This window comes from Triticum urartu, chromosome 1 (assembly GCF_003073215.2).
Source record: "Triticum urartu cultivar G1812 chromosome 1, Tu2.1, whole genome shotgun sequence".
In the NCBI taxonomy this organism is placed as follows: domain Eukaryota; kingdom Viridiplantae; phylum Streptophyta; class Magnoliopsida; order Poales; family Poaceae; genus Triticum; species Triticum urartu.
In genome coordinates, this window is record NC_053022.1 from 114,962,674 (window position 1) to 115,106,852 (window position 144,179).

The window sequence follows — 144,179 nt, forward strand, 5'->3', positions numbered from 1 at the left end:
ACAAACAATACTACAAATTAAGTGGAGCTCCATATGCAACAATTTGCATATTGACGAAACACCACATTCGAATTATTTAGTTCACTCTCGGTTATGTACCCATCAATATTAAATGTTGGTTAACATGGCAAGAGGTGAGGCATAACTAAACTAATTATTTAGGCAAGTCAAAATGAGCCCGGAAATACAAACAACAATTCCGGTAAATCCCCACATGTCATATAGCAATTTAATGCAACACCATTTTAAACATTTTAAATGTTGTTATCATGATGTGGGTGACATATACAAGTTTTATGCAATTTTTGCAAATGTTGACAAGAGCATGTTATGAAGCATTTGGTTACCATGGCGGAACAAAAGGTGTGCCACGGCAACGACAACGGAAATGGTGCCACGACAACATTTCGATGATCCAACAACTCATTGAGATATCAGTGCGAAAGAGAAAGTGTGGATGTGCGAAACATGCTAGAGATGGTGGGGTGATCCCGGGTACTGGGTTCCCACGGGTCGACGGCAAGGAAAACAGGAGGAACATGCAATGACAACTCGGACACGATGCACACACGAGCATCTCATACAACACACATGCATTCGTTCACGGGCGTTGTCTTGGGGCTACACCTACGAAGCGTGCATTTTCAGAACGGATCTAGTCGAAGCGGTGTATATGTACACGGTGCGTAGTCGAAGTAGTGGTATGATGACCCATAAGTATAGGGGATCTATCGTAGTCCTTTCGATAAGTAACAGTGTCGAACCCAACGAGGAGCGGATGGAAATAACAAGCGGTTTTCCGCAAGGTATTCTCTCCAAGAACTGAAATTATCGGTAATAGATAGTTTTGTGATAGCGTAAATTGTAACGGGTAAGAAATAACAAAAGTAAACAAGGTGCATCAAGGTGGCCCAATCCTTTTTGTAGCAAAGGACAAGCCTGGACAAACTCTTATATAAAGCAAACAGCTCCCGAGGACACATGGGAATTGTTGTCAAGCTAGTTTTCATCATGCTCATATGATTCGCATTAGTTACTTTGATAATTTGATATGTGTGTGGACTGGTGCTTGGGTGCTTCCCTTCCTAGTTGGAATAGCTTCTACCCACTTAGTAACATAATCAACAGCAACTAAAATATGTGTATGCCCATTAGAGGAAGGAAAATGTCTCATATAATTGAAGCCCTGTAAGTGCATCTAGTGCCACCCCTAGTTGGTTTTGGAGTATTGACGACAAACCTAGTTGAGGGACTAATGTGTTTGTGAGAATTGCAGGATAACACAGGTAGAAGTCCCTCATTGATTCGGTTTTCCTACTAGAGATGACCCCTAAAAATGTATGAAGACATTGAAGTCAAAGGTGGTATATGAAGATATTCACATTGAAGACTATGACAAGAGAAGACACCAAATGAAGCCTATGGAGCTCGAAGACTTAGATCTCTCGTAGTTCTCTTTCTTCTGTGTTGAGTCATAGGAACCACCGTACTGTTAAGTGGGGTCCAAGAGAACCAGTCAGAATGACTGAAGTGATGCTTAAACAAAACCTATGTCTTCGAGTGAAGACTTTGAGAGCGAATCTTGTCCAGAGTCGGACAAGTCAGCTTTGCTTGCAGCCCAAGTAAAGTTGCCGTGTGAGTTTGAAATCTGACCGTTGGAACACGTGTCAGTTCCTTAGTGACCCAGGGTCATTTCGGACAAATCAGGTCGGGTTGCCAAGTGGCTATAAATAGCCCACCCCCTACAACCATAAACGGTTGGCTGCTCAGATTTAGAGTACGGCTTTTGTCGTTTGAGAGCAACCCACCTCGAAGCCTTTGAGAGAGAATTCCTTGCGAGGATAAAGCCCTAACCACCCAGAGCCAAAGAGAATTAGGCATCACTTAAGTCTTCTTGTCTGTGTGATCTGAAGACTTATTACACTTGAGGACTGTGCATCCTCCAGCCGGTTAGGCGTCGCGTTCTGAGCATCCAAGAGACATTGTGGATTGCCGGTGAACGAAGTCTATGAAGGTTTGGGAGTCTACCTTGAACACTTACCAGAGTGATTGGGCGAGGTCTATGTGACCTTAGCTCAAGGGGAATATGGTGAGGACTGGGTGTCCTGAGCTGCGTGTTCAGGACTGGGTGTCCGGGACTGTGTGTCCTAAGGTTTAAATACCTAGCCGCCCTAACCAGACGTACAGTTGTCACAGCAACTGGAACTGGTCCAACAAATCATTGTCTTCAACGAGTCACCGGTTTCATCTTCCCTTCCCTTTACTTACTGTTACTCCTTGTGAAGTCATTGTATGTTCGCACTATCTTTTGTCTTCACTGAGTGACTGTGTGTTCTGTGTGGCTTCACAATATCTTCCTACCCGATCTTTACTACATTGCTGCTATTAGTCATTGTGCTTTCACTCTATTGAATACTTGACTATGGCTTGCCTAGTGTAGTCTACCTTCCGCTGCAGGGTAATAGGTTTATTTCTATCGTTTGTCTTCATAACTTCCATGTTTTGAAGACTTTCATAAAAATCGCCTATTCACCCCCCCTGTAGTCGATATAACGTACTTTCAATTGGTATCAGAGCAAGGTGCTCCCTTGTTCTGTGTGATTCGGTTTAACCACCTGGAGTTTTAGCTATGTCGACAGCAGGGATAATTAAAGTCTCTGCTGCGTGCCCCGTCTTCGATGGAACTGAATATCCCTACTGGAAGAATAAGATGCGCATGCATCTTGAAGCCATTGACGTCGACCTATGGTATGTCATCAAGAACGGCGTTCCCAAGGCTGGAGAAGGTGTCACTACTGCTAATGTCAAGAAGTTCGTTCAACTGGACTCTACTGCCAAGAATATCATCTGTGGTCATCTGACCAAAGGACAGTATGGCCGTGTGAGTGCTTTGGAAACATCTAAGCTGGTCTGGGACTGGCTCTCCAAGGTCAATGAAGGTGTCTCAACCCAGAGAGATCAGAGAATCAGTGTCCTTCGCAACCTCTTCAACCGCTTCAAGAGAAATGACAATGAGAATGTCCAGCTCACATTTGACCGACTCACTGACATCACAAATGAGCTTCAAGCCCTCGGCGCTACTGAGATCACCAAACATGAAGTCGTCAAGACACTACTGAGATCACTTGATAGTTCGTTTGACACCCTAGCCCTGATGATTCAAGAACGTCCTGATTTCAAGACACTCGATCCGTCTGACATACTTGAGAGGCTCAACACACATGAGTTTCAGCTTTCTGAGAAAAGAGATATCTACGGTCCAAACTATGGGCGAACTCGTGCCTTGAAGGCAAAAGCTGTCTCCTCATCTGAAGAAGAATCTGACAGCAGTTCGGATGATCCTGAAGACATTGGAAGGGAACTTGCTATGCTTGTGAAGAAGTTCCAAAAATTCACCAAGAAGAAAGGTTTCAGAAAGTCTTCCCGATCAAGCTCAAGGAATGATGAAGCTTCTGCTCACGACTACAAGAAGAAAACATGCCACAAGTGCAAGAAACCTGGCCACTTCATCTCTGAGTGTCCACAGTGGGACAATGAGAACAAAAAGAAGAAGAAGAGCAAGGAATATGACTTTGACGACAAGAAGAAGAAGAAATACTCAAAGTCTTCTTCCAAGTCTTCCTCAAAGTCTTCATCACACAAGAAGAGCTCATCTGGCAAGGCACGTGCGTTTGTTGGCAAGGAAATGGATTCAGAGGAGGAGTCCGCTTCTGAGGAGGCGGAGGTGGAGTCTGAGGAGGAGTCCGATTCAGGCATCGCAAGTCCGGCTACAGCATACGTTGCCAAGTCCATCTTCAACACTGAAGACAATGACTTCATCACCGACACCGATGCAAATGACAAGGACTACTCCGCTTCTACCTACTGCTTCATGGCACGCGGTGCCAAGGTAAACACACGCACTACTCACTATCAAACATCTAGTGACGATGACTCTGATTGTGGTTCAAAACCCAGCTACAAAACACTTGCTAAAATTGCAACTGAACAACAGAAAGCTATGGAACATATTCAAAAACTGTTAGACAGAAGCGATGATCTGTTAGGTGCTGAAATGACTCGATCTGAATCCTTAATTGAAGACATAAAAAATCTTCACGTTAACTATGAGGAACTTGAAAGTCGTCATGAAACACTCTCAACAACTCATGAAAAGCTTTCCTATGATTATCTTCAAAGGAAGCAAGATCTTGAGAAATTGAGAGCAGCTCATGAAGATCTTCAAAAGGAAAACGAGTCACTTCGCGCCAAACAGATCAGTTCCGCTCAGGAAGGATTTGAAACACCATGTCTTAAATGCATTGAGCGTGATAATGCTACTTCTGTTGCTGAATGTTATACTGCTACTAATGTTGCAATATCTTCAACTGTTGATGTGGTAACTAACCCCTCTGCTGAGGATACCACTGCTATTGCTAATGAGAATGCTAGGTTGAAGACATTGCTTGAAACAGGGATGTACAAAAGTCTTAAAGGGCATCAGACACTATGTGATGTCCTCAAAAGCAGATTCTGAACCGAAACCCAAGGAAAGAGGGTGTTGGGTTCGTAAGGAAAATGAATGTTGATGGCTCTTACTGGAAACCTGAGCAGTACCCCAAAACCACGTGGGTTGCTGCAAAGGAACCTTCAGCAGATCCATCCAATCTATCTGGCTTCACTTGTGCTAACCCCATTATCATTGATGAATCCCTTGATGCAAACTATAAACTGTTTAAGAATCAGAATGGTGAAGTGTTTGCCAGGTACATTGGTACTAACTGCAGGAATGGACCGCCTATGAAGAAGATCTGGGTTCCGAAAAGGTGTCTGAAGAATCTTCCTGTGAATGTCATCATGACACCTCACGTGAAGAAGACAAACCTCAGATCAAAGGCTTCATACGGTCCAAAGGCTTCATACAGACAGAGGACTCACTTGAGTCGCACTAACGCAAATGTTTTGCAGGGAAACCATACTCAGGCATATGAATATGAGAGCGGTTCATCAAACCGCCATGTTCATAAGACCAAGAACTATTCTGCTTATTCTTATGAGTACTATTGTCCGCCTGCAAGATTGTTTGCTAGGGCTCCAAAGCCAAAGTTCTTAGATGCTGCACTTAGACTTATTGCTTCTAAGCCACCCTTGAAGATGTGGGTGGCTAAGAAAGCTTAACTCTCTTTTGCAGGGAAAGGTCTCCAGCAGAAAACCAAAATCGTCTGACGCTATTGCTGGGGACCTTAAACATCTTGTAGGGCGCAAGATCAAATGCCCGAATGGTCTTACTATGTACTTCGTTCCTGAATCGCTTGCTACTCTCCCTATTAGTCCTAATCTGGATCTAAGCTTTCATAACCCACTGGTTCGTCAAATGTTTTTGCTTCACAATGCTCTTCGTGAAGCCTATCCCCCTAACTGCACTGTAGGGTACGACACCAGCGTCTTCAGAATGGATTATTGATAGTGGGTGTACAAATCACATGACTGGCAAAAGAAGCCTTCTTACGGACTCAACCTTACGTCCATCTGACAAGAGCCACATCACATTTGCTGACACTGGTAAAAGTAAGGTATTGGGTCTAGGTAGAGTTGCAATCTCAAGGGATCAACACATGGATAAAGTCATGCTTGTTGAATCCCTTGGCTTCAACTTAATGTCTGTCTCAATGCTTTGCGATTTAAACATGATCGTAATATTTGGAAAATATTGTTGCCTTGTTCTAATGGAATCTGATAAGTCTCTAGTATTTCAAGGGTATCGAAAAGATGATTTGTACGTGGTAGATTTCTCAGCAGGACCACAGCTTGCCGTATGTCTTCTAGCAAAAGCTTCAGAATGCTGGCTCTGGCATCGGAGGCTTGGGCATGCTGGCATGAGGAACCTCCACACCCTGGCAAAGAAGAAGCATGTCATAGGCATCGAGGGCATCAAGTTCAAGAAAGATCACTTATGCGGTGCATGTGAGGCAGGGAAGATGACGAGGGCCAAACATCCCTCGAAGACAATCATGACCACTACTCGACCCTTCGAACTGCTTCACATGGATCTTTTCGGTCCCAGTCATTACTCAACTCTTACTACTACTGCTTGTCTCTATGGCTTTGTCATTGTTGATGATTATTCTAGATATACTTGGGTGCACATAATCCTTTACAAGACTGAAGTGCAGGATGTCTTCAGACGCTTCGCCAATCGAGCAATGAACAACTATGGCGCCAAGATAAAGCATATCAGAAGTGACAATGGCACTGAATTCAAGAACACTGGCCTTGATACATATCTTGATACCTTGGGCATCACACATGAATTCTCAGCCCCGTACACGCCACAGCAGAATGGGGTCGTCGAACGCAAGAACAGAACACTCATTGAGATGGCCAGAACGATGCTAGATGAATACAAGACTCCAAGAAAATTCTGGCCTGAAGCCATTGATACTGCATGCCATACAATCAATCATGTTTATCTTCACAAGCTTCTGAACAAGACATCTTATGAGCTCCTTACTGGCAAGAAGCCAAATGTCAGTTACTTCAGAGTATTTGGCGCCAGGTGCTGGATCAAGGACCCACATCACACCTCAAAGTTTGCACCAAAAGAACATGAGGGTTTTATGCTTGGATATGGAAAGGATTCGCACTCCTATAGAGTCTTCAATCTCTTTCATTACAAAGTGGTTGAAACAGTGGATGTGCAGTTCGATGAGACCAACGGTTCACAAAGAGAGCAACTGCCAAATGTGCTAGATGAAGTTCCATCCAGTGAATCAATCAAGCTAATGGGAACTGGAGAAATTATACCTTCTGAAACTCATCCTGAAGAAGAACTTATCATCTCAGCACCTGATCAACATGAAGACAATGCTCAGCCTGAAGACATTCCTTCTAACAACGACAATGATCAGCAAGAGCAAAATCTTCGCCCTATACATCCTCGTGTTGCCAATGAAGTGCAGATTGAAAGAATAATTGATAGCATCAATGCACCCGGTCCACTCACTCGTTCAAGGGCAACTCAGCTAGAAAATTTCTGTGGGCACTTCGCATTCGTCTCAATAACAGAACCCAAGAAAGTTGAAGAAGCCTTCATGGAACCTGAATGGATTCAAGCTATGCAAGACGAGCTTCAACAGTTTGAGCTGAATAATGTATGGGAACTGGTCAAGCGTCCCGATCCTTGGAAGCACAACATAATAGGCACCAAATGGATATACCGCAACAAGCAAGATGAGCATGGTCAATTTGTCAGAAACAAAGCTCGTCTCGTTGCTCAAGGATATACTCAAGTGGAAGGCATTGACTTCGATGAAACATTTGCTCCTGTGGCTAGACTTGAAGCCATACGCATACTGCTGGCCTATGCAAATCATCACAACATACTTATTTATCAAATGGATGTGAAGAGCGCCTTCCTCAATGGCAAGATTGAAGAAGAAGTGTATGTTGCACAACCTCCTGGCTTTGAAGATCCAAAACATCCTGACATGGTATACAAGCTCAACAAGGCACTGTATGGCCTCAAACAAGCCCCTCGGGCCTGGTATGACACACTCAAATACTTCCTGAAGAGCAAAGGCTTCATACCTGGTTCTCTCGACCCCACTCTCTTCACGAAGACATATGATGGTGAACTGTTTGTGTGCCAAATATATGTGGATGACATTATCTTCGGCTGCACCAATCAGAAGTACAATGAAGAGTTTGGATATATGATGCAAGAGCAATATCAAATGTCTATGATGGGAGAGCTGAAGTTCTTTCTCGGTCTTCAAATACGACAGCAACGCAACGGCATCTTCATATCTCAAGAGAAGTATCTCAAAGATTGCCTGAAGAAGTTCGGTGTGCAAGACTGCAAAGGCTTCACGACGCCAATGCCAGCCAAGCATCATCTGGGTCCTGACGACAATGGTAAAGAGTTCGATCAAAAGGTATACCGCTCCATGATTGGTTGTTTACTTTATCTATGTGCATCTAGGCCAGATATTATGCTTAGTGTTTGCATGTGTGCTCGATTTCAAGCGGCACCAAAGGAGTCGCATCACTTAGCTGTGAAGCGAATTCTTTGATATTTGGCTCACACCCCAACTCTAGGATTATGGTATCCAAAGGGCTCAGAGTTTGATCTGGTTGGATTCTCGGATGCTGATTATGCTGGTGACAAAGTTGATCGCAAGTCTACATCAGGCACATGTCACTTTCTGGGACAATCACTTGTATGTTGGTCTTCAAAGAAGCAGAACTGTGTATCTCTCTCCACTGCTGAATCTGAATACATTGCTGCTGGATCTTGCTGCGCTCAGCTTCTGTGGATGAAGCAAGCGCTCAAAGACTATGGCATTCATCTGAAGCAAGTGCCACTCTACTGCGACAACGAAAGCGCCATCAAGATTTCCAACAAGCCAGTTTAGCACTCGAAGACAAAGCACATTGAAATTCGTCATCACTTTCTCAGAGATCATGTTGTGAAGGAAAGTATTGATATCATACACGTCAACACTGAAGAGCAATTGGCAAATATCTTCAGCAAGCCCTTGGATGAGAAGAGATTTTGCAAGTTACGGTGTGAGCTAAATATCCTGGAATCCTCAAATGTCCTGTGATCAGGCACACATCCTAACCCTTATGCATATTGATGACTTAGATGTGCAACACACGAAGTAAAGTATATCTTCAATCAATGAAGACATACATTCTAAGTGTGAATACATTAACGTGGAATTTGACTTCGGAGCGCCACGATAATTGTGCGCCGTGTCTGGGTCTAATACTTCCTATACGGTGGGTAACACCACCACGAAATGTTCTGTTTGAAGTGTTTCACTCATGGCGTTACATTTGCTATGTCTTCACATTTGGTTTGGCTTCAATCTCAACATATCTTCATGATTATCTTCACTATGTTGATTATATATATATATACATACTAGTGTTCTGTCCTCTACAGCATTCACTTATAGCTATGTGTTCTTCTTGAATCTTTTGAACTAAGTGAATGTGATCGGACCCTAACCTCTCTATGCTTTCTATCTCAAATTCTATCTCTCCAAATCATATGCATTCTATTGAAACTGTCGAATGTCTTCTCTGCGTCCTTGTTAGCAGAAGATACAGAGACAACCATTAAGTCCGTTTTCAATGCTCATTCCTCCACATGAAACCCGGAGAAGTAGGAACGACCACCCGACAATCCAGGCGTGCGTGGGACGTGGAACAAACCCCAAAATTCCGCATAATGGCCACGTGTTCCTCAGATGCGAATCGCCAGGGGCACCTGTGTAATAACGCAGTGTCGCCCCTGTACCTATAAATACACACTTCACGGTGGTCATTATCTCTTCTTCCACTCTCGCACGAACCCTAGCGCCACCGCTAGCCCTTGACGACGCCGGCGACGAAGCGCTTCGCTGTCGCAACCTCTCCGACGCCGTCCTCACGCCGACCGCGGACATCGTCCTCTCCGTCGTCGCCGTAGGTGTCCTCCGTCGCCAAGTTAGGGCACGGAAGATCGAACTGCTCGGCCTCATCTTCCACTCCGTCTAGCAGTTCTTAGTGTGGTAAATAAAACTTCCTTTTTACGGCACCGTTGATCCTATGGCTTTGTCACTTTCTACCACAAGCAGTTTCTATTCACACAAGTTAGATCTCTCTCATACTGCATCTCATAACATGCCTAGTATATTCACTTGTACTTCACAAAGTAGTTGGATTCCTCACTTGTACTGATCTCTGGATTCGTACAAATCTGGAACCAACTCCTTATCTATGAGTGAATGTCTTCGCACGATGAGGTCAATGTCTTCTAAACTGATTTATATTCAAAATCTTCTGAGAATGCATATGACCTCTTCCCCTTCCCTCGCACCTTAATGCTGTCACAGGTACATGCCCGTGGGAGAATCCCTTGGTTCTCATAGTCTGCATTCATTTGCAGAATTCTTACAGCATCATATAAATTCTCCCGAAGCAAGTTCCTGTTTGTCCAGCAAGCGAAAATCTCTGAAGCCTTTGAACGTGTTGAAGCCTTTCAGTTTAAAGTTCATGGCTTCAGAGAAATCAGCAAGGAAGGGTGGCAGAAAGCGTCATGGAGAAACATCTAGAGATCTGCCAGATGACCTCTCAGAACTGTACAAGACAGATCCTGAAGAGGATTACAATCAGCGCAAGACCCGAATCCAATGGATTCGAAGATATTGTTGGGGAACGTAGCAGAAATTCAAAATTTTCCTACGTGTCACCAAGATCTATCTATGGAGAAACCAGCAACGAGGGGAAGGAGAGTGCATCTACATACCCTTGTAGATCGCTAAGTGCCGGAGTTTCTGATCCACGGGCACCTATGGGACCGGCGGACCGGGTCCCTTTTGGTTCGGCGAGGGGCGGAGGTTGCACAAAGAGCAGATCGAGGCGAAGCAAGCGGGCGGTTGGTCGTGCCAGGAGTAAATCGAGGCGAAGCACGCGAGCGATTTACCCAGGTTCGGGCCGCACGGATGCCTAAAACCCTACTCCTGCTTTGTGGATTGGTATTGATTTCTTGCTCGGGAGCGAGCGTGGGTGCGTGGAATTGCTGAACCTCGCGAGAGCTCTCGAGATGGCCGACCCCCCCTTACGTTGCACACGGGCCTCCTTTTATACTCAAGGGGTTACCGACATAGAGCAACGGGGGCCAAGGGAAAAAATGGAAAGGGTGCCGTGGGTAGGCACAGCTAGGTGCTGTAGTAGGCACAGCTAGCTGCTACAGTGTTATCATACCTAACCCTGACGGCAGGGGACAAGGGCATTAAATGCCCGTCTGTGTCACCTAGACAGCACCGAAAGGGACCGCTAGGGATGCCACCGTCTTGCCACGATGGTTGTCTTGTCAGCGCCTGCGTGCCACCGCACGCCCCTAGCTGCACAGCCTCCTGCCACGTGCGCTCGGGAGGGGCCCCGGAGCGACACGTGGGTGGATGTGCTGGAGCGCGGGCGTGGAGTGGGGGCTTGTCGCGGCAAGCACCTTGCCGTGGCCGTCGTCTTGTCGCTTCCGGGAGCTTGTCGCTCACCGGGCCTTGTCGGGGCGCGTAGCGCGCCGCGGCAAGTTCCTTGGAATGCCTCGGACGGCCTTCCCGGCAAGCGCCTCTTGCCGGGGTCTTGGGACGCTTCCGATGGCCTTCCCGGCAAGCTCCTCTTGCCGGGGCCTTGCCTTCTTCCCGGCAAGCTCCTCTTGCCGGGGTCTTGTCTTGAGTACTTTGTTCTTGAATGGTCTTCAGGGGGACCACGGGGAATCTTGGCAGTGACCCGGCAGGCCTTGCCGCGGGATGCTGCGACTGCCCGTGCACAAGTTCGGGGTACAAGGGTACCCCTACTCTAGTACACCGACACTAAGCGGAAGCGTTCAAGTGAACGGGGTTGATGGAGTCGTACTCGTCGTGATCCAAATCACCGGAGATCCTAGTGCCGAACGGACGGCACCTCCACGTTCAACACACGTACAGCCCGGACACGTCTCCCATGCCTTGATCCAGCAAGGAGAGAGGGAGAGGTTGAGGAAGACTCCATCCAGCAGCAGCACAACGGCGTGGTGGTGATGGAGGAGCGTGGGAATCCTGCAGGGCTTCACCAAGCACCACGGGAGAGGAGAAGGACTTGGGAGAGGGGGAGGGCTGCACCAAAGGCAAAAGGTAAGAAGTCCTCCATCTCCCCCACTATATATAGGGGGGCCAAGGGGGGGGCGCCGGCCCTAGGAGATCCAATCTCCTAGGGGGGCGGCGGCCAAGGGAGGAATCCCTCCTCCCCAAGGCACCTAGGAGGTGCCTTCCCCTTCTGGGACTCTTCCTTTAGGGTTTCCCCCACACTAGGCGCATGGGCCCTAGGGGAAAGTGGCGCCCCAGCCCACTTTGGGCTGGATCCCTTCCCACTTCAGCCCATGGGACCCTCCGGGATAGGTGGCCCCACCCGGTGGACCCCCGGGACCCTTCCGGTGGTCCCGGTACAATACCGATGACCCCAAAACTTGTCCCGATGGCCGAAATAGGACTTCCTATATATAAATCTTTACCTCCGGACCATTCCGGAACTCCTAGTGACGTCCGGGATCTCATCCGGGACTCCGAAAAACATTCGGTAACCACATACAAACTTCCTTTATAACCCTAGCGTCATCGAACCTTAAGTGTGTAGACCCTACGGGTTCGGGAGACATGCAGACATGACCGAGACATTCTCCAGTCAATAACCAACAGCGGGATCTGGATACCCATGTTGGTTCCCACATGTTCCACGATGACCTCATCGGATGAACCACGATGTCGAGGATTCGATCAATCCCGTATACAATTCCCTTTGTCTATCGGTATGATACTTGCCCGAGATTCGATCATCGGTATCCTGATACCTTGTTCAATCTCGTTACCGGCAAGTCTCTTTACTCGTTCCGTAACACATCATCCCGTGATCAACTCCTTGGTCACATTGTGCACATTATGATGATGTCCTACCGAGTGGGCCCAGAGATACCTCTCCATCACACGGAGTGACAAATCCCAGTCTCGATTCGTGCCAACCCAACAGACACTTTCGGAGATACCCGTAGTGTACCTTTACAGCCACCCAGTTACGTTGTGACATTTGGCACACCCAAAGCACTCCTACGGTATCCGGGAGTTGCACAATCTCATGGTCTAAGGAAATGATACTTGACATTAGAAAAGCTTTAGCATACGAACTACACGATCTAGTGCTATGCTTAGGATTGGGTCTTGTCCATCACATCATTCTCCCAATGATGTGATCCCGTTATCAATGACATCCAATGTCCATGGTCAGGAAACCGTAACCATCTATTGATCAATGAGCTAGTCAACTAGAGGCTTACTAGGGACATGGTGTGGTCTATGTATCCACACATGTATCTGAGTTTCCTATCAATACAATTCTAGCATGGATAATAAACGATTATCATGAACAAGGAAATATAATAATAATCAATTTATTATTGACTCTAGGGCATATTTCCAATAGATATTGGGCAGAACAATGGTTCAAATACGGATTTGTAACCCAGGAATATGCTGAGAAAAATGCCATCAAGAGACCGTGGGGAGACATCCTATACAAGAATCTTCAACCCAGGTCCAGAGATGAAGCCATTGAACAAGGCTTCTATCCTTGCATGGTCCGTGGGCCACAGCCTGTTGATGCACACCCATCGTCACTACTATGGTGTCGTGACGACATTCTGTTCAAGCGCAACTTCCAGTTTGCCCAGAACTCAGCGAAGCAAAACAAGAAGACATTGGGACTAGACTTCAACCCTAGTCCCTCAGCTCCAAGGGCTGATGGCACACGAGATGCAGAACCCAATGTCGTCGGTCCTTTCTACAACCTTGAAGGCCTCATCACCCATATCTTGGTTCAAGGGACTGCAGTGAATGAGCCTACAGCTGACGTTGAATCAGATGAAGCGCCTGCAGCGCCGAAGCCAAAGAAGTTGAAGAAGCCTAAAGCTTCAAAGCCTGCCCCTTCACCAAAAATCTCACGGGCGAAGCCACTGGCAACTGCACCTCCTTAAGACAGTGTGCAGTCCAAAGATTTATCACGCATCTCCAAGCCCCAGAAGGTCAAGATGCCTCTGCCACACACCGGCCAAGAGCTAACAGCTGCCGCCATTCTGCGCAATGATGCCATTGATCTGTCAAGTGATGAAGATCTTGCAGATGACGCTCTTGAGCAACTCATCAAGAGCAAAGAAGAAGCAGAAATATTCAATGATCTGCCTCTCTTTGATGTAAAAATCATCCACAACTTCATTGATGAATGGTTTGACACGCCAAACATCAGCTTCGAAGATCTGCAACTACCCATTGGCCTCAGTGTCGCCTTCCATGGCGCCATTGCTTCAGAGTTAGCTATCGCCCAGCGCATTGTTGAACTGAAGCAAAAGATTGACTATGAAAAGGCTCAGTTCAAGAAGCATATGGCCAAGCTCAGCATGCAAGAGGTGAAGAACTTCAAGATTATGCTGCACGAGCTCAAGGAAGCCTTTCTCAAGAAACGTGCAGAAGTTCAAGGTTCTCGTGAGCGCATGAAGGTTCTGGCTGAAAAATGTGTGCAGGCCTACAATGAGGCTGAGAAGCGCAAGGCCCTTGGGCGTCCTGGCATCGACCCCAGGATGGCAGCAAAGAAGATGAAGAAGCCTGCTACGGCTGAACCTGACGCACCAAGGCAGGAAGCAGATCCCATTGTCTTCCGAACTAGAATGACTGGCTCGAAGCCAAAAAGCCGGTCAACCGCTTCAGAGCTCAAGAAGACGAGGACTACTGAGGCTGAAGCCAGGAAGAGGAAACATCCTGAAGCCTCTCCTATTGCCCCCTCCAAGAAGAAGAGGAAGACCAAGAAAGATCGGCCTACTCCCACAGAGCCTTTGATAGTTGAACCCATTTCCATGGTTCGTCCTGACGCTGAACGCCAACTGACAATCCATGAGCCTGCTTTCACAGAGGCTCATGAAGCTAAAGACTTTCCAGCAGCTGATCCCGTCGCTGCTGAAGACATTGGTCAACATGACCATGTAGAAGATGGTGCAGTCCTTCCTCAGCTCGAGAACAGCGAACTCATCAGCATTGGTCGTCCTCTGACGCCAATTGCTCAGGATGCTTCATGGGATGATCGCCCACAAGAGGAAGAAGACTTTGAGGCCTAGCCAACTCCAACTACACAGGCGTCGCCTGCGTTGCGCAGGCTTCGCAAAGGACCTAGGCCTCCAGTCTCTGCGTCTGAAATTGAATCTGCTGAAGACATTCCGGCTGCATCAGCTGATGAAGAAGAAGTCCCACAAGCTGCTACTCCCCTGTCCCACCAAGAAGCGGTTCTCAAGGAGAACGTGATTGTGACTGACCCTCCAGCTCGTCAAGTGGAGGTTGAACATCTTGAGGCTGCCACCACCAACACCACTGAAGCCACCGACGCTGTCATGGCGGAAGCTAATGTGGAGCCCTCACCAACAAAAGCACCAGAAGTCAGCGAAGCCACTGATCCCGCCACTTCTGTTCCTGAGTCTGCTGCCGGTCCCCAGTTCGACTATCATGTTGAGCACAGGCCTCAGGTATAGAAGCCAATCCCAAGATTGCCAAGGTTCCCAGGTCCTGCATCAGCACCTGGCTCCTTCAATATCAATGGCTTCAGAGCAGACAACACATTCTTTAATAGCTCCAGGAACCCCTACTCAAGGGAAAGAATATCATCTGATCGGTTCTGGAGCTATCCGCAGCGAAGCTATTACTCCTGCATTCTATACAATCAAGGTCACATCTTCCCACACACGCGTCTTGACATTGAAGCAATAGCTGGTCTGCCCTGTCTGGAAGAAGCTCTGGATTGCTTCAAGGAGGTTGGATTGCTGCCATTCGTCACTGACCAAGAGCATTGGAATGAAGAGTTGCTGCTCCAATTCTATGCCACACTTCACATCCGCGGGTATAGCAGAGATCCGAAGACTTGGGTCCTGGAGTGGATGACAGGAAACGTTCATCATGAAGCCAAAGCCTTTGACATCATTGAGCTCACTGGTTTGCCCACTCCTGGCGATCTCTACGAGCATGGCTGTCAGCTTCATAGTGAAGCTATTGAGAGCATCTTTCAGAAGACTGAACCTAATATGAGTTAGATGCTCAGTATGATGAAGCCATTGCCCCAAGATGTTGCTTATCCCACGGAGTTCTTCGTTGAAGACCTTGAGTATCTGCCAAAAACCATTTATCACATCATAAGGTGAACTCTCTGGCCAATCAAAGGACATTCTCCCCATGCCAAGCTGGAAGGTGCAATGAAGACTTTGGTGTTCTACATTCTTCATGGAAAATGCTTCAATACACAGGATTTCTTCATTCGCCAACTTGCTGCATCTGGCTCTGATCTGTTTGGTTTGAAGTTCTACGCCCCTTGGGTGATGTGGCTGATCAAACTTCACTCCGCTATCTCATATCAGCCTTCAGCCCGCAACCATCGGATTTTTTTTGCCTGATGTGGATATGTCTATTGAAGCCATCTATCCTGAGCCTGCCAAGGAACCTCTCAGTCTTCAGAATGTAGAGCATCAAAGCTTCACTCAGAACGTTGAAGGCGTGGAAGCCGTAACTCGTGTGTATCCTTTGGCTGGCACTACACATGCACCGCATCCTGCTCTCACTGAAGCCACTGACAGTACAACTGCTCCACGACCCAAGAAGCGCACTCGTGTTCTCAACGACCGAGAGCTTCTTGTGGCTCTTCATCAGAAACAGGATAGACATCATGACTGGCTGAAGCGTTAGATGCAAAGCCTCTTGGTGGATGTTAATCGCATTCGCAATCTTGCCACCAAGAATGCTTTTGTTGCCCATGAAACCTCTCGCCGCACATGGAAAGGGCTAACGCTGATGTGTTCTGAAGATGATCTTCAAGAGGATGGCTTCACTGAGCGATTCAAGTTTGACTCCACACCTCCTCGAAGGGCAGTGCTGCGACAAACTCCATCCCTTGAAGACTCTGAGTTCTCTTCCTCTGCTGCAACTGTGACTGCCAGAGTGATCGAGGATGAAGACGATGCTACTTCACCGCCACCTCCTTCAGCACGCTTCGACTCTGCTCCAAGCTCTTCAGCACTGCCAAACACCACCAACGACCCTGCTGCTTCACTTACTCCTCATGGGAATGAGTAGATGCTCTATGTCTTCAAACCTTTTTGGTCCTTACTGACAAAAGGGGGAGAAGCATATGAGGTTGATAGTCTTCAAGCGGGTCCATATGGGCGGGTGCTTTATATTTTGCTTCGTGCTTACAACTCTCGTTTTGCTACATTTGGTTCTTTGAGTTGTAACACTTAAACTCGATGGTCGTCTGCTACTTATCTGCCACCTTGTGTTGGATGATAAATTCCGCATGTGCGACGATAAATTCCGCACTTAGATCATTCTGCAGACGTCCATTTTCCATTATGCATGTCATTATCTTCATATACTTTCACATGCATAGTGGATTGTCATCATAAGTTGAAGTGGATCTCCACAAGTACAACCTGCCATGTGCATTTGCATTCCAAAAGCAAATTACTTATATGCACATCTTCAGGGGGATCCCTTGCAACTTATGAAGACAATTCCTTATCCTTTACAATTTCACAGATTATATTCCCCGTTGAGAACTTCAACTAGTTTGTCATCAATCACCAAAAAGGGGGAGATTGTAAGTGCATCTAGTGCCACCCTAGTTGGTTTTGGAGTATTGACGACAAACCTAGTTGAGGGACTAATGTGTTTGTGAGAATTGCAAGATAACACAGGTAGAAGTCCCTCATTGATTCGGTTTTCCTACCAGAGATGACCCCTAAAAATGTATGAAGACATTGAAGTCAAAGGTGGTATATGAAGATATTCACATTGAAGACTATGACAAGAGAAGACACCACATGAAGCCTATGGAGCTCGAAGACTTAGATCTTTCGTAGTTCTCTTTCTTCTGTGTTGAGTCATAGGAACCACCGTACTGTTAAGTGGGGTCCAAGAGAACCAGTCAGAATGACTGAAGTGATGCTTAAACAAAACCTATGTCTTCGAGTGAAGACTTTGAGAGCGAATCTTGTCCAGAGTCGGACAAGTCAGCTTTTCTTGCAGCCCAAGTAAAGTTGCCGTGTGAGTTTGAAATCTGACCATTGGAACACGTGTCAGTTCCTTAGTGACCCAGGGTCATTTCGGACAAATCAGGTCGGGTTGCCAAGTGGCTATAAATAGCTCACCCCCTACAACCATAAACGGTTGGCTGCTCAGATTCAGAGTACGGCTTTTGTCATTTGAGAGCAACCCACCTCGAAGCCTTTGAGAGAGAATTCCTTGCGAGGATAAAGCCCTAACCACCCAGAGCCAAAGAGAATTAGGCATCACTTAAGTCTTCTTGTCTGTGTGATCTGAAGACTTATTACACTTGAGGACTGTGCATCCTCCAGCCGGTTAGGCGTCGCGTTCTGAGAATCCAAGAGACATTGTGGATTGCCGGTGAACGAAGTCTGTGAAGGTTTGGGAGTCTACCTTGAACACTTACCAGAGTGATTGGGCAAGGTCTGTGTGACCTTAGCTCAAGGGGAATACGGTGAGGACTGGGTGTCCTGAGCTGTGTGTTCAGGACTGGGTGTCCGGGACTGTGTGTCCTAAGGTTTAAATACCTAGCCGCCCTAACCAGACGTACAGTTGTCACATCAACTGGAACTGGTCCAACAAATCATTGTCTTCAGCGAGTCACTGGTTTCATCTTCCCTTCCCTTTACTTACTGTTACTCCTTGTGAAGTCATTGTATGTTCGCACTATCTTTTGTCTTCACTGAGTGACTGCGTGTTCTGTGTGGCTTCACAATATCTTCCTACCTGATCCTTACTACATTGCTGCTATTAGTCATTGTGCTTTCACTCTATTGAATACTTGACTATGGCTTGCCTAGTGTAGTCTACCTTCCGCTGCAGGGTAATAGGTTTATTTCTATCGTTTGTCTTCATAACTTCCACGTCTTGAAGACTTTCATAAAAATTGCCTATTCACCCCCCCTCTTGTCGATATAACGTACTTTCAAGCCCCAAACATCAAATGGTTCAATAACAAGTGAATAGTGCATAGGCATTTCCTGACGTCTACTAATAATACCAATTCTTTGACATTGATCACAAAACAAGACAAACTTACGAGCATCCTTAAAGAGAGTAGGCCAATAGAAACCAGATTGCAATACCTTATGTGCAGTTCTATCTCCAACGTGGTGTCCTCCGTAAGACTCGGTGTGGCACTTGCATAGGATATGTTCATGTTCATGCTCAGGTACACAATGTCGAACAACACCATCTACTACTTCTTTATAAAGGTGTGGGTCATCCGAAAGTAATGTCTTAAATCATAGAAAGCCCTTTTCTTTTGCTGGTATGTGAAACTAGGTGGTATAAGTTTAGCAACAATATAATTAGCAGAATCAGCATACCATGGAGTGTTATGAGAGGCATTTATGACATTGAATTGCTCATTAGGAAAGCTATCATCAATAGGTAGTGGGTCATCAAGAACATTCTCTAACCTAGACAAGTTGTCTGCAATAGGGTTCTCAGCTCCCTTTCTATCAACAATATGCAAATCAAATTCTTGTAGCAAGAGAATCTATCTAATAAGTCTAGGTTTAGCATCTTTCTTTTCCATAACATATTTAATAGCAGCATGATCAGTGTGAACAGTTACTTTGGAATCAACAATATAAGGTCTGAACTTATCACATGCAAAAACAACTACTAAAAATTCTTTTTCAGTGGTAGCATAATTTGTCTGGGCACTGTCTAGAGTTTTACTAGCATACTGAGTAACATTTAATTTCTTATCAACTCTTTGTCCTAGAAAAGCACCAATAGCATAATCACTAGCATCACACATAATTTCAAAGGGTAAATTCCAATCAGGTGGCTGAACAATAGATGCAGAAATCAAGGCTTTCTTAAGTATTTCAAATGCTTCTACACAATCTGAAGGAAATATGCCCTAGAGGCAATAATAAAGTTATTATTTATTTCCTTATAATCATGATAAATGGTTTATTATTCATGCTAGAATTGTATTAACCGGAAACATAATACATGTGTGAATACATAGACAAACAGAGTGTCACTAGTATGCCTCTACTTGACTAGCTCGTTAATCAAAGATGGTTATGTTTCCTAATCATGGACAAAGAGTTGTTATTTGATTAACGGGATCACATCATTAGTGAATGATCTGATTGACATGACCCATTCCATTAGCTTAGCACCCGATCGTTTAGTATGTTGCTATTGCTTTCTTCATGACTTATACATGTTCCTGTAACTATGAGATTATGCAACTCCCGTTTACCGGAGGAACACTTTGGGTACTACCAAACGTCACAACGTAACTGGGTGATTATAAAGGAGTACTACAGGTGTCTCTAAAGGTACATGTTGGGTTGGCGTATTTCGAGATTAGGTTTTGTCACTCCGATTGTCGGAGAGGTATCTCTAGGCCCTCTCTGTAATGCACATCACATAAGCCTTGCAAGCATTGCAACTAATGAGTTAGTTGCGGGATGATGTATTACAGAACGAGTAAAGAGACTTGCCGGTAACGAGATTGAACTAGGTATTGGATACCGACGATCGAATCTCGGGCAAGTAACATACCGATGACAAAGGGAACAACGTATGTTGTTATGCGGTCTGACCGATAAAGATCTTCGTAGAATATGTAGGAGCCAATATGGGCATCCAGGTCCCGCTATTGGTTATTGACCGGAGACGTGTCTCGGTCATGTCTACATTGTTCTCGAACCCGTAGGGTCCGCACGATTAAGGTTACAATGACAGTTGTATTATGAGTTTATGCATTTTTGATGTACCGAAGGTTGTTCGGAGTCCCGGATGTGATCACGAACATGACGAGGAGTCTCGAAATGGTCGAGACATAAAGATTTATATATTGGAAGCCTATATTTGGACATCGGAAGTGTTCCGGGTGAAATCGGGATTTTACCGGAGTACCCAGATGTTACCGAAACCCCCCGGGAGCCATATGGGCCTTAATGGGCTTTAGTGGAAAGGAGAAAGGGGCAGCCCAAGGTGGCCGCGCGCCTCCCACCCCCCTAGTCCTATTAGGACTAGGAGAGGTGGCCGGCCCCCCTCTCTCTCTTTCCCCCTCGGGGAATCCTAGTCCAACTAGGATTGGGGGGGAGTCCTACTCCCGGGAGGAGTAGGACTCCTCCTGCGCCCTCCTCCTGGCCGGCGGCCCCCTCCCCCTTGGCTCCTTTATATACTGAGGCAGAGGCACCCCAGAAACACACAAGTTGATCCACGTGATCTATTCCTTAGCCGTGTGCGGTGCCCCCAGCCACCATATTCCTCGATAATACTGTAGCGGAGTTTAGGCGAAGCCCTGCTGCTATAGTGCATCAAGATCATCACCACGTCGTCGTGCTGACGGAACTCTTCCCCAACACTTTGCTGGATCGGAGTCCAGGGATCGTCATCGAGCTGAACGTGTGCTCGAACTCGGAGGTGCCGTAGTTTCGGTGCTTGATCGGTTGGATTGTGAAGACGTACGACTACTTCCTCTACGTTGTGTCAACGCTTCCGCAGTCGGTCTGTGTGGGTACGTAGACAACACTCTCCCCTCTCATTGCTATGCATCACCATGATCTTGCGTGTGCGTAGGAAATTTTTTGAAATTACTATGAAACCCAACAGTGGCATCAGAGCCTAGGTTTTATATGTTGATGTTATATGCACGAGTAGAACACAAGTGAGTTGTGGGCGATATAAGTCATATTGCCTACCAGCATGTCATACTTTGGTTCGGCGGTATTGTTGGATGAAGCGGCCCAGACCGACATTACGCGTACGCTTACGCGAGACCGGTTCTCCCGACGTGCTTTGCACAGAGGTGGCTTGTGGGTGACAGTTTCTCCAACTTTAGTTGAACCAAGTGTGGCTACGCCCGGTCCTTGCGAAGGTTAAAATGGAGTCAAATTGACAAACTATCGTTGTGGTTTTGATGCGTAGGTGAGATTGGTTCTTACTTAAGCCCGTAGCAGCCACGTAAAACTTGCAACAACAAAGTAGAGGACGTCTAACTTGTTTTTGCAGGGCATGTTGTGATGTGATATGGTCAAAACGTGATGAGATATAAGTTGTTGTATGAGATGATCATGTTTTGTTAAAGTTATCGGCAACTGGCAAAAGCCTTATGGTTGTCTCTTTATTGCATAAGATGCAAGCACCAAATAATTGCTTTACTTTATCGCTATGCGATAGCAATAGTTGCAAGAGCAATAGTTGGCGAGACGACCGTGTGACGACACATTGATATAGATCAAGATGATGGAGATCATGGTGTCATGCCGGTGACGATAGAGATCATGACAGTACTTTGGAGATGGAGATCAAAGGTTCAAGATGATGATGGCCATATCATGTCACATATTTTGATTAGTTTGACGGTAGCATTTTAAGATGATCTCTCACTAATTATCAAGAAGTGTTCTCCCTGAGTATGCACCGTTGCGAAAGTTCTTCGTGCTGAGACACCATGTGATGATCGGGTGTGATAGGCTCTACGTTCAAATACAACGGGTGCAAAACAGTTGCACACGCGGAATACTCAGGTTATACTTGACGAGCCAAGCATATACAGATATGGCCTCGAAACACGGAGACCGAAAGGTCGAGCGTGAATCATATACTAGATATGATCAACATAACGATGTTCACCATTGAAAACTACTCCATCTCACGTGATGATCGGTTATGGTTTAGTTGATTTGGATCACGTAATCACTTAGAAGATTAGAGGGATGTCTATCTAAGTGGGAGTTCTTTAATTAATTTGATTAACTGAACTTAAATTTATCATGAACTTAGTCCTGGTAGTATTTTGCAAATTATGTTGTAAATCAATAGCTCGCGTTGTTGCTTCCCTGTGTTTATTTTGATATGTTCCTAGAGAAAATTGTGTTGAAAGATGTTAGTAGCAATGATGCGGATTGGATCCGTGATCTGAGGTTTATCCTCATTGCTGCACAGAAGAATTATGTCCTTGATGCACCGCTAGGTGAAGGACCTATTACAGGAGCAGATGCAGACGTTATGAACGTTTAGCTAGCTCAATATGATGACTACTTGATAGTTTAGTGCACCATGCTTAATGGCTTAGAATCGGGACTTCAAAGATGTTTTGAACGTCATGGAGCATATGAGATGTTCCAGGAGTTGAAGTTAATATTTCAAGCAAATACCCGAGTTGAGAGATATGAAGTCTCCAACAAGTTCTATAGCTAAAAGATGGAGGAGAATCACTCAACTAGTGAGCATGTGCTCAGATTGTCTGAGTACTACAATCGCTTGAATCAAGTGGGAGTTAATCTTCCAGATAAGATAGTGATTGACAGAATTCTCTAGTCACCATCACCAAGTTAGTAGAACTTCGTGATGAACTATGATATGCAAGGGATAACAGAAACGATTCCCAAGCTCTTTGTAATGCAAAAATTGACGAAGGTAGAAATCGAGAAAAACATCAAGTGTTGATGGTAGACAAGACCACTAGTTTCAAGAAAAGGGCAGAGGGAAGAAGGGGAACTTCAAGAAGAACAGCAAGCAAGTTGCTCCTCAAGTGAAGAAGCCCAAGTCTGGTCCTAAGCCTGAGACTGAGTGTTTCTACTACAAAGGGACTGGTCACTGGAAGCGGAGCTACCCCAAGTGATTGGCGGATAAGAAGGATGGCAAAGTGAACATAAGTATATTTGATATACATGTTATTGATGTGTACTTTACTAGTGTTTATAGCAACCCCTCAGTATTTGATACTAGTTCAGTTGCTAAGATTAGTAACTCGAAACAGGAGTTGCAGAATAAACAGAGACTAGTTAAGGGTGAAGTGACGATGTGTGTTGGAAGTAGTTCCAAGATTGATGTGATCATCATCGCACACTCCCCTATACTTTGGGGATTAGTGTTGAACCTAAATAAGTGTTATTTGATTTTTGCGTTGAGCATGAATATGATTTGATCATGTTTATTGCAATACGGTTATTCATTAAAGTCAGAGAATAATTGTTGTTCTGTTTACATGAATAAAACCTTCGATGGTCATACACCCAATGAAACAAGTTCATTGGATCTCGATCGTAGTGATACACATATTCATAATATTGAAACCAAAAGATGCGAAGTTAATAATGATAGTGCAACTTATTTGTGGCACTGCCATTTAGGTCATATTGGTGTAAAGCGCATGAAGAAACTCCATGCTGATGGGATTTTGGAATCACTTGATTATGAATCACTTGATGCTTGCGAACCATGCCTCATGGGCAAGATGACTAAGACTCCGTTCTCCGGAGCGAGCAACTGACTTATTGGAAATAATACATACTGATGTATGCGGTCCGATGAGTGTTAAGGCTCACGGCAAGTATCATTATTTTCTGAACTTCACAGATGATTTGAGCAGATATGGGTATATCTACTTGATGAAACATAAGTCTGAAACATTTGAAAAGTTCAAAGAATTTCAGAGTGAAGTGGAAAATCGTCGTGACAAGAAAATAAAGTTTCTACGATCTGATCGCGGAGACAAATATTTGAGTTACAATTTTGGTCTTCAGTTAAAACAATGTGAAATAGTTTCACTACTCACGCCACCTGGAACACCACAGCATAATGGTGTGTCCGAACATTATAACCGTACTTTATTAGATATGGTGCGATCTATGATGTCTCTTACCGATCTACCACTATCGTTTTGGGGTTATGCATTAAAGACAGCTGCATTCACGTTTAAAAGGGCACCATCTAAGTCCGTTGAGACGACACAATCTGAACTGTGGTTTGGCAAAAAACCAAAGTTGTCGTTTCTTAAAGTTTGGTACTGCGATGCTTATGTGAAAAAGTTTCAACATGATAAGCTCGAACCCAAATCGGAGAAGTAAATCTTCATAGGATATCCAAAGGAAACTATTGGATACACCTTCTATCATAGATCTGAAGGCAAGACTTTTGTTGCTAAATTCGGAGTCTTTCTAGAGAAGAAGTTTCTCTCGAAAGAAGTGAGTGGGAGGAAAGTAGAACTTGATGAGGTAACTGTACCTGCTCCCTTATTGGAAAGTAGTTCATCACAGAAATCTGTTCCTGTGACTACTACACCAATTAGTGAGGAAGCTAATGATGATGATCATGTAACTTCAGATCAAGTTACTACCAAATCTCGTAGGTAAACCAGAGTGAGATCCGCACCAGAGTGGTACAGTAATCCTGTTCTGGAAGTCATGTTACTAGACCATGACGAACTTGCGAACTATGAGGAAGCGATGATGAGCCCAGATTCCGCGAAATGGTTTGAGGCCATGAAATCTGAGATATGATCCATGTATGAGAACAAAGTATGGACTTTGATGGATTTGCCCGATGATCGGCAAGCCATAGAAAATAAATGGATCTTCAAGAGGAAGACGGACGCTGATAGTAGTATTACTATCTACAAAGCTAGAATTGTCGCAAAAGGTTTTCGACAAGTTCAAGGTGTTGACTACGATGAGATTTTCTCACTCATATCTATACTTAAGTATGTCCGAATCATGTTAGCAATTGCCGCATTTTATGAAACCTGGCAAATGGATAAACAAAACTGCATTCCCTAATAGATTTATTAAAGAAGAGTTGTATATGATACAACCAGAAGGTTTTGTCGATCCTAAAGGTGTTAACTAAATATGCAAGCTCCAGCGATCCATCTATGGACTGGTGCAAGAATCTCGGAGTTGGAATATACGCTTTGATAAGTTGATCAAAGCATATAGTTTTATACAGACTTGCGGTGAAGCCTGTATTTACAAGAAAGTGAGTGGGAGCACTACAACATTTCTGATAAGTATATGTGAATGACATATTGTTGATCGGAAATAATGTAGAATTATTCTGCAAAGCATAAAGGAGTGTTTGAAAGGAGTTTTTCAAAGAAAGACCTCGGTGAAGCTGCTTACATATTGAGTATCAAGATCTATAGAGATAGATCAAGACACTTGACAAGTTTTTTCAATGAGTACATACCTTAACAAGATTTTGAAGTAGTTCAAAATGGAGCAGTCAATGAAAAAGTTTCTTGCCTGTGTTACAAGGTGTGAAGTTGAGTAAGACTCAAAGCCCGACCATGGCAGAAGATAGAAAGAGAATGAAAGTCATTCCCTGTGCCTCAGCCATAGGCTCTATAAAGTATGCCATGATGTGTACCAGGTCTATTATATACCCTACACTGTATTAAGCAAGGGAGTACAATAGTGATCTAAGAGTAGATCACTGGACAGCGGTCAAAATTATCCTTAGTGGAATAAGGAAATATTTCTCAATTATGGAGGTGACAAAAAGGTTCGTCGTAAAAAGTTACGTCGATGCAAGTTTTTGACACAGATCTGGATGACTCTAAGTCTCGATCTAGATACATATTGAAAGTGGGAGCAATAAGCTAGAGTACCTCCGTGCAGAGCATTGTTGACATAGAAATTTGCAAAATACTTACGGATCTGAATGTGACAGACCCGTTGACTAAAATTATCTCACAAGCAAAACATGATCACACCTTAGTACTCTTTGGATGTTAATCACATAGCGATGTGAACTAGATTATTGACTCTAGTAAACCCTTTGGGTGTTTATCACATATCGATCTGAACTATGGGTGTTAATCACATGGTGATGTGAACTATTGCTGTTAAATCACATGGCGATGTGAACTAGATTATTGACTCTAGTGCAAGTGGGAGACTGAAGGAAATATGCCCTAGAGGCAATAATAAAGTTATTATTTATTTCCTTATAATCATGATAAATGTTTATTATTCATGCTAGAATTGTATTAACCGGAAACATAATACATGTGTGAATACATAGACAAACAGAGTGTCACTAGTATGCCTCTACTTGACTAGCTCGTTAATCAAAGATGGTTATGTTTCCTAACCATGGACAAAGAGTTGTCATTTGATTAACGGGATCACATCATTAGTTGAATGATCTGATTGACATGACCCATTCCATTAGCTTAGCATCCGATCGTTTAGTATGTTGCTATTGCTTTCTTCATGACTTATACATGTTCCTATGACTATGAGGAGATTATGCAACTCCCGTTTGCCGGAGGAACACTTTGGGTGCTACCAAACGTCACAACGTAACTGGGTGATTATAAAGGAGCTCTACAGGTGTCTCCAAAGGTATGTTGGGTTGGCGTATTTCGAGATTAGGATTTGTCACTCCGATTGTCGGAGAAGTATCTCTGGGCCCTCTCGGTAATGCACATCACATAAGCCTTGCAAGCATTGCAACTAATGAGTTAGTTGCGATGATGTATTACGGAACGAGTAAAGAGACTTGCCGGTAACGAGATTGAACTAGGTATTGGATACCGACGATCGAATCTCGGGCAAGTAACATACCGATGACAAAGGGAACAACGTATGTTGTTATGCGGTCTGACCGATAAAGATCTTCGTAGAATTGTAGGAGCCAATATGGGCATCCAGGTCCCGCTATTGGTTATTGACCGGAGATGTGTCTCGGTCATGTCTACATTGTTCTCGAACCCGTAGGGTCCGCACGCTTAAGGTTACGATGACAGTTATTATTATGAGTTTATGCATTTTGATGTACCGAAGGTTGTTCGGAGTCCCGGATGTGATCACGGACATGACGAGGAGTCTCGAAATGGTCGAGACATAAAGATTGATATATTGGAAGCCTATATTTGGACATCGCGGAAGTGTTCCGGGTGAAGTCGGGATTTTACCGGAGTACCGGAACCCCCCGGGAGCCATATGGGCCTTAATGGGCTTTAGTGGAAAGGAGAAAGGGGCAGCCCAAGGTGGCCACGCGCCTCCCCCCTCCCCTAGTCCTATTAGGACTAGGAGAGGTGGCCGGCCCCCCTCTCTCTCTTTCCCCCTCGGGGAATCCTAGTCCAAGTAGGATTGGGGGGGAGTCCTACTCCCGGGAGGAGTAGGACTCCTCCTGCGCCCTCCTCCTGGCCGGCGGCCCCCTCCCCCTTGGCTCCTTTATATACTGAGGCAGAGGCACCCCAGAAACAGACAAGTTGATCCACGTGATCTATTCCTTAGCCGTGTGCGGTGCCCCCAGCCACCATATTCCTCGATAATACTGTAGCGGAGTTTAGGCGAAGCCCTGCTGCTATAGTGCATCAAGATCATCACCACGCCGTCGTGCTAACGGAACTCTTCCCCGACACTTTGCTGGATCGGAGTCCGGGGATCGTCATCGAGCTGAACGTGTGCTCGAACTCGGAGGTGCCGTAGATTCGATGCTTTATCGGTTGGATCGTGAAGACGTACGACTACTTCCTCTACGTTGTGTCAACGCTTCCGCAGACGGTCTGCGTGGGTACGTAGACAACACTCTCCCCTCTCATTGCTATGCATCACCATGATCTTGCGTGTGCGTAGGAAATTTTTTGAAATTACTACGAAACCCAACACAATCATCATCAAAAACAAAAGGAACATCTTTGTAAGAGATTAGTGAGAGGCCTAGAAATTTTAGAGAAGTCTTTAATAAACCTCCTATAGAAACCAGCATGACCAAGGAAACTTCTTATACCTTTGATATCTTTATGACACGACATCTTTTCAATAGCATCTACTTTAGCTTTATCAACTTCAATACCTCTTTCAGAAACTTTATGCCCCAAGACAATACCTTCATTAACCATAAAGTGGCACTTTTCCCAATTCAAGACAAGATTAATTTCTTCACATCTCAGCAAAAATCGATCAAGGTTGCTTAAGCAATCATCAAAAGAAGTTCCGTAAATGGAGAAATCATCCATGAAAACCTCAAAAACCCTTTCACAAAAATCAGAGAATATAGCAGTCATACATCTTTGAAAGGTAGCAGGTGCATTGCATAAACCAAAAGGCATACGTCTATAAGCAAAGGTACCGAAAGGGCAAGTAAAAGTGGTTTTCTCTTGATCATCTTTTGACACAGGTATTTGAGAGAAACCAGAATAACCATCTAGAAAGCAAAAATGAGTATGTTTGGATAGTCTTTATAACATTTTATCAATAAAAGGTAAGGGGTAATGATCTTCTCTAGTAGCTTTATCTAATTTGCGGAAGTCAATTACCATTCTATAACCTGTAACTATTCTTTGATGAATCAATTTATTCTTATCATTAGGAACAACAGTAATACCTCCGTTCTTAGGGACACAATGAACAGGACTTACCCATTGACTATCAGCAATAGGATAAATTATACCTACCTCCATAAGCTTTAGTATTTCATTTCTTACCACTTCTTTCATCTTAGGATTTAACCTTCATTGATGATGAACAACCGGTTTTGCATCTTTATCCAGTTTAATTTTGTGCTGACATAGAGTGGGACTAATGTCCTTAAGATCATCAAAAGTATATCCAATAGCGGCATGGTGCTTCTTCAGAGTTTTTAATAATTTCTTTTCTTCATGCTCTGAAAGGTTAGCACTAATAATAACAGGATATAACTTCTTTTCATTAAGATAAGCTTATTTCAGAGTATCAGGTAATGGTTTAAGCTCAAACACGGGATCACCCTTGGGTGGAGGAGGATCTCCAAGGATTTCAACAGGAAAATTGTGTTTCAAAATAGGCCCCTGGTTAATGAATACTTCATCTATTTCTCTTCTTTCATTCATAAACATATCATTTTCATGGTCTAGCAAATATTGTTCTAAAGGATCAGCAGGAGGCACGGCAATAGGAGCAAGACCAATAATTTCATATTTACTAGGCAATTATTTATCATGGGGTTGTCTATGAAATTTAGAGAAATTAAAATCATGAGACATGTCCCCTAAACCAACAGTAACAATACCTTTTCTCGCAGTATATCTTAGCATTAACAGTATTCCATAAAGGTCTACCAAATATAATGGGACAAAAATTATCTTGTCGGGAACCAAGAACAAGAAAATCAGGAGGATATTTTATCTTCCCACACAGGACTTCAACATCTCTAACAATCCCAATTGGTGATATAGTGTATCTATTAGCAAGCTTAATAGTAACATCAATATCTTCTATCTTGTGCAATTTCATTCATAATTTCTTTGTATAAGGTATAAGGGATTGCACTCACACTAGCACCCACATCACATAAGCCATGATAACAAAGATCTCCTATTTTAACAGAAACAACAGGCATGCCAACAATAGGTCTATGTTTATCTTTCATATCGGGTTTAGCAATTCTAGTAGCTTCATCACAGAAATAAATAACATGCCCATCAATATTATCGATCAAGAGATCTTTAACCATAGCAATACTAGGTTCAACTTTAATTTGCTCAGAGGGTGTAGGTGTTTTAGTATAACTCTTATGAACCACAGTTGAAGCTTTAGCATGATCCGTTATTCTAACAAGGAAAGGTGGTTTCACAATGTAAACAGTAGGAACAATAGGATCAACATTATAAATAATAATTTCTTCTTCAACTTTAATAGGTTCAACTACTTTAACTTCAATGGGAGCGTGATATTTAAACCACTTCTCCTTAGGGATATCAACATGAGTAGCAAAAGATTCACAAAAAGAAGCTACTATCTCAGAGTCAAGTCCATAAAAGATTCAACACAATCAAACTTAAGGTTTATACCTGACTCTTTACCTTTGTCGAGTTCCCAATCTTCAGAGTTGCGTTTAATTATTTCCAATAAATCCCATTTGAATTCAATATCCTTCTTCATATAGGAACCAGTATAAGAAGTATCGAGCATGGATCAATCATTATGAGAAAGCCGAGCATAAATTTTTTGAATAATAATTTCTCTTGAGGGCTCATGATACAGGCATGAATATAACATTGACTTAAGCCTCCCCCAAGCTTGAGAGATACTTTCTCCTTCACGAGGCCAAAAATTATATATATAATTACGATCACGATGAACCAGATGCATAGGATAAAACTTATGATGAAATTCCAATTTCAATCAGTTGTAGTTACATGATCCAATATCATCCAATAGCCTATACCATGTCAATGTCCTTCCCTGAAAATATAAAGGGAAGACCTTCTTCTTGACAACAACCTCGGGCATACCAACAAGCTTAAATAATCCACAAACTTCATCCACATAGATTAGGTGCATATCAGGATGTAATGTTTCATCTCTGCATAAGGATTAGCTAGCAGTTTCTCTATCATACCCGAGGGGATTTCATAATAAATATTTTCAGTAGGTGCAGTAGGTTGAGGAGTAGTTAATTATGGTTCTGGTCAAGGTGAATATACCCCGAACAAACCCCTCAAAGGATTATTTTTCGTAGTAACAAGTGACAGTAAATTTCAGCACACTATATAAATGTTTCCTTACCAAATTCCACTTACCAAAAGCGCTTCACTCCCCGGAAAAGGTGCCAGAAAAGAGTCTTGATGACCCACAAGTATAGGGGATATATCGTAGTCCTTTAGATAATTAAGAGGGTCGAACCCAACGAGGAGCAGAAGGAAATGACAAGCGGTTTTCAGCAAGGTATTCTCTACAAGCACTGAAATTATCGGTAATAGATAGTTTTGTGATAGGGTAAATTGTAACGGGTAACAAATAATAAAAGTAAACAAGGTGCAGCAAAGTGGCCCAATCCTTTTTGTAGCAAAGGACAAGCCTGGACAAACTCTTATATAAAGCAAAGCACTCCCAAGGACACATGGGAATTATTGTCAAGCTAGTTTTCATCATGCTCATATGGTTCACGTTCGTTACTTTGATAATGTGATATGTGGGTGGACCGGTGCTTGGGTGCTGCCCTTCCTTGGACAAGCCTCCCACTTATGATTAACCCCTCTCGCTAGCATCCGCAACTACGAAAGAAGAATTAAGGTAAACCTAACCATAGCATGAAACATATGGATCCAAATCAGCCCCTTATGAAGCAACGCATAAACTAGGGTTTAAGATTCTGTCACTCTAGCAACCCATCATCTACTTATTACTTCCAAATGCCTTCCCCTAGGCCCAAACAATGGTGAAGTATCATGTAGTCGACATTCACATAACACCACTAGAGGAAACACAACATACATCTTATCAAAATATCGAACGAATACCAAATTCACATGATTAGTTATAACAAAACTTCTCCTATGTCCTCAGGAACAAACATAACTACTCACAAAGCATATTCATAATCATAATCAGAGGAGTATTAATTATCACTGAGGATCTGAAAATATAATCTTCCACCGGATAAACCAACTAGCATCAACTACAAGGAGTAATCAACACTACTAGCAACCCACATGTACCAATCTGAGGTTTTGGGACCAAGCTCGAATACAAGAGATGAACTAGGGTTTGAGAGGAGATGGTGCTATTGAAGATGTTGATGGAGATAGACCCCCTCTCGATGAGAGGACCGATGGTGATGATGATGGCGATGATTTCCCCCTCCCGGAGGGATGTTTCCCCGGCATAACAGCTCCACTGGAACCCTAGATTGGATCTGCCCAGGTTCCGCCTTGAGACGGTGGCGCTTCATCCCCAGAGCTTCTTCTTGATTTTTTTTCCAGGGTAAAAGACACCATATAGCCAAAGATGGGCACCGGAGGCCTGCCAGGGGGCCCACAAGGTCGGGGGGCGCGCCTAGGGGGTAGGGCACGCCCTCCACCCTTGTGGCTTGCTGGTGGCCCCCTCTGGTACTTTCTTCGCCCAATACTTTTTATTTATTCCAAAGACGTGTTCCGTGAAGTTTCAGGATTTTTGGAGTTGTGCAGAATAGGTCTCTAATATTTGCTCCTTTTCCAGCCCAGAATTCCAGCTGCCGGCATTCTCCCTCTTCATGTAAACCTTGTAAAATAAGAGAGAATAGGCATAAGTACTGTTATATAATTTGTAATAACAGCCCATAATGCATTAAATATCAATATAAAAGCATGATGCAAACTGGGCGTATCATGGTACTATCGGTCCTCAGCGACGGTAGTGGAAGTAGTGGTACACGACAACGGTAGAGGTACTCGCAATATTGGCGACGGTAGTCGTACACGGATCATAGACGTTCGAGTCATCGGTGGAGCTACTTGTCGCATCATTGGGCATAGTCGACCTTGGCGTATCCGTGCGTAGGGGTACTTGCCAAAATCCACGGGAACAGTAGTGGTACATGGTATTCTCTTTGTAGTCGTACTTGGCGAATCCGTGTAGTTGTACACGGGTCGTTGCACACTTGACGAATCCGAGTCTTTCAGGGTCGGTCTTGGTGAGGGATGGTTGTAGTGGTACTTGTCGGTCTCGGTCAGGGCGTTCCTGGTCTTGAGGAGGTCTCCGAAAGAGAACTTGGCATCCACGGGGACATGGAGCTGCGGTCTTGGCGTTGGGCAGGGGATCGAAGGCCAATGAGGGTTGCGTGTAAGAGAGCTGTAGGAGAGCACAGAGTTGGACGGATCCAGGCAGCAAACCCGTTCCCGGTAGCGGTGCGGGAAGTCGGCGGTGGCTTCATGGGCGTGGCTTGAGGCGTCGGTGAAGTAGGCGGCCCCCGCGGTAGGTCGAGGAGTGGTCAGGTGATGCGGGATGAGCGTGTGCACAAAGAAGAGGGCTCCCGCTGCGGCTCAGGTGAAGCAGAGGCAGCGGCGACGAGGCTCGAGCGGCTTGGACCTGCGGCAAGGCGGGGAGGCGAGGCAGGCCATAGTAGAGGAGGGGCCGGAGCAGAGGTGGGCCGCGGCGGCGTGATAATGGGGTCGTCGGAGCATGCTAGGTGGCACCGGATCAAAAAGGTCCGTGGGTGCGAGATAGGGTGCGAGTGCCATGGCCAGAGGGAGAGGCTGAGGGGATCGAGCGAGAGGAGGGTTCGGGCACGGGCGCGGCCTCCTGGCGCTGGATGTGTGTGGCGACGGCGCATAGGGAGAGATGGGGATCAGGAGGAGAGTGGGAGGACGAGAGGAGCTAGGTTATAGGGTCAGGTGGGTAGCTGGCTAGGCTAATGGGCGGGCTTGGTTGCTGGGAGCAGGCTGTGGTATATGGGAGGCCCAGTTCGGCTGGCTCTCTTCTCTCTCTCCCTTTAATTTTCTTTAACAGAAAGCATTAGAGAGAGGGAAAAGGAAGAGGGGTTAGGGAAAGGAATTTGAGCACGACGTCAATTTTCCTGGACTCAAAAAAATAAGCTTGATCCAATAAAATAGAAAGTCAGCGTGGGCGTGGAGTTGAATTCCTCCTCATTTGAATTTAAATCGAATGAGTGTGAGAAAGAAGTGGGTATTCGGTAGGTCCAAAAAGGTTGATAATTTAGGAGGAGCCTCAATAAATGGAGAAAGAATTATGGAGAATGTTTGGAGGACAAGAATGAAGCAAAAGGCATGAAAATTAAATTGCAAGTGGGTTGCGGTTAATTCCAAACTAATGGAATATTTATAGTAGCTCCCAAAATATTGGGATGGTATGTTATAAAGAGAAATCACCATGTGAATTCCCTCGATTTAAATGGATCAAAGATCCATTCGATTTATTTATTTGAGTTGCGAAATTAAATGAGATGAAGCATGATGACATGATGCAATGCAAAAGATGCAATGAAGAATGCAGCAAACAAATAAATCGCACGGCAAAACTCAGAATACATGGAATGCATCTGGAGCGTCGTTCTCGGGTCGTTACAGGAGCACTGCGGTACGTTGATGTCATTGTGAGTTCCTGGCATACCAAAGAAGGAGTGCCAAATCCGTAGGTCGTGTGCGGCCACTGCCTCAAGTACCACACTACAACCGCCTTTGGCGCCTTTGTACATCCCCTACCAAGCAAATGAACAGTTTTTCCATTTCCAATGCATGTGGTCGATGCTTCCAAGCATCCCTGTAAATCCTCTTGCTGCATTCTGTGCTAGGATCCGAGCAGTGTCTTCAGCATTGGGTGATCGCAAGTATTGCTGTCCAAACACTGCCACCACTGCCCTGCAGAACTTGTAGAAACACTTAATGGTCGTGGACTCGGCCATGCGTCCATAGTCTTCCAGTGAATCATCGGGAGCTCCGTATGCAAGCATCATCATACCTGTCGTGCACTTATGGATTGCGGTGAATCCAAGGGTGCCGGTGCAATCCTTCTTGCACTTGAAGTAGCTGTCGAACTCCCAGATGGAATTAACAATCTTGAGGAAGAGCTTTCAACTCATCCGATAATGGCGCCGAAATACTTTGTCTCCGTGTAGTGGAGCGTCGGCGAAGTAGTTGGAGTAGAGCAAGCAATAGCCTTTCAGTCGATGCCGGTTCTTTGCCTTCATCCAACACGGCGCCGAGCCACCTCGCCAAGGCTTTGCATTGCTTGCAAGCAGGCTGGCCAGGGCGGCGAGGACCATGAGATGATTTTCGTCCTGGGCGTCGCCTTCGGATTCCTCCTCCAGCAGCGCCGTGAGCGCCTCCTCGTGGTCCGAGTCTATTGCCGAGCAGACAAATCGCCGAACACTTTGTGGGCATGGTAGACATGCAACCGCCGGTATTCCAGCCCTGTGCGGCCGGAGCGCTGGAAAGCTCCCTCAGGAACGGCATGGAGGATGTCGCGGCGGAACTCTCTCTCTTATCCGGTGGGGAATGGCCTCTCTAGCGGTGGTGGGTGGGTGGGCGGCATCGGGATCGGCAAGGCAGCGGGATGACGTGCGCGCGGGGGAGGGGGACCTGGACTTGCAAGATGCGTTTTCGCCTAACAGTGGTAGCCCAGACGCATTTTTCCCTTCCGCCGAAGCCCCCAGCCCCCCAGTGTGTTGGGTTCGCCGGGGCCAAAACGGACCGAGCCGGTGGATTTCGGCGTCCTCGGGGCGCGACTGGGTGATTTTTTTGGCGCCGATGCTAAAAAAGTCGCCCTGGGGTGTCTGTTGAGGACGCGGGTGGAGATGCTCTAAATCAGAGACAGACTCCCGTTCCGAAATTTGATACGGGTCATACTTTTGTATGCTAGCATTATCAGAGCCGATGGCCCTCTTTGGGATCTGAGACAAGAGCTATATATACTCATGTATTAATGGTACTGGCAATATTATGAACATTACTCCCTGCCCATGACTGCTCCATAAATGATGGGTTACACGTTGGTCATGTACAGTCTTCCCGGGTGCAGTTTTTTCTGGACCGGGAATTTCTCACACATGGTCCGGGCATGCATAACGATGGTAGTTGACTCAAAAAGGAAAAAAAGCGATGACACTAATAAATGCCGTGGCAATCACGATCGTGCTCTCTGGTCGTAATATAATCTTCTGTTTTGTCAACAGGTTGCCAGTTCGAACGGCCCTACTGTAAACAATTTTTATTGTTTTCTCTTTCTCTTTTTTTCTTTCTTCTCTCTCTTTGGTTTATGCTTTTCAAAAAAAATTGAAAGAGAAGACCGTAGAACAGAATGTTCTACGGTAATTTTATATTAATAATAAATATTTACAATACAAAAGAAAATACAAAAAGGGTACTAAATCAACCAATTCCTTGTTTGGGTAACATGATGAAAATTATATCAAATGCTGTTCAGACCAGTCCTTAATTTGTTGTGCAATATCTGATCTTCCTCTGATCTCTGTTGCTTTCAATCTTTCTTGGAGATAGTATTTCCATCCCCCTATGTGAGCTTGTGCTTGGCGGAAGATTTTTTTCATTTCGAACGAGCCAGATACTCCATCTTGCTGCCACAATGATGTCAAAAGCTATGTCTCTGGGGAAATGTTCAGCCAATAAACAACATTCATCAAAACTTCTGATGCCTCTATTTCTTTGTGGGACTAATTTGTTCCAACAGTGCATGGCAAAATTGCAGTCCCGGAAAAGGTGAGACAGGGTTTCCTCCGTATTTTCAGCACAAAGAGCACAATTGTAGGACTGGAGAGGCACCTTTTTCCTCTTCAGGAGGTTTCTGGTATTGACTCTATCATGAAGTAGCAGCCAGAAGAAAATTTTGTGAGTAAGCATGTTTGAACTCTTCCATAACAGCTTGAAGAGGTGATGGCTCCTAGATGGACCCTTGATGGAATTGTATGTTTGAATGGCTGAGAACTTCGGAGTGTTTACTTTCAATGACCACTTGTCAGGTTGATCTTGCACTTGGAGCTCAGCAAGAATATTTTGCAGTTGAATAAACTGATCGTATACCTGGCTAGACAATGGTCTACAGAACATATCTTCAAAAGAGTGTTGAGTAATCACCTGCTGAAGGGAGATGTTTACTTGAGTGGTGAAGGAAAATAACTCAGGGAATTTGTCCTTCAGTCCAGTTTGCCTTCATCGATCATGCCAGAATTGGATTGTATCCCCTAAGCCAGCCTTGCATTGATAAAATTGCTTGTATTTTGGAAACAGTTTGAGAATATCCTTCCACTAGAAAGAGCCTAGCAGTCTTTCACCCGGCTGACTGTTGCTGTAGTATGCCTCGCAGACAATCTTGTCCCATGGTATGTTCTCCTTATTGAGGAATTTATGAATGAATTTCATTAGAAGAGCCTGGTTATGTGTTTGAATCTCCAGGACACCTAAACCTCCATGCTCTTTTGGCTGACACACCTTTTTCCAAGAAATTAATGCCGGCCCCTATTCTGTACTCCCATATTTCTTCCATAGACAGTATCTGAGGAGTTTGTTGATGTGGGTGAGAACAGTTTTTGGAATAGACAGAGAACTCATGAAGTAGATGGGCATGCTTGCAAAAACTGATTTAACCAAAACCAGTTTATCTCCAAATGATAGGAGTGTGGAGCAACCCAGAAGACTCTTCTCAATTCTATAGAGCATGGGGTAAAATCTTCTACCTTAGGCTTGGAAGTACTTAATGGCAGACCAAGATAAGTGAGAGGCAAAGTGCCAACCTGGCACCCCATCAAGTTGGACAACCTGTTAATTTTCTCCTTAGGTGTGTTTATAGCAATCATAGTAGATTTGGAATAGTTCACTCTGAGCCCAGTGAAGCCAGCAAAGTGCAGCAGTAGATTCTTAATGTGCATAATTTGTCTCTCTTCTGCAGGAATGACTAAGATGGTTTCATCAGCATATTGGATAACTGGGAAATCAGTGCAGGAGTGATGTACAATGGGATCCTCTATCATGCCAGCTTGCATAGTTTCATTCAACATAGATTGCAAGATATCTGCAGCCAGTACAAAAATCAGAGGGGAGAGGGGATCTCCTTGCCTAACTCCTTTTTTGCACAAAAATTGTTGGCCAAGAAATCCATTAAGGATTACTGATGAATATACAGTGCTATAAATCATTTTAATCCACTGAATCCACTTTTTCCCAAAGCCTTTAGCTTGCAGTATCTTGAAAATGGTATCATGACTTAACATATCAAAAGCTTTCTCAAAATCCAACTTAAGTAGGATAATCTCCTTCCTAGAGTGGTGGCACCGATGTAGATATTCAAATGCCCAGGCTAGGCAGTCCTGAATGCTTCTGTCATTTAAGAAACTGTATTGATTCTGATGCACCATAGATAGGATGACTTTCTGAAGTCTATTTGCATGCAGCTTTGTGATAATTTTGAGTGTACAATTCAGCAGTGAGATGGGTCTGAAATCACTTGGAACAACAGCTAAGTCTTTTTTAGGGATGAGGGTGATGAATGAGTAGTTGATGCTTTGCATGTTGATGTTACCCTCATGGAAATCAGCAATCAGTTTGTAGAAGTCAGGTGCAATAATTTCCCAACAAGATTTCAGAAAAGCAGCATTGAAACCATCTGGTCCTGGAGACTTGTCACCAGGCATCTGTGAGATCACTTTATCAATTTCTTCTTTAGTGAAAGGGGCCTCTAAAGACTGTAAATCCACATTAGCATTGATCAAAGATTCCAAAAAAGTGGATTATCAGTGGATTGGGTAGTCCCAAGCCTATCTTTAAAGGCTTTAAAGAGGATGGCTTCTTTAGTGTGATGATCTTGATGTTCAATGCCATTCTCATCTTCCATCATGGTAATGTGGTTGCTTCTGTGCTTAATAGTAGCCTTGGCCTGGAAGAATTTAGTATTAGCTTCACCAAACTTAATATTCCTGATAGTGGCTCTCTGTTCCAATAGATCTTTTGCATATGAAGAAGAGATTCAAGGTGTTTGATAAGAATAAATCTACCATTGTGTTCTTCAACTGATAGTTGTCTCCATTCTTCAATATGATCATACATAAGAATGACTTCAGTACAGTTGTAAATGGAGAGCTTTAGGTTTGAGCAGCTTTTAGACCAAATTTTCAGTCCCTTTCTCAGTCTCTTGAATTTAGCAGAAATGCTCTTAGCACTATCAGTTTCAAACACTTGTTGCTCCCAGATGTTCTTAACTACCTCTTTGAACTGTGGATGCTGAAGCTAGAAATTCTCAAATCTGAAGATCTTTGATTTGGGAATGGAAGTACCAATTTTAATGACAATAGGAACATGATTAGATGTTGTTCTAGCAAGTGGAATAGCCATGGTATTAGGATAAGCTAAAGTCCATAACTCAGAGGTAAAACACCAATCAATTCTCTCAAGAAGAGGTGCATCTTGCATGTTGCTCTAAGTAAAATTTCTGCCTTTGAGTGGAATGTCAATCAAGGCTAATTTGTTAATGGCTTCATTGAAAGAGTACATATCTTGTATGTTGCCCCCACTTCTATTTCTGTTATGTGGATACCTGACATAATTGAAGTCCCCCAACACAAGCCAATTAACATCATCCTCAATTTGAAAATCTTGGAACCAATTGAAAAAAATCAGATCTAGCTGGATTTTGGCAGGGCCCATAGACATTAGTGAGCAGGATATGTTCTCCTGAATGTTTTGAGGTGAAATCAATAGAGATAGAGAATTCATTTTTGTGAATGGTGAGGCCCTCAAACACTTGCTCATTCCATACAACCAATAGTCCTCCTGAGGCACCGATTGAAGGTATGAAATCAAATTTATTCAACTTCTTATGGCAAAAATTCTTGAGGAAATGACTGTCAAAATGATATTTCTTGGTCTCTTGAAGGCAAAGAATATCATAAGCAGATTCTGCAATTTTATTTGACGGGGCTAGCCATTTCTTACTGTCATTAATACCTCTAATATTCCAATTTAAAACATTCCAGGATTTGGCCATAGCAGAAACAGAGTCTTGAATACTGAACACATAACCATTCTGTTACAAGTAGCACCAGATGAAACTGAGTCCACAACTTTAACCATCCGCTTACATAGCAAACTAGAGATCATTTTTACAAAAGGTTCACTGTTCAACATAGAACGTAAAGGAGTAAAACTAAGCTGCCTCCTTGGATTAGCTGTCCTTGGATCCAGCCTTCCTTGCAGTGGTCTTGAGCTTCTTGCCCCCATTTCCGATTTTCTCTTCAGCAGTGTCTTGCATATTCACCTTACAAAAATAAGAGTTGAGATTTTTAACAACTCTAGTTGGAATAGGTGGGGGCAAAGAGGTACAGGGCAGACAATTCTTATCCTTGCATACTGATTTTTTAAACCCTTGTTAAGTTCCTGTAATCTAAAGCTCCTCCTTATTCTGTTTCCACCAGAGGTAGTTTATCTTTCCTCTTTCTGTTCTTGTGGATGGTATAATTAGAAGAGGTAGTAGGTCCATGGTTGTCCTTGACACTGTGGGATGGGGTGCTCACATTTTCCTAATCAACTTCCTGAGAGTTATCAGATGAATCAACACATAGTTCAAAGGAAGAAGAAAGATATTTTTCAGGTATATCAAAAGATTTGCAGCATTGAGGTTCAGTTCCTTGAAGAATATAACTCCATACTTGAGAAGTAATGAATTTCTTTGCCCAGTCAAACTTATCTCATGATAATAGAGCCACCGAAAGGAAATTAACCCACTCAAAGGGTACTTGGATTACCTGTTTGTTATCAGAAGTGGGGGCAAAGTGGGTTTTCCAAATGTGTGCCCCTTCCTTTCCCAGGATAGCTTCATCTGAGACTGCCTCTTTCTGAATAGCAGTAGGAACTACTCCCTTCTCCATGATCACAGGGTCTGCATCATATGGTAGGTGGACAAAGCCCACCAAAGAATTCTGTTCATGCTCTTTGTAAATAGGAAATGAGAAACCAGGTGGAGCAGACAAACTAGAGAGAGAAGACTCACCAATTTCCTTAGCTTGAAACACATTAGAATCATCTGTTGTCAGTTGCACTGGAGCAGAGGAGTCTTTGAGAGTATCATTGTTGCCCTGAATGTCCACAGAAATTACAGTTTCAGTAACAGGAGCCATCAAAGTCTGAGAATGCTGCTGAAATTGAGCCATGATGGGTTCCTGTGGTGGGTGTGGAGTGAGTGGCCTTGCAGAAACCATGAACTCCTGGTACATTGGATCCTCAGAATGATAATTATCATAAGTGCTGTGTTGCATCAGAATAGCATCCAAATTGCTGTAAGTGAAATTTTCATATGGCAGAGCATCTTAAGGATCATCTGGTTGTTGGACTGGTAAGTTCTACACCATAGGTGGTTCTTGTGGAGGCAACTGTTGCACAGGTTGAGCCATATTCAGATCAGGCAGGAGAAGAGCATCAGGGACAGCATCAGGCCCATTGGCTGACTCAGCAGAAGGAGCAGAATTATGTGAGCCAACCAGTGATAGAGTAAGCTCACTGTTATTAACCATATCTGGCAAAGGCACTTGTTCAATCTCTTGCAGCTCTAAAAATTCTCCCTGATGAAGTTCTTGATCAATAAGAGGATTTGGCTGAGGTAGAGCCCAGTGTCCCCAACCAGGCATCTCCTGTTCCTCTTCTTCTTGGTCCCAGTCTGCATTTTCAGGCTGCTATAAAGCTAAGTTCAAGTTGGGATGCTCTGCATCTTGATTCAGATTTGGCAGATGAACATCATCATGTTCATGGTGTTGCAAAGGACCTAGGAAATGATTGTTTTGTTAGCATGAAAATGTGGCTGATGAGGAACTGGGTGAGGATTACCATTGGGAGGGATTGGGTCCTCATCTGGCGGTTCTGCACCAAAAATTCTTTGCTGCAGGATAACCACAGGAACAGTATGAGAGCCAGACTGGAAATCATCACCTTCCCCAATCACAATACTTCTAGGGATGTGCCTAAGTTCCTCCACTCTCACTTTGACCATCAGATTCGCTCTAGTACTTTTGTTCCTATCCCACTCAATCAGTCTGCCAAAACCTCTGACTGCATTGGCCACCTCATGCATGCATTTTCTGTCGAAAGGAAAACCACATAGCAATAACCAAACTTCTCTATTCATCACCAATATCCTCTAGTTCAAGCCCTCATTATGCTTTTGGAAGATGACATGAACATCCGTGAAGGCATGCGGGCTGTTGAGCACTAAATCATTGCGATCAAAGGTACTATCCATTCTAACATATGCTTGACCGAAAGGACATGGACTGATTTCAGAGAAACCCATATGCATAGCCCCAGTGAGAAAATCAGCTAGCACCTCTCGGATAGTGTTGAAAGTCACCTGAAGAACTGGCATCGGGACGATGGACGCAATCGCCCGGTTTTCATGGGTAAGAGCAGCGGCGCCTGCCAACACTTGAACCCTAGCAGGTCTCCCTTCAACATCAATGCGCTGGTGGTTTGGTGGAATGAACGGGGTAGGATCAAACGGGAAGGTGGCCATCGTCGGAGGAGTGAGCGTGGTCGCCGGAGAGGTCATGGTTGATGGAGCACGGCGAGGTGGAGAGGGAAACATGGGAGGAGAGCAGAGAGGGAGAGCATTGGAAGATGGAGCGGCAGCGTTATGGCAGGTACCAACCCGGGATGAGGCGATATTGGGAAGGGGCGCGTGATTTGACTGCAATTGTGCACTGATATTTTGATGCCTAAAAGGATTGGGAGGAATCGAGGGAGTCGTCGTGGGCTGTGCTGAGGAAATCAGAATGGACTGCCCCGTATGTGCAGAGTTCAGCTGATTCGGAAGATGGGCCTACTGATTGTTAGTGGGCTGCCGATCCGAGAAGAAGCAGTCTTTTGCAATGTGGCCCGACCGTTTGCATTTGTGGCATTTGATTTTATTAGAGCATGCAGGGCGTAAATGTCCCGTGTCAAGGCATCGGACACAATATGGAGTGGTCATGTCATTAGAATTGGCAGGCCGTGATTGAGTTTGTCTAGCTGCCATAGATGTGGGCAAATGCACCTCTTTATTACCTCCTAGAGCATTAATGGACGTAGCATGAGTGAGACGATTACGCACCGAAGTAAATGCTCCATTTGAATCACGAATTTGAAAATCCGATGAACGTGCCTTAGATCTAATCGGATCATGGAAAGATGTAGGCGTGGTAAGAGCTTGAGCATATGATTTGCGTGGATGTCTACGGAAAATATGAGTCCATTCGTCCTCCTTCTCTTGAAGATATTGATCAAGTTCATAGCAAGAATTTGGACCTCCACTACCCCGTAGAAGGATATTAAGATTGAACTCAGGAGTAGAGATATTACCTCCTTTGATAATGGAGTAGCCAACCTCTTGGGATGAAACCGAAAATTTGAACGACCAATTTTGAAGTTGTTGTACTTGAAAGGATGAAGCTCTGCCTCCAAAACAAGCAAGAAGAATGGTACCCACAGATTGAGGAGAGAGTTTGATCTTGGATCGAGTGAATTCAGCCACCAAAAGAAAACCCGCGGCTTCGGAACCATCTCCATTGGTGCGGACGTCCCACTTGTTACAAACCTCCTCTTCAAACTTTCGTCCTACCTCAAAGTTGAGATCGGAGAGAGACATGGTGAAGAAAACGGCGAGATGATGGGGATGGCAGAGATCACTGTAACTGGGGCGGCAGAACAATGGTGGACGAGCGGCGAGGCTATGGTGGCCGCTGTGGCCGGAGTGGCACACGGCGGGGCGCTAGGAGCGGATCCAACTAGTGGTTTCTGAAATTAAAATTAGGATCATTCAGATCACAGAGGAAGAAATTTTAGCTAGGGATTAACCTGAGAGCGCATTGATTCCATTGAAACGAGTCTTGAGGAAGCTTGTCTTGCCGGAAGACGGAGGCGGATCGGTGTTGGCAGTGCTCATGTCCAATGCAATGTGACGTTGCATTCAAATTTTACACCCCCATATTTTTTTAAGAAATGCTCATGGCTAGCAAAACTTTGTTCTGTCAAAGAGAACAAAAACTTGCAAAACCTTATTTTGTAGCTAGTACTCCCTCTGTAAACTACTCCCTCCGTCCCAAAATATAAAAGCATTTTTGGCCACCGCCAGCACCAGGCGCCGCCACACCGGCAAATCAAGCCGCCCAGCCGTGCCGCCACACTCATCGATGCCGCTGCAGCACTCGTGAGTCTGCCGCCAACCGCCGCGAGCCGAGCAGGAGGTACCCCACCGCCGCCGTCCGCCCCTGGGGCTTCGCCTGGTGGCCTCCTTCGGCAGCGGCGAGGGCAGGATCGGCCGGCGGCTAGGGTTTGTCCGGGCCGCCTGTGTCGCCCTGGATGGAGCGACTGAGTAAATTTTCTAAAATATTTAAATTATAATAGCAGTTCCAAAAAACAATGATAATTTTTTTTCCGTTCTACCCTTCATCCAAAATGATATCTCCGTCCACAAAGAATGCTACCCCCTTCGTTCCATAATTCTTGTCGTGGTTTTAGTAAGAATTATGGGATAGAGGGAGAACCTAGGTTGCCATTAAGCACAAAGAAATCTACACTATAGAGTCAAATGGAGAGTGTTCAGTAGTTAAGAAACACAATACTCCCTCCGAAAAGAAATATAAGAGCATTTAGATCACTAAAGTAGTTATCTAAATGCTCTTATATTACTCCCTAAGTCCTAAAATATAAGAGCGTTTTTTACACCCTTGCTCCCAGATGCGGTTGGTGGCCTCCAACGGAATGCTCTGCTTCTGCGTGTGTTTGCTGTGTGGGATCCCAGTCGTCTGCCGCCATAGACGCCATGACCCTGTTGCCATCTCGTTGCCCTGCTTCTGCATCGACGGTTCCCGTGGGGCTTCCCCGTGGCTATTGTCCTCCCCGTCTCTCCCAGCAGATCCAACTTCGTCCTCGCGCCACCTCACTCCGTCCACCGTAGTATACTCCCTCCCGCCAGAGTTGGTGTCCTGTGGTTGGGCCTCATCTCCGACTTCCTACGTCTGTTGGCTGTTCGAATGTTGGTTTATCCGGGCTTCTCAGGTTGAGGTGGGGATCCAGGCGAAAGCTCACCGATGGCGTCCCCTACGGGCGTCGTTGACCTACTTGCAGGCGTCGCGTTGGACCCCCTCTCTTGCTCGCGGTCGTCTGTCGGGGATAGATAGGGATTGAGCGAAAGCTCCGCTCTGACTTGGTCAGCGCTGGTAATGACGGCGCATGTGGGCGTCGTGCTCTTCCTTGGAAGCATTGCCATCTTTCCCCTTCCCCTTGCAGTATTGGTTTCCTCAGTGTGGCGTGCTCGGCAAGTCCCGGACCAAGCAATTTCCTTTGGTGTGCATGCTCAAGACCCCCCCCCATGGCTACTGCTATGTTGCGGCGAGCTTCGTGCTCTTGGTGTTATCTCGGTTCATCTTTGTTTAATGATGACGCATGATGCCTCCCCAGCTTGTTAATCGTTTCGAATACCCACGGTGGGGCTCCCTATCAAGGTTTGTGTTTGGTTGTGGCACTCGTTAACTATGTATGCTCCTCTATTGTGCCGTGAGGTTTGATAGGCACGCCGGTGTGTGGTGCATTAGGCCAATTGCGAAGTCTTGGTGTTGTGATCCTTTGAGGACATCCCACATCTACTTGTGTCTCTTCGTGGTGATGGTCAATTGTATGCTACCTAGGTCGAGCTTTGTCTTAGGCATTTTCTCTCTCTTCTTCTTTTATCCTTCTTGTATTATTTTCGGCCTGGTTTTCCCATAAACGGGGTCATCTTGTTAAGGTTTTCGATCTGGTTTTCCTTATAAACTCGATCACTCTCCTGGCATTATGGCCATTTTGAGTAATATATCCAGGTGGAGGAACTCCTCCCCTGGTGATTCTCAAATAAATAAATAAATATTTTATCATGTATTTAAAAATGTTCATTGTGTATCTAGAAAATGGTCAGCATGTGTTAAGAAATGCTCATCATATATTTGAGAATAAAGTATATGTTCATGTACTTTATAAATTGTGGGTGTAAAATAGTGTTTATGTGTTGTAAAGAAAACATTAGAAAGAGAAAAGGAGAACAATTTTTTTAGGCCCGTGTAAAAGTATGTTCAGCAATTTTTAAAAAGAAGGTTTGTATGTGATGAAAAGAGAGTTCATATGTTTTACAAAAACATCATGCATATAAAAATAATCGTTCATATATATCCAAAGAGATGTTAATGTTTATGCGAAAATGTTTCATGTGTATTTCACAAATTTTGAATGTGTATCAAAACTGTTCATCATGTACTTCAAAAATATATATTGTTTATTTACAAATAAATAACATGTGCATGTACTTTTATAAAATGATGTACTTCTTAAAATGTTATGCGTGTAAAAATGATGTTCATGTGTTCTCTGGAAATTGTTTCAGCCCGCTTGACCACGCCTGCCAAAAATTCTGTACCATCCAACCATCCCTGCGAGTAGACAGCTACGTATTCTTACGCATACCGCAAAGGAGCCCAATACATGAATTTCGGGGGATCACACCTGTACCATTAATGACGACGCCGCACAGTGATCAACCTGGTTAAAGACACACGATACGCAATTTTCCTACCCTAGCCGCCGCCACCACCAGGCGACTAGGGAGAGGCAATCTCTTTCCTCCGATCTCCATCGGCTGGGGCGCTGACCCCCTCTCCCTTCGGCCGCTGCTTCAGCGGCAGGAGGGAGGGTGCCCCGTTCTGTAGTTAGGGTTTGGATTTGTAGGTCGTGGTGCGTCGTTGGGGTGGTGGGAGTGGCGCCTGGACGAATAAATCTGCCTCAACTCCACTCCCACACCGGTGGTGTTTTTCATGACGGCGTCTCGGAGTTGATGGCATCGTGGCTCCGTCGATCCCTCAGATCAGCAGCGTTAGGTTTCATGGATGGTGTTGGCGAGGCGGCGGCGGTGACTCCATCAGGTGTGTCTCTCCTTCTGCTCTGTCCCCGTTGATGTGGCGTTGTCACCAACGTCATGGTGGAGCAGAGAGGTTTTGTTATTCAGGAGTACGTGCAGGCGGTTGTCTACACAAGTGACAGCTAGAAGATGGAGTATCTTGTGTTGGGTATGTGGTCGAAGGCTGACAATTCTGGTTTCCTCCTCCAACGTCGTAGTCATGCGGGGGTGTCAGTTCTGATGTTCGATGGCGTGTCCGGGGACATGTTGCCCTGGTCTAATTCTTTCAACGGCTGTTGTTTTTCTTCTGGCAAACTACTTTGGAGGTCCGTAAAGCTGCTGCTCAGCGATGGAGCCGCACTGAGCTTGGATGAAAAGGTGATCTGTCTTTTTATCCTTTGGTGGCCGCTTCGGTGGTGTCCAAGAAAAGGGACAGACGTTGGTATTTTACATAGGATTTTTTTATCTTTTCAGTTATGTATGGTCGATGCTTACGTGCCTTGTAACTTGATCTTTATTTTATGTAAACTAGATGAATACCCCGCACGTTGTTACGAAGATTATAGTAAAAAAATAGATATATGTATTAGACAAATGAAATATAAATAATTTGAAGATACGTGTTAACCACATCATCTCCCAGCTTAGAAAAAATACAAAAGATTTCCTTTAATAAAATATGAACATTAGCTAGTGCGTCAGTTCCCATTTACTAAATACAGTGACCCCGCCATTCATCTGTACATCCGGAACATCTCACTTACAAAGACCAAATGAATATACCACAATTCAAATAGGAGTTGGAGGTTTGCTTGGGAGGTGGTAATGATTCTTCTCAGTTGCCCACATCATATCTCACTATTTATCTTCATTTGATGAGGATAACAAACAGCCACCCGCATTAACAGAGGACATAGTGCTGGCAGTGGAGAAGTGAAAAAAAATATAGTGTGAGTTGCATGATGGTAAGAACAGAACCATACCATTTTAGGTAGTACCATAATTTATGCAAAAAGATTGAACCCCTACTAAAATTTGTGAAATCAATATTATAGAATATCAGGTAGAAAATTAAGTTTCGGGATAGAAAAAAGTTGTAATACAATTTGACTTAGTAAGGCAAAACCAATCAAGGGAGAAGACTGTTAAAATTAGCACGGTGATGAAACTTTTGTTCAATAACTAAACATGGTATCCCATAAGCATTTTACAAATTATCTCTATTCTATTCCAGGTTTGTTAGTTGGGTTAACCTGTTTGAAAATAAGGACATGCACGTTAAGGCTGGTCACAATGGAGAGGAACTTAGGAGTAACATCACACACTCCAATACAACTTTGCTTATGTGGCACATATTTAATGAAGAGAGAGGTGCTTGTGGTAACTAGCTAAGTTACCGGAACATCACACACTCCAAGAAACAATGAGTCTACAACCTAATAAATACATCGTTGCATGACACTACATAGATGTTCCTACCCACTATGGAGGTAGTAACATAGTCTAGGGAAGTGTATAAGTTACTAGCTTATGTTCTTGCCCATTGTGACTAGCCTAAGTCGAACAACTATGACAACAAAGAGGCATTAGTAAATTAAATCTTACAAATTGTACAAAGCCGAACTGAAGATGTAGAACTGAAACAATTTAATAGCAATCAAAGAATGACAATCAGTAATGATAATTATAGGAGGACATGATCTTACCTCTATAGATGGGAAATTAGCATTTGAGAGCACGAACACCAAAGTTGTCATCGTAGATAACAAATAGAAAAAGCATATGAAAAAAATTCCTTCAAATGTTTTTTTAATCACCTTCCTTCAATGGGTCGGACCCATACTTCTTGTCAACATTCTCTGTTCCACATATGTGCTAAATTAACTCATGAAGTATCATATGAGGATGACTGGAAGACAACTGCAAACTTTAGGAAAAAGTAACCTGCAAACATAAGGTATTTTGATTAATCAGAAGTACATTCAGCACACACCAGTATTTACAAATAGTAGATGTGTTGAACAACAAAGAAGATTATGGGCATCATTACCATAAAAAATTCTTTGTGCATTTTCTAAGGCAATTTCTTCAGTGGTCCTTTTTAGCAATGCACACGATGGTACAATCTGTGAAAGGATGACACAACCCTTCTAACAAATCAGACCAGTAGCAAGTCTACAATAAATTTACAATCTAAAACAAAGAAAAGTTGATAACTGAACTTTTAATGGAACACAAAATAATCAATTTGGGGAATCAACCTGCACGGAAGGATATTCACGCACGCAAAGATTTGACGATACAATACCCAAACATCAGTACAGGAGCGACATCATTTACTCTTATTCATGGCTTCAAGAGCTAGCCAAGGTAGTCAATTGCTTGTGGGGAGTTGCAGCGTGAGTTTTCCGCTGCTCGTGGCGCTAAGGGATGGGATCAATCTACCCATACATGTATCGGGTCCAGCCGGCGGCAAATGGCAAGTTAGGGCGGGTGAGGGTACCTTGTGGTGAGGTGCAGATGTTGATGGACTGGCCATGGCGAATAGGAACGGTGACGATGAGGCGGACAGTTGTTGAACACAGTTAGAGTCAGGTAGGAGGAGGAGAGCGACGCTGCAGGGCGATGGTGGCGCAACGGAGGCGGGCGTCTCCCATTGATGACGGACTGGTTCTAGAAGCCTCACACTACGCCTCCTCTCAAGATTTACATGCAGGCGACGTCGTGCATTGCTGGGACTCAAAATTCATCGTCTCCAGCATGGTAAGCACGAAACCTGGACGGAAGCTTAAAGGGGAGAACGCTCCATCTGTTACCCCTGCAATTATGCGGAGAAGTTGAATAGGATCTTATGGAAATCAATGGGCGAGGGAGTTAACTTGGAGATGGGTGGGAAGTTAATTGGGGAGATGATTCACGCACGAGGTGGGTGGACTTTCTCCTGTACTCTTTATTTTTTATAAACTTTCTATAAAATGTACCACTGGCGAGCGTCCGCTGGATTCTCCTGTAAACTGATATAACTTATCGCTGAGGTGGCTGTTCTATGCGTTGCTGAACTTTGGTTGGCCCCGCATGTAAGCCGGTTGTAGAATGATGATGTGGCAAACTTGCTGATGTGAATAGGTTGCATGTCAAGAGAAATAAGATAGTGGGGATGAACTATTTAGGTATTATAGATGAGACACGTATTACCATGCAAAGAAAAGCAATCCACCTGGTCCTGCGGTGCAGATAACAAGAGTATATGCTAGTATGACCCAAAACGTGGCGTCACGACAATAATTTCTGTGTTCCTGAGTTTAGTTCTAAGGTTGTCTATACCTTATCGTTTTATCTAATATAAACCTTTGTGGGTGTGTAAAAAAACAGAGAGAGAAGCAAGACACCCACTTTAGCGATCTAAGCCACACTTCTCGGTTCTTGGATATTTTTCCTTCTTTTTTTCAATAAAGGGTGTCTTTTATTGATTTATAATGAAGCATCAAGGGGATACAAACATAATGAGCACACCCGGCCTCTGCATAACTAGGATGCACACAGCCAACAACAACGCACACACACAAAAAACCCCGCGGGCAAAAAATAAAGTCATAGAAGACCAAAGCTATGCCATGCGGAGGGAGAAAAGGAAAAAAACCTGAAGCGATCAAAACAACGATCAACGATATACAACAACGACCATCAGCACAAACAAGGACTATCAGAAAAGTTCTTCAAAAGCAATGCCTCCAGGAAGGGAGCGACATGCAAACACCGTCATCGCCGGATCCAACCACCTCCGGATCATGGGTTTTCACCCTTAAGATCTAGTCCGAGCAACCTCCGAACAATCAACAGGTAATGGTGCAAAAAACACCGTCATTGTCGGGTACAACCAACTAGGGTCATACCTAGGGTTTTCACCTCGGAGCTCGAAACTAGGTGCTCAAGCAGCACCACTCAATCGAAGTCATCTTATGCCATCTCCTCCGCTCGAGACTAGGATATTTTTCCTTCTGCTAACCACCCTACGAAGCATGTGCCCAAATTAACTTACCATTTATGAAGTCAAGTTAAAGCCAGCATGACTGCTTCCAGTCTAGGTGCTTCATATATTTGGCTTCAAATTTGGGCATGAAAAGTTGAATACTGGAGGTAAAATAGGGGAAAAAGAATTTGAAAAGCACAAGGGAGTCACAGCTGTCCTAGATCCCCAATTAGCCTCACATCATCTCATCAGTATAAGGAAATGGTGGCTCAAACTAACTAAAGAGTAACACAATATCAGTTTTTCCTGTCTTCAGCAGCTTTTCAAGATAAAAACTCACGCGTAGCCCATAAGAAGTTGGCAGTGGTGCACACATGAATGGAATTAGCAACTTTGCCCAAAACAGTTGTCAACTCTAGCACTCTCCAGTCTCCACTGATTATAGTCCATGCAGATGCAGAGCCTTCGATATGCCTAGTACTGTGTCCGGGCTTGTTCTACAGCAACCCCCTATATGGGAGGCTCCAGCCTCATGCCATTTTCTCACATGTGTAACAAAATCTTCATTTGAAACGCCTGAGCAAGCCTGCATAAAGTATCCATGAGCTTGTGGTTATGGACTGCATATGGACACTGTTCGTTATTTGTAATTTTACTAGAACAAATTCGACCACTTGTCCTCATCTACGGAATCCGGAACACACATGTTGCCTTGGTAAGAACAGAAGCTGCTTTGTTTTCCTATCAATTTTCTTTTCTACAAGAACAGGAGCTAAATTATCATGATTCTTTAGCTGATACTTACCACCCATTCCTTCCTTACAGGATCATAGCTCTCACCACTATTTGGATATATCAATATTGGTTTGTTCGTTACCTGCACAGCATAAAGTAGAAATACATCAGGCATAACATGTACACTTGTACAGCGATGTTTAAGGGTCAATGCAACCATGACGGGAGATACCTTTTGGATTGATAGGACTAATGCATGGATAAATCTCGGGGGAGTGCAGTTGATACCAACTAGGCCAACCTCCTTGCATGAATCTGCAATAGAAACACACTCCGTCAGGGAATCACCGCTTACTACATTAGTTCCATCCTTCGAAGGGAAAGCAAACCATGCTGGAATACACAAATTAGACTCTTCTAGCAACTCAACATATGCCTGCAGAAGACCATACGATGTATTACAAATATGTTGATCAGGTCAGCAATACTCAATAATTAGATTTAGGGATGTTTCACAGAAATCAACTCGTACTTGAGATGTACATTAAGCAAACATTTATATGTTAATTATGCTCTATAAACGGAATCATCACAGCACAAGGAGGGCTAAACAATGGTTTATCAAATGCTTAATGTGCACAACATGTATTAAGCAAATACGTTTGATCACATAGGATGAAAGTTAAACTAATTATCAAGCGTTGATCAAGCAAGTCACAATGCTAGGTTCATTGAGAATATACGTACCTATGCACAAAATGGACATAGTTTTGTGTATCCATTTTATGTATTTAGTTTAAATCTGCATCATGTTATCAAATCCAATTCCAGTTCCCAAACATACCTATGTCTCAATTTTTTTTGGAATCGTTCCGAAAACAATAACATCGGGCCCTGCTTCAGCAAGAACTTAAAGCCTCCTTCTATGGAAGTCTTTCAGATATTCTAAATTACCCTCCTTTCCATAGTCACCATTGCAAGCATTCAGTCAGATGTAAACTATCCCGAAAACTCTAATAAAAATAAGAACAGATAATCATTCCTGTTAGAGTAATCTTGAGTTTATAGCGCATTAATGGTAGTGCATGTGTTAGTGAAGTACTAGCACGTGCATGTACGAGTTGTGCTAGGACGTTTAGTCCTTGGTCTTGGGCCAAGTACATGGCTGGTCAGAGTCCAAGTAGTACAGGTGCTAGGTTGCTGTACGTGTCTGGTTGAATATGAGTCCTGATAGTATTAGGAGGTCTAGTACGTACGTGTAGGCTTAGAAGCGTTGTTTGGATCGGCTGCTTGTATCTATAATCTACAATACGTAAATAGTTCATGTATTTTTTTGACAATGATAACTGTCACACGTGTGGTATATTCGACATGCGCCAACACATCGTGTGTGGTGTGAGTAGAAGACCGCCCACATGGGTTGTGTGTGGGCGGACGTTAGAATTGCCCACACGTGTGGGCGAGACTACTTCGTGCCACACGCCCAACAAATACTACTCATCTCCACCCCGCGCGTGTGGCATGAAACAAAAATGCCCACACGTCCTGATGCAGCTACGTTAGGTACCTGCGGGGATGACGATTTAGTTGTCATCCTGGTTGACAGATGTAGTTATCTGAGATGGCAAATGTAGTTGTAAAAGCATGGTAACTCTATCTGTTTTGATTAACTATAGTTGTCATGTGTAATTTATGGTAGTTGCCGCGTGTAATCAAACCGTAGTTGCCGTGTGTGATTAACTACTTGCCACATATGGTCAAACAGTAGTTGCCGTGTGTGTTTATCTAGTTGCCACGTGTGATCCAATCGTAATTGCCATGTATGGTTAATCACAGATGCCATGTGTGTTTATCTGGTTGCCACGTACGCGCAACTGCAGTTGCCGTCTAGCAAAGAATCACAGTTGCTATGTGTGTTTACCTAGTTGCCACGTTCGCGTAACTGCAGTTGTCATCCATAATATAGGAGTGTCGTGTGGGCGAAAAACAATTCGCCCACACGCGCATGGACTAGGTGATGGCTGTGTGGGCAGAAACTAATTCGCCCACACAATACAGCTGGCAAACAGCGTGATGCGGGCGTGTGGGCAAACTCTCCAACACCCATACACCAAGCCTATCCCACGTGGCATGTAAATTCTTTCTCAATGTGTCAAGATTCATGCAAACTGCACTGGACGATGATTCACACGTGTAGACGAGTTGCAAAAGTGCCACACGTGTAGGCGTTAGTGTTTCCGTATTTCTTTTGACATGCAGCTTATCCACCTAATCATACATGCCACATCATTAATTATTTTATTTTTCCTATTCTATACACCTAACAAAACGACCCCACCTCATCATCACTCCCTGCCACAGCAACAACTTTTTCAAGCATTCTGTTACCAAGCCGAAGACAAGAAGACTAGCAGACCAACAAATCGTTCCATTCAATTTTTGTTTACCGCGCTGCCAAGTCGCCGTTTCTTCTCCCTTTCTTCTTTCATTTTCTGTAACGTACGAGGCAGTCTTAAAGTCTCCACGCCCTCCCATCGCATTTTCTCTCCAGCGAACGCTGCCGCCTTTTGCACTGCACCACATCTTCCCTCTGGTTATGCTGCCGCCGGAAGTGAGCTCCGGCACGAGCGGCCTCGCCACTACCCAAAAAGGAGACTCGATGCGTGTTGTGACGCCGCTCCTTCCGCATGCCAATAGTTTCTCCATGGATACCACCGTCGGCTTTGCCCAGGCGGTCTCCTCCGACCATCCATATCACTATATCAGCCTGGCCCAGCCGCAGCTGCCCTCCACACCCCATCCCGAGGCCATCGTAGAGCCACGAAAACCTTGCTGCTACCTCTGCTGCAGACCCTCAGCCCCTCCTCCCTTTACCCTGCATGCATATTGTAGGTATAAAATCTGCCTCAAAGACTCACGGGCGGATTGACTACTCATCTCCTCCATGATACGCCGGTACTATTTGTTTCCCTTGCCTTACTCTGATTGGCACTCTGTGCTCTTTTATCTCCTTAATTTCCTTCGTCTTGGTCACCTCCCCTTCAACTCATTGGCACAAGTTACTGGTGGGTTTTTTCTCTACCTATTCATCTTCTCCGAGAAAGAGTAATTGATGGGGTGTTGTAACAGCTTCTCCACTTTAAGTAGTCGATCGGCTTCATCCCTGTTGTCCCCATGATGGCTGGGTGTATATGCATATTCCGATTGAAATTTTCAACTGTTGTGGTCATTATCCTGTTGGGCAATAAGCCGCGGCGAGGTGTCCAACCCATCGGGCGCGTGTATGGGCGCGTGCCGAACGAGTTGGACGCGTCGGGTCCGTGGCGAGTCGAGTGTGTGCGTGGGTGTGGGGTGCACGGGCGCGTCCGTGGGCCAGTACACCATAGGTGTGTGTGTGTGTGTGTTGTCTGTTGGCGAGCCACGCGGGGGCGACCGGGGTCGTTCGGCTGGTGCTCACCATGAGACACGGGCGCGCACAGGTGCGTAGCGGGCGCGGCCAGAGCATGCAGGACGTGGAGGCGATCGCGGGCGAGTGGAGGCGTGGGTGCATGCCTAGGGCACCGGCTCGGGGCTATATAGCCGCGTGGTGATGTTGTAATGGATCGACACAGTCGAGTTCATCCTCGAGGAATCCTGTGTCCATTGTGTTCTTCCTCCTCCTCCCTTCTTCCTTGGGTGAGCCACAGCGGGAGAGAGAGAGAGCTGAGTGACAAAGAGAGGAGGGCAGCGGCGAGGGACTCGCGGTTCCAACAATTGGCATCAGAGCCACGTGAAGGTCAGGGTGTGCCGGCGATGTCGATCGTCCCATACAGCGGGGGAGCGGGCAGTTCGGTGTCGCATCTGGCGCCTGTGCTCACGGGGGAGAACTACACCACCTGGGCCATCAAGGTGGAGGCCGGCCTGGACGTCGCCGGGCTATGGGAGGCGGTGGTGCCGCCGGAGGACGCGGCGTCGGCGGTGATCGCCAAGAAGGATAAGCCGGCGCGGGCCTACCTACTCCGGGTGCTCATCGACGATCTGTTGCTGCAGGTGGCTGCGAAGAAGACGACGGCGGAATTTGGAGCAGCTTCAAGGCCCAGTTTGTCGGGGCCGATCGCGTCCGGGCGGCACGGCTGGGCATGTTGCGCAGCGAGTTCGAACTCCTACGGATGGATGGCGGGAAGTCACTGGACGCCTTCGCCGGGAAGATTAGCGGCATGGCGGCGCGCTACGCTGGGCTGGGAGCGACCTCTCGATGCTGCTGTTCGAGGACGAGCTGGGACGCCTGAAGGCATTCGGCGAGCGGCTGCGTCCGCGCGGGCAGGCGGGCGGTGAGCGGGCAGGCGGCGAGCTGCTATACACGGCGGCACAATGGCGGGCGCGGGAGCAGCGACGAGGTGGAGCGCAGGACGACGACGAAGACGTGCGCAGCAAAGCCTCGGGCCTCGGCGGCAACCGGCGGGGACGGTGCTACAAGTGCGGCGAACACGGGCATTTCAAGCGCGAGTGCCCGCAGCTCAAGAAGGCGCGGGTGGCAGAACGAGCCCTGCTCGTGGACGACGTGGAGAACGCTAGACTGCTCTGAGCCGCGGCTTAGGGCGCGTGTGTTGGGCAATAAGCCGCCGCGAGGTGTCGAACCCGTCGGACGCGTGTATGGGCGCGCGCCGGGCGAGTTGGACGCGTCAGGTCCGCGGCGAGTCGAGTGTGTGCGTGCATGTGGGGTGCACGGGCGTGTCCGTGGGCCAGTACATCGTAGGTGTGTGTGTGTGTTGTCTGTTGGTGAGCCACGCGGGGGCGATCGGGGTCGTTCGTCTGGTGCTCACTGCGAGACGCGGGGGCGCGCAGGTGCGTAGCGGGCGCGGCCGGAGCATGCAGGACGTGAAGATGATCGCGGGCGAGTGGAGGCATGGGTGCGTGTCCAGGGCACCAACTCGGGGCTATATAGCCGCATGGTGACGTTGTAATGGATCGACACAGTTGTGTTCGTGCTTGAGGAATCAAGGAGGCGTTCGTGCGCCGGAAACATCCCTGTGTCCACTGTGTTTTTCCTCCTCTTCCCTTCTTCCTTGGGTGAGCCACGACGAGAGAGAGAGAGAGCTGAGTGATAGAGAGAGAAGGGCAGCGGCGAGGGACTCACGGTTTCAACATATCCTCTTCTTCATCGCACTCTTCCATGGTTTCTCTAAGGTTGCCGTTAGTGTTGCCGCGCGTAAGCATCAGCCGAATGGCTTCTACAAGATGTGTTAGAAATATAAGCAAGTTACTACGAGATTTAATCCGAATAATTAGAAGATAAATCATGACTACAATAGCAGAAATTAAACTAATCATGTGAACTAGCATAGCAGATGAACAGATCACATCTAGGGCACATACTAGAAACATGAATTCTACCACGATCTCGAACAAGAAGGATAGAATCACATACGGTGCAGCGGGAGCAGCACCGCTGGCGTTGACGTTGTCGTCCATGTCGTCGAGGATGAGGTTGCCGAGGTCGGGGAAGAAGTCGTCGTTCGCGAAGTCGTCGCTGCCAGCAGTCGCGCGAGTGCGCTCCCCAAAAACCTGATCGCCCCTCTCCCGTACAGGATCACGAGAGGCGGGGGTCCGGAGGCCTGCTGTCCCTTCTCCCGATGCACGCCGAAAGGAGGGATGGAGAAGACTTGCTTGGCGGCGCAATGATCTGGAACGATGATGAGAAACCATACGAAGCGGCGGCGGCGGCTAGGGTAGACGCCTGCCTGACTATATAGTGCGAGACGGGTAGGTCGTGGGAGTAAACCCCACGTCCGAGTCATCACGATCCAAAAGAATCGGAAATGGTTCAATAATTAACGCGTCCATTAATTATTAATTAATGACTCATTAATTTTTCCCGAGCAGCAAAAATATAAACAACGTGCATAGCTCTGTCCTCGGTTCGGCTCAATCCCGCGGCGCGTCGTGACGAGGCGTGGCGTGGCAAGGCGAGCGAGGAGGAGGAGCGCGGGTGTATGTCTCCTCTTCTCATGCTCATACAAGTGGTAGAAGAGCTCACCTTATAAAAAGGTGCAACTCTCTCAACTTCAACTTCCGGGATGGGACTAAACTTTAGTCTCACTCACTCCACTCACATGTGTGCATGAATGGGCCAAGAGAATTTCATAATTTTAGTTTGGCTTTGGGCCAAAGGCCTACTAGCAAAATTCCAACAACACAAAGTCTCATTGGCACATCTCATCATTTAGTTCCAAAACATTGTTTATATACCGGTGCTTAGTGGAGAATCTGAAGTTGAACTTCCACTTAGAGATTTATGCGACACTAGATCACAACTTGAATAGTGGACTATGCCTTGAACTACAAGTTTTCCGCGAGACTAGTTTCACACAAATTCTTGACCGATACTAGGCTGTCGCAAGGCTTCCCCGCGGGTGGAGCGTATACGTCATACTCCAGGGCCTTTTCATGAATTTATTAGGGAACACCCAATTCTCACAGACTGCGACGTTAACAGTCAAATTCATATAGGTGTGTTCCTCAGAAGATGTTCTGCAGGACAACATCTCTGCTTACCCGAATAAACCACTTGGAACACATTAAGATAAGTATCAACCTGCCATGCAGATCAGGAGAGTATTGCATCTTCATGGAGTGGGATAGGTAATATAGGGATACTCTCCTCCTAGCTGACCAACAGCTTGTCTCCCACATCTACTTCACGGGATCTCTGATCACATAGAGTGGATTACCACTATGGACAACTCATGCGGTGGGTCTCAGACCCATCTCCATTGATGCATTCTCTATCACATTACGTGATAGACCCTTTGTGAAGGGATTGGCCAAATTTTTCGACGTTTGGATATAATTCAACGTAATAACTCCGGAGTTCCTCAATTTTCTGACAGATTTCAGTCTCCTCTTCACATGCTTTGAGGATTTCATATTGTCCTTAGAATTGTTTATCTTGACGATCACAGTTTGATTATCATAGTTCATCAGGATAGGGGGTATTGGTTTTTCAACCATAGGTAAGTTCATCAAGAGCTCACGAAGCCACTCTGCTTGAACAGTGGTAGTGTCTAATGCTGCGAGTTCTGCTTTCATAGTTGACCTCCTTAAGATGGTCTGCTTGCAAGACTTCCAGGAAACAGCGCCACCACCAAGTGTAAAAACATAACCACTTGTGGCCTTAATCTCATCAGCATCAAATATCCAGTTTGAGTCACTATAACCCTCCAGTACCCTTGGATACCCGGTGTAGTGAATCCCATAGCTCGTGGTGCCTTTCAAATAGCGCATAACTCTCTCAAGCGCATGCCAATGATCATCTCCCGGTTTTGACACAAACCGACTTAGCTTGCTCACAGCAAAAGAGATGTCAGGCCTCGTGGCACTCACCAAATACATAAGTGAGCCAATAATCTAAGAATACCTTAGTTGATCTCTAGCAATCCGTCAGTTCTTTCAAAGAAAAACACTAGCATCATATGGAGTTGGAGAAGGCGTGCAATCGCTATACCCGAAACGACTCAAGACCTTTTCCACATAGTGAGACTGAAGCGCTGTGATCCCACCATTCTCATCTCTCAACAGCTTGATGTTTAAGATAACATCAGCTACTCCTAGATCCTTCATCTCAAAACAACGAGAGAAGAAATCCTTAACCTCCTTGATTAAATCAAGTTTGGTTCCAAAGATCAGTATGTCGTCGACATACAGACAAAGAATAACTCCTTCGCCCCCACCATAGCGATAGTACACGCACTTGTCACCATCGTTTACTAGAAAGTCGGAAGCAATTAATGTTCTTTCGAACTTCTCATGCCACTCTTTAGGAGCTTGTTTAAGGCCATATAAAGACTTTAATAAATTGCACACCTTTCCTTCCTGACCAGGTACTACAAAACCATTTGGCTGATCCATGTAAATTTCCTCCTTCAACTCTTCATTGAGGAAAGTTGTCTTAATGTCCATTTGATGAACGAGAAGACCATGGGAAGCAGCCAATGATAGTAGCACCCAAATTGTGGTCAGTCTAGCCATGGGTGAGTAAGTATCAAAGAAGTCTTCACCTTCTTTCTGGTTATAACCCTTGGCCACAAGCCGTGCCTTGTACTTTTCAATCGTACCATCAGGTCTAAGCTTCTTCTTGAACACCCACTTACATCCTACAGGTTTGCACCCATAAGGACGGTCAGTGATCTCCCAGGTACCGTTAGCTAAGATGGAATCCATCTCGCTACGTACAACTTCCTTCCAGTAGTCAGCATCAGGAGATGCATAGGCTTCTGAAATAGTCCTGGGTGTGTCATCCACGAGGTACACAATGAAATCATCACCAAAGGACTTTGCAGTCATCTGTCTCTTACTTCTCACAGGAGTTCCATTGTCACCCTCAACAGGATTCTCAACGTGTTCCATCGCAATGGTGGGTTCAGGAATTACAGTGAATTCCTCACTAGATGGAGTAGGTATCTCCAGATTTGGTGAACTCGACATATCCTTCATAGGAAATATGTCCTCAAAGAAAGTTGCATCATTCGACTCCATAATCGTACCAACATGCATGTCGGATACCTCAGATTTTATTATCAAAAATCCATGGCCGATGCTATGAAAATCATAGCCCAGAAGAACACAATCCACAGTTTTTGGTCCAAGTTTGCGCTTCTTGGGAATTGGTATATTGACTTTCGCCAAACAACCCCAAATACGTAGGTAAGAGAGTTTCAACCTTTTCCTTTCCCATTCCTCAAATGGAGTCATGGTCTTATGCTTTGTGAGAACTCGGTTTAGGACATGACACGCAGTCATTAGCGCCTCCCCCCACCATTCCTTGGATAGACCCGAAGTGTCTAACATGGTGTTAACCATATCAGTTAGAGTTCGGTTCTTTCTTTCGGCTACCCCATTTGACTGGGGTGAGTAGGGAGGCGTCCTCTCATGGATTATACCATGTTCCGCACAAAACAGATCAAATTCATTGGAAAAATACTCTCCACAACGATTGGACCTAAGCCGTTTAATTTTTCGATCAAGTTGGTTCTCTGCTTCAGCTTTATAGTTTTTGAAGAAAGTCAAAGCCTCATCTTTTGATTTCAGAAGATACACATAACAATATCTAGTGGAGTCATCAATCAATGTCATGAAGTATCTCTTTCCACCTTTTGTCAACACGCCATTCATCTCACAAAGATCAGAATGTATAGGCTCTAGTGGCGCCAAGTCTCTTGCCTCTGCAGTCTTATGGGACTTGCGAGGTTGGAGCCTTTGACAGTAGAGATTTTCGGAATTAAATCATATTGGCTAGCCGCGTCATGCAACCAAAGTTAATGTGACAAAGTCATGAATGCCAAATATCAGACTCATTGTTGTGCCAAACATTATTAATAACTTTAGTGCAAATATCTGACAAAGACAGGCGGAACAAGCCTCCGCTCTCATAGCCTTTTCCAACAAATTGTCCATACTTAGAAATTACAACTTTATTGGATTCAAAAACCAACTTGAAACCATCTCGACATAAACGGGAACCGCTAACAAGATTTTTATTTATGGACGGCACATGATGAATGTTCTTCAGACGCACAGTCTTCCCCGAAGTAAACTTCAGATCAACCGTACCAACACCTCCAACGATGGCATGTGACCCGTTCCCCATCAGCATGAGTGAAGTCCCTGTTGCCTGGTAAGAAGAGAACATGGAAGCGTCAGCACAAACATGTACATTGGCACCGGTGTCAATTAACCAATCAGGGGATTGAAATACTGAAAGGATGATAGGAAAAATACCGTACCCTGATTCCTTCATATCAATTTCACCGATGACAACATCAACGGACTTGCTGCTCTTCTCATGTTCGCGCTCCTCAAAGCAGTTAGGACATTTCAGAGCCCAGTGATTAGGATCACCGCAGACATGGCAAAGTCCCTTCCCCTTATGAGAATTTTTCTTGAAGTTGGTAGAATGTGATGGCTTGTTCTTTGTATCAAACTTGCCTTTGCCCTGAGTTTTGTTCTTATTGGTTTTGAACTTGTTGGGCTGAGAGTTCTTCTTCTGTACCATGTGGGCACTAGAACCTCCCTCAGCAACTCGAGCACGTGTGTCCTTTGCTCTCGCCTTCTCTTCAACATCAAGAGTACCAATGAGATCCGCAATGGAAAACTCCTGTCTCTTGTGTTTCAGGGAAGTAGCAAAATTGTTCACGTAGGTGGAAGCTTGGCAATGATGCCTCCGGCAACAAATTTGTCCGGCAACACACACTTGAAGTACTCAACTTCTTTTGCGAGCGACTGTATCTCATGAGCCTGTTGTACAACAGGGCGCTCATCAGTCATCTTGTAGTCATAGAATTGGCCCATGACGTACAACTCGCTGCCAACGTCCGAGGCACCAAACTTGGCCTCGAGCGCAGCCCACATGTCCTTGTCGTTGTCAAACGACATATACGAATCCACAATGGAGTCATCAAGAATGCCTTTAAAGAGGGTATCGATCTTATCGAAAGCTTCCAGCTGTGCTGGATTAAGATCGCCCTCAGGCTTGCCCTTGGTGGCGTCATAGCAGCCCATGGTCTGAAACCAGTAGACTGCTCTCATGCGCCACCTCTTATATTGCGCCCCCTTAAAGGCAGGCGGCTTCAGATGCGCAGCAAAACCACTCGGAGTAAATTGCCTATAATCAGGTTTTTGGATTGTTGGAAATATGAGCAAGTTACTACGAGATTTAATCCGAATAATTAGAAGATAAATCATGACTACAGTAGCAGAGATTAAACTAATCATGCAAACTAGCATAGCAGATGAACAGATCACATCTAGGGCACATACTAGAAACATGAATTCTACCACGATCTCGAACAAGAAGGATAGAATCACATACGGTGCAGCGGGAGCAGCACCGCCGGCGTTGACGTTGTCGCCCATGTCTTCGAGGATGAGGTTCCCGAGGTCGGGGAAGAAGTCGTCGTTCACGAAGTCGTCGCTGCCAGCAGTGGCGCGAGTGCGCTCCCCAAAAACCTGATCGCCCCTCCCCCGTACAGGATCACGAGAGGCGGGGTTCCGGAGGCCTGCTGTCCTTTCTCCCGGTGCACGCCGAAAGAAGGGATGGAGAAGACTTTCTTGGCGGCGCAATGATCTGAAACGATGGTGAGAAACCATACGAAGCGGCGGCTAGGGTAGACGCCTGCCTGACTATATAATGCGAGCCGGGTAGGTCGTGGGGGTAAACCCCATGTTTGAGTCGTCACGATCCAAAAAAATTGGAAACGGTTCAGTAATTAACGCGTCTATTAATTATTAATTAATGACTCATTAATTTTTCCCGAGTAGCAAAAATATAAATAACGTGCATAGCTCTGTCCTCGGCTTGGCTCAATCCCGCGGCGCGTCGTGACGAGGCGTGGCGGGGCGAGGCGAGCGAGGAGGAGCAGCGCGCGTGTAGGTCTCCTTTTCTCATGCTCATACAAGTGGTAGAAGAGCTCACCTTATAAAGAGGTGCAACTCTCTCTCAACTTCCGGGGTGAGACTAAACTTTAGTCTCACTCAGTCCACTCACATGTGTGCATGAATGGGCCAAGAGAATTTTAGAATTTTAGTTGAATTTTGGACCAAAGACCTACTGGCAAAATTCCAACAAGATGCATCTGCTTCTCCAACTCTCTCTCTTTTGTCTCGCGAGTATGTCCTGCATGGTCGAGTTCCCTGACGCTGCTCCAGTTTTTTACATGGTTGCTTATTATCTACATGCCACCCTTAATAAGAAAGCTCCGTAGATGTTGCACGCTTACATCTTATTCTTATCAACATTTTCTGTCCTCTTACATCAATATTTTGCTATGTTGGAAGTTGGCTGCTGTCTTCTTATAGCCGCATTGTTATTTCGCTGCTAACCTAATTACATTTGATGATATCAATGCCTTTTGATACTAATGATATCAATGTTGGTAATGAAGTTTCTTCCTACTACCTTTTGTTTTTCCCCGATCTCCGTGCTATTATCCAAAAAGATAGTGAATCCATGAGCTGCTATTCAGTACCTTCAGGTAGCGTACTTCTTCCTTGCTTCTAGGTAGAAGTCTTTTCTACATGCGTAAACCAGTAGCAATAATGTCCCTCCTGCCTTTTTTCATAGCAAATAATATTCAACTATTTTTGTTGCTGTGTAAGCTGCTGTATGTTGGAGGGTAACTATACTGGATTGCCAATTGGCATGTGCTTACCGAGAAAAGATTGTGGAATATACCACATGCATGGCGATGCCATTTGTATTGGAATGCTTTTTTATTAATCATATTACCATATTTTTTGTGCACCTGATCAAAACTTATGAATAGTTCACCCGCAAAAACAACTTATGAATAGTTCATGCTATCATCTACGGACCATGTATATTTGACAGTTTATATGGGACACTTTATAATCCGCCTTTGCCCATAGAACTGTACCCAACACACTATATACACGTTCCCAATCATTTTTTTCAATGACATGCTACTATTCTATAAAATAGTTTATTAAACATTATAAGCATCAAATTCCCGCAGCAACGCGCGGAGTATCATCTAGTATATAAAGGCAGCCGGGGCATGAGTTTTGTATCACCGAGAAAACAACAAAAGAAATAAAGAGGAAAAAGAGAGGCACGACACGTGCCTTTGGCAAAAGTTTTCCGTGCACATGTTCATCGTGTGATTTGATGTGATCGATCCTGTGGGCGAGCTCCAACATTTGATATCAGAGCTAGGTCGATTTGAAGCCGCGCTTGCCCCGGGGTCGCGACCCGATTAGCGCCTCGGGGCGGGCGATATGGTCGCCGGGTGGTGCAGCGACGAGGAAGAGCGGGCGATGTTGTCGCTGGGTGCTGCAGCGACGAGGAGGATTATGTGATCGTCGTTCGATGGAGCAAAAAGGAGGGAGACAACGGTCTGTCATCGGCAAGGCGGTGGATGGAGATCGTTGACAGGAGCGGTGGTGCGGTGATGCGGTGCCGGAAAGTCGCCAAGATCGTCATCCGGGAGTTAGAGTCAAGGAGTCGCGCAGGTTAGCACGGTCAGTCGGTCGGTCGGTGGGCCGTCGTCGTGTCGTCGTCATGTCCAAGTGCTTGTCTCTGTGAGGAGGCATTGAAGATGAAGCGCATCCAGGTCGTCTATTTGTCTCGACGAGAGGATCAAGTTCAACTATGTGGGGTCGGTAAACCAGTGAAGGTGAGTCTCTTCAATGAGGCCATGTCTCTACATGAGGCTGAAGTGCATGGTGTAGTGCATAGGGTGGTATGATCCATAAGGAGCCGGCATGTGTCTTGTTAGGGTGGATGGTGTAGTCCACCGAGTGGTGTTTACCACAGGTTACTAGCAAGGCTGGGTAGTCCAAGGCATATTTGAAGTGATTCGTAAATTCGCTAAGTTGAGATTGGGAAGAAATTGTTACGGTCAATGAAGCCTATCAATTTAACTTGTCATAGTGTGAGTGGATGAGTCGACAAAGGATGAATCGTCAATGCGCATCAAGATCGAAGAAGCATGAGGAAGATGACAAGTCAAGATTAAGGAGAGAATGTTAGAGTCATCTTGACTTTATAGTGCACTAGATGACCCGTTGCGCCGATGGTGCAAGGGGCGAGAGTAAGGCATGTATTGTGAGAGTAAACATAAAAATATTTAGGGGTAGATTGGTACACATAATATTTATAATGGTATTAGAAAGAAAGGAATAAGCATTATGCCTGGCGAAAGTTCAGTAGATGGATGAGGTGCACATGAGTAATAGAATCTGGGGTTACATAGATTATAATATAGGCGACAGTTGTACAAAAGCAATGCATGGCAGCATTGGAGACCAAGGTAAGGTTCATCCTATCATAGAGCCAAATTAGATGTTATTAAACCCACAAGCTATGCGTGCAGAAGGCCTGTGTTGCTGTTGATGGTCCATTTAGAGCACATGGATGATGAGAGTCAGGCGGTGCTCTGTGGTAAGGTTGAAATGGAAGGCGCAGATATCTCCTTCATGGATGTTTGCACAACGGCGGAACTCTGACCAGTTTCTGGTTATTGTTGCTCTCTTTTCCGTTCCCAACATGATACAACAATTGGTGTGCAGACTGCTGTTTACGAGCTTGACCTTGAGCATGTCATCATCTGGATTAATGTACTTTTTCAGGTTTTCTTTGGTGTAGTGGACCTGAAAATACTGGTACACCAAAGGAACTAATTAAGTGGATTGCAGAGCATTGTTTGACTTTGAATAAAAAGTTTCGAATGAACACAGTTTAAATATAGTCAGTGAGAACAATTATAAGTAAATAATGGCAGGAAAGAAAAGAAGGGTGCAGAGCTACATTCTCTCGTATGTAGAATATAAGTTGTAAATTGGTTGTTTATGGATGTATGGAACTGTAGTGAAGCAGAACAAATATAGCAAGGATGGAAACATGTATACCAGACAATATGAATATTAGTGCTAATAGCAGTGTACAAAGGTTTTCCAATATTTCGCAATAAAGTTTAGTTGTTGGGCATAAGTAAAGATAATCCTTTTTTTGAATTAAGTGGAAGGAAGGAGTGTACCATCCGTTGGCCTTGCTGTGCGAATGTTTTGTTGACGGTGCAGACATAGTATTTGATATCTGGTTTTTTGCGGGGGAACATTGCATACAACTTGTCCACATGGCGCCGATAGAGCTTCACTTCATTGCCCCAGTGACAGTACTTTTCAAGCTCTCCGCAGTATTGGATAGCAGGGGGTGGTCCTGAATTTAGTTTCGTTTTGGTAAGATCGAAATGAAGCGGTACAAGTACAAAGGTCGAATACTATCTATTGTTAGGAGACTAAGATTTCATCAAGAGAATAGTAGAGTTAAACTTTAAACCTATGGTAGGAAGAGCATAGTAAGCAAATTAGTTAAGTTGAGTATTATTGATTGGCCTTATATATGTTTTTCTATGATCGGTAGTGAATTAAAATGGAAAACAATTGCCCTTGATTTCGCGTAGCATCAGAAACATAAGTCAAGGTACCACAACCTCTCAAGCCCCAATTCAAATTCACCAATCTAACCACCATATATACATATCTTAAGTTGTGAAGAATAGGTAAACCATGGAGAATAACAGAACAGTTTGTTAAGCACAATAGCCTGGCATTGACTCACCTCGAATGATGTACTCTAGATGTTCGTATTCTTCACCCTGTATAAATACCGTGGGAATTGTTAGTGTGAGACATTAGATACTTGGTTGATGGAATAGCAATTGTGGGTGTACAATGAAATCATGCACTGTAAAAGAGCAGTCAAATGGAAATTCTGTCTTATGAATGAGCAGTTTGATGCTCTCACACGTAGTACTGGATGCACCCGTGATTGGATTAGTGCTTGTTGGGGGGGGGGAAGCAAGCGCAACGAAGTTTCAGAAATAGTACTATAGGGAGTGGGGTAGGCGAAGGACCAAACCTGGTAAGTTCCAACAAGGGTTTTAAACCAGTTCGTCAGTAAGACACGAACTGAAGGAGTAGATGCCTAAAATAATTAGCTTTGACCATCTTAGGCAATACTCTGACAACGAGGAAATTTTTTAAAATTAAAGGTATTCCTCCCTTGATTTCATATGGAGAACCCAAGTGTTGTGACAACCAAAACACCCCCACCTTAAGCATACCAAACCCTCTTTGGTATCAAGCAGCAGGACAAAGATGAAAATTATACCTGAAATAGTAAAGAACCATGTTTCTAATTATTAGCCGATTATTTGCCTCTCAGGAAAGATAAGGCTTGAATATAATGATCTTCGGATATGATTAATCCATACCATCACCATACTATTTTAGGCAGGCAAGCAAACGAAAAAAATATAGGGGAAACATTTACGTGTGCCCTTCTCTTAGCGAGGTTGCCCAATATTTAGAGACATACAGAAATAAAAGAGGAACAGATGATGGATATTTTGGGGGTACAGAAACAAAAACTGAAGATTTTTCACCACAAGTGTTTACTCGATAGTAAAGTATTCTGCTAGAGCAACACAACAATATCCTTTCTTTGACCACCTACAGTTTAAATTTTCAGCACCACGCCCACAGTATGGGTCATGTGATGCATAGCAGGTATATAAATCACTGAAGTAAATAATGACAGGGGCTATATGTAATTATGCCAGAAAAGTCTAAAAATTTGTGAAAATCTGAAGTATTTGCCAAAGGATGGAGACGCAGGTCAAAGATGAGGTAGTGGATCCATGGATAAAATAAGATTGGGTGATTCTAAAACTCAGTGTGATTCGCACCTGTTGGGATTCGGAATTGGTGGCCGTCGTTGAGGAAGAAGAAACCGGCGCTTGTCGACGGGGCTCCACCCGCGCGCGAGATTGGGTCATTGCTGCAGAAGAAGACGATGACTGGCGATGATGACTGGGTGCGCGACAGCGTCTTGGATCTGCGTAGCCGTGGTGCTTGACAAGGTGTCTCCAGTACTGGCGGCAGATCCTGCACTTCGCCATTGTATCGGGGGAAACCCTAGAGGCAGAGGGTGAGTGAAATGGGGAGAAGGGCGTTTGTGGGCAGTAGGGGCCGGAAGCGGAGGTGTCTGCTCCTATTTTACTCGCGCTGGGCCGGTGTATATGGGCCTGGGGTGACTTGCGGTGCAGCAGTGGGTGACACTACCATGTTTCGAATGGATGAGGGTTTTTTCCCTCTGCGAGGAATGGAGGAGGTATTTTTCTTCTTGTGAAGAATGGATGAGTTGTTCTTAGTTTAGTTAGTATTTTCCATAAAATTTATGAAATCTTTTAGAACTGTTTGTGAATTTTTTCTGAATTAACATTTTTTGGGGGACTTATGTTTTTTTGTAAGCCATGTTTTTCTTTTAAGTTTCTTAGATTGTTCTTGACAGATATTTTTTTGGTGAGCATTCATAGTACATGGCGTTGATATAGAAAAGGTATTTTGTTCGCTAGCTCGTGGGCTACTCAAAAGCGTACACAGTATGTGAGTAAATATGGTCATGGACCTCAATACATGGACAGTAAAGAGGTGGTTTAACTATGTATTCTTCTGAAAATAGCAGGAGAAAGGCAATTATTTACATAGAGAACAAGCGATGAGAAAGTGAGTTTAACCGTAGAGATAACAATGGAATTTAAGGTTTTACACTTCTTTTAGCCAAAGAGGCAGCAATGGAAGGCTACAATACGTATCTTACTTAGAGTGCTCCAAAAGCATCAATAGACCATGCTGCTTGATATGAAACAAAAGGAAGCTGTTCTAGTAAGCTTAGAAGCATCCTGGTGAGCGCATATTGACCGAAGTTCACCAAAAGCTATCTCTTGTAGTCTCCAGGCGCTGTTCAGACTTCATACTAATATAGCGCAGCCTCTCTGTCAGTTTTTCAATGCTTGCAAGTGATGATTTCATAGCCCCTTTGGTGTTATCATGCCCTTTCAAGTGTCGAGCAGTCGTTGTGTTTTGCATTTGAATAGAATATGAACTCATATATCTGACGGCGTAGTACCACCCTTTGCGTAGTTTTTTGATTGTCTTGTTCGCTGCTACTAACCATCTGACCAGATGCTTGACTTCATTTTCTAGCTTCTTGACATGGGTGTAGTGGTAGTCTCTTATTTGTCTGCCGTATGCATTTTCCATGTACCTAATAGCTGCGATAGCAGCACTGTCTTCCGCATCTTCATAGGCATGTAAAATTGCACCCGATATTGAGGTCGGAACAAGCAAACCATCAATCGATTGCAGCGAAGAATTGAAAGTAACCGTCACACGATTCTTGCTGCCTGGACATATCTTGTGATAGTAACTTGCAGGGGGCAACTTCAAAGCTTTTAGCATAAGGTCAAATATGTGGGCATAAGGAATTACTATCAGGTAGGCATCTTCCTGTGGAGGAAAAGTAATGGTATGTCAAATATCATAATTAGAAACCTGTAAGAATGATTGATAAAATAGTAACGATGTATTCTAAATGCATATACAACGCAAAATATAGCGCAGTATATTTTTTATGATGAACTGTCTATATGAATTCAAAAGCGTTTCACTGACTATATGTATTCCATCTCAATATGGAAGTAGTATTTCAAACATTTCCTAAAGGATAAGAGAGGGCAAGGAGAATTATGTTTTTTCGAGTCTTCTGAGTTTGAAGTACATCATTGATTTGAAACAATTCACCCTTTCAAGTTTCTTTAGTTGACATGTCACTATTATGTACGAATGACATAAATGCGCTATGTGTCTCACATGGAATAAGTGCTACAAAGTGAAAAATCAATCTAAACATTCTCAGTAAGGCTTTAGCCACAGAGAAAGGGAATAAAGAGTGGCATGACCAGTACATTCAAAATGTAGAATAATAATGCTTTGCGCACTAAGAACTTGCGAAATCTGACATCTCTAGGACCAAATAATGTGTAACAGAGCCGCATCAGATATTAAAGTGGAACATTCTAAAATCTGAAATATTTGTGGATTAAGTGTGATCAAGTGGCCTGGCACTTCCGAAAGATATAGAACATGCAGATTTGTGATGTACGTATGTAGATGTAGTTTGTTTTCTTGGAGGCTGGTTGTTTCACGGAAAACGCTTGCACTGTTCATATGAAACTCTTCCTCTGAGAAATGAGTTACAATAGGGATTTAGAATGTTACCCCGGGTTCAGGTGTTCTTTTCCTCGATAATGCCGAGGCTGAAGATCCCTCGTCACATACAGCTCCAATGTCCATGTCGTCCATGCGTGATTTGTTGGATCTGAGCTGGAAGAAATAAATTGAGGTGAGGGGAAAGTGGAGAATGAGGGATCAATGAACCTGGGTGGTGAATTACCTTTGTTGCCACAGGCGTGGATGACTCTTGCTGCCGTCGCTGAGTAGGGGGGAAGGCTGGGTGTACGGCGAGGCGGAGGGGGGGAGGGAGAAGAGGCCTTGGAGGGGGCGAGGGGACGAGTGGGAGTGGGTGGAGCAGGTGTGAGAGGACCGAGGAGGCGGGGGCATCTTATCCTCTCGCCGGCGACGTGGCGGCGCCGGGCGCCGCGCCTGGTCCGGCGGGGACGAGCGGGGAGGAAGGGGTCTCGGTTGGAGGAACAGTGTGCGGGGAGGGAGATGAGGGGGAGGCCAGGCCAACTTGGCCTGTTGGGCTGGCGTGGCCCAGGGTGCAGGGGAAGATCCCTTTTCCTTTTCCGTTTTCCCATTTTTTCTACTTCTTGTTTTCTTTTTTAGTGTACACATCCTACCTTTTATTTGATATGCTTTCTATACGGAGGTTGGCTATTGATTTCATGGTTGTAAGGAGGGCCATACCTAGCTAAATTTCATAATAACAGCGCGTGAGTTTGTCACGATTTGCTTGTCGACTGGCATCAGTATTAGGTTATTGAGAGCCTAAACCTTAGGATTAAATATTAAGTTTGTAAAGTTTACCATACAAGCATGGATTCTAAAGCAGGAAACATTACACTGGTAATTATAGATATGTTAAATAAATATTTTATAACAGATTTGAATGCCTTACAATGATATCCATAGAATATGAAAATAGCTTAGTTTGAATTTTAAATAAGGAAATGTATGACTGGGGGTTGACCATGGCTTTATGAGTGGCAAACACTGGTTTTTCAAATATGTGACAAACATAGTAATTGGCTATTGTGGGTACCTGGCTCTGGAACTTTAATCCACCTTGTTAATAGCAATCTGTTACTATGGCTTATAAAAGCATACAAATGATAAATAGATTGTAGAAGCATTTTTAGTAGATGAAATCATGAAAGTATAATACATTGATAGAGAAGAGGTGTTCTGTTTGTTAGCTCATATAGGCTACTCAAAAGCGTACAACCAAGAGCTCCAGCATATACTACACGAACTAATAGAACTTGTGCTGTTGCTAATTGATCCCTTGGCATCTAAGCATTGGTGTCTTTTCGCTTGCTGGCAAACAAAGCCCTTCTTGCACCAACGCCATGCTTTCTTGTTAGGGTTCTGGCACTGAGAAGATAATTTGTGAGTTTTTGAGTGATAAGATATTGGAAATGTGTGCATGTAATCGCTTACCTAGAAGAAGGTAATTTATGAGCTGATGTTGTAGCTGACAGGAAGGGGCCATCGCCTTTGTTGTTCTCTTTGGGCTGCACATGGTCAGGACATGTTATTACACAGGTATTGAAAGCGCACTTGTAGCATGCATATAGATTAGCTGAAAAGGGGAAATAACTGACCTTATTGGCAACAGTGAAAAGTTCAGTGCAATGATGTTCATGTGGTGGTATTGACACCTATAATTCATTTGAGGTTTTTAAATATAGAGTTAAAAAGGCTGAAGTGAGAAGTTAGAAAATACATGCATTGGTTCATTGGTATTGTGCATCCTCTGTTTGTACCAGAAGTGGAATTATATGTGGTTGTAGTGGGATACGAAGTGCAGTTGAAAGACATATATCACGCTAAAACACAGGATATGACTGACCGTGTCTGCAACTGGAATAGGCTGTATAAACTATTGTTCAGTAGGCAGTGTTGACATTTGCAATGCAGCTGAGGGCTTTAAACACAGAGGCAAAGAAGCATCAGGTAGGAAGACAGTGGAAAACATAAAATGCTTAGTAAAGCTGAGATTCAAGCCGTTGAATGAAATCAGTTTGTGCATAGAAGTTCTTAGATGAAAATGGTGGCGCGTGTTTTCAAAACACAAAGGAAAAATTGTTCAATTTTCTCAGTAGCATAACAAAAAATTTAAGCTAAATCGTATGAGGTACATATCTGTACCATTTATATTTTTTAGAGGTTATTCACTAATTAGGAAGAACTAAGTAAAGAATAACTAAATTGCATGATGTAGAAGGTTCAGCCTATACCTGTTGGTCTAGCTCTTCTGTTGCCTAGGGTTGCTGGATTGGCTTACGAACAACACTGTTCTCTTTAAGAGATGCTAATTCCCTCTCTAAGGAACCTATTTTTCTCTTTAGCTTGACTGTTTCATGCTCAAATATGTCTGACCATGACTTGGCTCTGACCACCTCTTTTTTGCACTTTTGAAGCTCAGGGAAATTCAGGTCATCGATAATTAGAATGCCTGCTTGCTGCATGTAATGCAGAGCAGCAGTAATCGCTGATTCATGAGCCGCTTTTGTTGTTTGGCAGTTGTGTCCAGCAAATATGGTTGTTTTAAACTGAGGAATGTTTTCATGTGCTGGAACATGTATTTCAACAGTGGCAAAGAAATTGTCATCATCTTCGTCATAGTGTACTGATTGGCTTGTTGTAACTCTAAGGGCATTTACGGATAACTGTAGCACGTGCTGCCTGCTGACGGTGACCAGTGTTGCTGCAAGCTGTGGAACGAATAGTTAACAATGAAAAGGATTCCTTGAAGATGCTGCAGAAACGAGTAGGTGGCAACAACAGGTTATGTCAGGCGATCTTACCTTCGGGAGCAGAGGCACGAATAAGTTGTCATCCATGGCGAGAAGGATTTGACCCTGCAGCGATAAGTGGTTAGCGAGGTTAGAAGGCAGTTGTTCACATACATTGGCCCATCAGGCTGTAAGCAGGAGCAGGTAATTTTATCCAATTGGCATAAGGTGAGACGGTATGAGCATCTAATAATAAAGTGCACAACAGTAAACATCTATAATGGAAACTCTGCGTGAAAGAATGATGATCTATAATAATAGCTAAGGATATGTTCTTTATGTATTTATCATAGTGGCAAAATATTATAATTACTTTATCTTTAGCCTAAATCACATAGTTTATAAGGTACAGGTGCATTTAGGATGTATAATTGCTGACAATTTATAACATTTCTTTTGACAGAGGTGGTAGGCTTTGGTGAGATTTTCGCCGATCTGTGTTATTTTTCCCTTGTGGGATGATGTAATTAGGTGACAGCGTGTGTTATTATAAACCGCAGATGAGACTGCTGAAAGGAAAGAGTTGGTAGAAGAGGCATGCATGGACTTTGTTTGACGCCGCCGCTTGCTCGTTGGATTCGGAAGGCATAACGTGGCATAATTATTCAGTTAGCACACATACCTACATAACTAAATGTAAAAAAACATGGCATAATGCTGAGATAAACTTGGAAGCACAAGAATGTTATTAGACATATGCTTTAAACACAGTAGAGCGTAGCGAAACAAATAAATAAAGCACGAACATCCAGCAGTAGATTTAGCATAATGGAGAGTGGCATGGTTCGATAGGACATATTACATCATTAGGTTCACATACACATATAGATCATTAAGGCTCAGCAGATAGATTTGGAAGAACCGACTGTGCCATGGTGCGATAGGATATATATTACATATGGATATAGATAACTATATTAGTAGGGAGCAACAGCTGGCTCTAATGGTGATAGCAGTGATCTAAAGATTCTTGCAAGGCTGTTAGAAGTGATCTTCAGGTACAACACAGAAATCAGTAGAGCAGTCCTTCATTGTCGAAGATCTGCTCATCATCAAGTGAGGTTGGCAGGTCCTCATCGTCGTCTGTTGATTGCTCCTGGCCATAAGGATAGACACCAGTTTCTTGAAGGTTGACCATGGCCTCATCAATGTACTGCTGAAGGTATTCACAGCTGGCCTCTACATTGAGAAGAACATTATTGAGCTCCAGGTCATCTGGAGTAGAACCTGGGCTTAGCCTGCTGTTGACCAGATGGTTAAGGTTGCTGACGATGGTCTGTTCCGTGCTCAAGGATCCATCCCATCCTTTGCTCAGGAGCTTGTTTTTGCCAAGGCTCTCTTTCAGCTCTTGTTTTAGAGATGCATTGTCCCTCTTCATTGCCTTAAGCTGCTGACCCAATAGTACATTCGCCTTTTCCACAGTCCTTAGTTGATCATAATGGTAATATTTTGGAACCACACCCTCGTAAGCATCCATGTACTTAATTGCTGCAGCAGCCACATAATCCCGAGCTTTTGCTAGATCCTGGTGCTGTGAGGTAGACAAGGAAACTTTGACAGGTGACCTCCCGAGCTTGATCTTGATTGGGTAAAAGGTAACGGTAACCTCCAGACGCATGCCGTCTGTTGGGCGCGCTGAGTAGGTGGCCGCTGGAAGGCCAACCTTCTCTAACATAGCATCAAGCAGAATCTTAGACGAAATTGGAACGGAAGCCATTGCTGGGACCTGACGCAGGCAAGACAAAATGTCACTGCTGAAAAATCTGGCTCTAAGTATAGGACCACCTGCAGGTCTATATGGGTAGGAAGAAGAAGGAAAAACGGTTGGCGAGGAGTTGTTTCTTCGGGTTGAATTTTGCAACGAGAAAAGTGATTCTAAGTAGATAAAGATGCCCAGGATCAATTTTCTATAATCTATATTGGACAGGGTTGCTGAAATGAAAGAAAACTATTAGGGAGACCTATCGTTTTCACCTAGTTTGTTTATATCGGGCAGGAAAAAGTTTAGGATAATCGAAAGCATAGGCTCAAGTAAACCTAGCAACGGTTGAAGAACTGAACCATATCTAAACTGAACCCACATGGGTAATTTCAGCAATCAAAACCAAACTGACCAACCTAATTGTTGAGCAGCACCCAATTCAAACTAAACTACTTACGATCTCCACCCAAACCGAACTAAACTATTGACAGGAACCATGGTTTTAGCTTATGGTTTGAGATCAGTTATCCACCACGCACGGTTGCACCTGCCAACTCACCAAGTGCTAGTTCTAAGAAGCAGCAGCACGCTGGCGCCATCGACGAGCGGCTGAGACAAAACTAATAGTCCCAAGCTTTTAAAGTCGACTTCATTGTCTCCATCCAACCAATCTACAGAACTGGTTTTGGACCATAGTTTTTAATTAACTACGGGGAACCGAATTGTTTAGGCCCAGACCCAACCATAACTAACTCTTTCCACCATAAAACCAAACCAGACCCAACTGTTAGATGGCTTGGCCCATATGAACTTGAACCAATTTAACCCATAACAGAAAACCAAACCAATTTAACCGGTTAATCAAAAAACATTTCCAGATTTAGGCTCAAGCGCCTTTAGGTGCATTATGCATTGGTGCCTCAAAGGCAGTTACACGCTGAAGAAAAGTGGGCCGGAATAGGAGTTTACCTGCCGAGAAAGACGATGCTGACCGGTGGGAGAAGGGGCGCTGGTCAGGTCGGCAGAGAAATCGTGGATCTAGAACAAGCATGAGGGAAAAGGTATGAGAAAGGATCAGAGGGGAGTAAAACACAACGGTGCGGAAGGAATACCGTGTGGAAGAGTCAATTGGCAGCAGCCTTCGTGGCTTCCATGTTGAGCTTGGCGTCGGTGCTGCCGCAGGTTAGATCTGAGCAGGTGATGAGGAAGAGTGTGAGGAGATGGATGGATAAGACGATAGGAGAAGGAGAAGATGGATAAGGGCGTCTCGGCTGGTGGGGGGCTCGGAGGTGAGAGTTACCGTCATCGGGCCTTAGGTAGGCTGCGGCTGGGCCGCACAGTTTTTTGATGGCCCGTGTATCATTTGGACAACCCACGAGCAGCGACGCTTGTGACCCGTGAGGAGCCGAATATAAAGCGGCAGCGAACGGGTTCACTGAATCTTTTTCCTTTGTCCCTTTCTTCATTTATTATTTGTTTTTCCTTGTTTTCTATTTTCTTCTACTGTTTTCTGCTACTTAAGCCTGGTAAGATATATAGTTAGGTTGAGCATGTAGGGTTTATGAGTGTGGTAGGGACGAGACTACCATCATAATTGCACATACCTAGGCCTAGAGATGCAACGGCCAAGGAAAATCTGGGTGTAGGTTTATTCTAAACATGAAGAAAAGCTGGTGTGGGTTTATCCTAAATGGGATTTTCTTCTTTAGAGCAGGTATCTTAGTAAATTGAAATAGTCATGAGGTACAGAGGGCACACCAACAAAGGGTTAATAACGATATCCATAGAGCATGAAAATAGCCTAGTTCAGATCATAAATAAGGGAATGTATGATTGGGGGTTGCCAAACACTTGGTTTACAAACATGCGACAAACATAGTAACAGGCTATTCTGGGCACTTGGCTAATCGTGTGAAAACAGCAATGGCAAAGCAGTTTTCACTTGTCTTTGTGGACATGGCTTTAGTTGTTAGATCCAAATCAGCGAAGTGCAGCCTCCATGGCATTAGCATGTGCAATCGCAAGAGCATCATCATCAACATTAGTGGACGCAGATCCCTATGGCATGGGCAACTTAATTATTAGGAATTCTGCTAGAAGAAACCATGGAAAATAAAGAAGAATCTAAATTTGGTAGAAATACTAATAGCAGAAGAAAGAGAGGATTTAGGGAAGTTGGCGTTATGACCTGCCCATAATCTTTTTCCTGCCAAACAAGGATATGCGCATGGGGAAGACTCCTCTTGTGGAAGTCCACGGAGTGGAGGACTGGGAAACAAGAGGGCAAGTGAAGAACAGGGAAATTAAGATGCATGGAGAAGAAAAAAATTAAGGAAACCAAGGGAAGACACTGGCTACATTACCAGTAACTACAAGCCCAAACACCTGTCCGGCCTTAATTTTTTCCACGTACTCAAGGAGTTTCAGTTGATACACTTGAGCAGTAAAATCAGCCTCATCGACCGCCTGTTGTCCATGCTCAAGACCCTGAACTATCTCAGGCCAGTTTGGATCATACGTGAAGTCTGTGAATATATCAGGTGAGCCATGGACACGTGAAACAGCGACAGCATCGTGGAAGTTTTCAGTCATGCAGCGAAGTTTGCCCGCATAAGATGCTGGAATTATATTTTTCTTGTTGACCTCAGACTTGGTAACTCTATCAAATCCATTAGCATCAGCAACATACTGGTGATTTTCAGTGTTCATGTTGTCCTGGAGATTTTTACAGGATGTTAGTTGAGAAGTGAGAATATCATGCAGTGGTGTAATGGTGTTTCATCGAAGGAAGGAATGCACATGCACGAGGTAAATAGCAAGCAGAGATGACAGGATAGCAAGCAATCTATGGTTAATATAAGCAGATGAATCTTCTATATGTATAGATGGATGAAGCAAAATGTGCGGTGCTTGCTGAGTAACAGTCGATTCAGTAGCTGCTATATGTAACTTTATGAGCATGAACAAGCCAGGGAAATAAAGAATTTGCTACAGTATAGGAAAACCATGAACTCGAGCGAAGTGCTTTGGTCACCTAGACAAAGTCAAGGGTAAATATCAGGCTATTTGACTGAGCCAGTGAATAAACAGGGGTTTCTCTCATTTTCATACGCCGTTGATAATCTTCAATGTAACGAAGGCAAGCACAGGCGCATTAAACGGTGGAGCGAGATAAGCTGAATCTGATGTCTACAAAAATACCTCTACAGGCACAACGGATGGGGCAGCAAGCGGTAGAAATCGCCGTCAAGGAAGACAGAAGGGCGGACGAAAGTCTGCAGATTGAAACAAACAGTAAATTTACAGGAAAGTAAGGAGGCCTAGAAATCTGGTGCTGCAATGGTAAGAGAGCATCGAAGAAGGGACGAACTCACCCGAAGCAGAGAGGATTCGGTTTCGGTTGGTCTGAAGGAGAGGATAAGGCAGAAGGAACAGACCTGGTAAAAAGGTTGTATTTGTCATGAGGTTCTTAGCCCATGGAATAATGGGCCTGCATATGGGCTGGCGGGTCGAACCTTTATATATATGCTGAAGTTTATGTACGTGCCCTTTCTGTTTTGTGGGCGTGAGCGAAGGTGTGCTTGCAGAGTATGAAAATAGACGTGATTTATTATAGGGCTAATCATTAGTTTTATAGGACACGTATTATATCGCGAGTCTAAACTAATAGAAGTATCCGATGTATGCAGAACATACTCTGTGTGTGTGGAAATAATGGGCATAAAAATATAAGTTTTCAAAAATGTTAATCATGGATTTTAAAAAAACTAAGCGTGCATATAAAAAATGTCCCAGATGCAGAAAAAAAGTTAATGTGTATGTAAAAAGCAGCATAAAAAATATATGTGTTAGAAATCAGTAATCATGTATATGAAAAAAATAAGTGTATATATTAGAAATTCCTACTGCAAAAAAATGTACAATTTTCATGAAAAGTTATACATTAAGAAGTATAAGTTCTAAAGTATCTTAATCATGCATTTGCAAAAAATTAACGTGTATACAAAAATATTCCTGATGTATACAAAATATGTACAATGTGTATGGAAAACGTAGACATGGAAAAAAATCAGATTTTCTAATCATTTTTTTGGGAAAAACAAAAACTGTATATGTATAAATGTTCTTGGTATATAGAAAAAATGTACAAGGGAAACCAATGGAAAAGAAAAAGCACAACAAAGAAACAAAGATAAATTGAAGAAAACCGAAGAAAGAAAGAAAGGGAATAAAAGATCAAGTAATAATGAAAGAAATACAAATAACTGGACTGCTTATTTTTTATTTGGGCAGCCTTTTTTGCATCATAAATTGTATGAAGGCACTAAGAATGTAAGTTAAGACTGAAGATAACATGTGAAAAACAAAACATTTCCTCAGTAATGAATAATCAGGTGGATCACCATTCTGTAATTTCTACTGCAGTACGCATATATCAGTTATATATTAGAGGGAAAATACTTATATTGGAAGGGTTCAAAGAAGTGTAATTAAAATCCAGTACCGCGCATGTGAATTTTAAACAACACAACATCTGTTTTGCGAAATGGGCTGGTTAATTAAAAAGGAAGATCGATAAGAGTTATCCTTAGGAGGGAAGCCCTGGAGTGGCATAGGTAGAACATAAAAAGAAAAAGATACGCGAGGGAGAAGTAGTAGGCAGCAAGCGACAAATTGCATGGTGCAAAAGCGTAGACATAGTAATCTGACTTCTACTTATTTACAGAAACACGTAAATAATGAAGGCTGCCCAGTTGAGGTAGATATGCCGACACTGTGATCTGAGCTCCTAAAGCATGGTGATATTAGCGGATAATAATTCTTGCATGGTACAACTACAGAGGAACCTAAAGATCTTGAACAGGTGACTGCTCCATTGTTAATCCATTTGGAGCAGTCCAAATAGATATGACCTCTGGAATATTTTTGTTTTCATTTGCCCACATGGCACAGTCATAGAACCAAACATCAGGAGAATCATCAACTTGATGGCTGCTGTTTTGTAACATGCAGTGAGGGCTCAGTATGTCTTTAATTATAGCTGGGGTGTAAAACTCAGTTGGCAGCCCTGTAACTCTTATTTGTTCTTTTCGAGAGAGGCTAGAAGATACAGCTCCAGCAGATGTTGACCATTTCTGAACTAAGAACACACCAAAAGGTAGATGGATTCCAGCAGCATCAGTAGACAACGTGTGAAACAAAGTTGTAGTTATTGGCCCTTGGAAATATACAAGGTATTTGAACCTGCCAACTTGCTTGACTATGGCTTTTCCAGGACATTCAATCTGCATTTGCTGCAAACAGCGTGTTAACTTATCCTCTGTGATAATTTTTCCCTCGTCGCAAGACGTCAGGAGGAATGATGATTCCAATATCCGCATTTGGTCAGCTGGTATGTCAACATCATTTAAATATGAATGGGAAACCATTCCTTTCTTTAGTGCCTGCAAGAAAGAAGGAATCCTCCTGTGTGTTCTTTAAAGAGACTTGTTATGAGGAGTTCCAATATTAATTCTGTCAACACCAATACAAAATGTCTCTGTGTTCTTGTGGCCACTGCTTTGGTTTCTTCCTTTGTCATACTTGCTGGAGACATGAACAAGTATATACCATGGGAATGGCACAGCAGTTCTAACAGCCCATGCCATGCAATTTACTGAGCGAAGCTTGCGAAAGCTAAGATTGGCTTGACTAACATTCTCAACAATGCAATGTGGCTGCAGGACACGCTCAATTGCTCTTCTCGTCCAAAGATGTAATGGCAAACCATAGATCTTTACCTTTAGATGTGCAGTCGCTGTCTCCATCATTTCCTCAATCTGAAAATCGTACAGTATTTCTTCCATTGGCACACCAACATTTTTCACAGGGTAACATAGAACTTCAGTCCCATCTAGTGCCATGGTCACTCCACTGGACAGAACCACACGTGCATAAGCTGTTTTTGTCACATTCATTAAATCTAGCACCAACCAGGATGCGTTCTCATATGGAGGATACATATATGGTTGATATGGCAGATGAAGATGTTCCGAAATGAGGGGCGTGATGTGGTGCTCATCCATAGGCAATCCATCCCACCGTGCTAGTATGTAGTGGGAAAACAGCTCCACAACCTCTCTGGTCTTGTGTTCTACTGCGCTTATAAAACCTTGTGAAGAAGAAATATTATCAATCATGTATCTCTCTGTTAACATCCACTCGCTCAATTGATCGGCTGTGGTAGCAATAAATGTGTTAGGAAGTTAGAAAGATGAAAAGATATGTATGCCTGCTCAAATGGCACTTGGTATAGCATTAGTAAATGCATACACCTGTGGGTAGGTCGAAAGGCCAGGATTTGTTCTTCTCCATGAGATGCTCTCTGGTAACACTGAATCGATGGGTGAAGAGGGTTGTTTTTTATCTATTGATGAACAAGGAGAATTGAGTAAAAAGGGCAAATAGTTATCTGTATATTACACTAGCAAATGTTCATTGATTTGATCTTGGAAGATTAAAGAAAATGAATGTATGTTCATAGCGGAGATATTGAAAGGAAGAATCACAGCGGATGAAACCATAGGCGTAGCACAGATAAATAACACTGTCTTAACACGAGGACATAGACTTTACACTTATACATGTCCAGATTGAAGTTTAGAAAGGATAAAGATTTCTAGGTCGAAGCTATGAGTAGACAGCTTCGCATCTTATTTAAGCAACCTAGGAGACTAAACACAACAAACACACAGCCGCTTCCTAGCGGTGAAGCCATACATATACAGCTTCACATGTCAACGAGACAGTTCAGCAGGCTCAATATGACGCTCATGGGGATGGGGCATAGTCATCATCCATGTGGTGATGAATATCGTCGGCTGAATCTTCATCTAAGTGACCACTGTAGCTCTGTTCAGGCACTTCATCATCTGAGTACATGCCTTTTTCCCCTAGGAACTGATATGTCGTAGTTGTAGAGCTTTGAAGTGTGACAATTGAACTGTGAATCTCCATGATAGCTTGCTTCATATCAGAAACACACATTGAGGTAGCAGGGTCCAAGAAAACGGCAGCAAGGTCTTGGATTCTGTTTGATGCATTGCGCACTTGCTCCACATAGTTGCATGCATCTTTAGTTATCTGCTTGATGGTTTTGCTGTGCTGGTTGATTTCATCTGACTGTTCTAGCAACCTGGCTGATACTCTTGTATGTGCCATCTTCATTTGCTCTAGCTGATAATAGTTATAGTCCACAAGCACCTTACCCTCTTTGTTCTGCATGTATTCGATGGCCTTCTCGGCTGCATGATTCAGTGATGCTACCCCATTGCGACATATACGGCTTGATAATTTTGTCCGGTGCGCTGAAGCATGGTACCGTGCTTTTGTGCGATGAAACTGAATCTATGTTCTAAATCGATCTTGTGGAAGATGATGCACAAAGTACACTGGTTTAGGGAGACCGAGTTTCATGAACATTGCTTCAGCCAGTGATGTGCTGGATAGCTCAACCAACTCCATGAGAATAGATCCACAAGATACACTCAGAGGGCTGGCAGAAGGTATAAACACAGCTTCCATTAATAGTAAGCACTGAGCTTTAGATCATATATATGCACTAACAATTAAAGAACTTTGTACTGAACCTATGGGAAAACGGAATTTTAGTATCATGAGGACATCGGGAGAGCCAAGCATGTACCAGGACAGGAAACGAAACTTATCAGACCATTCCTCCAACCGATTTTATGTGCATAAGAAAATAATAAGAAAGCATTTATATGGACAGCGTATTGTAAAGCAAGAGTACGGCTGGAGTTAAAGTATAAGAAAATACCTTGGTAATTAGATTTGTCCTGGGTGGAGGATCTTGTTGCCCTTGGTGAGCATCAGAACGGATGAACGGATCTAAGATGCAAGAAATCAAAACGAGTCAGAGAAAGAGAGGGATGGGGATTTCTCTAGCCAGAAACACCACGGGGGAATGAGAAGGAGGGAGCGAGAGGTTTTCATGAGGATTACCTGCAACTTGGCTGGCTGGGAGCTCCTCTGCTTGCGGGGGATCCACGCGACCACAGGTACAGTGCAGGTAGAGAGCAGACGAGGGTGAGTGGACGAGGGTGAGCAGATGTGGGAAGGAGATAAGAACGGGGAAGCAGACAGGACTATTTTTTTAGAGCAACAGGATAAGGTTGGGTGGATGTGGCAGGCTAGAAGAAGGGCCTCGGTTATGGATCGATAGGAATGCCATTGGGCCATAGAGTAATATTAGACAATATTGCAATATATTGGTACTATAAAGTATAAGGATAAAGACGAATAATATTTTACATTATAATATATATAGTGCATATTTTAAATATAGTTGAAACACAGCGATTAGTTATAAAAATAGTCTGTAGAATGTAAGGTTGATAATAGATTAAGGTTATATAATTTTGTGTGTTATTATAATCAGTAGAACAATTAAATTGAGTTTACATTTATTTGATGTTTAAATACGGTAATTGTTGTATTGTGATAAAATAATAAGAGGTATAAATAATTTATCTACTGTACAGATATAGAAACATTAGAATAAGTTTTTCTCATAATTAATTATATGTTTATAGTATATAAATATAATTGTACAAAATCCTTGCAGGGGTGAACATGCATTCTATGCTCGTGTTGTGAGGTAACTAATATTGATCTGATTAAAGGAGTGAGGACTTAAAAATTAGCGCCGCATTTGATGTGATCTTAGATAAACCTACAATCTCTGATACAACACAAGGCGGAGCTTGTGCGCTCGAGGTAGGAGCGGACATGGATGGGGAGAAACTACAGGAGCTTGTCCTTCTTTGGGACAGGACATCAACAAGCATGCTCAGCACGGACTACAGGAAGTATGCAAGCACCAGAATGGCATTGTCTTTGACAGAGCAACTCTTGCAAAATGGAGAAGCAATGTAGAGCGCGGAGCATAGGCAGGCTCAAAGGCGAACCCACCACCTTGCTCGGACGTTTAGTTAGTTCAACGGAATGAGTGGTTAGTTATGTAGGTGATCCTAAGGGTGTGCACTATTGCAAGTAATACATTGTAAGAATGGTATGGGGAAAAAATAAATGAACAGCAGAAATCAAGCTTTGTGAAGGACCGGGACACGACAGGCAGCGAGCATACGGATCTACTTAAATCTAAATAGGAAGGATGAGCTGCATAAGTGCTGGGAAAAACATCTGGTAGCAGGTAATAACCAGTTAAGGACACAAGGAAAATGAAGTAAGGATGATACTATCTATTCTGAATATTAAGATGCCATAGCTTTTAATTCCTAATGCTTGTACTGACACAGAGAGAAGAGGAAAACAAGATTTGAATGATGCAGTGCTGCAGCTAATCAACTGGAAAAATTAGTATGTCTGGCAATGTGAGATAAACCAGTAAAGGATAACCATTTTTAGATCATCAAGCCTAGCAGTAAATGAAAATCACAAGCAAACACACATAATATAGCAACAACGGTAAGATCTAGATAAAGTAGGATATCCTAGCGGCATTTACAGAGAGCAGAAAGTGTCATGCGAAGGAGGATAAGGTAGGAGGGGATAAAGGTGATATTTACAATGCATAGTAGCTGGTCTTTTTAACGGCTTAGATAGAGGAATTGTTACGGCAGTGGCTTGACATATGTCTGTAGGTGTCAAAGCCTTGCCTTACAAAGACGCACAAAATATATCAACTGCATGTCCAAAAGTGTGCTGAGTTGACGACCTTCAAATCTGCTGTCTAGATCGTTCTTGTGGTGCAGCAAAGTCGAAATCTCTCGTCAGCAACACAACCATCCAGCGGTAAATGTAGCTTGATAAGTAGATAGAACACAGAAGTAGCCCTGAGGAGAACAGAAAGCACAAGCTTTGTATGATTAAATTTCATCCACCATGGTAACATGAAAAAGCGAACAGAAAGCACGCTAGTCATACCGTATGTACATATCTAGTGCAGTTCATGGAAGAACTACTGTCTTGCCTTCTTTGGAGCGCCAGTCCCCTTTGCAGCAGGGTTTGCCCTGAGTTTTGCCCATTGGCAAAACGAAGAGGCGTGTTAGCAAGTATAATTGCATTGAAAAGGACCCAAAGGCATAGAATGCAATAAAAACAACAAGGTCATAAAGATTAGGCAGATGAAATGGACGATGCCATAAATAAGCAGAAAGGAAACCAAACGCTAACACACAGCTAATTCCACTGTATGGTTCATCAACTCGAGTTCACGAATCAAGTTATCTTGCATGGGACAAGGAAAATGGCATGTGCATGTAGTAATGTAAAGTAAGGAGAATGAAGTCACATTCTATGCTAAAGGCACTGAATATAACAATTTTGAATTTTAACCTTTTGGTTATAGACTGGACAACAGGAACGCCCTTTGAATCCTCAACAGCTGTAGCTCCGGTTTCCTCGCTAATCTGTTGAGTTTAGCAGCATTAAATTCTATTGAAAATGAAGCTTTGTCTGCACAGAAGCAGAAACATATTTGCATAGTAAAAATAGCCACGAACATTTGTCACGGATGTAGGCTGAACAGCTTTTCCAGCAGAAGCATCGCCTTTAGCCTGGGGATCCACATTCACAGTCGAGTCAGATAGGGTGGCGTCCTGACACTGCGTGGTCCAACAAGGAGCTTGCGGCGAGCATTCTTAGGACACGGTGATTTTCTATAAAAAAAATAGTTATTTGCAGGAGAACACATTGAATTTTCAAGATGCATGACATGGCAAAGACAATGACAGTACCTGGGTGTTTTAGGCTTTATACCATGTCCTTTTCCTTTGAACGCAGATATAGGAGTGTTCATCTGCCAAACAAACAGTGCAGGAGTCAAACGACTGAAAGGAAATTTTAGAAAGAGAATCAGTAGCAGATATACCTCATTGGGAGGCAACATGACAAGCATAGACGATCCTGTAGGGTAAGAAGTGAGGATAGGCATGGTCGTGCCTGAGCTATCAGCAAAAGATGATGCGCCAGATGCATGTGACGCACTAGCAATTCCCAAGGGCACAAGATCAGGCTTAAAGGCTTGAGCAATCCTGCTAACTTGAAAGGACAGCTGGGTGCTTGAAGGCTGGAAGCTCTTCGTGGAGATAGTGATGACAAGGGTAAACTTCCGGGTAACAAGACGGGAAATTTCAACAGGAAAACCTACATCAGCACCTCCTATCTAGGCAAGATCAAGTGCACTTGTAAAACCTGGGTACTTGCGGTAGATCAAAGTCATGAGTGGCTTGCCAACAGCACTCTTTGCAGCCCTATCAAAGAACATAAATTCCGCCTCATCTGCACCATCGCTTCCAAAGGTGCATAAACAGTATCTAGACATTGCAAGGCAAACGGATTGAGAAATAATTTACCAAATAAACCAGAACAGAAGCTCTCGTGGGAAAAGCACTCACGAAGGATCTGCTACGACAGAAGAGCATGTGTTGTCTGAGCATCGATACCGTCTGCCACAGGTATATGCTGTTTTATGGCAATCCCTGCATGAGAGAAACCACCAGCGATTGTCGGTGCCCAGACCTGTAATATTAACCTTGACCATGAACTGTTTTTTCTGCGCTGATGAGAAATACAAGCTCAGTGAGAAGCAAGTAAAAAACAGAGCAGGAACGTCACAAGGGAAATGAAGAGAAGGAGAGAATACCATATTATCAAACGGGTCAAGAGAAAGCAGCTCCCGAACGCTCATCTCAACAGGAGGTTCACGAACAGGCGTGCCAACCACTGCCTGTTCTCCTAGGATGTGAGCAGTGACAACAGCAAGACCTTTTGGAAGGCTGGATGAAGAACAGGCAATTGAATTAGGAATGGAACATCTGTAAAGATCTTCACGAATGATAATGTCATACAAGGAGAAAATACCTAGCACGAAAGACATTAATCTCTGGCAAATCCTCATTAATATACCAGCAGCAAGCAGAGCTACCACTCAGTCCCTTCAGGCCTGTTGATATAGGTAAGTAAAATTATGTATTAAGGTGGCAGAGGAAGCAATACGACAAGCAAGGTGCAAACGAAAGAATTACCTCGGTATATTTTTGGCAGTGTCCCTACGAAGATAGTAACAACAGCTCCTGTTTCACTTGCAGCACGAACCTCTTCTGCTTCAAACGAACGAGATCGAGAACCCCAGAGAACAAGGTTGATTTCATTTCCTCTATAAATCAACACGAGCATGTTACGAAAGGGAAAGGGCAGAAGACAAGAGGAAGAAAGAAGAAGTAAGCTAGCAACTCACAATTCATTTTGAAGAACTATAGTCCTAGTATCCGAAGGTTCGGGCTGGTATTGAGAGTGGACAATAACAATGTCTGTGACCGCAGTAATTCTACCAATGACATCTGTAAGAAACAAAACAACATTAGCATGACATTATGAAAGACCAGTAGTAAAGAGACCATACATAAAGGACCAGCAGTAAAGAGAGCATACATAAAGGAAGCATAGAATTACGAACCAAGAAAGCGAGGAGTGTGTGGGCCTTCATCACCAGGTTGAGGGATCACGGTAGTAAAGCAAGTGAACTGCATCATATATGGACTTTCAACAGCCTTGTAAGTCTACTTGGATTGTTTGCACACGAATCTGTTTATCAAATAGACCTCGCCTTCCTTTAAGACATTTCTTAGAAGTTCTGATGGCTCTGGAGGGATCTGACCATACATGTGGGTGCCCTACATATCCACATCAGTAATTAGGGCCAGAGGTCAACAACAGCAGTGTAAGCAAAGATGACACAAGTCAAAACAAACCTCTTGGTCAAGCACCACAATGCCAGTGTGCACAAGTGGGCCATCGTCAGTTGCACCTCGGTACTCCCACAGGCGAGACACCAGAACCTTCGTATTCCAGTACAGTTCCTTGGTATGGACCTGTGAGAGAAGGCTAAACTTTCCGCTTGACATCTGCAGTGCGGAAGCAAAAGTCAAAGTGATTAACAGATGAAGGGAAAGAAAGTTTAAATCTGAAGAGGCCATTTATACATACTTACTCGATGAGGCACGAAGTCAAGACAAAGCAAAATGAGGGGTTCATGTGACAAAGAAGCATAACATGCAATCGCAAAAGTGATTTGGGGGATGAAGTTGCATAAGATAGGATGGAAGCCAAAATAAGTTAAGAACATGTAAAAACTGCAATTATATCATAGGAAGATTATAGGAGAAACAAAACATAGATCAGCAAAATCTTATGATATATACTATAGACTATTATCGATAGCACCTAACGAATGGACTGAAAAATCTCAGGGAACACGATGTTCCTTGTCTGAGAAGTAGTCTTATCATCCTCTCCTTTGATTAAGATCTTCAAAGATTTTTTTGAAGTGACACGCGATACAGGCACATAGAGTTGCCTGTGTGTGAACACAGGTGTATCCAGATATAAACCAACATTTGAAAGAGTCTGCCCTTGACTTTTGTTAATAGTCATCGCATATGACACCCTAACAGGAAATTGACGACGATGCAAAGTGAAAGGCCATTTAGGATCCTTTGAAGTCAGGCCTATCCTTGGTATGAAAACAACATCACCTATGTTTGAACCAGTGATGACAACCGCTTCAATAATCTTATCAGCAAGCTTTATGACTATGAGCCTTGTACCATTGCATAAGCCTGTTGATTGGTTCAGATTCCTCAAAAGCATGATGGGAACGCCTACCTTGAGCACCAACCTATGGTATGGAAAGTTATTGACCTTAATCCCATTCAAGTACTCGACAGGATAGAAAGCATCTTGATTGCAAACTGCGTCAGCAGAATTCCCTATAGTATCACAGCTAAGGTACTCCCTCTCATTGGTAGGCACTAAAGACAAGACATGCTCGTTTATTTTCTCGGCAACCTCATTTGTCGGTGTTAGTATTGCCCTTTCTTTTAGATAACTAACATCAGAATACCTTGTAGAGATATCTTTATATATGGCCTGAACAATGGCATCAATTTTGTCACTGTCGGTTTGTATTAAGAGCTCATCAGGGATAGTTATCCAAGAGGGTTCAGATTCCCCCTCATGAGCCATAGCAGGTGTTGTACCATCACCTAAACTGAGGACCCACTCAGCAAAGGCAGCAACCTCAGACTGGAGGATTGGATCATTTCTGTGTGTAGTCAAGCGCATGTTAATGTTTAGGTGCAAAACATCTACAATATTCCACAGAGGGGAGTTAGTGATAGCAGCAACAAGAATCTGCGCTCGAGACCCGCCCTCAATGATAGGCAATATTTGTCTAAGGTCCCCACCCAACACAACAACCTTACCGCCGAATGGAACGTTAGCTAAAGAAGGATCATTGGCAGACAGGATATCAGGAAATGATCTGTCCAGGGCCTCAAAGCATTTCCGATGGGACATCAATGCTTCGTCCCATATAATAAGATCAGCTGATTCTATTAGGGTGGAGAGCATGGTAGATCGTTTAATTTCACAGATGTCATGATCAGGTAAGTCAACAGGTATTTTAAACCTAGAATGCGCTGTTTTGCCAGCTGGTAAAAGCAAGGCCACAACCCCCGAGGAAGCAACCGACAGAACCACCCTCTCGTTACCTCTAAGATAAGCATCGAGCACATTCCAGAGAAACGTTTTTCCAGTACCACCATAACCAGAGACAAATAAAAAACCAGGCTTTCCGGATCTAATGCGGTCAACTATAGCAGAGTAAGCATAGAGCTGGTCTTTGTTTAACTTGGCATACAGCAACTTCGCCTTTTTAAGAAGACTAACAACATCAACATCTAGTGCATCCGAAAGCATATCAGTTTGCACTGCAGCATCATGGCATGCAGATTTCAAAGGCAATTGATGATCCAGGATGCAGGCACTGTTCTTAGAAAATACAGCAGCTAATTCATCAAGTACCATGTCCCTCAATGCTACAGGAGGCACGACATGCGTAAAATCATTTCTAGACTGCCGAATCCTACGTGCAATATCATCGCCTAGGTAAGGTTCATACTTCTCAAAGAAAGCACCCTCATCATTAACAACACAGTGAAGTATCATAGTAACAAAGAGCTGGCGCAATTGATTCCCCATACCCCATTTGATAGCTTCATCAAAAGCATTGTACCATTCTATATCATCACCAAGCAAACCCCTTGCCCCACATGCCTCTCTAAAGGTTGAGTACATGATGCCATTGTAGGTCCTAACATCCTCATAACATTTTGCACCTTTGACAATCATAAGCAACATTCTAAAATAAAAAGGTTCTCCACTTGCTGGATGGACAGAGTATATTCTACCAATTCTATCACTTCGTGTCCTACGTTTCCACTTTTTGTCCTCAGCTATCCACGACCATCTAGTAGGGAAATCACAATAAGTTAAGGTTCTAGCAGCAGGGTATAGCATGTTTGCTACAAACCATTCTGTCAACATTGTTTCTTGCATCCAGGCATTATTAACAACTGAGTTCAGTGTGGCTTTAGTGTGAGATCGCACGACATGCATGTTTAGGAGATGAACAGGCAATCTCTCAACAGAGGGTGTTTTACTATGTATGTCAAACCCATAGACCCTCCAAAAAGAATCATAGTCAACAATATAACGGCACTCCCTATACTCTTTGATCTCATCAACATCCTGGCTGCTACCATTCCTAACATTCTCAAATAGGGTTTTAGCCTTGTCTGGTCCTTTGGTGACGTACTTGTATAGGTATTTGATAACATAAGTTTTGTTACACCATTCAACATTAATATGCGCCTGCCACTTTTTCAATATTAGCATGTTATAAGGAACCACATGTCTATTATCAAGCCTGACATTATTCTTCATGATGAAACGACCATTGTCAGGGCGCCTATATAAGGGAAACCCACTCTCATCAATAGAAGTTTCATTCTGAAACGATTTTGGAATTTTTTTTGAGCAAACACCCTTTTTCATGCAAGGACACTTTGGGCCATCAATGCCACAGGGCCCATGCATCATGAACTCAGCGACAAGCGCATATCCTAAAGGATCCTGTACAGGATCAGGTATTTCAGCCGAAATATAAGAATCTATCAGAGTCGGCGTGACAACTCTATCATCATCCTTCTTTTGCCAAACAAGGATGTGTGCGTGTGGCAATCCCCTCTTCTGAAATTCAATAGTGTGCAAGACTGAAAATAGGAGAGAAAGGTGACATAAAAGATGTAAGAACAACGTAGAAAGAGAAAGATCAAAATGAAAGAGGCTTGCAAGGGACAGTACCAGCAACAATAGGACCAAAGGCATTCCCTTTTTTGATCCGATGAAGGTACTGCATAAGTTTCATGTGGTACACCCTAATAGCAATGTCAGCCCTATCTATTGCTGTTTGCCTAGGCTCAATAGAATCAAGGATTTCGTTCCACTTTGGGTTACATGTGAAAGTTGTAAAAACGTCCGGCGACCCATGAACCCGGGAGATAGCAACAGCATCTTGGAAATTTTCATACATATACCGACGACCGACAGTGTAGGTTGATGGAAGAATATTTTTCTTCCCAACCTCTGACCCATCAACCATACCCTGGTCTACTGCGTCAACAACCCCCTGAAGATTTTCAGCCCGCATTTCATCATTACACTTAAGAATAAAATTGAGACGGCACTCATCAATGCAAGCACGGAAGTCAACAGCAGCCTGTGATGACAATAGGCCACATCAAAGATATGGATTGTGCTACTTTGGTTTATAATGTGAACAAAAGCAGTAATAATCTTGCATGGTCATTTTTACCCTCTTGTTCGTGTCATCAATATCAGCACCCATGTAGTGCACACCGAGCTGAAAACCACGCTCGCCATATGGAAATAGTAAAGGGTATTGCAAGGACATGTAGGTGGTATCCAGAGAAGAAATACGGTGCAGCCTGTCGCCTTTAGTCCGTATGATCAGATCTCGACATGGTGCCTCTAACATGAACTCACCATAATCCAAAGCCGCTAGCTCATCTGTCGCCGGTAAACTAAACTGAGGGCTATCATTCTCGCCAGGAGCTATAAGCCTTATTGAAATCACCTCATGTTTATTTTGTTCTAATATCTCCGCAGCCATACGAAACTTTTTGACTAAAGAATTATTTGTATCAAGCATTTGCATAAGACCCCTCACAGTGTCCTTATCTAACCCGGCGCCTTTTTCATCATGGTGGTTTAAAGCTTGAATTCTATTATTAACCTCATTTTCTCTATTATGTATATATAACTCTGCATACTTGGGTGTATCACCTTCATTGGGAAGCAACGAGCCTATACGATGACAAACCTGACCATTTATTTTAAAAAAAATTGGACCTCCGCCATCATTAACAGACCGGTCAATTTTCGCCCCCATGGATGTAAACGCAAACAGGCAATTGTACTGACGAATTTGTTTAATAAATCTGAGGCTGCGTGGTGGGCCTGTATAATCAAGCAGGGTTGCTAAAAACGGGGGGGGGGGTTCAAAGGGTTTAATGAATACCTTCCCAGATTTACAACAGTTGTTGTAAACAACTCGTCTTTTTGTAATAGCAGACTTCGACTTCACCCTCTCGCGCCACCAAAAGCTAGCCTGGAAGCGGTTGCATTGGTAGTCTGGGCCTCCGTAGTATGATCTTTTTGGATAAAAGGTTGCAGAACGTCTCGCATGTAAGGGCACACGACATTGTGCTGGTAGAAAGAAGCACGGTCGACGAGAGGACACAGGCATACCTTTAAGTATGTCCACCTCATCAGGAGAAAAACCAACCCAATCAGGATGCAGAGGTGACACAAGGACATGCTCTGCGAGAGCCATAAGGAGAAGGTACTAATACGACATATTGAGGAAAGGAAGAAACCCATGTACAACGAAGGGAATACGAACTAACCACCCTTGTTATGAGCGCGCAACCTTAGCAACAAGAACTTGCACCTTTTACGATTGCGTGCAGTCTCAGCAGAACTAAGGAATGGAAAGTAGCCATCTCCTAAGGAAGTAGAAAAAGAAAAACACGCTGAAGCAACATGACCTGGCTAAGAGTAAGTATCCAATAGCATCCAAATTATGACAAGAGGAACAGAACGTACGCTTCCTCTTTCGAACAAGGGGAGCAGCATGCACGACCGAAATAACAGGCAAAGCAGGTGCAGCACGAGCTGCTCGGCGTGGAAGACGGGCAGGGACCGCACGACCAGAAGCACGTCCCGAAGGGACAGCTGGCCGTGTTGGAACAGGACGACGCAGAGGCATACCGTGAGCAGAGGAACTAAAAGCAGGAAAAAGCGTACACCATACTGCTGTAAACAGAGAGGAAACAAAAATCAACAGAACATTGAAATTGCTCTGGTGGAATATAAATAAGAGGAGCACAACCTAAGAGCATAGAAGACAGCACCATGGGCGCACGTATCATGAAAAGTAGTAAGACTTCACAGAGGGAACTAATTGTTTACACTGGATCTACAAGCAGCTGATAAAATTACTATTTATTATTATTACTAAATGAGTACAATAATACAACAACAACACCCCATGATGATTAAATGGAACACACAAACGCTAGAAGCCTCGAGTACAGCAACGCTAAGTTAGGAGGGGGATGCGCCTGGGCACGAGGGACACTAACAGAGGAATCTATGCCTAATGAGTGCGGGAAGGCAAGAACTCTTTCTAAATAAGCTGCATAGCGAACAACTGATGCAGCAACAGCAATGGCGGCATTTCCACAATTCCTATAGACAACAACACATTCATAATTGTAATCTCTAACTACAAATCCATAGAACCCCTGCAGAAACCTAATTGCCTGAAGAACAACCCGCTCGTACGCCTCTGCGGAACCCAGACACACAGAGCTCCAAAAGAAAACTCTCTTCTACATCGACACGACACCGTCCCCAGGAACCTCGACCTCTACCCCAGCAAGAACATCGCCATGCCCATCAATCTCACACAGATAGCTAGCAGGAGGAAGCTCATAGTGGGCTATGACGGTCTCTAGAATGGCACAACAAAAGACATCGTAGTAGACATCCTGGACATGCAAAGTAATGATAGAATTATGAGCAGAAAAGGACATAAAGGAGTAGGCAGTAAGAACAGCCACAAAGAATAATGAATAATAAGCAATAGCAAACAAAAACACGAAACCACACGACACAAGCAACACACATGATTAGAACAAAGCAGAAGGATAAATGAGTGCAGCAAAGGATAAGGCAACGAAAAGGTGGAACCTTGGTAAGACGAAAGGCAGGCCGCAAGCCTTCGCGTGAACCAAAGCGTAGTGGCAGCTTGGCGAACTGGCAGTGAGGAAATTAGACGATGAAGCAGCCGGGCGTTTCAAAGGAAGACCTGCAACAGATGGAAAAGCAAACGAACATAAGCAAACATGCACAACCACGTGGTCTGGACTCTCACACAACAACCCTTTCCAATATCTTTATTACATGGAAATAAATATACATGATTGAACTCAGATAGACCAGACTGCATAGACCAAACAAACAGGAAGAAGAAAGAGAAAGAAAGACGACAGACGCAGCACACAGTTGCTTAACAAGAGCAGACAAAAATCTAACGAACGGCCACAAGCTCCAGACAAGAAGACAGAAACCTGAGTAACGAGAGCAGGCAAAAATTTAATGAACAACCACAACCTCTAGACAAGAAGGCAGAAAGCATTAAAGCCTAGACGTCCAACGAACATGCCCAATCAGAATTCATTAAAGCCCACACATCCCAGGAACAAGCCCAAACAGAATTCGCCTACAACAGACCCCATGAGCATCCAAGCCTAGACATGACAGACCGAAGACGAGAAGCATCTCCTAAAAGCATCAGCACGACAGATCGAAGACGACAAGCATCTCCTAAAAGCATCACATGATAGATCTAACACGACAGACACAAATCCATGACTCGGCTAAAAGAACCATTTAAACTGGGGAAAAGCATCTACTAGAACCATTACATGACAGACCCAACATGGAAAACACAAATCCATGACCCGGAGAACAGAAAGACCATTCAAACCAGGGAAAACCCATGCAGGCATTTCATCGAGCACATGATAAGCAGGGAAGAATCTCACCTGACAAAGAACGAGGAAGGCAACGCACAAGCAGGAAACAGACGAGACGCACCAAGCCTCCAAGAATAAACAAAGGAGAGGGAACAGATAAGAACAAGTTAGCACAGATCAATCTACAACGAGAAGCAGCAGGAATCAACCAATCAAATCAGGAAACTGACCCTAGCCAAACGCAACAGCAGCAGCGCGAGGAGCCATGGCGAAAGAAGCCAACCACGGGCTAAGCAGGCAACGAGCAAACGGCCGGCGATGGGTGACCAACGATGACGAGAGACAATGGCGGCTGCACGGTGGATGAGAGCAAGACGAGGAGACGCAGGCGGGGGGGAGTGGGGCGAGCGAGGAGGCAGAGAGGCAGAGAGGAGCAGAAGGAAACCACGAACCGGGTCACGAACCTCTCCCCCAGGCGCTGTAACTCCTAGGGAAACCTAAAAAGGAACCCAACCAGCACGACGCGTGGGACCAAGGATAGAAAGGGGCCACCCGCAGCGTCACAGAGAGAAGAGACCCCGTGTAGCAACACGAAACAGGCGAAACGCCTCTTTACCCAGCGGACCGAAGCGGGCCAGCCACGCCAGCAAGCACGAACCTAACCCCCGCGCACCCAAGAGACCGACAAATGGGCCCGACGCGGATGAAGCAGAACGGCCGCAGCTGGGTGCAAGCGCGAGAGGTAAAAAAATCAAACCAACCCATGAGCGGGGCTGCCAGTGCTGCAAACCCACGATCGACGCCCGTTTTGACCGAGCAGGCTTTTGGGCGACACACACACGCACACACAGCGCCACTGCGAGATGGACCCACACGCAACCTTGGCCCAGCCTTCAGCGATTCTTGTGCGATAACGATGCGTACAGGAAAACGGACGGCGCGATTTTGACCAGAGCGACGGAAAGTACGGTCGCGCTGGACAGCGAGGTAAATCGTGCGCGCGAGGTCGATTTCAACTCTCGATGGCTCTCGTTAGGCGGGTTGGATAGCTAGAGTTATATGTTCAATTAGTGGCAGTGCATGTGTTAGTGAAGTACTAGCACGTGCATGTACGAGTTATGCTAGGACGTGTAGTCCTTGGTCTTGGGCCAAGTGCATGGCTGGTCAGAGTCCAAGTAGTACACGTGCTAGGTTGCTGTACGTGTCTAGTTGAATACTCCCTCCATTCCAAAATATAGTGCGCCCGCGGTTTCCGAGATCAAATTTTGACCATATATTTAACGAACGAGACCGACTGCGGCGGGAGAAAAAAATTACAAAATTTAAAACTTCTTTCGAATACGCGTTCACTGATATAACTTTTGCTCCCGCCGCAATCGGTCTTGGTAGTTAAATTTACGGTCAAAGTTGAAACATGAAGATAGAGGAAGCACTACATTGTGGAATGGAGAGAGTATGAGTTTTGATAGTATTAGGAGGTCTAGTACGTGTAGGTTTAGAAGTGTTGTTTGGATCGGCTGCTTGTATATATAAAGGCAGCTGGGGCGTGAGTTTTTTATCATTGAGAAAACAAGAAAAAAATAAAAAGGAAAAAGAGAGGCTTGATATGTGCCTTCGGCAAAAGTTTTTCGTGCGCGTGTTCATCGTGTGATTTGATGTGATCGATCTTGTGGGCGAGCTCCAACAATTCTCACAAGAGTATTCCAAACCATTATTGAGTTTTGCTTATATCATCTTTTATTATTCCAAATAAGGAACCAACCTATACTCAGAGCCATCAGCCAGATATGCTCCATAACTTCCAATTAATGCCGCTATTAGTATGGGGCGCTCCCTATATATTATTCCATCTTTGGGCTCATCAGAACTACTAGAACATTTTCCTATATATGTATCCCGTGCTACACGTGCTAGTTCCAGTCTTTTGAATATGTTCACTTTCCTCCTGAGAAAATCCCCTCGAAAGAAAACCCTGAATTGTTGCCTGTGATAGCATTGTTACAAGCGATGGCAGTCATTTAGTTGAGAATTTACTTGCCTGAAGGATGTCATATTAAAAAATGAATACCTGATATGAACCTGTCATCAAAACGCTTGCCCCAGCTTCGAGATACTCTAAATGAACATATTCAAATGAAAATACAGTGTACTTATTAAGAAGCTACTACAGGCCATATGTACATCAACAAGAATCATTTACTGTAACAAATACACTGCAGTTAAGCAAAGATGATGTACCAAAGGAACAATACTTGATGCAACAGCACCTTGCGAAGCCTTTAGTACCAATCTTAGTTCATCTAAATCATAGACAATGCCTTCCCATGGGCTTGGTTAGAGAAGGCAGGAAGCATGTAAATTCAAAGAAGACTGCAAAATGGAATCAGATTTCCAAAGTACAATGTCACACACGATGATTTGAGAACTAGATGCCATGGATATAAAAAAGATGTGCACCACACAGAATGCCCGGGTCCCCCGTGTTGTCCCCCGCTAGGGCTGACTCGGGCAGAGACCCTCAACTGCACCGCCGGGCCGCCTCCGCCTCCATCCCCGTCCTCCCCTCCGTCGCTGTTGGAGGAAGCCGCCGGGCGAAGCCTCGGGCGGCCGACGGCGGTGGCGGAGGACCTCTTCCCTCCCGCGTCCGAATCAGGTGAGAGGCCACCCAACGGCGTCGGGCACTTCTCCCTGATCTGGGTCGTGGCGGCGCGGTGGCTCACTTCTGGCAACGATGCAATGCGGCGACGCGGTGGTGGGTAGAGGCGGCGGAGCTGCAAGGCGACGTGGAAGATCGGGTGGTGCTGACCGCTCGACGCGTCTGCATGGTCACGACGACTATTGCTGCGGTGGCCGATGGCTCGGCGATTCAGTGGCGGCGTTTAGCCTGGATCCCGGGGTGGCGGCAGGTGAAGCTCGGGCTACCCGCGGCAGCATGGCGTGGTGCTGTCCCTGTCCAACGTGGATCTGCACCGGCGATCTAGTGGCTTTGGCTCTGGATTGGTACGGATCAGAGACGGTGACGAGCGCGTGGGATCCCTCTCGGCGGCTCCCGTGGTTTGGCAAGGTGGGGTGGCAGCCCTCCTCCTAGGCTCCAATGGTGGCACTCTTAGGCAATGGCCAGTGTGCTAGGTTTCCCACGGTGGCAGTCTTGCCGCGGATGGTCGGCGGATCTAGGAAGCTAGATCTGGGGCTTTGAAGGTGGTCGGGACGGTGCACAGGTTGTCGGTTGGATTTCTTGGGACAAATCCGGGTGAAAACTTGGTCTTCGGCCAGTGGCCGGAGCTGGTGATGGTGACGCCATTGGCGTCGTTTCCTTCATGAAGGCATCATCGAGGTGAAGCTCCCAACTCCTCCCGCTGTGACGCCCCCGATTTGACCGTACACTAATCATACACGCAAACGTGTACGATCAAGATCAGGGACTCACGGGAAGATATCACAACACAACTCTACAAATAAAATACGTCATACAAGCATCATATTACAAGCCAGGGGCCTCGAAGGCTCGAATACAAGAGCTCGATCATAGACGAGTCAGCGGAAACAACAATATCTGAGTACAGACATAAGTTAAACAAGTTTGCCTTAAGAAGGCTAGCACAAACTGGGATACAGATCGAAAGAGGCGCAGGCCTCCTGCCTGGGATCCTCCTAACTACTCCTGGTCGTCGTCAGCGGGCATCACGTAGTAGTAGGCACCTCCGGTGTAGTAGGAGTCGTCGTCGACGGTGGCGTCTGGCTCCTGGGCTCCAACATCTGGTTGCGACAACCAGGAAGAAAGGAAAGGGGGGAAAAGGGGGAGAAAGCAACCGTGAGTACTCATCCAAAGTACTCGCAAGCAAGGAGCTACACTACATATGTATGCATTGGTATCAACTGGAATAAGGCTATTATATGTGGGCTGGACTGCAGAAAGCCGGAATAAGAGGGGGATAGCTAGTCCTTTCGAAGACTACGCTTCTGGCAGCCTCCGTCTTGCAGCATGTAGAAGAGAGTAGACTGAAGTCCTCCAAGCAGCATCGTATAGCATAATCCTAACCGATGATCCTCCCCTCGTCGCCCTGTGAGAGAGCGACCACCGGTTGTATCTGGCACTTGGAAGGGTGTGTTTTATTAAGTATCCGGTTCTAGTTGTCATAAGGTCAAGGTACAACTCCAAGTCGTCCTGTTACCGAAGATCACGGATATTCGAATAGATTAACTTCCCTGCAGGGGTGCACCACATACCCCAACACGCTCGATCCCATTTGGCCGGACACACTTTCCTGGGTCATGCCCGGCCTCGGAAGATCAACACGTCGCAGCCCCACCTAGACCAACAGAGAGGTCAGCACGCCGGTCTAAACCTAAGCGCCCAGGGGTCTGGGCCCATCGCCCTTAGCACACCTGCACGTTGCGTGGGCGGCCGGAAGCAGACCTAGCCTAGTGGCGTTCCAGTCCAATCCAGCGCGCGCCGCTCCGTCGCTGACGTCAAGAAGGCTTCGGCTGATACCACGACGCCGGGATACCCATAACTACTCCCGCGTAGATGGTTAGTGCGTATAGACCAAATGGCCAGACTCAGATCAAATACCCAGATCTCGTTAAGCGTGTTAAGTATCCGCGAACGCCGACCAGGGCCAGGCCCACCTCTCTCCTAGGTGGTCGGAACCTGCCCTGTCGCTCCGCCTCAAAGATCCACACAGAGGGCCGTTGGGACAAAGGTCCTTTCAGCCCCCAATCCGTGAATCACTCGCGGGTGCTCCACAAGCCGACCCGTCTTTAGTCACCACATGTATCATGTATAAAGCATATAGTATATACCCGTGATCAACTCCCGAGTGATCACGGCCCGATAGTATAGCATGACAGACGGACAAGGATGTAGGGCCACTGATGAAAATACTAGCATCCTATACTAAGCATTAGGATTGCAGGTAAAGGTAACAACAGTAGTAGCAAGGACAAGCTATGCATCAGTATAGGATTAACGGGAAGCAGTAACATGCTACACTACTCTAATGCAAGCAGTATAGAGAAGAGTAGGCGATATCTGGTGATCAAAAGGGGGGGCTTGCCTGGTTGCTCTGGCAAGAGAGAGGGGTCGTCAACACCGTAGTCGTACGGGGTAGCAGCGGCGTCGGTCTCGGTGTCTAGAGAGAGAAGAGGGGGAAGACACAATAAATATAATGCAAGCATATGCATAGTGAAGCATGACACGACAAGTAACGATGCTATGCGTGCCCTAACGTGGTATGAGGTGGTACCGGTTAAGGGGGGAAACATCCGGGAAAGTATTCCCGTTGTTTCGCGATTTCGGGCAGAGGAGCCGGAGGGGGAAACTTGCGAGTTTGATATGTTAGGGGTGTGTGGGGGACGAACGGTTTGCGTATCCGGATTCGTCTCGTTGTTCTGAGCAACTTACATGTTGAAAATAATTTAATCCGAGTTACGGATTAAAAGATATGATTTTCTAAAGATTTTATTAATTTTTGGAATTTAATTATTTTTTTAATTTAATTCGAAAATGGATTTATGACATCAGCATGATATCATGCTGACGTCAGCAGTCAACAGTGGTTGACTGGTCAACCTGACGTGTGGGTCCCGTTCGTCATACTCTGTTAGTTAATTAACAATAGTTAATTAGGTTAATTAGCCATTAGGTTAATTAATCAGGATTAATTAAATTAAGTATTTACTTAATTAATTAATTAATATTTTAATTATCATTTATTTTTATTTTTAACATTCTGGGGGGGGCCTGCAGTCAGTGGCATGGCCGGTCCAGTCAGCAAGGCTGACCGGGTCAACAGGCCGGCCGGGCCCCTAGGGCCCACGGGTCAGTGACCCAGGGGTGGCCCCAGGTCGGCCACGTCGGCGGCCGGCGTTGGGGAGCTCCGGGGAGCGTTCCCGCGGTGGAGGGGCGCCGGACCTCGCCGGGATTCGCCGTCCGGCGGCAAAAATGGCCGCGGGCGGGTGCGTTCGAACGTGGAGGGGATGCCGCGTCCAACGGTGGCAGAGGCACGGCCGGACTTGGCCGGAAACGACGCCGGCGAGCGGCGGAGGCGGCGGTGGGATTCGGGACCGCGTCGGGATCGCGCTACGGGGCTAACGGGAAGGCCAGGGGGCTGCGCGACGCGCTGAGCACAAGGGGCTCGGCCCCGTGACCATTTGGTCACTGGAAGGGCGCCGGCGACGAGATCCGCGACGGGGGCGCTCGGGTACGGAGGGGAACGAGGGGGAAGAGGAGGGGGGCCTCGACCGAGCGGAGGAGGCGCGAGGGGAGGGGGGTACGTGGGGCGCGGCGAGCCGGCGCGAGCCGGAGCGCGACGAGCGCGGCGCCGGAGCGAGCTCCGGCCATGGCGACTGAGCGCGGGGGTCGACCCCTACGGCTACAGAGCGAAGCAGGGGAGGGAAGAGCTCACGGGGGGGGGGGACGCGTGGGGTCTCGGAAGCGGGCTCGGGGGCGGTCGGGGGCGTCCGGCGGGGAGGAGGTCGAGGCGGCGGCCGTCCGGCGATGCGGATCCGGCGAGGTGGGAGTCGGGGACGGTCCCGAGGCGACGAGGGGGGGGGTCGGGCGTCCTGCGCGGCCGGTCGGGGAGGAGGGGGGAGGACGAGCGCCGGGGGGTGGGGCGCCGGCGTCGGGGGCGACGGGATCGGGCGGATCCCGATCCAGATCGGCGGGGGAGGGAGGAGAAGGGGATCGGGGGGAATGGGGTCGGCTAGGGTTTCCGCCGACCGGGGGGGGGTTATGGGAGTGAGGGGGTGGGCCGGGCCAGGGGCTGGGCTGGTTGGGCTTGGCCCAGTTGGCCGGCCCAGGGAGAGGGGGGGGTTTCTCTTCCTTTTTTTTGTATTGTTTTCTGTTTTCTTTTTATTTATTTTCTTTTCTGTTTTTATTTATTTACAAACACTTAGGCATTTTATAAAATTGTGAACCTTACACCATAATTATCTTTGTAATATTTGGCAACCACCGAACATTTTTGTTTTAATTTTTGAAAACTCTTATTGTTTTCTTTTATTTAAATTTTGAATTTGTTTCGGTTCTGAACTATCGAGGGTTTATCACAGTAACCGTGGTGACGTGGCATCATTAGCGGGGAATCACTGTAGCTTAATTATCCGGACGTCACACCCGCGACCTCCAAGGGAAACCCTTGATTAGTTCAATGGATGATGGCGGCGCACTTGTGTTGTTCCCTCCTTGGGGGCGTCATTCTTGGAGTGGTGAATTGGCTCGAGGGACCGGTGAACGGTTTTAGCTGTGGAGCGGTGTTTCATGTCACGCATCGACAATGTGGAGTCTCGGCGGCGTGGCGTAGCAGGTTCTCAGCGATGGATGTGTGATGATGGACGCGCATAGGGAGGTGGCGCTGTATGGCGCTGTGGTGGCGTCGGCGGCAGGCCTGACAATCGATGAGTCAGTGCCTGCTCTGAAGTTGGATCGGTGGAAGACGGCGGCGGCGGCCTTTGAGCGGGCGCCAAACCGGTATGTGCCCTAGACCTGGTAGTGGCTTGGATGGGGCCTTCGTTTTTAGATGTTAGACTTTGGTGCGAGATTCGTTCCGTATTCGGCACCCCTTCATCAGTTGGATAGGAGTAACGACAAGTGTTGCCAAGACGGTGGCTTCAGACTTACTAATGTATTACTTTGTAAGGTCTTGATAAATAATTAGTAAAATGACTGCATGACTGCATGCGTTGCCCAGATGCACAGGCCAGTGGTCATCCTCCTTTTTAACAATAAAATAAAAAAGATGTGCAAATACTTCTGCCATTGGCTTACAACTGTTTGAGTGAGAATTTAGGGGGAAAATGCATCACACTTTGGTTAGGCTCTTGGCCGGGTTATATACAGATTACAAAGGCCAGGAGATATCATGGGGGCGTCCCATGAACCACGATCGTGCGCCACTACCAGAGACAACCGGCAGCACGATCTGCTAGGCTACAGGTCGTATGTGCCGTGTACTATACATGAGGCAGGCACATACGATATAGACTACGTATACAGTCTAACACCCCCACCCCCGCGCAGTCGTGACGTCGTCACTGGCGACGCAAAGACTGGACCTGAACTCAAAGAAAACATCCGAGGGCAAGCCTTTGGTCATGATGTCGGCGAGCTACTGCTGAGTGGGGACGTGGAGAACACGGAACTCGCCAAGCGCCACACGCTCATGCACAAAGTGGATGTCGAGCTCGACGTGCTTCGTCCGGCGGTGATGAACTGGGTTGACGGACAAGTAGACAACGGACACATTGTCGCAGTACACCAGCGTCGCCTTGTGCACCAGCGTGAGGAGCTCGCCGAGGAGTTGCCGGAGCCAGACGCACTCGGCGACCGCGTTGGCAACACCGCGGTAGTCGGCCTCTGCACTGGAGCGTGACACCGTCGCCTGGCGCTTGGAGGACCAGGAGACGAGGGCGTCGCCGAGGTAGACGCAGAAGCCAGAGGTGGAGCGGCGCGTGCCGGGGCAGCCCGCCCAGTCGGCGTCGGTGAAGGCACGGAGATCCAGTGTGGCAGAGGCGCAGAGATGCAGGTCGAGCGATGCCGTTCCACGCACGTACCGCAGCATACGGTTGACCAGGGCGAGGTGACACTCACGCGGGTCGTGCATGTGCAAGCAGACTTGCTGGACGGCGTAGGCGAGCTCGGGGCGGCTGATGGTGAGGTACTGCAGCCACCAGCAATGCTCATGTAGGCAGAAGGATCATCGACGCGAGGCTCGTCGGAGGCGGGCAGCTTGGCCTTGGTGTCGATCGGCGTGGGCGAGGGGCGGCAGGTGTCCATGCTAGCACGCTCCAGGAGTTCCTCGGCGTACTGCTGTTGGCAGAGGAAGAACCCAGCCGCGGTCCGTGTCACGTGGATGTTGAGGAAGAAATGAAGCGCTCCAAGGTCCTTCATGGCGAACTCGTTGGTGAGCTGGTGTGATGCCCCAAGACCGGAGCTTCAGATGCCTTCCATGGTTTCCGAGATTCGTTGTGTGATTTACTTTTGCTTGTTGCATTCATCATTGCATCATGTGCATTGCATCATATCATCATGCCATCATGTCTTTAATCTTTCCAACTCAACTAAATAAACCGTATGGATTTTCGATCCATTTAAATCGAGGGAATTTACATGGTGAAATTCTCTTTAAAACATACCAAAGTCTCCTACTATTATTAGGGAGCTATTAAAAATATTCCAATAATTTGGAATCACCCATAAACACACTTGCAAATATTCCCCATGTCTTTTCTACTTCAAGTTTGACTTCAAAACCTTTCCCGCAATTCTCTTCCCATTTGCCGAGGTTCCTCCAAAAATTTCAACATTTTTGGACACTTCAAAAACCAAGTTCTAGTTCAAACCCATTTGAATTAAATTCAAATGAGTTTGAATGCACATCTTTCAATCTTGGCCATTTCTATTTTCTCGGATCAAGCACATTTTTATGAGTCCGGGGAAATTAACCTCATGCCAAATTCTATCCCTAACACCTTCCTTTTCTTCTCCTTTCCTTTATTTTTCCTGTTTTTTTAGATTAGTGAGTAGTGAGAGTTCGATGAGAAGGCCATCAGCCCAGCCAGGCAGACCCATCTACGCCTAGGCGCAGCCCCCCCTCTCTACTGGTCCGGCCTCTAAGGCCCAACCATTGTAACCCTAGCCCGCACCCAATGCCCATCTCACCCCTCGCTCCCTTCCCCTCGTTCCCTCTGCTCGCCGCCGCTTGCATGATCCCACGCACGTAGCCTCGATCCCCATCTCTCTCGCTCTTCTCTCGACCCATCCCCACGGTCAAGCCCCACGCCCGCACAGCTCCATCCCTGCAGCCCTCCTCGCTCGATCTTGAGCGCCCCAGCGCGGCACCTCGCCGCCGCTTGCTCCGGCGACTAGCAGGACGCCACCGCAACGCCGACCAACGCCGGCCTCGACCTCCTCCCTCACGCGCGGCTCTCCTCCCGCCTCCTTCATATTCTGCGCCTCCACGTCGTCTTCCACACCCCGGCCTCCTCGTCACTGCTTCGCCCGTCCCCGGCCACCGGTGCCCTCGCCGGAGCCACCTTGCCTCGCCCGCCGGCGAGCCCCTTCTCCGGCAATCCCGTACTCTGCTCGCCCGCCTTGCCTCGCGCGCGTCCACGACCACCATCTTGCTCCATCGCCCGCCTCCCCTGTTTCTCCTTCCCCACGTGCCGACTCCTTCTCCCTCGTGCCGAAGCCTTGCTGCTGCCTGCGTTCGCCACCACCTGCAGCTGACGGAGGAGGACCTCCTCGTCGTGGCTCTGCCTCCACAAGAAGCCTCCTCCTGCCTGTCATCTCCATGGCCTCGAGGAGCCACTCAAGCTGTCGGTCGCTCTGGCCCTTGCGCATCACGTTTGAACCGAGGAGACCGACACCGCCAAGTCCAAGGACGATTCTCGAAGATTTTGGACGCGCCAAGTTCCTCTACGGAAGTACGTCTACATGATGACCAGTCAAGTACCATGGCACCGAAGACCTTTGACGCGTTAAGTCCCTCTTCGACAATTGTTGGACTACCATCCCGTGCATTGCGCCAAGTACCCCTTCGGATCACCAAGGAGGATCTCTACCGTTGAAGAGGTTCCGATAAGACCGTCAAGCGAACGACTACTTCCACGACGATAAGAGAACAACTACTACCGACGTGCATTTCGCCAAGTACCCCTACCGATGACCCGAACATCTATGATCCGTGTATCACTACAGCCGGTGTGTATTTCGTCAAGTCCAACTACGACACAAACGACTACATGATGACTCCGAAGAACATGGAAACGTCAAGTTCCATCCCGAACGTGTACGACTGCTTCGACGACACCCCATGAACGTCTACTTCCTCTACGTCCCATCGAACCCGAACCGTCTCAAACGCATGATTCGAAGGTATAACCGCCGAGAACGACCGCCGGTGGATGAATGCATGTGTTGTATGAGATGCATGTTTGGATGTTTGGATGTTGTATCCGCCCGTGAACAATTGTCGTCCCTCCTCGGTTGCCATGCCGTCGACCCGTGGGAACCCAATATTCGGGAGCACCCCACCATCCTTGCATGACACGCTCCTGTCACATTTCGTTTTGCACCCGTATCTCCATGAGCTACCGGAACCGATATGTTGCCGTGGCATCATTTTCGGTTTCGTTGCCGTGGCATCCCTTTCATTTCTGCCACGATGATAAATGCTTCATAACATGCTCTTATCAACATTTTCATAAATATTGCATAAAACATGCAAATTTCATCCGCATCATGATAATAACATCAAGAATGTTTAAATTGTTGTTTGCTTCAATTGCTAAATGACATGTGGGATTTACCGGAATGTTTATTTGTTGTTTTCGGCCTCACATAAAATTGCCTAAAATGTGTAGTTTACTTTTGCCTTACCTCCTGCCATGTTTAATAACATTTAATATTGTTGGGTACATAATCAGGAGTGAACTAAATAATCGAATGTGGTGTTTCGTCAATATGCAACTCTTTGCATATCGAGCTCCACTTAATTTGTAGTATTGTTTATTGCACCTTGCAATGCCATGCCTCTTTAAACCGGACATGCATCATACTTGATTGTGCATCATGCCATGTTTATGCTTGTTGTTTTACCATGTTGTTTGCTCCTTTCCGGTGTTGCTTCTTCTTGTTAGTTCCGGTAACGTCGCGTTTGTGAGGATTCGTTCGACTATGTCCATTTGTATTCTTCATGGACTCATTCTTCTTCCTTGCGGGATTTCAGGCAAGATGACCATACCCTTGAAATCACTTCTATCTTTGCTTGCTAGTTGTTCTCTCTATAACTATGTCGCGCTACCTATCACTTGTTTATCCTGCCTCCCATATTGCCATGTCAAGCCTCTAACCCACCTTCCTAGCAAACCGTTGTTTGGCTATGTTACCGCTTTTGCTTAGCCCCTCTTATAGCATTGTTAGTTGCAGGTGAAGTTGAAGTTTGTTCCATGTTGGAACATGGATATGTTGGGATATCATATTATCTCTTATTTAATTAATGCATCTATATACTTGGTAAAGGGTGGAAGGCTCGGCCTTATGCATGGTGTTTTGTTCCACTCTTGCCGCCCTAGTTTCCGTCATACTGGTGTTATGTTCCTTGATTTTGCGTTCCTTACGCGGTTGGGGTTATGGGACCCCCTCGACAGTTTGTTTTGAATAAAACTCCTCCAGCAAGGCCCAACCTTGGTTTTAACATTTGCCACTTAAGCCTTTTTCCCTTGAGTTCTGTAGACTCAAGGGTCATCTTTATTTTAAACTCCTAGGCCAGTGCTCCTCGGAGTGTTGGTCCAAACATGGCGATGTCCGGCGCCCCCTGGGCAACCAGGGTCTATGCCAACCCGACGTCTTGCCCATCCGGTGTGCCCTGAGAACGAGATACATGCGACTCTTATCGGGATTTGTCGGCACATCGGGCGGCTTTGTTGGTCTTGTTTTACCATTGTCGAAATGTCTTGTAACCGGGATTCCGAGATTGATCGGGTGTTTCCAGGAGAAGGAATATCCTTCGTTGACCGTGAGAGCTTGGATGGGCTAAGTTGGGACACCCCTGCAGGGTATAAACTTTAGAGAGTCGTGCCCGCGGTTATGTGGTAGATGGGAATTTGTTAATATCCGGATGTAGAGAACTTGACACTTCACTTAATTAAAATGAATCAACTGCGCGTGTAGCCGTGATGGTCTGTTTTCGGCAGAGTCCGGGAAGTGAACATGGTCTTGTGTTATGCTTGAACGTAAGTAGTTTCAGGATCACTTCTTGATCACTTGTAGCTTCACGACCGTTGCATAGCTTCTCATCTTACTCTTACTTGCGTATGTTAGCCACCATATTTGCTTAACGCTTGCTGCCGCTCCACCTCTTTACCCCATCGTACCCATAAGCTTAAATAGTCTTGATCTCGTGAGTATGAGATTGCTGAGTACTCATGGCTCACGGATACTTCCAAACAGTTGCAGGTGCCGATGATACCAGTGCAGGTGGCGTAACCGAGCTCAGGTGGGAGCTCGATGAAGATCTTGGTCGTTGTTATGTGTCAGTAGTGGTGCCCAGTTGGGATGATCGGGGATCTAGCATTTGGGGTTGTCTTCTTTTATTTTGGTTCCGTAGTCGGACCTTGATTGTACTCTGGATGATGTATGTTTAACTTGTTATTTGTGTGAAGTGGCGATTGTAAGCCAACTCTTTATCCCTTTCTTATTCAGTACATGGGATTGTGTGAAGATTACCCCACTTGCAACTAAACCACCATGCGGTTATGCCTCTAAGTTGTGCCTCGACACGTGGGAGATATAGCCGCATCATGGGTGTTACAAGTTGGTAATCAGAGCCATCCTCGACTTAGGATCCCCCTGCTTGATCGAATCACTGCCGTTGTTGAGTCTAGAACAAAACATTTTGAGTCTTAGGATTATATACATCGGAGAGTTGTATTCTTCTTACTCCTCAGTCCCTTCGTCGCTCTAGTGAGGCCTCCTGACGTAGAAGTTTTGACTTTCCTCTCCTCAAATTTCACGAATTTTTTTTAGGATCACGCGGGTATCTTGGAATAGTTCCGATATTCTTTTGACGAGAACATTGTTCTTGGTGCCTCCTGACATTTAGGGGTTGTGGCAGTGTCCTGGGGAGTTGAGATCCGAGGTGTTGTTGCCACAATTTTATCATTGCAGTTCTGGAATACCTGAGTTCGCCGACATCGAAAATCTCTTTTATGCAGTTGTTGGTGAGATAACCTCGACGCTACCCAGTACTGGGGCGGGAGTTCAGGAGTATTTCCATAGCTCGTATAATGGATGCTTTTTGAAGGTTGAGGTACACAATTTCCGAGAGTATTTCCATAGCTCATATAACAGATGCTTTTCGAAGGTTGAGGTACACAATTTCCGAAGGTTTCTTGGTTATGTGTTGACGGATGGATACAACTGGATGTAGGGATTGTTAGTTTGGGTGAGATATTATGCTTCCCCTGTATCCCCAACACCAGATTGCATAACCAGAAAGTTTCAGGAGTTCTATAGGTGGGAATTCAAGTAGCTCCTATAATATATTTCCAACAGACACATGATACGGTATGGGATCTATCATATGTTTGTTTCCGGCTTATTCTTCAAGACAAATCTTTATTTTGTTTTGGTTTGTGGTATTCGAGTTGCTTCAATGTCAAATGTGGATTCCGTACCTTTTCTAAACGGTGTTCTCATGTTTCTATGTGGTTGCTAATCCTTCTTGATCATCGAGATTGTCATGTCAATTCTTTCCAACCGGTGCGTTTCCCTTCAACATGATCCTATCATTTTTCCCATTCGCAAGATCACCCCTCAGTTTCCCCGACGGTGTTCGTTTCATCCGTTCCAAGTTGTCTTTGTTTTTCCCCCCCTCCCACCCTTTTCTTCAAGGACTCAGATTTCTTAGTCAAGTATCCATCTTATTGATGTGAAGTCTCTTCTTTCTTTTCTTTCAATGTTCTTATCCGGTAATTCTCAGTAAGATACTAATGGAGCTTCAAGTTCGTCATTCTTCTCTCTTTTCTTCTTCGGTGGATTCAATTCAAGCTTTGTCGATCATATCCTTTCCTCGTTTCAAATGTTTTCTCATGCCGGTGCACCTCTTAATCATCCACTTCTCGCTATTCAATTGTTCCGGAGTGCTGAAGATATCTCAAAGATTCGTGTTTCCACTCTGCATTTGTTCAAGCTCTTTCGAGGATGTTATCTCATTCAAGCCATTTAATTCAACAGGTGCAATCTCTCTTTTCAAGCAATCTTTTCAACAGTGTATCTTTTGAGTGGGCCCTAACCCACAGGTCTTTTCCCAGGATCGTACCTAACTCTTCTAATTTTCCCGGAGTAACTCTCAAATTCTTCTCCAAGTTTGACGTAAGAATGAATTATCATCAGTCAAATGTCTTTCTCCAAGATCTTTCAAATTCTTTTCATTGTTGGTTCAACCTTTCTAATTTTCATTCCGGAGTGCCTCAACAATTCATGGTGGTGTTCCCAATCATCATTCTCAACATTTGAAGACCGAAGAAGAGGTTATCTTCAATCTTATCCATTCTCTAAAAGAGTCATGGTTCTAGCTTCATGCCATCTTCATAATTGCTCCGATCATCAAGGATTCTTTTCACCCATCCGGAGCAATTCAGGAGTCTTTTCAGTTTGATTCTCTGGAGCCCATCGTCTCACAATTATTCATTCCAGCTTTCAACTCTCGTTCTCCAAATCATACTGGTGCATTGTTCAAGTATTCTCTAATCAGCTCAGGATCTCTTTGTTCACTTGCATCTAAATTCTCTGAAGTATCTTCCTTCATTTTCTAATTCTTCCCGGTTTTTCGTTATCTTTTCTTTGTTCGTTTTTAAATCCTACCAGTGGTTCTTTGAAGACCTTCCCAAGTTTACGCTATATCTGTCTTAATCCTTTCTACGAGAATAAGTAGTATGCCAAATCCGTTGCTTGTCATCAATTTAAATTGGTGAAGGATACGCATAACACAATTCTTATTCTTGTTTCATCCAAGTGATTAATTCCTTATTCTGGAGGTTCATCAAAATTCTTGATTTCATTTGTTCATCTTTCTTTCTGGAGTTCCAAGTTTTCTCGGTTATATCATCGCGTAGCTCCATCTAATCAATGTAAGGATTCATCTTATTCTTTTCAAGCTTCTTTTCCTTGCGACCTTCTTTTATATATCCAGTGTTCTTCGAGAGTTTCTTCATGGTGGCTTGTCAAGGATTCTTTTCATTCTCAAATTGTTCTTCAAGATTTCTCTCGAAGCTAAGATCTGCCAAGCTATACTCTAAAATAAACATGGTGTTCAACACATGTTTTGTTTTGAGGAGCTCAAGCATTATTCATCTTGCATTCCGAAGTGCAATTATTTCTCTCTTATCTTTTGAGATGGTGTTATGTCATTATTAATAATTTCCCTTCGTGTTTCATGATTCACAAGTTTTCAAGAGTGACATATCTAAATCCATCATTTTCTCCTCGCTCAAGACATCTTTTCAACCAATCAATCTCTTCGTTGGAGTTATCTTGGGTTATATTTCACCTAAAGCCTTCCCTAAGGAATGTTGCTATTATGGTGCTTATAATTGACCCAAGTTCTTCATTTATCCTCCCGGTGAAATAAGTTTCTCGTCTCCTTGTTGATATCAATCAAATCTTTTGTTTCCGTTCGTGGCAGAATTTCACCTCAAGTTTTGAGATGTTTTCATAAGCCCACAAGCAGCTTATTGTTTTCGTTGTTGATTTTTCAACAACTCCGTTCTAGCATTTCCTGTAAGCGTGCTCTTTCAAGATCTTGTTTTCCTCCTTCATTCCATTCCATTCTTTCATTTCTTCCAGAGGCATTGTGTTGTTGCTCTCTTCACCCATCATCTTCTTTTGTCAAGATCATGTTCTTTTCCTTGCTTATCCGTTTAGCAGGAGTGTTGGGTCCTCTGCTCAAGTTCTTTTCATCTTATCAAGTCTTCCATCTCTTTTCAACCGGAGTGTTGTTCGAATTTGTTCTTCCTCGTTCCTTGTTTATCTCGTTCCAACTAGAGTGGTTTCAATTCATTCTTGTCCATTGTGCTCGGCATTCATAGCCCTGCAACCTCCAAGGTTCACATGGTGTTCCTTGTTTCTCTTTTCTACCGGAGTGCTCTCAATTCGGTTTAACTCTGTGTGTTCTTCTTTAAGTTTTCAACCTCTCAAGGTTCATTGGTTTCACTCATTTGTCAAGGAAGCAACTTTTTTTTACCTGTTCCTCTTCTATTTCTCTACGGTGCCATCCCTAGATATTGGGACGAGATCTCTTGTAAGTGGAGGAGAGTTGTGACGCCCCAAGACCGGAGCTTCAGATGCCTTCCATGGTTTCCGAGATTCATTGTGTGATTTGTTTTTGCTTGTTGCATTCATCATTGCATCATGTGCATTGCATCATGTCATCATGCCATCATGTATGTAATCTTTCCAACTTGACTAAATAAACCATATGGATTTTCGATCCATTAAATCAAGGGAATTCACATGGTGAAATTCTCTTTAAAACATACCAAAGTCTCCTACTATTATTAGGGAGCTATTAAAAATATTCCAATAATTTGGAATCACCCATAAACACACTTGCAAATATTCCCCATGTCTTTTCTACTTCAAGTTCGACTTCAAAACCTTTCCCGCAATTCTCTTCCCGTTTGTCGAGGTTCCTCCAAAAATTTCAACATTTTTTGACACTTCAAAAACCAAGTCCTAGTTCAAACCCATTTGAATTAAATTCAAATGAGTTTGAATTCACATCTTTCAATCTTGGCCATTTCTATTTTCTCGGATCAAGCACATTTTTATGAGTCTGGGGAAATTAACCTCATGCCAAATTCTACCCCTAACCCCTTCCTTTTCTTCTCCTTTCCTTTCTTTTTCCTGTTTTTTAGATTAGTGAGTAGTGAGAGTTCGGTGAGAAGATTATCAGCCCAGCCAAGAAGACCCATCTACGCCTAGGCGCAGCCCCCCTCTCTACTGGGCCAGCCTCTAAGGCCTAGTTACTCTAATTAACCCTAGCCCACACCAAATGCCCATCTCACCCCTCGCCCCCTTCCCCTCATTCCCTCTGCTCGCCGCCGCTTGCACGATCCCACGCACGCAGCCTCGATCCCCATCTCTCTCGCTCTTCCCTCGACCCATCCCTGCGGTCAAGCCCCATGCCCGCACAGCTCCATCCCCGCAGCCCTCCTCGCTCGATCTTGCGTGCCCCAGCACCGCACCTCGCCGCCGCTTGCTCCGGCGACTAGCAGGACGCCGCCACAACGCCGACCAGCACCGGCCTCGATCTCCTCCCTCACGCGCAGCTCGCCTCCCGCCTCCTTCATCTTCTGCGCATCCACGCCGTCTTCTGCACCCCGGCCTCCTCGTCACCGCTTCGCCCGTCCCCGGCCACCGATGCCCTCGCCGGAGCCACCGTGCCTCGCCCATCGGCGAGCCCCTTCTTCGGCGACCCTGTACTCTGCTCACCCACCAACACCATCTTGCTCCATCGCTCGCTTCCCCTATTTCTCCTTCCCACGTGCTAACTCTTTCTCCCTCGCGCCGAAGCCTTGTTGCTGCTTGCGTTCGCCCACAACTTGCAGCTAACGTAGCAGGACCTCCTCGTCATGGCTCTGCCTCCACCAGCAGCCTCCTGCTGCCTGTCATCTCCATGGGCTTGAGGAGCCACCCAAGTTGTCAGTCGCTCTGGCCCTTGCGCATCACGTTTGAACCAAGGAGACCGACACCGCCGAGTTCAAGGACAATCCCCGAAGATTTTGGACACGCCAAGTTCCTCTTCAGAAGTACGTCTACATGATGACCGGTACAGTACTGTGGCACCGAAGACCTTTGACGCGTTAAGTCCCTCTTTGACAATTTTTGGACTATGATCCCGTGCATTGCGCCACGTACCCCTTCGGATCGCCAAGGAGGAACTCTACCGTTGATGAGTTTCCGATAAGACCGTCAAGCGAACGACTACTTCCACGATGATACGAGAACAACTACCGTCAACGTGCATTTCGCCAAGTACCCCTACCGATGACCCGAACATCTACGATCCGTGTACCACTACAGACGGTGTGTATTTCGTCAAGTCTGACTACGACACAAACGACTACACGATGACTCTGAAGAACATGGAAACGCCAAGTTCCATCCCGAACGTGTAAGATTGCTTGGATGACACCCTGTGAACGTCTACTTCCCCTACGTCCCATCTAACCCGAACCGTCTCAAATGCATGCTTTGAAGGTATAACCGCCGAGAACGACCGCCCGCGGATGAATGCATGTGTTGTATGAGATGCATGTTTAGATGTTGTATCGGCCCATGAATGATTGTCGTTCCTCCTCGGTTGCCATGCCGTCGACCCGCGGGATCCCGGTATCCGAGAGCACCCCACCATCCTTGCAAGACACGCTTCCGTCACATTTCCTTTTGCACCCGTATCTCCATGAGCTACCGGAACCGATATGTTGTCGTGGCATCATTTTCGGATTCGTTGCCATGGCACCCCTTTCATTTCCGCCATGATGACAAATGCTTCATAACATGCTCTTATCAACATTTTCATAAATATTGCATAAAACTTGCAAATGTCATCTGCATCATGATAACAATATAAAGAATGTTTAAATTGTTGTTTGCTTCAATTGCTAAATGAGATGTGGGATTTACGGGAATGGTTATTTGTTGTTTCCGGCCTCACTTAAAATTGCCTAAAATGTGTAGTTTACTTTTGCCTCACCTCTTGCCATGTTTAATAACATTTAATATTGTTGCGTACATAACCGGGAGTGAACTAAATAATCAAATGTGGTGTTTCGTCAATATGCAACTCTTTGCATATTGAGCTCCACTTAATTTGTAGTATTGTTTGTTGCACCTTCGTTGACCATGAGAGCTTGTGATGGGCTAAGTTGGGACACCCTTGCAGGGTATAAACTTTTAAGAGCTGTGCCCGCGGTTATGTGGCAGATGGGAATTCGTTAATATCCGGTTGTAGAGAACTCGACACTTGACTTAATTAAAATGAATCAACTGCGTGTGTAGCCGTGATGGTCTTTTTTCGGCGGAGTCCGGAAAGTGAACACGGTCTTGTGTTATGCTTGAACGTAAGTAGTTTCAGGATCACTTCTTGATCACTTGTAGCTTCACGACCGTTGCGTAGATTCTCATCTTACTCTTACTTGCGTATGTTAGCCACCATATTTGCTTAACGCTTGCTGCAGCTCCACCTCTTTACCCCATCCTACCCATAAGCTTAAATAGTCTTGATCTCGTGGGTGTGAGATTGTTGAGTCCTCGTGGCTCATGGATACTTCCAAACAGTTGCAGGTGCCGATGATACTAGTGAAGGTGGCGTAACCGAGCTCAAGTGGGAGCTCGATGAAGATCTTGGTCGTTGTTATGTGTCTTTTCTAGATGATCAGTAGTGGTGCCCAGTTGGGACGATCAGGGATCTAGCATTTGGGGTTGTCTTCTTTTATTTTGGTTCCGTAGTCGGACCTTGATTGTACTCTGGATGATGTATGTTTAACTTGTTATTTGTGTGAAGTGGCGATTGTAAGCCAACTCTTTATCCCTTTCTTATTTAGTACATGGGATTGTGTGAAGATTACCCCATTTGCGACTAAACCACCATGCGGTTATGCCTCTAAGTCATGCCTCGACACGTGGTAAATATAGCCGCATCGTGGGTGTTATAGCTGGGTCATGACGAGTCAGAGAACAGCCGTGGACGAGGCGGTGAGCACTATGTCATCGACCTAGAGTAGGAGGAACGCTGTGTCGGGGCCGTGGCGGTAGACGAACAGCGACGAGTCCGATCGCGTGTCCACGAATCCAATGGTCGCGACGAAGCCGACGAAGCAAAGGAACCAAGCGCGCGGGGCCTACTTCCAGTCGTAGAGCGACTTGGAGAGGCGGTAGACATGGTGCGGGTGCTCGGGGTCGACAAAGCTGGCAGGCTGGAGGCAGTAGACCTCCTCGTCGAGCGTGCCATGGAGGAAGGCATTGGAGACGTCGAGTTGATGTATAGGCCACCCGCGTGACACGGCGAGAGTGAGGACCGTGCGGATGGTGGCGGGTTTGACGACGGGCGAGAAGGTTTCACCATAGTCAACGGTGGCGCGTTGCCGGAAGCCCCGCATGACCCATCTTGCCTTTTCAACGAGGGCGAGCTGGTCGACGTCGTGCTAGAGAGTGCCCCCGTGGATGATGATGCCGTGGAGCCGTTCTGTGGGCATCCAACACCCACTCTTGAACGTGGCGAGGGCACGCGATCAGGCGGTCCCGTGGAGCCGTCCGCCATCGATCTGACGGTGGAGCTTGAAAGCCACGAATCCGCGCGCGAGGGATCGCGCGGGGCGCTGTCGGATGCAGATCGGGCTGCCATGGTTGAAGGAACCGGAAGCGCGCGCACATGCGGGCGCGGGAGTGTGATTGGCACCTTGCAAAACAATGGGCGGCGCAGAGACGGCTGGCGCGGCGGTGTTAGTGGCAGGGGATGTGGCGAAGGGGAACACATCTTCATGGAAGAGAACATGCCGAGAGGTGAACACATGTCGCGAGACAGGATCAAAGCACCGGTACCTGCGGTGATCGGGAGGCTATCCTAGGAAGACACATGCAGTGGAGCGATGATCTAGTTTGTGGCGAGCTGTGGAGGTGAGGTTAGGGAAGCAGAGACAACTGGATACACATAGGATGGAGTAGTCGAGTGGCACGCCTAAAAGTAGCTCGTGTGGTGACCGCGGCACAGTGGAGTGACACGGTCGGCGGTTGAGCAAGTAAGTGGAGGTGCTGAGGGCTTTGGCCCAGAAGTGCGGTGGCATGGAGGCATAGAACAGGAGCACGCAAACGCCATTGTTGAGGGCTCGGAGGATACGTTCCGCTTTGCCATTTTGTTGGCTAGTTGATGCGGAGCATCCCAAGGTCATCCCCATGGACCTACCATCGTCTCACCAAGTGCCTAGCGGACCCATGACACGAGCACGTGCAAGAGCCCTTGAAATCGAGGTGACATCTCTCCTCTCACATTTTCACTTTGATGCACATGAGACATGGCTACTACCTCATACGGACACAATGTGCATAGTCAGGTATCATGGAGAAGCTAAGGAGCAAGGAGAAGAAGAAGAGGAAGATCGACGTGAAGACTGAGAAGAAGGAGAGCTGCAGGAACAGTCCCAGCCCACGGACGAACGGCCGGGACCGGACGTCCGGAGCCTGAAGCAATAGCCGAGCCCCAGCGAGTGGACGTCCGGTCCAGACCGGACGACCGTTGCCCCTGCACCCGAGCCAAATGAGCGGACGTCCGGCCTAGACCGAACGACCGGCGCGACCGAACCCGAGCCCGTATCAGCGGAAGTCCGAAGAGACCGGACCTCCGGCACCCCCATCACAGAACGGATCCAGCGAATGTCCGGAAGCCACCGGACGACCGGTTTCTCATGAGACCCCGGACGACCGGTACCCAGCGGACATCCGGTACCTGGCTGTGTCCAGTTTCGGGGCCGAAGCCCATTTACCCCTCCTTTCGCCCCCCATTTGCACTAAGACTATAAATAGACCTCCTATTCATCCTAGCTAGGGTTAGCAAAGGTTTAGCTCATATTTCGTGTGAGAGCTTTACTCATCCACTTGGTTACCTTCTCCTCGGAGATTGCGCCTCCTACAGAGAAGATCCCCCAAGCGGATACAAGACCCCTTTACGGGAAGAACCTCAAGACCTCCTTTCAGAGAAGATCGGCTACCTTTGTATCATCCCTAGTTGACCATGGATCTTGTATCTTCCTTTGTGTTCATGGATCTAGCGCATGTGTGATCATACTTGTTGGTTTGAGTGTTCTCTTGTATTTTCCACGTGTTTTTCCTCGTTTCCCTCCTCGTGTTCTTCGTGTTCATCACGGGATCCGCTCCTTTCGTGAAAGATCGCCCGGTTAGGGTTCCTACCCTACATAATCTTGGTATCAGAGCCTCGTTGATCATGATTTCGGAGCCTCCCTGTTGTGTTGCTAGCCTAGTTTTTGTTGATTTTGTCCCAAATTCGAAAATTCCCCACAAAAATAACCCCAATTTTTTTTGTGATTTGTTGGTGTGTTGAAATTTTGTTGGATTTGATCTGTGGATTTGCTTTGTTTTGAGTGGATCTAGCTTTTCCCCCCTTTCCCCACCCTTTCCATCCACAAAATTGCCCGGATTCAACGATTTTCACCTGATCCACCTCGTACACGTGAAGTTCATCCCATGCCCGAACAGTGCCCAGGCACCGGACGTCCGCTCGCCACCGGTCGTCCGACAACTAGACGACCGCTCACCACCTGACGTCCGGAGTTACCTGACGAAACTGAATTTTCTTCAGTTTTGGTGACCACCACCGCCCACATTTCCGCGTACGCACTCCTACCACCTTTACACCATCACCACTTCCGCATACCACCACCATTGCTTACCAGTTTCGTTCTCCGACACGTTTGCTACTTCGATCTTTGAGAATTTGAGTTGCGGTACCGTGTCCTACTTGTGTTTCGGCTAGCTAGGTACGGTTTGACATCAACATCACCGCCGCTCAACTTCGCCACGGACGCGTCATCAACAGCGATCACCTCGACTACATCTTGGTATTCGTTCCACCATTTTGACACCATACCGTAAGCAAGAACGGCAACCTCGTCTTTGTATTGTGATACATCAATCTTGCCATTACATTGATAGTCATCATAGCCTTACTCCTTTGCGTTGCTTACCCATCGAGACTAGCCATTGAGTATTGCCGGCAACGAGACTTGTGCACATTAGTGATCATACTTCCCATAGCATACATACATCATTGTTGCATATCTTGGGATCATCTCTTGTGTCACAAGGTTGTCATCGCATACACACTTGCTATCTTGGTTCGTTAAGCATTGCATGAGAAAAGAGCTCAAACATCAAAGAGCCAAACAAGCTTTTAAGCAAAAGGAAAAGATAAGCAAAGAGCTTTTAAGAAAGCACCATAGCATACTTGGGATCATATCATAGAAACACCTTGCATAGAGCATACTTGGGATCAAAGTCGTTGCATTTTTGCTTAGTGGGTTGTGCACAAGTCTTTGTATCCTCCTATTGTGCAATCGTGCTAGCATCTCTCTAGTGTTGTGCAACAAGAGCATTTTTGTGGATTCCACATTTTGGCTCAACCTTGGTTGCCCAACCCCACTTATCTCTTTGCGTGTGTGTTTCCGTGTACATTACATTGCTTGGTCTACTTGTTGCATTGCAATCTTGCGAATCTTTTCCAACATTATTGAAGCTCACTTACAATTGCATCAAATTTTGTGCCACCATCCTAACCAAGCTCCACCATAAGCTTTTACTTGTGTAGGTGTGATAAACCGACAAGAATTGGTACCAATCGTGCTATTTCCTTGACCACATTGGAGTGATCATTGATCCACTTTCAACTTCGGTCAAGGTACATTTGGTATTCGTTCTTCTCTTTCTACCACTCACATTTTTATCTTGGAATGATGGATAGGCCAAGTACTTCGACCAACCCACTCTTCATTGAGCACGACGACGATATGAACTCCTACGTCACCAAGAGCCACCTCTTTGGTGCACAACGTGCTTTGCATCAAGAGCAACAAGCAATGAGTGAACGCATCGACAACCTCGCCGCCGACTTGCGACTCTCACTACAAAAAAATACACTTCCGTGATGATACGTATTTGTCACAGTAGGTCACGTTTTCTGTCATGCATGTACATCCATGACAAATTTATGACAGAATCAAGATAGTCATACCTATGCTGTCGTAGAAGTGTTCCATGACATTACCAAAATTATCATCACGGAAGTGTCCACTTCCATGACGATAAATCGCGCGTCACAGAAGTGCTTTGGTCAAGGGTGACCGACACGTGGCATCCACCGTAACGGAACGGCATTAAGCTATCGGGTCCGGTTTTGGATCCGATAACCCGTTTACAGCCTGGACCAATGGGTATTTTCCACGTGTAAAATCATCATTGGCTGTAGGAAACACGTGTCAGCTCCGTGTTGGCACATGTGTCACTCATCCAATGGGCGAGATGCGCCTATGATATGTTAACACGTGGACCGACCCAAAAGTGGCCCATAAAGTTTAAATGGGCCGGCCCAACTAAAGGCGCACAAGATTTTGTGGACCATAATGGGCCGGCCCAGCTAAAGGCCCACAAGATTTTGCGGGCCATAATGGGCCAGACCAGGTAAAGGCCCACAAGATTTTTGCGGGCCATAATGGGCCGGCCCAGGTGAAGGCCCAAAAGATTTTTGTGGACCATAATGGGCCGGCCCAGCTAAAGGCCCATGATATTTTGCCAACATTAATGGGCCGGCCCAGCTATAGGCCCACAAGATTTTGAGGACCCTAGTAGGCCGGGCCATTAACTGGCTGCCATGTTTTTGGCCAAATGCCTGCCCATATTTGATCCGGTCCATTAATGGCCTACCACGTTCCGGGCCTAATAATGGCCCATATGAGATCCAGTCCGTTAAAAGCCTACCACGTTCTGGGAAAAATTACGGCCCAGATCAGGTCCGACCCTTTTAGAGGCTTTGGGCTAAATTATGGCCCATATCAGATTCGGCCCGTCAACTGGACGCTATGCTTTTGGGCCCACTTGCTAATGGCCCATTTAGTAATTCGGCCTGATATTAGTTTTGGCCTGTTAAGGGCCCGTTTAACATTTTGGCCCTTTATTAATTTTGGCTGATAAAAGCCTGTCATATAGTTGGGCCTAACTACGGCCCGGTTTGCATCCGGCCTGCTCGCAGCCGATAATCTGATTGGACCAAACAAGGACCGAGACAATTTTGGCCTGTTATAAGCCCATGATTTGATTGGCACATTCATGGGCCGGGGTCTATTTCGGCCTGCTGCCGGCCCGTGAGCTGTTCGGCACGTTTCAGGCCCAACCTACTTTTCAGCCTCCTAAAGGCCCATTGAGTTTTCCTGGGAAAATAGGGCTGGTGGTTTACTCGGCCTATTAAAGGCCCGAATCTACTAGTGGGACAGTTTACATTTAGGCTTGTTAATGAACCAAGATGACGGGGCCCATGATGCGGATCATACATGGTGATTTGCATGACGGCCCGATTATGTACCGTAATTTTACAGTTAGGCCATTTTACTAAGAAGACATGATATATATACACTAAAATAACTGCAGCATCGTGAATAAGAAAAAAATCTAGACTGTACAATAAAGAAATGATGGCATATTACATCCACTGGGCATCAAAGTTTGCCACTATGATAATAAAAGCACAAGTAGACAGCAGATTACATACACTGGGCATCAAAGATCGCCACCAGTGCAACTAAACACGCTGACAAAATAATATACAAAACCGACAACACTTCAATAGAGTTTAAGAAAGGTTAGACCTGCTCGGGAGCTGCAGTGCAAGCATCTGAGCAAGCTGGTGAGACTGCACTTGTTTGACACTTATATCCTCCTCACTCTGAAAGATAAACAAGCAGACAGATGACATGTTTTGCACATATAAGTATTAGTGCTGACAATTCATCACATTTCTTACTGACGAATAAAGTGACATAGTTTAAAATAGCATTAACACAATATGGTATTGTTCAGGTCAAGACATGGCAGGAAATTGTGAAGGAGTTGGCAGCTTCACGACACCACTGGATTACAGATCAAGAACTCATAAGTATCAATGGTTAGTGTGTTGTCAATTTATCCCATTTCAGATTGGCAAAATAAGATCACTTGCTCTATATAGTTTAATTTAAATGGTATGAAGAAGGAACTTGGTTGTACAACTGAAAACTTAAATTGAGAAGGACAAACTTTTGTTTATGATTTGGAGTACATAATAAACTTTAAACATGCAATTTGATGCAAACACCAAAAATAAACAGCTGTTGCAGTCATGCCTAACCAAATATACACAACAAAGTTTGAAGGCTTGAGAAGGACAAACTTACATTATTGGTGAAGGCAGACTCTATAAAACCCTTGTCCATGCTGACGGGGGGGGGGGGGGGATTCAAGAAGTTTACCACAGAATCTTCTTCATAAGCATTTCCTTTATTCTACATTTTGTTAAGAGTAAATATAGATGTGACAATATAAGAAAAATGGAGAATATTTTAGATAAGATGAAGAGCGATGCTACATAACCAAGTAGCTATAAATGTAAGTACAGCGATACATGCAAAAGGTACAACCAAGAGCAATGCAGAGCTAAACTTCTTCAGTGCCATCGGTGTTATCCAACCTTATGGTAAGAATAAATATAGATCCTATGTGTAGAAAATGGAGGGCAAAGGAAACTAAGATGCAGAGTGATGGTACATGAACAACTACCGGTCAATATAAGTACACTGATAAAGGACAACAGGTACTTACAAGAACAATGCAGAGATAAAAAATTTCATTGGCATTGGATATATTCTACACTAATGTAACCATTCATACAGATCAGATAATTTGGAGCGAACAATTGATAAGCAAGCTATCATGCATACTGCTATCACATAATGAACCAGGTATGTATGCAAGTACAGTGATATAGGACAGCAGGTACTAACAAGATCAAAGCGGCGGGCAACATATTTGCGATATCCTGTCGTTCTTTTCAAATCGGAATTCTTTTTCGAGTAGATTTCCTGCAAAAAAGATCCGTAAGGCACATGCAGAAAAGTAGAAGTTCAAATTGTCATGCGATATCATAAACAGTACCTCATCCTCAGAACGAGACCAGTGCATAACAAGGTTTTTCCATTCAATGTCTTCTAAATTTAGCACATGAGACTTCACCAGAAATTTGTTTATAAACTTGCCATCAAAGTGTGATTTCCTCAGGTAACACCAATACTGCTGCAATGCTTCCTTGAAAAGCACAAGCAAGCTTTGCTCATCATGACTATCCAGATTGTCCCTCACCTACTTACAACAATGTAATGTAAATCATTGATGTGTTCAATCAGCAGAAAACAAGAAAATAATCACCATGAATAATAGCAGTTACACGTAAGTGGGACATGAAGACGTGAAAATGGTGTTTGTCTTCACTATAATCTTCCAATGATGGGAATATATGCACATAGTCCCTAACAACATTGAAAGCATTGTCTTTTAAACTGGGAATAACTGGAATGGGGTTCCAATCTGCAGGAATTGGTCGTCTGTGCAGTTGGGATAGGTCTTCGGCCGGTGGACTTGTTGTACTTTTTGCTGGAGTGGGATTTTTCTGTGGTACAGTGGGTGCTATGGCAACTGAAATCGGCATACCTTTTGCTGGAGTGCAGGTCCTATGTGGTGGGGCTAGTGGTGTGGCCAGTGAAGTATGGGTATAGTCTACCGGAGTCGGTCCTACGTTTTGTGTCACTGGTTGTACAACCAATATAAGTGGGGTGCTGTTTGATTTTGCCGGCACAACTACGTTTTTCAAGGACTTTGCTGGTGCTCCTTTAGGTTCGGCAATCACCCTCTTCCTTTTTGATGTCTGATGCACAAGAATAGCATTTGAGTGGAAAAACATGGTATGATGATAGATGGAATATGTATTGATAATGGATGGGCATGACATCTCGAGTAAACTAAGCAGATGGTGGTGCAACAAAGTAGAAGAAATGCAAGATAACATATGCAAGATACGCGCAATCAATAAAACTTTGCCAAATTAGAGTAGGCACCTTGATGGGTGAATATGACAGGCCATCTTCCTTTGAGTCGTCGAGGTTAGAATAGTCATTAGGATCATATTCTGAACAAGAATCTACAGGTGGGGAGTGTATGAGTTTCATTGCATCCAAAATGGCACTCAATGCCTTGGTGCCAATTTTGTAAGTCATTGCAATTTCCCACAATATTCTTCTGATGCGCGGATTCTGATATTCACTGTAATTACGTATAATATCTGAGAACCATGAAAACATAAATAGTTGTGAGATTATCTTTGTAATGTAGAGGATATTGTAATATAGGGGCGCCCCTGTAAACACTTGTGTGCTATCACTGGATTCTGATGAGAGAGCTCATGTGTGTTGTAATTTGGTGCGTGCATTTATATAATCTGGCACAAGTACACAAAAAAAGGCTCGAGAAGTAAGGATAGTTGGCAGATGATCAGTTCAAAATATACTGTATAGAGAGTTTATTGCCAAAACATGATAACAAGAGCACACAACAACTAGGCAGATCATAGTATACATAAAAGGGGTACACCATAACCATGATATATAAATCGGGAAAGTGGAACTGGCTTGAAAATATGGTGTTGTATTGCCGCTAGTAATTGAAATCATGTCGATCAAGCACATGCCAGCTCTATCCGCTGTTGACTGTAGATGTCCCTGCTCCCCTTCCTGACAAGGAACATACTATACGTACTAAGTACAGAATAACAAGAGAGGAACATGTTAAAGAACAGGAGAGGAAGCATATTCTTGAGGTTCCGCTTAATTGCATACAATATTGGTTGCCCACTCATGATGAATCATAGCGCCCAAAGAAATGCAATTCCATGCTGTCTCTCTATATGTGGCAATTTTGAACAAGAGTCATTAGGATCATATACTGAACAAGAGTCAACCGGTGGGGAGCATATGAGTTTCATTGCATCCAGAATGGCACTCAATGCCTTGGTGCCAATTTTGTAAGTCATTGCAGTGTTTAGGTTCAAGAGTGGACTGCTGCTAGTGCGACACAAAGCAGCTACACAGATCATAGTGTAGATATAACGGGAAAACCTTAAGCATCAAAGTAAAATTAGCAAAGTGGAACTTGTTGGAATATATGTGCTAGTATTGCCGGTACGGCAAGAAAGGCTTCAGATACCAGCTCTCTTCAACTGAAGGTGCGGTACTGTTAATATCAGTGTAACTCTCAAAGGCGATACAGCTCCCCGCATTTCCTTTCTATTCTTATAGGATTCAAGTGGGCAGGCCACTACAAATCCTATTCCCATGTTTACAAAATCCTACGAATCAAAGAGGCCCGAAGAGTTCAAAGTGTCCATACCAACCGACCGCATAGACCTCTACACTGCAAATGTCCCTGCTCATCTTCACTACAAGGAACATACTGTACTACTATCATACTCCCTCCGTTCCAAAATATAAGTTTTGGTAGAGATTTCCACTATGGATCACATACAGATGTATCCAAATACATTTTAGTGTGTAGATTCACTCATTTTGCTCCATATGTAGTCGATGGTAGAATCTATACAAAGACTTGTATTTAGGAACGGAGAGAGTACTTATTAAAGAAGAACGAAAGAGGAACATGCCAAAGAAGAGCAAGCGGATTTTGGATAATAAAATGTTCGTTGCGCAGTGCCCACACATGATGAACCAGAGCACATTAAGAAAGCAACTCCATGTTGTCTCTATATATGTGGTGCACGTGCTTTTTCGAAAGTAAAGTAGGAACATTAGCTGACCAATTAAATGTTATCTGTTTTAGTAATATCAGCATCATATCAGATTCGTACTTGAGCAACAAGTTTGGAATTATGAGTGGCACGTTGTTTAGCTTGATGGATTCAGGAGCAGTGCTAAGCAGGTACGATGATGGTACTGAATATAAAGGCATGTCTGCATGCAAGTTGTGTGACTTTTGTCATTTGGGTCATTCCACCATTTCAGGCAGTTGGATGAAGATCCTACGTCTCCTAACCCTTCTTCTTCCTCGTCTCTGATTCTTCCCATATAGAACACCGCACAGGCCACTGGCTGGACCACCGGCCCCAACCGCCTCTGTTCCTCCGCCCCCCCCCCCCCCCCCCCCCCCCCCCCCCCCCCGAGTTTTATTTGTTCGGCGAGGCCCCACCACCACCCCCACAACCAAAGTCCCCACCCGAGCCCCTTCGTTCGCGCCGGCGAACTCTGGCAAGCTCTAAAAAATCGACTGACCCAATTTTGAAATTTAGTCTACTGTGATTTAACTAGTGTGGAATATAAAAGGGGAAAACCATAAGCATTGGGAGTATAGTGTTGAGCGTGCCATGGCGGATCTGAAGGTGCAAACCGGACAACAGCAACTTCACAACCAATGTTTGCTTTCAACTAGCAAGTAAGTGATGGACAAGAAATTAGAGTAAAGCAGTGGCGATCTATTTTCTTGCTACGATAAATGAGTTGAGCAGATACAAAGAGTACCGCCTCTGGTGCGGCGCTGTGTATGCATCTATTGAGAATTTGATGGTGATGCAGTAGCGATGGCTTTCGACGGCGTGGAAGTAGATTTAGGAGGGTAGACGGTGGCGGCAGGGCGTGGTGGACGAGACGGTCGTAGGAGCAGCACCGGCAAGGTGGACGACGGCGGGGATGAAGCGAGAGGACAGGATGCAAGGATCCCGGTCCAAAGCCATGGATGAGAGAGGTCAATCTCTTGTAAAGGACGGCGGCGTCGGGGTATCAGCTCCGGCATGGTGGAGGAGGACGGCGGTGGATGGGGTGGCGGACGGTGGAGGCTGGGGTGGAGAGGGTGTTTCGGCGCCCATGGAGTACGAATGAGGAAATGGAGGTGGAGAGGAATGGGGAACCATGTCTTCAGGGCGCGCTTGTCTCAAATGCGAGGAAATTTACAAACTGAGCCCCCGTTTCAAATTTCCTACATCACAGCAATATTAGTCAGTTGGGGATAGGACGGTAATCTCGCATACACCGAATATTTGCCGACAAGAGTTTGTTTTTGGCACCCACCGTGTATGAATCGGGGAGGGAGTCAATTTCGGCCGGGGACACACTGTGTTTTGGCGCCCACCATGTATGAATCCGGGTGAGAGGTGGTTATGTCATGTTTGAGTGAAATTACAAACCTACCCCTATCGAAATGTAACATCCCAAATTTTCAATTTGGAATGTTATACATTAGGTCATCATGCATAACATATTTTATTTTGCTTTTGGTTTCGATCCTAGAAAATCCTAAGCAACTCAAGGACCCACGGAGAGAGTTGGGGATTTCGTTATTTACATATTTGAGTTTTCTCAAATTATGTAAACAGGATCATTTGATTTTATTTATTTTATCATCAATTATTTCTATTACAAAATTATGAGAGAGGGAATAAAATGACTTTCCAAAAATATAGAAATATTGAGGATTTAATAAAAAAAATCAAATAAGTTTTATTTCGGAGTTTTTCGGTATTTTTAATTGAATTTAGAAAAAATGCGCGTTTTTCAAAGTTGTAGTTTGGGCCCAGATAAATGTTCACTTTATCGGGCTTGATTTTAGAAACCCGGCAAAATTTATTTCATGATTTTTGGAGTCCGTTTGGTATTTCTTTTTATTTTTCTTCCGAGCGGAATTATTTAAAAAAAACGCGCGGAACCGACTTTGGGCCGTACTCGGCCAGGACACCGCCGGCCAAGGCTATATAAGCCGCCGCCCCGGGGCCCGAAAGCCCAGCCGCCAGCCGCCCCTGCCCTAACCCTAGCCGCCGCCTCCAGCCGCCGCCCCGCCGCCGACTCGCCGGAGTGCGCGCTGCCCGAGGTTCGCCGCCGCCTCGTTTTCCGTGCTGTTAAAAAAAAATTGTTCGTCGTTTTTCTTTTTCGTCGGATTTTTCGCGGTTATTTTCTGATCGCGATTTCTGATCCGATTTTCGTTTTAGTATAACTTTTCGCTCGTTTATCGGAATCAGGTGATTCAAGCGCCTGGAGTTTCGTCTCGAAACCCTCTTTCCGAATAATCAACTTAAACATGTTTTTGCTACTGTAAAATTTTCCCTAGATCCAGATTACTAGAACGAAGTTGTTTTCTTTCGCCGTTTGATTTCTTTTGCTTCGTTCGATTTGATTCTTTTTGCAAACCAGGGTTCTTAAGTTGAACTTTCTGGTTAGATCTCTTATTTGAGTTTTACCTGTGCATTAGATGAGTATTTATTGTATGCTTGTTGTTTGTCTGCGATAGAATACCCGGAGTGCGCCGCCTGTTACTTTGAATCTCTAGGTTACGCGGATCATCAGCAAGGCAAGTAACACTTTGATCATACCTTTTCTACAACCCAGTTTTATTGCATTAGATCAATCCTCACACATTGCATGATTAGGATCTAATTAAATTGTGGGATGGGAAGTAGATGAGGTAGTACCTATTACCTGTTTATTATCAAACCTTTGGGAGTTACTTCTACGTTTGCTTATTATGCCATGCTATGCTAGTAGACGTGGATTGGGTGAGTGATATCCATGACAGATGTGAGATTAATAATTAAGGGTTTATCTAAGGTGGCAACCTAACACGCATCTGGGTGGATTGAGGCACCTGGGGTTTCCAGGACTTGCCTGTTTTTATTTGGACCGCCACCCAGGCCCAAAGGGATCATGAGATTATTCATACTAGAAACTTCCGTGTGCAGCCACAAGCCATTATGGGCTCTGGCATAGTTGACTAAGTTGTGCGAACTCTTACAGGGTAGACTAGCAGATGTAGGGGAAAGTAGGTGTACCAGTCTATCCGTCGTAAGGTGCTAGCGCTTCTGAAAGATTGTGTCTCGGTCATCCGTCTACTCAAACACCCTGTAGTGCAAGAAACCAAACGGAGGCGATCGAGCCTTGTGGGGAAAAGTGCGCAAACCTCTGCAGAGTGTAACAAACTAATCATGGTTAGCCGTGTCCCCGGTTATGGACATCTTGAGTATCCAGTACCTGGATTATCATGTGAATCTCAACATGTTACTCTAAATTAATTTTGATGGGTTTTAATGACGTTACTTAATTGGGATTGAGAATGCTGTCAACCATTCTCAATGTTTAACAACCACCATGATAGTAATTAATTTTATTCCTTTGAAGTAGGGAAAAATTGGCTTTACGCAAAACAGTAACCATAGAGCTTTCCACCAGCCAAATATGCATATAGTATAGCTGTTGCATTCCATTACTCTCTATGTGTTACCTTGCCAGCATATTCCATGTGCTGACCCGTTTTTGGGCTGCAACGTTAATGTTGCAGACTTTTTAGATGACGATTGAGGAGTTTTAGGTCGTGGTTCTATACTCAGTGATGCCGTTGGAGTTGATGGACTCACTTATCTTCCAAGCCTTCCGATGTTATCGTTATTAGATGGCCTTAAGCCATATTTATTTTAATAAGTTCTCTTTTGAGACACTCGATGTAATAAGTGTGTGATTGCTACTCTGCTATAAATCCTCCGAGTACTGTGTGGTGTCAGCATTACTGATCCAGGGATGACACCGGAGCACAGAGATTAGACTGTTTGAGGTCTGGTCGCTACACAAAACCTATAGAAATCGAGCAGATAGGCTTTGCGTGGCAGGGATAGGCAGTAGTAATTACCATCTCACAGATTTTGGTTTTGGGCGGATAATGCAAATTTTCCCGCTTCGTTCAAATTTTGAAGAGTGCACATTTACCGTGCCAACTCAATTCGAATCCCGTTTGTATTCTATTTTTTTCGGGCGGGATCCATTTTCGATTGGAATAAAATTCTATATACATCATTTTTTTATATATACTTTCAAAAGCACAACACCCTTTATACATAAATATGGTATACAAATGGCATGATCTCGGATTCATAAGGTTGTATACATCAATTTGGATTTTCAAATATTTGAAACCACTTTATGTTGAAATCCAATGTATGCATTCCTCGCTAACTGTCTCCAATTAATTTGTGTTTCATGGGGTTTTTTTTACTTCTCAAACATGTATAATGTGTTTCACACATGCAACATATAGTGTAATACCATTTAGACATTAATTGCATATAAACCATGCATTGTTTCTAATTAAAGAATCTATGGATCACCAATATTGATAAACTATATAACATTACACGTGTCCCCAAATTCAAATGAATATGCATGTTTGATACACCAATTTGCGTTATGATATTATCGATGTCGTGATCTCCAGTTTAAATATCTGAATCCCATTTAATCCAGATATTCGTCTCATATAAGTATCATTCATGGTTATATAGGAATATCTCTCTAGACCTATACGCATTCATCGTCTCTCGGGTATCTCTCGTGTTACCTGTATGTCGATAGTGATATTTTATCTTCGTAACACACTGACGGTACTCTCTCCCTTGACCTTTATTACTCTATATTTCTCTAAGTATATCTCGCTCCCTGCTATGTGTCTCTAACTATGATTCTCCATGTGGAATGTCTTTATCTCACACAAACACAAAACTTTGTCTTACGGGGTCTCATTTCTCTCTACTATTCCCCTGTGTGCCACTCGCACACCCCTCATACAGAGATGTCTTTCGCTCCTTAGGTATGAGAACCTACGACTCTTCCTCTTAAATATCTCTTTCTCACACACAAACACAAACTCTGTTTCCCAGGGTCTCGTATTTCTCCACCATTCTCTTGTATGTCGCTCACACACACTCTCTCTCCCTAGATATATCTTGCGTTCCCTCATATGTTTCTCTAGCTATCACTCTCGTTTTGAAATATCTTACTCTCTCGCAGACACAAAACTCCGTCTCTCGGGATCTCATTTCTCTCCGACATTTGTTTGTATGTGAGTCACATGCACCCTTTTTTCATCTCTCTCACACCCACACCCAGAGCTCAGCCTTCTGATCCACTCAAATCCTATATCTAACGCACACTAGCTAGCATCTTTATCTTTCTAATCTGTTTCTCCATCAACCTTCTTTCATTTATAGGTTGATCTCTTTTGCACAATCGTTGTGCCTCACTCTTTCTGCTCGCCATAGATGCATGCTCCAGCCCACACCACTATCTCTTAAAGAAAAAAACACATGCTCAATTGTGGGGCCTTCTTCCCTGCATTCTCGCATGCATGCATATTGTCATACCGATCCGTCTCTCCCATGTCATTGATCTTAGCTTATGACTTATGTCTTCTTTCTTTTATCTCGATCATGCGCGCGCACACACACACATCCCACGTATACATGTATACCTCTCACACATGCATGTTGATGGTCTCTATGTCTCCATACGTAGTTAATTACCCTCAACCCTAATGCCACATCGAATCGTTCTCTTCTTGTGTGCACATAACTTCCACCTGGATGGGTAAAACACACACTCACACTTAACAATCTCCTTGTAGCTACCCCCCTCTCACTCTTCCCATATATCCCCGAAACCAATAAGACCATCCCTTCGTTTAATTACCACCTACATGCACCATCGATATATAGTAGTCTTCCTCGATGTCTCTCGAACAAACACGTTCTCTCGATGTCGACTACTCTCACGCACACACACCTTCTCTTCCCTCTCTACGGGCATTTTCTCTCTCGCACCCCATCGTTGGTGGCCTCTGCCATACACATCACCTCTCTATGATGAAGCCATGCACACTTAAATTACATCCGCCACCGAGGACCCCGCGACACACACACACGCACACACACAAACAAACACACACACACACACGCACCCACCCACCCACCCACCCACCCACACACAGTAAGACTCCATCACACACACACGCACACACAAACACACACACTAAGACTCCATCTCTCTCTCTCTCACACACACACACACTCATACTCCATCTCACACACACATGCTCTAGGCGGAGCATTTGTTCCTACCACCCTTCATCCACCCTTACCCATATGATAAACAATCACCTTAATTTACTTGTATAGCATGGACAAATTCCACTTTACTTTAGTAGTTAGCAAACTTATCATCTGTACCCTTATAAAAAACGGAGTTGGAGATGATGGTGTGCCTGCCATCTTGTAATATAGACCGTCTGATCTATATCTGACGGATAGAAAGCAAACTATGATAATTTTACAAAAGATAGCTACACCTCTCTCCACATCCTTATCTCCCACACCTCATTGCCGAGCAATTAAAAAAGAAAGTCTCCGGAACAATCTAGCATGATGGCCTCTGCCGCCTGCCGGCGCCGTCTATCCCCATGCCTCCACCCATTCCTACCACCAGTCACCACCACGATCCACTCCTCCTCACCTTATCTCTCATCTTTCATTTTTTCGATGACATTCTCGAGATACCAGTTTTTCGATAAAATTCTCGAAATATCATTAGTTTTTACACATGGGATTACTCCTGCATGGGTAAATCACAACATGTGTTTTGTAAAAAATGCATATTGATGTTCCGTGCAATGCACGACCATCTTGCTTGTAAATCACTAGCCACGTTTTTTTTACACAACCACGTTAACATGGCCACGTAAATCACTAGCTAAACTAAATACCATTATACTTATATCCCGATGCAAAAGGTTGAGTACATGTCTGAAGAGTAGAGTCACACACACACACTCTGTCTCTCAGAATCACACACACACACACAGACACTAGTTACGTGATGCCCACTTAAGCAGACACGTATGTTACAATTTGTGCACCCGCGGGTACACGTGATGCTGCGCATTTATTTAAGCCGGACGGCGAACCCAAACAGTAGCTGCATTCATTCCCCTCCCGCTGCCTCTTCTCTGGTCGCCATCGCCCGGTAGCAATGGCCCGACCGAAGGTAACAACATACGACATACTCCCGCTGGAGCGGTGCTACCTCTTGAGCTTGCGTTGGATTTCCCCGAAGAGGAAGGGATGATGCAGCAGAGTAGCGTAAGTATTTCCCTTAGTTTTTGAGAACCAAGGTATCAATCCAGTAGGAGGCCACGCTCAAGTCCCTCATACCTGCACAAAACGATAGCTATTCGCAACCAACGCGATTAGGGGTTGTCAATCCCTTCATGGTCACTTACGAGAGTGAGATCTGATAGATATAATATTTTTGGTATTTTTGGTATAGAGATGCAAAGTAAAAAGTAAAGGAAAAGTAAAAAGCAAAGCAAGATTAAAGTGAAGGAGATTAATATGATGAGAATAGACATGGGGGCCATAGGTTTCACTAGTGGCTTCTCTCAAGAGCATAAGTATTCTACGGTGGGTGAACAAATTATTGTTGAGCAATTGACAGAAATGAGCATAGTTATGAGAATATCTAGGCATGATCATGTATATAGGCATCACATCCATGACAAGTAGACCGAAACCATTCCGCATCTACTACTATTACTCCACTCATCGACCGCTATCCAGCATGCATCTAGAGTATTAAGTTAAAAACAGAGTAACACATTAAGCAAGATGACATGATGTAGAGAGATAAATTCATGCAATATGAAATAAACCCCATCTTGTTATCCTCGATGGCAACGATACAATACGTGCCTTGCTGCCCCTTCTGTCACTGGGAAAGGACACCACAAGATCGAACCCAAAGCTAAGCACTTCTCCCATGGCAAGAACTACCAATCTAGTTTGCCAAACCAAATGGATAATTCAAAGAGACTTGGAAAGATAACCAATCATACATAAAAGAATTCATAGAAGATTCAAATATTATTCATAGATAGACTTGATCATAAACCCACAATTCATCGGTCTCAACAAACACACTACAAAAAGAACATTACATCGAATAGATCTCCACGAGAGAGGGGGAGAACTTTGTATTGAGATCCAAAAAGAGAGAAGAAGCCATCTAGCTACTAACTATGGACCCGAAGGTCTGAGGTAAACTACTCACACTTCATCGGAGAGGCTATGATGATGTAGAAGCCCTCCGTGATGATGGCCCTCTCCGGCGGAGCTCCGGAACAGGCCCCAAGATGGGATCTCGTGGATACAGAAAGTTGCGGCGGTGGAATTAGGTTTTTGGCTCCGTATCTGTTCGTTTGGGGGTACGTAGGTATATATAGGAGGAAGGAGTACGTCGGTGGAGCATCGAGGGGCCCACGAGGCAGGGGGCGCGCCCTCGGGGGGTAGGCGCGGAAGCCATCTAGCTACTAACTATGGACCCGAAGGTCTGAGGTAAACTACTCACACTTCATCGGAGAGGCTATGATGATGTAGAAGCCCTCCGTGATGATGGCCCTCTCCGGCGGAGCTCCGGAACAGGCCCCAAGATGGGATCTCGTGGATACAGAAAGTTGCGGCGGTGGAATTAGGTTTTTGGCTCCGTATCTGTTCGTTTGGGGGTACGTAGGTATATATAGGAGGAAGGAGTACGTCGGTGGAGCATCGAGGGGCCCACGAGGCAGGGGGCGCGCCCTGGGGGGGGCGCCCCCACCCTCGTGACCGCCTCTCTGATGCCTTGGCGTAGGGTCCAAGTCTCCTGGATCACGTTCGGTGAGAAAATCACGTACCCGAAGGTTTCATTCCGTTTGGACTCCGTTTGATATTCCGTTTCTTCGAAACACTGAAATAGGCAAAAAACAGCAATTCTGGGCTGGGCCTCCGGTTAATAGGTTAGTCCCAAAAATAATATAAAAGTGGAAAATAAAGCCCAATATAGTCCAAAACAGTAGATACTATAGCATGGAGCAATCAAAAATTATAGATACGTTGGAGACGTATCAGCATCCCCAAGCTTAATTCCTGCTCGTCCTCGAGTAGGTAAATGATAAGAAGAGAATTTTTGATGCGGAGTGCTACTTGGCATAATTTCAATGCAAATCTTCTTAGTTGTGGTATGAATATTCAGATTAGGAAGATTCAAGAAAAAAGTTCATATTGACATAAAGAATAATAATACTTCAAGCAAACCAACAAAGCAATTATGTTTTCTTAAAGTAACATGGCCAAAGAAAGTTCCTCCCTACAAAATCATATAGTTTAGTCATACTCCATTCTCGTCACACAAGAATGCTCTCATCATGCACAACCCCGATGACAAGCCAAGCAATTGTTTCATACCTTAATAATTTCAAACTCATAAACTTTCACGCAATACATGAGCGTGAGCCATGGATATAGCACTATGGGTGGAATAGAATGATGGGGGTTATGTGGAGAAGACAAAAAGGAGAAAGTCTCACATCAACGAGGCTAATCAATGGGCTATGGAGATGCCCATCAATTGATGTTAATGCAAGGAGTAGGGATTGCCATGCAACGGATGCACTAGAGCTATAAATGTATGAAAGCTCAACAAAAGAAACTAAGTGGGTGTGCATCCAACTTGCTTGCTCACTAAGACCTAGGGCACTTGAGGAGGCCCATTGTTGGAATATACAAGCCAAGTTCTATAATGAAAATTCCCACTAGTATATGAAAGTGATAACTCAAGAGACTCTCTATATGAAGAACATGATGCTACTTTGAAGCACAAGTGTGGAAAAAGGAATAGTAGCATTGCCCCTTTTTATTTATTTTCTTTTTTTGGGCCTTCTTTTTTTCTTTGGCCTTTCTCTTTTTTTGGGACAATGCTCTATAAATGATGATCATCACACTTTTATTTATTTACAACTCAATGATTACAACTCGATTCTAAAACAAAGTATGACTCTATATGGATGCCTCCGACGGTGTACCGGGATATGCAATGAATCAAGAGTGATAAGTATGAAAACAATTATGAACGGTGGCTTTGCCACAAACACTATGTCAACTACATGATCATGCTAGGCAATATGACAATGATGGATGTGTCATGATAAACTGGATGATGGAAAGTTGCATGGCAATATATTTCGGAATGGCTATGGAAATGCCATAATAGGTAGGTATGGTGGCTGTTTTGAGGAAGATATAAGGAGGTTTATGTGTGAAAGAGCGTATCATATCACGGGGTTTGGATGCACCGACGAAGTTTGCACCAACTCTCAATGTGAGAAAGGGCAATGCACGGTACCGAAGAGGCTAGCAAGGATGGAAGGGTGAGAGTGCGTATAATCCATGGACTCAACATTAGTCATAAAGAACTCGTATACTTATTGCAAAAATCTACAAGCCATCAAAAAGCAAAGTATTACGCGCATGCTCCTGGGGGGATAGATTGGTAGGAAAAGACCATCGCTCGTCCACGACCGCCACTCATAAGGAAGACAATCAAATAACACCTTATGTTTCAAATTTGTTGCATAACGTTTACCATACGTGCATGCTACGGGACTTGCAAACTTCAACACAAGCACTTCTCAAATTCACAATTACTCTACTAGCATGACTTTGATATTATTACCTCCATATCTCAAAACAATTATCAAGCATCCAACTTTTCTTAGTATTCAACACACTCAAAAGAAAGTTTCACAAATCTTGAATACCAAGCATGTTGTTATTAAGCAAATTACCATGCTATTAAGACTCTCAAAATAATTTAAGTGAAGCATGAGAGATCAATAGTTTCTTTAAAACAAATCCACCACCGTGCTCTAAAAAATCTAAGTGAAGCACATAGCGCAAGATTACTTAGCTCAAGAAGATATAAGTGAAGCACATAGAGCAAAACTACATAGCTCAAAAGATATAAGTGAAGCACATAGAGCAAAACTACTTAGCTCAAAAGATATAAGTGAAGCACATAGAGTATTCTATCAAATTTTAATTCATGTATGGCTCTCTCAAAAGGTGTGTACAGCAAGGATGATTGTGGCATACTAACACACAAAGACAAAAATAATACAAGACGCTCCAAGCAAAGCACATATCATGTTGGTGAATAAAAATATAGCTCCAAGTAAATTACCGATGGAAGTAGACGAAAGAGGGGATGCCTTCCGGGGCATCCCCAAGCTTTGACTTTTTGGTCTCCTTGGATTATCTTGGGGGTGCCATGGGCATCCCCAAGATTAGGCTCTTGCCACTCCTTGTTCCATAATCCATCAAAAGAATTCACCCAAAACTTGAAAACTTCACAACACAAAACTTAAAGTACAAAACTCGTGAGCTCCGTTAGTGAAAGAAAACAAAAGACCACTTCAAGGTACTGTAATTAACTCATTCTTTATTTATATTGATGTTAAACCTACTGTATTCCAACTTCTCTATGGATTATAAACTATTTTACTAGCCATAGATTCATCAAAATAAGCAAACAACACACGAAAAACAGAATCTGTCAAAAACAGAACAGTCTGTAGTAATCTGTAGCTAGCGCAAGATTTGGAACCCCAAAAGTTCTAAAATAAATTTCTGTACGTGAGTAATTTAACTATTAATCATATGAAAAATAATTAACTAAATAGCACTCTTCAAATAAAAATGACAGCAGTTCTCGTGAGCGCTAAAGTTTCTGTATTTTACAGCAAGTTCAACAAGACTTTCCCCTACTCTTCCCAACGGTTCTACTTGGCACAAACACTAATTAAACACAAAAAACACAACCAAAACAGAGGCTAAATAATTTATTTATTACTAAACAGGAGCAAAAAGCAAGGAACTAAAATAAAATTGGGTTGCCTCCCAACAAGCGCTATCGTTTAACGCCCCTAGCTAGGCATAAAAGCGAGGATAGATCTAGGTATTGCCATCTTTGGTAGGCAATCCACAAGTGGCTCTTATGATAGTTTCATATGGAAATTTTATTTTCTTTCTAGGAAAGTGTTGCATGCCCTTTTTAATGGAAATTGAAATCTAATATCCGTTCCTTCATATCAATAATCGCACCAACCATTCTAAGGAAAGGTCTACCAAGAATAATAGGGCAAGAAGGATTGCAATCTATATCAATAACAATGAAATCTATGGGCACATAATTACTATTTGCAACAATAAGAACATTATTAATTCTACCCATAGGTTTCTTAATAGTAGAATCCACAAGATGCAAGTTTAGAGAGCAATCATCAAAATTACAGAAATCTAGCAAATCACACAAAGTCTTGGGAATAGTAGAGACACTAGCACCCAAATCACACAAAGAATAAAACTCATGATCTTTAATTTTAATAGTTGGTTCCCACTCATCATAGAGTTCTCTAGGGATAGAAACTTTGAACTCAACTTTTTCTTCATAAGATTGCATCAAGGCATCAACAATATGTTCGGTGAAGGCTTTATGTTGACTATAAGCATGTGGAGAATTTAGCACAGATTGCAACAAGGAAATACAATCAATTAAAGAGAAACTTTCATAATTAAATTCCTTGAAGTCCAATATAGTGGGTTTAGCAACATCTAGAATTTTTTCTTTCAATCCCACTTTCATCAATTTCATCATAAAGATCTAAATACTCCGAATTTTTTGGAACGCCTTCTAGGTAAAGGAAGATCATAGTCAGTTTCATCAAGATTCATATTGCAAAACAAAGATTTAATAGGGGACACATCAATAATTTTTAGATCTTCATCTTGATTTTCATAGGAATTGGAAGAACACGCTTTAATAAAGGCATCTTTGGAAGCACGCATCCTAGCGGTTCTTTCCTTGCACTCATCAATGGAAATTCTCATGGCTTTGAGAGACTCATTGATATCATGCTTAGGAGTAATAGATCTAAGCTTTAAATAATCAATCCCAAGAGAAATTCTATCAACGTTCCTAGCCAAATCATCAACTTTAAGCAATTTCTCTTCAAGCAAAGCATTAAAATTCTTTTGTGAATTCATAAACTCTTTAACACTATTCTCAAATTCAGAGGGAATCTTATTATAATTTTCATAAGAGTTGTTGTAGGAATTCCCATAATTATTAGAAGGATTACTAGGATATGGCCTAGGATTAAAGTTCCCTGTATAAGCGTTGTTACCAAAATTATTCCTACCACCAAAATTCACATCCATAGATTCATTGTTATTCTCAATCAAAGTAGACAAAGGCATATCATTAGGATAAGAAGAAACATTCTTAGAAGCAAATAATTTCATAAGCTCATCCATCTTTCCACTCAAAACATTGATTTCTTCTATCACATGCACTTTTTTATTAGAAGATCTTTCAGTATGCCATTGAGAATAATTAACCATAATATTAACTAGGAGTTTAGTAGCATCTCCTAAAGTGATTTCCATAAAAGTACCTCCCGCGGCCGAATCTAAAAGATTTCTAGAAGCAAAATTCAATCCGGCATAAAATTTTTGTATAATCGTCCACAAATTTAAACCATGAGTAGGTCAATTACGTATCATTAATTTCATTCTCTCCCAAGCTTGTGCAACATGTTCATGATCAAGTTGCTTAAAGTTCATAATATCGTTTCTAAGAGAGATGATCTTAGCGGGAGGGAAATACTTAGAGATAAAAGCATCTTTGCACTTGTTCCAAGAATCAATACTATTTTTAGGCAAAGACGAAAACCAAGCTTTAGCACGATCTCTAAGCGAAAAAGGAAATAGCTTTAATTTAACGACATCATTATCGACATCTTTTTTCTTTTGCATATCACATAAATCAACGAAGCTATTCAGATGAGTAGCGGCATCTTCACTAGGAAGGCTGGCGAATTGATCTTTCATAACAAGATTCAAAAAAGCAGTATTGATTTCACAAGATTCAATATTGGCAAGAGGAGCAATTGGAGTGCTAAGGAAATCATTATTATTGGTATTGGTGAAGTCACACAATTTGGTAGTATCTTGAGCCATCGCGACAAACAAGCAATCCAACACACGAGCAAACAAAAAGGCAAGCGGAAAATAGAGGGAGGATAGAGAGAGAGGGTGAATAAAACAGCAAGGTTGAAGTGGGGGAGAGGAAAATGAGAGGCAAATGGAAAATAATGTAATGCGAGAGATAGGGATTGTGATGGGTACTTGGTATGTTGACTTTTTGCGTAGACTCCCTGGCAACGACACCAGAAATCGTTCTTGCTACCTCTTGAGCTTGCGTTGGATTTCCCCGAAGAGGAAGGGATGATGCAGCAGAGTAGCGTAAGTATTTCCCTCAGTTTTTGAGAACCAAGGTATCAAACCAGTAGGAGGCCACGGTCAAGTCCCTCGTACCTGCACAAAACGACAGCTACTCGCAACCAACGCAATTAGGGGTTGTCAATCCCTTCACGGTAACTTACGAGAGTGAGATCTGATAGATATAATATTTTTGGTATTTTTGGTATAGAGATTCAAAGTAAAAAGTAAAGACAAAGTAAAAAAGCAAAGCAAGATTAAAGTGATGGAGATTAATATGACGAGAATAGACCCGGGGGACATAGGTTTCACTAGTGGCTTCTCTCAAGAGCATAAGTATTCTACGGTGGGTGAACAAATTACTGTTGAGCAATTGACAGAATTGACCATAGTTATGAGAATATCTAGGCATGATCATGTATATAGGCATCACGTCCGTGACAAGTAGACCGAAACGATTCTGCATCTACTACTATTACTCCACTCATCGACCGCTATCCAGCATGCATCTAGAGTATTAAGTTAAAAACAGAGTAACACCTTAAGCAAGATGACATGATGTCGAGAGATAAATTCATGCAATATGAAATAAACCCCATCTTGTTATCCTCGATGGCAATGATACAATACGTGCCTTGCTGCCCCTTCTGTCACTGGGAAAGGACACCGCAAGATCGAACCCAAAGCTAAGCACTTCTCCTATGGCAAGAACTACCAATCTAGTTGGCTAAACCAAACGGATAATTTGAAGAGACTTGCAAAGATAACCAATCATACATAAAAGAATTCAGAGAAGATTCAAATATTATTCATAGATAGACTTGATCATAAACCCACAATTCATCGGTCTCAACAAACACACTACAAAAAGAACATTACATCGAATAGATCTCCACGAGAGAGGGGGAGAACTTTGTATTGAGATCCAAAAAGAGAGAAGAAGCCATCTAGCTACTAACTATGGACCCGAAGGTCTGAGGTAAACTACTCACACTTCATCGGAGAGGCTATGATGATGTAGAATCCCTCCGTGATGACGGCCCTCTCCGGCGGAGCTCCGGAACAGGCCCCAAGATGGGATCTCGTGGATACAGAAAGTTGCGGCGGTGGAATTAGGTTTTTGGCTCCGTATCTGTTCGTTTGGGGGTACGTAGGTATATATAGGAGGAAGGAGTACGTCGGTGGAGCATCGAGGGGCCCACGAGGCAGGGGGCGCGCCCTAGGGGGGGGCGCCCCCCACCCTCGTGACCGCCTCTCTGATGCCTTGGCGTAGGGTCCAAGTCTCCTGGATCACGTTCGGTGAGAAATTCACGTTCCCGAAGGTTTCATTCCGTTTGGACTCCGTTTGATATTCCGTTTCTTCGAAACACTGAAATAGGCAAAAAACAGCAATTCTGGACTGGGCCTCCGGTTAATAGGTTAGCCCCAAAAATAATATAAAAGTGGAAAATAAAGCCCAATATAGTCCAAAACAGTAGATAATATAGCATGGAGCAATCAAAAATTATAGATACGTTGGAGACATATCAAGCGGCTCTTTAATCTGGAAATTTTAGTGGCCATGCATGCATCTTTTTGTGCTAGCACTCCTATATAAGGGTTGACCGGTCGCTTCCCGCGGATGTGCGCGAGCGGTGGAAGAGGAAGGAGAATGGAAGCGGGCTGTGGAGTAACATTTTTTACCACAATTTCTTAGGAAACTGAGTGCAATAATTGAGTAGTTTTGAAAGCTACCTGTACTACACATGAAACGGTTCAAAACCTATACTCCCTTGCCAGCGCGTGCTTCCCGCGTGAAATGGTCAGTGTCGCCCTGGAGCGTCAGTGCCGCATTAATGCCCGGCCAGAGCAGAGGCGACCTCTCACTGGCACCGACTTTGAAGCGGCGCAACGGCCGAGAGAGCGCCGCTTCCCGGTGCACCGACTGCTCCGCGTCGAGGCTGGCCATAGGCCCTGTTTGGATCCATGGGTTAGAGTTAGTTTGAGTTAGTTGGGGCTCAAATAGCCGTAAAGTATCCAAGCATGAGGGTTTAAATTGGAGCAAGTTGCATCGAACCCACCAAAAAACTATCCCACCCAAGAGGTGCTAACTGGAGATAGTTCTCATTGGGACCACTGAAAAATCACTTCTCTCTCTCTCCATCAAGTGCATTTATTGTCATTCTAACCTTGTGACCCAAACACCTCTTTGGCTACAGCTAGTTCAGGGTTAGTCATGAGTTAGTCTAACCTCTAGCTAAGTTAGAGTATCCAAACAGGAGCAGTACAGGCCATGCAAGTTGCTCAAAGCATACAGTCAAATTCGTACGTGAAAGGATTTTTTTCTTTTTGAAAACGGAACGTGAAAGGAATTTTTTTAGAATGCTCTTGGCATGTCGCTAACATGTGATGAGTTAACCGACCTCAATAGACGGCAAAAACGCCAGCCCGCCGCACTTTGAGAGAGACGAGGAGGGAGAAGCAATATGGGCTGCTGGATTACTAGAGATAGATGTCGCACGGAAGCCAAGAAATATGGTGATAGCATGGGTTATCCATGTACTAGTATGATGTAACTACACTAGGCTGCCGTGTTTCGTACTCTTCCAGTCCACTGTGGAGATGATTGGTTGATTTTATATCGCTGAACAATATAAAATATTATGAGTGCAGATGCTCCACCCCGAGGTTCCTTGCTCCTTCTCGGTCGTCGGGAATCTATGTTCTTCCACTCTTTTTTTTACGTGAGCTTTGTTCATCCTTTTGCCAACACGCGACACATCTAGCATCAAGGTGCACGTGTCATGCAAGTATCGTTCCATCTATATGAAGAACACGTGGGACTGGAACTACGAGACAAACATGTACCCAGGAGTGGACGTGCGAACCCGTGTAATGTAGCGCAATAAGTGAAGTAGAAAGACACAAATAGTATGAACATGCGTGGCATATAGGCATTTGTCTCTTACTACCACTAAATGTTGTACGTGCAATGCCTGGTGATGTTATGGAGTACGTGACTAAGTACTCTACTACTACTATATTAATTGGAGGCACATATTAGGTCTTATATTTGTTTACGTGTATCCCCCGAGACCTTCCAACTAGACATGTCTTTCTCTCCGGGTAGCACTTTGTATCGTTCATACCACTAGTACAGTAGTACTACTACGTGTGGTCTCCGACCTAGAAGTGGAGACGCTCTACCACGTTGTTCATATCCCACTCCTTTCGTTGACGTGTGCAACATCCAGCACGTGCCGTGTGTTTGGCACTCCTTCGTCATAAGAGTTGAAACGCCAGCATTCATTAGAAATAAAAAATAAATATAAATCACCAGTGATACTATACCACGATGTTTCCTTGCTCCTCGATATCGGCTCGCCGACATGTGGGACGTCGAGCATCCTGGTCCACTTGCCATGCCCGCAGAACTCCAAGGGAGAGTCACCCTGGTCGTCACGCCACAGTAATTACTAATGAGCCGTCAAATCACAGGCCCAACCTTACCCACTGTGAAGTTGCTCGAACGAAGGAACCATCATGACTTCGTTGAATTCCGCTTCTTGAAGAAAACTACTGTACCAGCAGTACCGCTAGCTACAGTAGTTACTCCAGTAGAGGCCTCCTTTGGTTGATAGGATAGGAATTTTATAGGAATATGAAAATCATAGGAAGTGAGATGACATGCATATCAATTCCTATAGAGAAAGAGATGCCATTTGATGCATAGGATAGGAATTTTTCCATTGAGTCTAGGCTAATGTACTGGTAATTTGCTCTAAAAATTACAGTAGTAACTAGTAGTAATGTTACATGCTCGTAATTAACTAAACAAACGTACGGGCGACATAGACACACACACTAACTACTAGTACTACTACTTCTCACATGCTGGCCAGACGCCGTCGTTCTCCTTCCCGGCTTTGACAGCGACACCCCACCGTGCTTGGATCTCCGCCGACCTCTCTGCAGCAGTGCGTGCCTCCTCTTCTTTCTTGTGGCGGCGGGCCTCTCTTTTCTTGAGTGCTTTCTGACTTTTCCGCTCCCTCTGTGCAACTTTGGCCACCTCTTGCTCTACCGCCCATTCGGCCTTGGCAGCTTCAAATTCCGCCCACATAGGTGTGAGGTCGCGAGCGGCGATGAAGTCGGCACGGTGGGATGCCACCGCTTGCCTACTATTCTGTGTGCGGTCGTGGGCGGTGAGGAACTCGGCACGGTGGGATGCCATCGCCTCCTTACCGGTTAGTGTGTGGCGCGGTGGCATGAACGACGCTTGGTGACAGCTCTGGGTGGAGTGGCCGGACAATTGTAAAGTGCATTGTTTTGTGAAGAGCTCAAGGACAGAAGACGAAGGAAATTTGGATTCCCCTTCAATCCTGGTCATTTATTACTCAGTAAAATGCAGTGGCGGTCATTGAACTTGTCTTGATAGCTCACCTTGATCATTGTATACGAGATATGGTGATTATAGGGTCATTGGCTCAGCGTATAGCTCCGTATTTGTCTGGTTCACCAGTCAAACAATCCGCATGCGCCTCATCAGCTCGTGTTCTTTATCTATCTATCTATGCAAGCCTACCTGTCAGTGGAGAAAGAAATAAAAACCAAACTTATGCATATGTGACATTACTGCTTAGACGTTTGCTGGAGGCCTCCGCAAACACCGAGCATGTATTCACCTGGCTCAACACCAACGATCATACATGTGACTCGACGCCTTGCTCATGTATATTGTCCATGTAACACCCACAATGCGGCTATATCTCCTACGTGTTGGGGCACGACTTAGAGGCATAGCCGCATGTTAGGCATGTCGCAAGAGGGGTAATCTTTACACATCCCATGTACTGAATAAGAAAGGGATAAAGAGTTGGCTTACAATCGCCACTTCACACAATACATAAATAGTCATACATCATCCAAGGTACAATCAAAGGTCCGACTATGGAACCAAAATAAAGAAGGACAACCCCAAATGCTAGATCCCTGATCGTCCCAATTGGGCTCCTATACTGATCATCCGAAAAGAAACATAGTAACGGCCCAAATCCTCGTCGAACTCCCAATTGAGTTCGGTAGCGTCCCTTGCACTGGCATCATCGGCACCTGCATCTGTTTGGAAGTATCTGTGAGTCATGGGGACTCAGCAATCTCACACCCTCGCGATCAGGACTATTTAAGCTCATGGGTAGGAAAAGGTAGTGGGGTGGAGCTGCAGCAAGCACTAGCATATATGGTGGCTAACTTACGCAAAAGAGAGCGAGAACAGAGGAAACGCACAGTCGAGAAGCTAATGGTGATCAAGAAGTGATCCTGAAGCTACTTACGTTCAAACATAACACGAGGCCGTGTTCTCTTCCCGGACTCCGCCGAAAAGAGACCATCACGGCTACACACGCAGTTGATTCATTTTAATTAAATTAAGTGTCAAGTTCTCTACAACCGGACATTAACAAATTCCCATCTGCCCATAACCGCGGGGCACGACTTCTGAAAGTTCAAAACCCTACAGGGGTGTCCCAACTTAGCCCATCACAAGCTCTCATGGTCAGCGAAGGATATTCCTTCTCGCGGGAAGACCCGACCAGTCTCGGAATCCCGGTTACAAGACATTTCGACAATGGTAAAACAAGACCAGCAAAGCCGCCCGATGTGCCGACAAATCCCGATAGGAGTGGCACGTATCTCGTTCTCTGGGCACACCGATAGGTCAAGCTACACGTAAAACCAACCCTCAAGTTGCCCCGAGGTGGCCCCACAGGTTGCCCGTTTTAGACCAACACTCAGAGGAGCACTGGCCCGGGGTGGTTTAAAATTAA

General features: G+C 44.7%; 1 pseudogene; it reads right to left on the minus strand.

Annotated features, from left to right (window-relative positions):
- Positions 1-49,975: 49,975 nt before the first annotated feature.
- Positions 49,976-100,610, minus strand: LOC125532765 (annotated as a pseudogene).
- Between the last annotated feature and the right edge of the window lie 43,569 nt (positions 100,611-144,179).